The sequence below is a fragment of the Lepisma saccharinum genome, chromosome 1, assembly GCF_977018435.1.
Source record: "Lepisma saccharinum chromosome 1, izLepSacc3.1, whole genome shotgun sequence".
NCBI classification, from domain to species: domain Eukaryota; kingdom Metazoa; phylum Arthropoda; class Insecta; order Zygentoma; family Lepismatidae; genus Lepisma; species Lepisma saccharinum.
The window spans coordinates 144,197,731-144,341,909 of record NC_139229.1 but is presented as its reverse complement, the minus strand read 5'-3'; the positions used below and the strand labels follow the sequence as shown (position 1 = coordinate 144,341,909).

Below are 144,179 nucleotides of genomic sequence, written 5' to 3'. Positions count from 1 at the left end.
CTTTACTCAGGGAAGATTTTCAATACGCGCATTACATACATTGTTATGCTCATGTTTTAAATTTAATTTTGGCACAAGCAACCAGCCAAAATACAGATGTACGAGTGTTTTTTGCTGATCTGAGCGAAATTCCCACTTTTTTCTCACATTCCTCACAAAGAACTGCAGTTTTAAACGAAATTGTTGGGAGAAAAGTACCCCGTGTTTCAAATACAAGATGGAACTTTAAATCTAGAACAGTCCAGGTTGTACAAGAAAACAAGGAATCTTTAATTGAGTGTCTTGAGAAAATTGAAAGAACTACTCGTCAAACTTCCACCATAGCTCAGGCAAGAGGTCTTCGCTTAAAAATAGAAAATGAAACTTTTCAGTTTTGGTTGTCAGTATTCTACCTCATAATGCCCCATGTCGATATATTATATGAGCAATTACAGAACCGAAATATAGATCCTATACAGCTTAAAGATGCAATGCTGGGGTTCGAATTGGCAATTCAGAAAGTAAGAGACGTGCATATTGAGAGAATTGAAGAATCATCCCAGGTATTTTCACAATCAGCAAAGCGAAGGTGTCGGGAATCGAACATATCAAAGAGTGTTGCTGCAAAAGAAGTTTGCGACGTTATAATCAGTCACACAAAGGAACGCTTTCAGTTTACCAACCATCTTCTTGCAGCAAATCTTTTTCTCTCAGATCAATTTGCCAGTTACGAAAAGAAATTTCCACACGTGTTCCTTCAAAAAACTCTAGAGGCTTACCCCTTTATTGAAGAAAACAAAATTCGAACAGAACTGGAAATCCTTTACATGCGTCAAGACTGTCGGGAGCTTTAGCACTACTACAGTTCATGATGAGGAACAATTTATATACAACTTTCAGTCAGTGTATTAAGTTATTAAGAATATTAGTGACCATTCCTATGACAACCGCAGAGGTTGAACGCTGTTTCTCCACCCTTAAACATGTGAAGACTTTTCTCCGGAGCACAATGACAGAAGAGAGGTTAACAGCTTTGGCCATGCTTTCGATAGAAAAGGAGTTCATCGGTAGCATCCAAGACTTCAACGAGGCTGTTATTGATAAATTTGCAAGAAGAAAGGAGAGGAGAATGGACTTTCTCTACAAACATGGACAGTAATGCAAGTAGGTGAACAATATATTTTGTTTTAATATTTCTTGTGCGCTTTGATTCTTGTTTAATTCTGTTCATCGCAAGAAAGAAACATATTGCATAGAATAGAATCGAATAGCTTTGATTTAGCGATATACTTTCGAATAGTTATGTAAGAATTATCTTGTGATCGAGGGGTCTTGGGTTCGATTACTGATAGATGCTCATTTTAGCAGGCAGAGATTTGTATGTTTAACTGTAGGGTCAGGATCCAGTTCCAATAATATAGTCTATTTGACAGTGGTGGGACCAGAAAAGTGTTCGCAAGAGTGGAAGAGGCAAAATTGAGGCGAGAATATTTTCTGAATTCTGAGATTAAATACAATACCATACGAAAATCTTAAATTAAAATGATCGCCCCCTACACACACACTCCTTGGTGCTGTCACTGTTATTTGAACATAGAGCAAATTAACTTTGTCAGTAATCTACCGGCCAAAATTTGATAATTTTCCCAGTACTATCTCTACGAACCAAAGCGTGTAGTGTCTCAAAAGATTTAGATAAGTCCACTTTGCATAATTTTGGTGAACCCCCAGGAAAATTATGCACGAGCCGCGCCTGTACTGAACGGAGAGTTAATGAATAAGACAAAGGCAGTAACATACGGAAGAAAAACTCGGTACTTTGTTTCGGATTATTTCATGATATGATAAGTATGTCTTCGCTCCTTTCCTTTTGTGGGTTCCTTCGTTAAGTTTTCAATTGTGTTTGGCATGTGTCGATTTCCTACAGTAAGACCTGTGGGTGATGGAAAGACCCTGGCTGCATATTTGATAGATTGATTGATTGGTTCTTTTACTTCGCTATTATGCCACTTTTGGCTAATCGCGAAAATGAGAATTTGTGATGATATGATGAAATTCAGATGGGCAGGCCAGGGTTCTAGTCCGGGCCCCTGGCGTCGTAGCATACTGTGCTAACCACTCCGCAACGGCGTTGGTCGGATATTGTTTTAAATATATTTCTTAATTTACATGCCATGGCACAGTGTCACGTGTCATAATACTGGACGAATAAAAAAAAGTATCAAGAACGAAAGTACATTTTTTACGTTGACGCCGAATATAGTATAATAAAATGTTTATATATTTTCCTATTAGCCCAGTGATATTTTTCGACCCACGCTAAAAAGAAAACCATTTTTTTTAATCGATTGAGAAACACGAAGGAGGAAAATAGGGTATACATAGGAGTTTATCTATTCTCACTACAACGGCACTTTTAGCATCTCGTGTTGAAATATGGGCCAACGTAAAGCAGAAACGTTCCGTATTCTTCAGTTTGCATTAACATAATTTTGAAACATTCTTTGTGTGTGAAGGTTCGGTCCTTCCCAGCACCTACATCGTTTGGAAACAAACCCTTCGTGCTCTGCCTGCGTGGATTTTCGAAATGTCCTCCCCCACCCCTTCTCTTCCACCCCACGTGAAGGCAGTTAATTATTGGAGCAAATCTAGGCCTCGGCCATTCATAATGAGTCACGTGATTTACTCGGCTCCCGTTAATAAGCTCGCTCATGCGTGGCATATTTATGCCACGCAGATAGGGAATGCCGGGCGAGCTGTCCCTTACTCTATGACTCCCTCCCCTCGATGAATTCGGGGGTAGCTACGGAAATCCATTCCAACACAGGGATGGACAAGTGGATTGTGCAATTATTAAAATTCAAGCCCGGGTTCTCCTCGATAGTGGTATAGTAATCAAGGAGTCCGGGTTGGTTTGATTCCCTTGAGTGGCATGCCTCCTACGTTGAAATTGTAGATCCAGTGTCGATTAGCCTACCTGTGCTTTAAATAGACTTGATACAAATTTTGCACCTCTTAGGTATTTGAGAGCGTTGATTGATCGACACATCTCGTCAACAGAGGTTCCGGGTTCGAAGCGGACCTATCCTCGGCATAGGTATTCTTTTTGTCAGAGTACCTTCATCTATTTCAGTTCATCATCATTCACCTTTATTAGACGATTGCCTATAAAGAGGCAGAAAAACGAAGTCAAGTAAGAAATAAATGTAAATAAGGGTTGCCAGACGTCTCAGATTCTAACCGTTCCGAAGAATGTTTTGGCGACGCCTATTTGTCCCGGTTTTGTTTTCCTTCCAAGTAAGAGATGTGTCCAATATATTTCTGTCTCTTCTGCATGTATGCTCTGGAAAGTTAAGCGTGCCTTCATGCACCTAATGATAATTTTATTAGTCTCTTGAGGATTGATTTGGTATTTCATCTGAGAGTCAAGTTTTTCAAGACGTCATAAATTTTAACTTACAAACATAGAAAACTTCGATAAATTCGCTTAATGTGCAGTATATATATTACAAACTTATTAATTTTAGAAAATGTTTTCACGTACCATATCATAATGAAAGAGTTCTGCTCTTTTTGATGTTAAATAGAGCAGAGGATTGATCAATGGCGGTCAATGAAGTAACATGATGCAACATAGTGATATTTCATCATACAATACATGATAAGCTATTCACGAGTTAGTGGAAACTCCACCGCTCTCCTGTTAAAGTTTTTACCGCAATGCAATTTGCATCATACCCTTTCAGGATATTACACGCCGCTTCCTTCTTTGTGACGAAATCCTCTTTACGTTCGCTCCCCGTGAATCCACGGGATTTCGACCTCCCGGAGGACGCGAGCTGTAACCAAATCATTTTGAAATTCCCGGCGCCGATGATTCGATTGGGGGCTCTTGTTGGTCTCAGGGCGCTCGGGATTCCGTCGGCTTCGCCCGTCTTCCACTCGGGCTGGCCCTGTTAACGGTCCGGTCGCCCTTATAGAGCGCAGATTTACGGCTGCAGGAGAGGGGTGTAGTTTGGTGTAGTTTTGAAGCAACAGAGCCACCAAGATCACGTCGGTCGACATTCTCAAAGTCCACGAGAAAATAGACCGAAATTAAAGGTTTTATTGGGCAGCGTTTCAAGTACAGTGGCCGATTAGGGGGCGAATGCAGGGCGCTATTTTGCGCCATCAATATACACTTTCACATAATAATTTTAATTTTAAATATGTTAAAACAGTGTATCCACCGTGTATCGAGAAATACATTTTTAGAGTCAATAAAATTATTAAATATCCTTTTAGTCAGTAATTTAATATTATTATTGAAATGTGATAATTTGATGACGTATCTCTGAATATTTTGTTCGATTTATATTGAGATTTCAAATTTAAAGAACGGATGTGGGGCTCGCATTTTAATCTCGCCCAGGGCATGACGCTATATTGATACGCCACAGGGACGTTGTCGGAAAAAAACTAAATGTTAGTAAAAATATCATTTAAGTGCAACAATTACATTTGCGCTAAAAGTAAGTTCTCTGAAAGAAGGTCCTCTTTCTTCGCTTACTTCTCCTGCTCCCTTCTACTCTAACCAACCTCTTACAACTCTGGAAGTGTAACGCCTTTGAGAATATGGTGTCTACCAGGATGGATAAAAATCATAGTTTTTATTTAAAAAATCTTTTTGTTGATTTTTTATTTAAATCAGATTTTTTTATTTAAATCGGTTTTGATTTTTTTTTAAAAAAACACGCTTAAAATTTATTGTTTGATTTTTGGCACCATACACACCTATGTTTTTTTATAAAAAGGCTTTTTCTAGTAAACAGCCCTGTAAAATATTTGAACAGTTTGATTAAAGCAAATTAAAAATTATATGTAAATATACATTTTTCTGCTTCTGATACTGTACCTACTATGGAAATGTTTGTTGAGTGTGTTAATGAAACTAATAATAATTTCAGTAACTTTTCTTCCACTGAAAATAAAACGTAACTTAAAATATTAACTTAAATCTTTTATAGTCTTCCTAGTTGAATTTGGAGATTTTTTTAATGATAATTTGAAAAATATCAGCTGCCATGTTTATTTACAGTTTAGTGATAATGACACTATTGTTTAACATGATTAGTAGTTTGTATATTTTTCTACACAAAATGTTTGCTATTCTTGCTTATACATATTATTGAATTTTAAATCTTACATTTTCTTTCGTATGATCTTCACACGATCAGTACATATATTTTATTTCCTTTATTTTTCTATCATAGAGCCTAAACACCATTAAATGATTATGAGATTAATGTACTTTCACCAAAAGCAATTTTGATATCTACAAAATCCTTATGTACATTATTTTATAAATTATTTATTTAAAGTCAGTGATTTTCTTTTAAAAAAATCATCTGATTCAAATCGCAATTTGAACCTGATTTAAATCAATTCACCTTGGTGTCTACTATACATTTCCCATCAAGGGCATACCGAGAGGGGATTTGCAGGGTTTAAACACATATTATTATGTTGAGGTGGGAAAAACTTCCGTTTAGGAGTGTTCCTTTTTAAAAAAAATCACGGCTTGGGCATGGTGTTCTTTGTTAGTGTCCCTTCATCAATTTCATAACATCATTATTCATCTTCGTCTTCGCGATTATGCAAAAGTGGCACAAAAGCAAAGTAACCAAATCAATCAAACCAACCTTCTAAATACTTGCCCTACCATTTGACAATTCTGAATAAATAGATGTTGGGTTGGAATGGAAATTCTTAAACGCAAAATAGAAGTTTTCGTTTAAAAAGTAATACTTTGTGTTAAAATTGGAAATTTTGTACTTTGGAAATTGAAAATCATCAGAAACTGGAAATGAAAGTGAAATTATTATGCCCTACAAAAGGGAAAAGTTTAGTTACTCGTACAAATGGGAATTTTTAGACCACAGCGGGAAATATTTGGATTTTGCCGAGGGAAATTTCGGCCAGGACCGCGAACATCGCTGAAGAAACTGCCCCTCCTCCCCTTTTGGGAACGCGCGGGCACATTCGGTTGTCAATTGGCACGGGACGGAAAAAGAAACATTTCGATGTTTTAATTGCTGGTTTCCTGATCATTAGAGAGCATCGGTACGTCCCTGCAACCCTTGCACCGCCTAAATGGAGCATTCACGTCAAACAATAGCAGCTGATTGTTGGTCGCGCCACTCGGGATTCTGCGAGGTCAGAACCGGAGCCAATTCTACCCACCGCAGCTCGGAAGGGGAGGGGAGGGGTCGGGGGAATCAATAGAGGCTGTAACACATTGCTTAGTTAAACATCATTAATTCTGCCCGCTCCTGCAACTCAATATTAATTAGTCATGCCTAGTGAACGCATATAACCGAGAGAGGTCTTCATTATGGGGATGGTGTTCGTGACGTCACTGGTGTGTTAAGATTCATGGTGAGTGGGGGGGGATGAACTGTAACGGACAGACAGCAATCGCCATCAGTAACAACACATTCTCCTCCCCCCTCTTTTACAACGTTTTAACAGATGTTCTGAATGCCATTACAGGCTTTGGTAATGTACTTGTTAAGCTTTGTACATAGGTCGTCAGAGCTCTATTTACATATTTCCGGGGCGGCTCAGGACAGGTAAAATTTTGTTATTGCTATTATTATTATTATTATTAAATTTTACGTTTATGAGATATTAATAGTTCACAATAACCAACAGACACGATCGTCGAATAAGTATAATTATTTAGATTTTATTAATTATCACCCAAAAGAACTGAAAAGCGACGTAAAATAGCAAGAGTTTGGAAACTTATCTTTCTAATTTCCTGTGCGTGCTAATACTATTATTATTACTAATCTACGAAGGAGGTTTGGGTCTCGGTCAGGATATGTAATATAAACTCATTCCTTCATGTTTGTTCATATATCAATATCCATCTCATAATTATTTATCCTCATTATTGCGATGCATGAATGTTGTAGCTCCAAAGTTATTACCTTCGAGGAAACGAAAAATTTAAACAAATGTTTAGTATTATATTGGATGGGCAATTTTATGATATTCAAACTTACAAAAAAAATTTTCACTTTTATTTCGTTATACAATACAGACATAAGAAATTGTAACGAAGAGATTGTAAGAGTTTAAGGTTTTATATTTGTAAGAAGTTAAGATTTTTTAAATGTTTGTTACTTCAAATAATGTGCAAGTTGTCACAGACAATTATAGTTAGATTGATACAGTTGTAGTTGGAACTTTCATATATGTTTATAAATACGTCAAAATCTGTTCGTGTTGACGTCACTTTCTCATCTCAGCAGAGGAAGTGAACCAACCTGAATGTTTCTCACCTGACGACAGACTGAGATTGAAAAACAGGTGAAGGTGATGAATAATAAGAACTTGGAAACGGAGAGAATTCAAGTATAGATTTTGGGTTTCCGAGTTTTCTTCTTGCCGATAAGTTGAAAGTAAGCAATTAATTATGTTCTTTGACTTTTGCTATATGTGAAGGAATTGCCCAACGTTAGTATTGAATGTTCTAGTGTTTTACTGGTAAGTGATTATGAAATATACGCGATTATAAAACTGCGTTTTAACTTTGAAAACAGTGTTGTGTTTCTTTTCTACCCAGCAAGCCCTCATGATTTGCAGATTCTCATGTTCCCGACTAAAGGAGTAGCGGACTAACTTTGTGATGACTGGTGTACAACCGGGAGACGTTGCAAAATTCAAACTGAATGAGACATAAATACACTACATCTCCAACACACACATATGTCTATGCTCTCATAATTTTCAGCCATCACGTGGCTAGCGGTTTCCAAGTAAATTTTATCCGTCATTCTAAATTGATGACGATTCAGATTTGGTCCAGAGAATACTAAATTATGCAAATTAACCCACACAATTAAAATAAACTATTGCTATTTCAAAAAATTAACAAGAGCATGTTGATCGAATTTATGAAGCTTGCAGAACCGTTTTCCACTGCATTTATGTATATGTTATAACAGGCAAAGATCAGTTTCACAAAATGTTACTGTGTATTCAGAAAACATTCTATCAGTGTAAACTTGCTTCAAAAACAAGTTATGTGAAAGACTGTCCGCTTTGTTGCTTGAGATGAAATCGTCTACCTCTTGTGATATTCCACTTCAATCAACCTTTTGTAACTATGAAACTTTTACCTCATTGAGATTATTTGTTAAGTGAATATACGCTTTTGCACGGAGAAAGTTTATCAATGTTTACCACCCCAATAAACACTTATAGTTAAAAAATAAGTGACAGTTGTTACTTGGGGGACTACATGCCTTGCATTACTCCCCAATCTTGTTAATATCCGAACTGCTGATACAACTTCCTAGTTCTCGTTGAAAGACCGCAACCGTACTGCAACTTACTCCATTGTTTTCTTGTGGTACACACAAACGTGGTTTCCCCCCCTTTGTCAGAACCTATTTTATTCGATAATACCCTCTCAATACGTCTTGCAGGCAGGCCATTGCTTCTAAAGCTACAATATACCAAGGCCCTTCAATAGTTTGCCCTCCGAGAAGCACCACATTGGTCTCAACATGACAAGATTACTTCAAGATGGCCGTCTTTGTTTTAGAGAGAACCGTCTTACCACATCCGTTTCATGTTCCCGAAAACTTCCCCAAGGAGACCAACCAAATCCCTCTTTCTCCGGAGGATCCCTAATGAAGCCATGCTTAATCCCATTCCACGTCGTCCCCCGTTTTCTAATATACTTTGAGGCACAGCAATTATTATATAACTCCACTTTAAAGACGCCGATAATTTCCTGGACTTTGGAAGCGACTTAATAATACGGTTCCATCAACCCGAGACTGATAGTTTCATTAAGTCGGCTTCGGAGCTCGCTTTTCCGTACTTCTTTGACGTCAATGTTACACGCTCCGCCGAGTGTAACGCCAAGGAGCTGCCTCGGATTGCGGGCCCTGGAGTTTGTCCCCCGGAATCTCATATTAAATAATTTTCCGGCTAATTGAATTTCGGACATCGAAATGGATTTTCTTCTTTCTCTTTCTCAAAGGCCGTGGTTCTGGCTCGGGGACGGGGGGTGAGGCTGCGGGTATAATCCCCGGAATGGAGGCCTCTTCGCCAAGGGATGGGTTGCTCAAGGGGGTGGTTTTGTGGGGCGGCGAAAATGAGTAGGGAATGAGGGAGGACTTTGCATAAAAATCTTCTCTTTGATAACCTCTCTCTCTCTCTCTCTCTCTCTCGCTCGCTTTCTCTCTCTCTCTCTCTCTCTCTCTTCTCTGGCTTGGAATCCTTTCCGAAGTTTGTAAGATGAGAATTGAGGAACGCTAACACGGATCGATCTCATGGTTGCGGTAGCAATTGGAATGGCTCTGCTTTTGCATTGTCTTCGTGCAGTACCTTCTTAAGCATTTTATTTCGGAGATATCTGAATAAATTATATTTCACAATTGGAAGCCCCCTATATTTTAGTGTCTTTCTTTCTGTTTCGATCAATTTACGTCGCCTATCTATCCCATTGTTAAATCGCTACGATGAGCATGAATCATGAAATGGACCATGAGAAAAACACAATGCTACATCCATGCCATACCACACATTATTATGTGAAAATAAATCGAAACTAAAGTATTTTGTTCGTAATATTTCGGTGCCCATTATTATGAACGTTTTTTTCAATTTTATAACTCTCTTTATCTCATATCTCTTCGCACCTCCGCCTGTTCTCTTCCTTACTCTCGGCCTTTCTTGCAATGGCAGAAGGGGATGGAAAAGAAGAAGACCTTTCTTACACGTTTCGATCAGCATCTCTTCCCCACCCCCACCCCCTCTCTCTCTCTTTATCCTCTCTCTCTTGATTGATTCCTTGATTGATTAGCTTTATTTTACTTAGTTTCTTGTGCCACTTTTGGTATGCGAAGATGGGGATGAGTGATGACATGATGAAATTGATGAATGGACACTCACAAACATCCATGCTCAGGCCAGGATTCGAACCCGGGACCCTGGCGTCGTAGCGCGATGTGTTAGCCACTCCGCCACGGGGACCGGCTATTCTTTCTCTTCCCCTTTTCTTTACTTTCTCTACCCGCCCTCGGACTCTCTCTCTCTCTCTCTCTCTGTCTCTCTCTCTCTCTCTGCCCTTTCTCTATCCCCTTCCTGTTGCTATAACACCCAATATTAACCCTTCTGCACAATTTAAACTAATTATATTTTATCTACTCAATGTAAAAGAAAGTGTGGTATAGGATTACGCGAAGCAGTGATGTACGATAACGCCTCTGGTATTTAACGATTAAGGTCTCACAATTATATCCCAGGTTAGAACTGTGCTTTCCGTTCCCTGTGACATACTACTGTAAATGCAGTGTCGTGTGCATGGAGTGGACCTTATAGTTTTGAAGGTTGCCGCTGCATTGAATAGGGTGCATGCTCCGTAACACATACACCCAGGTGTGAAAACGTTACGCATGTGCTACTGTGTGCAACAGAGTTAACAAGTGCACACGTGCATTGCAGAGAACTTCAAACAAGCCGGATTTACACGTGTTCCACGTGTGTTCATTTGATTTCGTCACACACGCTCTCTTTTTCTGATTCAAACACCGTTCCCTTTTGGAGTAGGTTTTGGAAAAAAAGGGGAGGGAGAGAGGAAAGTGTTTACGCATTCTAAGTTCTTCTGAACACAATGCTTGTTACAGTCATTCCATGAAATATGACATATCTGGTGTAGAGTCACGAATACACGACAGGAAACTTAACTCAGGTTCGTGAAATGAATAAGGGTTCGAACCCAGGTTTCAACTGGGAATCTAACCATCCTTTTAGAGTAGTGGATAAATCTGTTGCCATTAGTGAGTATTGGGATAAAAGTTTTTGGCATAAGTTGGTGTTTGGATAAAAGTTGTTCCCATTAGAGTCTTTGGTTCGGTTCAAGCTGTATAATAGCCAAACCCGGATTTATATACGTGTGGGGGCCCGGGGATAAAAACATCGTGAGAAAGATGTTATGATTTCTTACATATTGATCTCTTCGTTATGTAGTCCATAATTTTTTACATGCAAAACCAAGTAGCGTGGTACCTTATGTACTGGAAACTACAGAGAAAAGTTATGAAAATCGATTTATAAACGGCGTCCTATTCAGTTTTACAGGCGAGAGGACACAAAGCTGTTGCCGCCGTCACTGTTCCAAGGAAAGCTTTCTTTGACTTTTGACAGAAGACACCCTATTGCTCACATGAACCAACTAATCAGAGCAAGCGTCAATTTCTCCAAAATTAACAACCTAAACGACTATCCACCTGATAGACATCTCGGTGTTCGAACTCTTTGAGTGCCAAAATCACGATCTCACCACCAAGGGTTCTGGGTTCGAGTCCCGCGGGAACTGCACCAAGGGTTGACAGGGGTGGGCCACTTAAAATTTGACCTGCCTAGACACTTGGCCATCTCAGTAATTCAATAATAAGGCACTTACTCTTCTAAAGAAATATATGTGTATATTGAAAAAGTGTAGCTATAGTTAATTTTGTTCTGGATACTGTGCGTATTTTTTGTTGAGATTATAGTCGAATGTTTCTTAGCGATACTTTAATTTGTTGAGTAAAGGCATGAGTGCTCTTCGAGGAAGAGATATATAGGAGAAAATAAGTGGTGGAAGAGACACATAAAGGAGCCAAAGAGATAGTTTGGAACACAAAAATGATGGAGAAGAAGAGAGAAGTTTGTTTTAAGTCCCCTTCGTGCTGAGGTAGGTTAATAGGCACTGGACCTACAGTTTTTCTTCTTGCTCGTTCCTCATCCTCTTTGCCTCTGCTCCCGATGCGCTGCCCCTGCCCCCTCCTTAGCTACGGCACTGATGAATACGGAAAACTGTGCGCGTACACCCATACACCCACACCCACAAACACACACACACAAATAGCAAGACAGACAGAGAGAGGAAGAGAGAAGAGAGTGTGAGGCCACAGAAACTACACCTGATGGGGAAAGGGGACGGATGACTACCCCCCTCGAGCGACTGTACCTTTCCTCATCGAACAAGTAGAATTAAGCAAATAAATGTTCTCATGCAGCACTTGAAGAGGAAATGATAGCTGGGGATGTTTGGGGTCGAGCCTTGGAGTTAGCTGGGGCGAAGGGGGTTGTTTCCTAGCTTTAACATACTGACAATGAGACAACTGGGGGATATTTTGCGAAATTTTTGTTACCTGGGGGATACCATTCCCCCGCACCCCTCTTCACTTCCAAGTCTTTTCTCTTGTCAAAATACAATATTTTCTGTAAGGTAATCATTGAAAATGATTGCCACCCAGGAAATAACTCCCCACTCGTTTTTCCTGGTGTTGCTGTGCAGCAACTTCATCGCTATCGAGTTCCTTATCGTAAACAGAGCCTTTGCAGCTTCCCTTGGACACGATTGGTTGCACAGTCAGCTTGCAACTGTGTTAACTCGGCTGCTTATTGATATGTCTATCTTCTTGTCCCTGTCTCAAAATAACATTGTGTGCACAGGGTTCACCAAGAAGCTACTCATGTTGCAAACATATCAAGCGGTAATGGGCTTCGGGTGACGGCCGATGGCAGTTGTTGTCACTAAGGTGGTCTTTCTGGCACCTCGGCCAGTCAGCTCAGCTGCAGTGTTGCCATCGATGGTTCTGATTTAGGTCTGCTATGATCCGGTTGAATTATCCTAGGGTTAAACATGAATAGAGGAAAAACTGTTGGTTAACAAAGATGTCGCTGACGGTACAGTATACGCTTCGCGTTATTGTTCCAATAAATTTCTGTTCTCAGTCAAAATAGCATTTTTGTGGTTCTTAAGATTAGGTAGGGATGTACTGAGACGAGACTTAGAAGTATTGAGTTACAAATGGCTGTCTCTTTACCATGAGCGCCCCAGGAAAGTTCGATGAGGGTTGACTTGGTCAGACAAAATTTTCGGAACAATATAATACAGACATATTTAAACAATATAAATTATGTTTACTTTAGGTATTGCTTACAATGTAGACATTTACATGCATATTGTATATTACTTTCACATTGCTTGAAATAACATTTTATATAAATGATAACTTCTGACGTTGCAAAGTTGTTGCAGCAAACTTATTGATAATTTCCTCATTTTGCACCACTTTTAAAATATCGGACTCACAGGGTGGAATTACGGAAGACATTAACCACTCGTCAGCCATACACCAACGTAGTCTGGTTTTAATTATTCTTATATCGGACTCACAGGGTGGAATTACGGAAGACATTAACCACTCGTCAGCCATACACCAACGTAGTCTGGTTTTAATTATTCTTATGACACACACGCTCATTGTGCGTTCTGCAGAGCAACTTGTCACTGGTATGGAGGTCAGAATTGTACATAATACCTGCAAATTTGGAAATTTCGAAAACTGGTCAACAACATGGTATGATTTAAGAAAGCCATTCTTAACCAATTTCTGCTGATCCATAACTTCTTCAGACCTCATCATGTCGTCTCTACGTGAACTTTCACTCTCTTTTAAGCAGTTGTTCAAAGAGATTACTGTTGTTCTTTGTTGTTTCTTTTCCAACTTTCCTGCTCCAATATTACTTAGGTGTCCGACAGACATAAATATCTAGGTATATTATATCGTTCTGAAGGCATGCAGCTCTCTCGCAACTTGAACTTCATCCAAGTTACAAAAAAATGCTAGAGTGCAGAAATGTTTGCACTAGGTATTTATTCCCGTGTAGTTACAAAATTACCTGCAGTAAAGTTTGTAATCTGAGAATATATGGCAGTTGCATGTTCTGAAAACATGTTGAAAAGATGCATTATCACACTATCGATATATTTGTAGAAAATATCAACCTTCAGACGACGACGAGAATCTCTTATGCAGCGATCCCCATTTCATACCATACATTTCTTCCATACTTCCCAATCCCATCTTCCTCGTCGCGATTAACCACAAAGTAGAAAGGCGACTTAAATAACTCAATGTGAATATTTTTTTCCATCGCAAAGCTTCAGAAAGACTTTACAATCAAATCATGTGAACAGGAAGGATGGTACAAAAAAGTCTTAAAATAAATACCTTTCATGTTTCGCTGATTTTGTTCACCTGGTCCCGAACCTGAATCTGAAGCACTTTCATCATTGATGAAATTTTGCCAAGGTCCACTTTCAAACTTAACTTCCACAATTTTGAACGTCATGGGAAGATTATGTTTAGTTTTATGTACATGTTTCAGCTCACAGTGTTTCTTCCACTTCTCCTGGCGATGAATGGTATTACACATGTATTACCTGTATTTGAAATGCTTTTCAAGACCGCCCGAAGGATTTTTCTCAGGGGGCCAGCAGTGCTTAAAATGGGAGAATGTGGGGTGATGCTTTCCCGCATTTAAAATATAAAGCATCCCCAGCACTAGGATAATTTGCATAGGCACTTAATCTGCTGTCTTTCACTTCACCCCTCATCCATATTTTCACGTTACAAATCCAAGCCTCTTCCTCAATTGTAATATTCAAAAGAAAATTAAAATTACACATGTTAAACATTTTGGACCTAGAATGAATTTCCAGAAAACAATGAATAATACCTTTAGCTAACAAAACTTGCCTTCTCTATAGGTAGTTGTGTGTGTGTGTGTGTGTGTGTGTGTGTGTGTGTGTGTGTGTGTGTGTGTGTGTGTGTGTGTGTGTGTGTGTGTGTGTGTGTGTGTTCATATAGAAACTGTACTGCATTTATTTTTAATTTTTAATTTTCTCTTCAGATATATTTTTCATTGTGTTAGTAAAAAATGATCTACTGTGATTAATGGTTAATACAGTTTTTGACCCCTCGTATGCAAACTGTATAACTTATATTTTATTTTATTTTAATTTTACTTTCATTACATATTTTTCTATTGTCACTTTATTTTTCATTTATATTTTTCATTTTTTAATTGAATACAATTAATTGTAAAGAAAAATTTAACACTATAGTTTTTGGTTAAGTGGAAGAGAAGGCATTAATGCCTTAACTTCGCCATGTAAACAAAGTCATAAATAAATAAATAAATAAATAAAATTTGAATTATATTTATTATATATTACATAAATCACAAAGGTAAGCTTTAGAAAACGAAAACTTATAGTATTTTACAATTTTCCAATCAGTCGTAGCACAGGAACACACGTGAGCGAAACAAATCGTGCCTAAAGTGATCCAACACTAAAACAGCCCACTGCCATTGTTAGTGCACAGAACCTTAAACTTAACAGTTTGTCTGCTTGACTGACCTTGTATTAACCCGAACTGCAAGTCTCCCCCTCCCCCGCCTCCTTCCAAACCAATTCTATGAGGTGGTGTTTATTTCAACCCTATTGTTGCGATCACCCAGGGGTAGATAGAGCAACTGGCTTCTTTTAAATGGCGGAGTTAAGGCCGTACCAAGCCTTTTCTTCCACTTAACCATACGCATAAAATTACAGACTACATTATTATATTAAATACAAAGTTCATTAAGTCATTTCACATATGTCCACACACACACACACACACACACAATATAACACACAAAATACAAAATTTATAATACACAAAATACTAAATATGGAATGAAAGAATGCAAAATTCAAAATTGTATTTAGGCTAAGTAACTGCAAGCTATTTTAAGAATTCGTTCACTTGCACATGCCCTTTAGTCTGCTTGACGGGGAAAGATGTAACGAGTACTCTGAAGAGAGTGGCGAACACGTCTGCTAAAGGAAACGACGAAGCTTACTGTTCTAGTGCTTTCTGGCAACTGATTCGACAGTCTTACAGCCGATACGGAGAAAGAGTTGGAGAAGAAGTTTGATCTGTGGACGGGGATAGAGAGAGATGAGGAGCTGCGTGATCTGGTGTCACGATCGTGAAATTCGTGAAGAAATTGGAACATAATAACTAACTGTAATTAAAAATCAATAACAAGTCAATCAAACGTAACGATCCCCCCATTTTTGTGTGAAGATATGTATAATTGGTAGCCAAACTATAAAATTTTGTCCCCCAAAAAATTCCCATGACGCAAGCGTGTCATGAATCCCCCTGTGGGCACCCCTGTGTCATAAAGGAAGGAGGGAAGAATACAAAAAGGAAAGAATTTAAGAATAATGAATACATGAATGGTTTGATTTATTTTACTTCGCGCATCTGCCACTTTTGGCTAATTGCGAAGATGAAGAATAAGTAAGCAACTGTTCCAAATTGTGTGAATTGCCCCTACCTCTTCAGGGCGGCTATGCCTGCCCATCCGTGTAAACTTTTTTGGCGCCGTACGTGCATTTATCACTGGTCATCTAAGATTTTAAAACCCTATTGAACAAACCAGGGGCATACGATTGCACAAATCTTTACGGTTTGAGGCGTTTCATCATTTCAGAAAACTATTTGCATTGTAGAAATAAATCGAAGAAATACAAAAATAAATAAATGAAGGAGACAGAAGGACAAGAATATAATAAATATCTTGGCACAACTTACTTATTCCTTCCTTTTCCCTTCTATTTTCAGTCTGCTTATCTATGCGTGTGTGTTGCTTCTATATTACTCTTTGACTCGTTCACTCTCTTGCTTCTTAGGTTTTTTCTGTTTCTTATCACTTCCATTTAATTTTATTTCTCCTTCCTTTTTCTCATTATCATTTATTTGCCTTCTTTCTTTCCCCTCCTTTAAAATGTATCTTTCTACTGATGACACTTATGGACACAACTTTTCGACTTGACTTCCTTAGAATATTCTACGCGTGTGCCCATGTATAGGAGCGATGAAGAAAGAACGAAGGAAAGAAAGAATTAAAGAAAGAATGAAAGAAATAAAATAATTAATTGTAATGAAATTATCGGTTTGACCAGGTAAAATCAGTTAGATGGATACACTGAAGCTGTTACCAAGACCGCAGAAGACGTGGGAGTGTGGAGCCCTTGTAGTTTTGTTTCACCGACGTCCTGTTGACCCATATTGGCAACTTTGTCACGCCACGTCTTCTCCAGTTGCAGTCAAAGGTCAGGAAATGAATTTAGTCGCACCTGGAACCCGAGAGTTGTTTATCGTTCGTAGTGCACCGACTGTAGACACGTTTGTTGCTATGCCACCAACTTCGAATCGGTGCCTCGATGGCTGCTGGGCAGAAATGACTTTGTGCGTTGTGGAAGAACCGCAAAACCAATTAGACACGAAAGGGACTAGCATTAAAAGTTACTACGGGAAGAGGCGAGAAGGAATAATCACGACTGAGGCGAAAATGGCACAACGCGTGCGAAATGGGTCGGTCTACGTGGCGGAGAGGTTAGCACAGCGCGCTACGACGCCAGAGGTCCCGGGTTTGAGTCCCGTCCTGGCCGTTCTTTGTGAGTGTCCCTTTACTAATTTCATCAAATCATCACTCATCCTCATCTTCGCGATTATCCAAAAGTGACAGAAAAGCGAAGTAAAATAAACCAAATCGATCAAACGTGCGAAAAGACTAATATAAGACAGACATGAGGTTAAGCACTACACGAACGTAATCGTTTAAGTTGGCCGAGAGGAGACCGAGACAGAAATCGAGACCACCGTTTACAAATCCGAGGATCTCGTCTGGATCGAGACTTTGCTAATTTAGAATGGAAAATATACAGGTATGAAAATTTTGCCTATTAGATTCATCATGCAACTTATTTGAAGGAGATTAAGGTGTGTACCCAACACAACATATGTAAGAATCATTTGTAAATGATAATTATAGACTGTTTTATGTGGGTTATTTATTATGCAAACACCTTCTGTCTTAAGTTTATAGACTCGCACAAGATCGAGACTTCCCGTTCGACACAGGCTTCTTGATTTAGGAGACGATGCCTCTCGGTACCAACTCTAGCATCATTATATAGAAGTGCAACGTTTTACAGCTTATATAGGTCGCCACCATCTCTTTAACCTTAGTGAAAAAAATTGCCTTTATTCCTAGATTTCTTCAGTTGGTATCACTGAAAGTCCAAAAATCTCATCAAACACAATTTCGTTCTATTGTTTTAAAAAGGAGCTACACTACCCACTATTCAAATATTACCGTGAACTAACGAGTACCACATTATTGTACTTATTAGTTTACTGTACCTTGACATCACTATACCTTCCGTTGCTAGGCACTATTCACTGGACGACGACTCGTCTCCTCAAATCCTGCCCTCCATCAATTTACTTCTCGCAGTGAGGTGTCTGGGGGAGTAAGGAACCTAATTTTATTTGTGGCATCAGTTTTTATGGTGTCCACACAGCAATTAGCATTTTGCTTTGAACACACCCAGTTATAAGAATAACATTCGCAAACCACGCAGGGTTTAAACAAAAGCACAAAACTCATGAGCAAAAAAATTAAGGAACTAACGATAACGCTTCTCACCAACAATGGATCTTAGACACCGAATTAAACATGAGTTCCTGTAACTACTTGCCAGTGCATTACAGAAGGCAAACGTAAACATTAAAAATCTAGTGGCAAGGAAATTCTGCTTTCATCCATTCTTAAAGATATAAATGCTCAAACTACTGTATTATCCGGAATCACAAGGAGAACTTTGCCCTTGCACACGATTTTTCACAAGATAGGAGAGAACCAACCCTTGTCTTGTGTTGAAACTTATTAGTATTCATTGCATGGCCCTTGCACTAACACCCATTAACCACAATATCGTTTTTTTAGTGCACTAGCAGGTCAGATTGGGATATCAAAGGCAAAGCGTTAATAAACACATGACCTCGTGCAAGTTTTATCTGCCTTCAGTGCAAGGGGGCACGGATGTGCAACATTGAAACAAAATGTTGCAAAACAGTCGCGATAAAGGAGATTATGATTAATAAACTGGAGGACTGTTTTTATTTGAATCGAGTAATTAATCCAGCTGCTGTATTCGTGATGTGGTTAAAGAAAATGCAACCTTTTGTTCTTTTGGAATAGAATGTCAAAACCTCGAGTCGGAAGGTTTTATTTAATATGTTATTGGTGCCTCATAATAGACAGAAGTTTCATGTATAATGTGTAACGCTAATGTGCAGATTTATCATGTCAATAGGTCCTTATTTTTTCAAAGCTGGAAGTTCAAGGATAGTAATGATCTGCGATACGTTTGACCCATTTTGGAACTGATCGCGTGACTTCCTCTCTGAACTTCATTCATCTCCCTCGGTTTCTTGGAGTCTCCAGTAGATGGTGCGCCAGGTCCAAATAGCTAGAGGTCACCGCAGAAGTAAAAAGTCAGGGTTTTGAAATTTCGATCGAAATTCCTGGATGTTATTTGGACATACCCCAAAGAGAAATATGACAACGTTTTCTGAACATAATCTTGCATATTAACAGATGTGTATATAGACATGAACAGATGATGTTTAGAACACACGCTCATTCTACTAATATTATTTTATATACTTTAATAAACAAAGTAACTCACGATACATCTATCTAAAGATAGAATCCTAATTTTGTAATTACATCAAAGTATTTTTTCAAATTTTTTGATCAAGGATTGAATCTACAGTATAAATCGAGATCCGAACCAGTGTGACTCCATCGGACTTAATTGTCTCGTATATATACAGACGGTGTCAATTGAGAGGTGTCAGAATTTGCACCCTGAGAACAAAAATCTATAGCAGATGGCATGTACTTTTGCAGAGGCATTATTATTACCATTGAGGTAATACAGGGTCGGCCAAAAGTTACGATCGGATATTGATATAATATTATCATTGTGAAAGAAAATGTGGTAATCAATGCAGAAACTGTACAAGATACATTAAAGAGTGAAACAGGACACGAATACTAGAAGGAATATTTCAGACCGAAGCGACACGCGGCACATCCCGCTTGAGAACGAGCCATTCTGCATCAACGTTTTACTGGAATCCAGTCTTTCTCTGGCGTCTATGTGGATTCAATTTTGGACAAACATTCTAATTTTGTGAAAAATTAATGTTTAGGTCGATATAATTGTTTCTTAAACCAATATATATATTTGTTACCTTATTTATTGATCAACCCTCGTTTATTGTTGCAAAAATGAGAAGACAGGCGATTTTTCATAACTGCCGTATTATTATATCTTCATGAAACGAGAATTTGAAAGGGATGTGTTCTCTACAATGAACAGACCACGAGTAGCTACGTAAGTTCGACTCTCGCTGTTCACAGTTAATTCTCCTCCCGTTAGCGTTAACGTGTGAAACTTTTACCCAGTCATTGACTTCTATAGCAAATTATTATATTTAGAAACGTATTTATTGTTGTTAGAATTACATGTTCATTGGCGATTGCCCATTGATGATAAAACATTAACCGTAATAAGCATTCTTATCTACATATGATTGATATATAACAATGATTTTTTACTTATATCATGGAAACTAAGTTATGTATGTACTTATATACGTATACAGTACTTGAGTCCAATCAAAGCGAAGATTTTTTTAAAATAATGTCTTTGCGATGAACTGTTACAGATGTTCAAATTACCAGCTTCGAAGTCATCGACTTTATCAACGTAAATTCTCTGATTCTCTTAGCACATTCTCAGCCCTACCATTATGTCGGCCGATCTATTCATGGAAACTATCCTTGTCTGAGAAGCTGCAGGAGGTAATATCTCATTACAGCATAAATTAACTCTGTGGCCGTGAGGCACAAAAATCGATCCGTCGATGTTCCTGAAACTGGCGGATGTGAAAGTCTAAATTTTATTAAAACTTGAGGACCTAGTAAATGGTAGTTTAACTCTATCAATAACCAGTCTGTCTCGTTTATCTGTAGTTGTAAAATAATTAAATGTCAACAATTGATTGATCTTTAATGTTGCGATATCTTCGAAACAATTGAAGATGCAAATAAAAAAAATTGGAGAGTTGAAATAAAGGTTCTATTCCGAATCCGTACATACTTGCGTCACGTTACCGTGAAACGTCATTTCCTGTTTATTTCACTACCATTTTCTTCCGGAAATTAACGTTATTGTAGATAACGATAGATTAATTTTAATTTAAGCGGAGAATTATGTAATATTTGTTGGTACAGTAAAAAAAGAGAAGAATACGAGTTCTCTACAAGAGTTAGGTTAACAGGACAAACGAGCACGTGAAGAACATGTGAGCATTAAGGAAATGCAACGTCAGCCATTATGCTCCCTCCACAGCTTCAGAAAACACGCCCGTTGGCACGAACCATCCTCAACCTCCGGTGACCTTGACTTTGAAAGTTTTGACCTATTTTTTTTTTTCTAGTGGAGGGAATAAAAAGATGACGCTTTCAAATGCATTCTAGATCGCTTCCTGTCTTTGTGTCCCCATCTCTAGGAAATTTTTGCTTTCCGAATGTCCGAAGTGGGAATATGAACGCCTCGAAAGATTGAGGAAAATTGACTCAGGCACTATACTATACAACACAACTAATAAAGTGGGATTTTGATACTAATCATAATTTACCATGGTGGCTATGATACCGTAAGTTTATGTTTTGCGCCCACAGATGAAAAAAAGGGGAGGTTCAAAATTTAATAGTTGTGGCCTGAAGTGCGATATATTACCCTTATGTTTACTAGGGTTGGCCACAAGAACCTAGTAACGGATATCTCGATTTCAAAATATCTAAATCCGTTGGAATACAACAGATAATCCAGATATCGAAATATCCGGATAGAACAGATTTGATGAAGGATATGTATAGAAATCCGTACAGTCAAATACGATAATGGACAATAAAGGAATTTGTGGATAGCACGTAAAAGTCCGGATAATGCACACATTCGAGTGTTTGGACATTTCGGATAATCACCATATCCGGATACCCCAAATATCGAATATCCGGATAATCCGGAGAATTCGAATATCCAGATAAGCTGTATATCCATGTAGCAGAATATCCGATGTCCGGATATTCGAAATCTGGATAGAAAATTATACGATATCCGGATAAACATTTATCCAGATTTGGACAGCCCTTGTTTTTAAGTGTCATCGAAAGAGAGAAACGAAAGACATGGGAAAACATATAACGAATGAGAGAGAGAGAGACAGATAAGCGAAATAAAGAAGAGAAACAGAGAAAAGAGACAAATATAAATAAAAAAGCAAGTGAGGGGAAAATAAGGAAACGAGACAGAAAGAAAGAGAGATAGAGGAAAATAAACAATGAAGTTAAAAGAAGAGAATAAGACAGGAAGAAAGAGAGAAATTAACCGAAAAGGAGAGAGAGAGAGAGACAGAGGAGAAAACTAAAGCAAAATGGGAGATTAAACAGGATAAGAAATTACCAAGAAGAGAGCAAAAACACAGATACTAAGACTAAAAAGGTTACTAGTATTTATACTAGTACTCAAATTATTGATGTGTAAAAAAAATAACTATAGTTATCAGAGGCGCCGTCAGGATTTATCATGTAGGGGTGCTGTGGGGGTGCGGAATGACATTTAGGGGGAGCGATGTTGAAAATAAAGGAAACATGAAACCCTTTAGTCAGCACATCAAATACCAATCAACTTTTATTAAGCATCTATTATAATATAAATAAAACCATTCGTTACATTGAGCTATAGGCAATTAACGAAACCCGGCCTCCCTGATGCTAGTGGTAACGTCGTCGCCTTGTAATGAAGGGGTCGCGGGTTCGATACCCGGTAGAGGCACAAGCGGTTCGGATCCCACTTTAAACTGTAGGCCCAGTCCCGATTAGCCTTACTGTTCACAAAGTGGATTTAAAACGCAAACTCAACTTAACCCACTTTAATCTGTAGGTCCAGTCCCGACTAGTCTTTCTGTGCATAAAGTGGACTTAAAAGTCAACCAACCAACCAATTATTGAAAATATCAAACAGACCACTTACTTGAAGAAACAAATTATTCTTTTGCAACAATGTTGACGAGAGAAAGACAAATGCTGCTGATCTTGATAGAGATTGCTGCCAGTACAAGGAAGTAATGCGGCTTTTCTTTCAGAACAGTATTGATGTTTGCCTGTTGTATACAGAAACATATACTATAATAATGTAATATAATAATATTATGCATAATAATTATGTATAATATAACAAATAATATACAGCGTGTCCACAAAAACATTCTGTGATTATAAACGATCACAACATTTTAATTATGTATATTACGAAATTTTCACCGATACCATTCGAAAGAACAGCTCAAAGAAATTTAGCGGATGTGTAATAGTTGGCGTTAACTACAACAATAGATGGCATAACAATAAAATAATGAAAGAAAGGAAAAAATCTTTCGAATGTTAATGTGTTATTGTAAATGGCATTGTTGTTAGAAGTAAATTGTGTTATTGTTGATGTTTACTGGATGTTTAGGTTTGCATTTCAGTTCAGTGTGAATTCTGTAGCGTTTAGAGATTGATGGCGAACCCACAGGAACGTAGTTGGTGTGTACTGGGATATCATAACACACGGAGTGTAGTGACAGTTCATACATGTTATGGTACGTATTTCAGTACACACCAACTACGTTCCTGTGGGTTCGCCATCAATCTCTAAACGCTACAGAATTCACACTGAACTGAAATGCAAACCTAAACATCCAGTAAACATCAACAGTAACAAAATTTGCTTCTAACAACAATGCCATTTACAATAACACATTAACATTCGAAAGATTTTTTCCTTTCTTTCATTATTTTATTGTTATGCCATCTATTGTTGTAGTTTACGCCAACTATTACACATCCGCTAAATTTCTTTCAGCTGTTCTTTCGAATGGTATCGATATAAATTTCGTAATATACATAATTAAAATGTTGTGGTCGTTTTATAATCACAGAATGTTTTTGTGGACACGCTGTATTAACTATTTTGTGTATCGGTACAGTCTCTCAATTCAATACCTAACACTTAGCGCTAAATATGACACGCCGTAACATAACATTGTAAGAGTTATTGTTTTCGGTCGAACATAGCTTTTGAAAAAAGGGTGCTGAAGGGGGCGCGGAAGTAAATTAAGGTGTGCGGAAGCCCTCTTTCACACCCCCTGCTGCCGCCCACTTTTTTCTTAATATAGCAGGAATAGGTGGTTCGAAAGCAAAAGGAAGTTTGGTCTAGTGGTGTCGGCCTCCATGGTGGAGTTGGTCAGCGCAGCGCACTACGAAGCCAGAGGTCCCGGGTTCGTATTCCGGGTAGGACATGGATGTTTGTGTTTGTCGGGGGATACTACCGCATACGGAAGTACAAAATCAGAATAATAGTGTAGTTCCTCATATGGTTTTTGGTTCTTAAAAAAAAAATGTTAAGGCAGATGCTCCGTAGCTAATTGTGGGGTTAAAGGATCGAATCCTCCTCTCGATGAAAGCTTCTTCAGACTTCTGAAGGTAATATAGCGGGAAAAGGTGGTTCCAAAGCAAATAGAAGTTTGGTCTAGTGGTTAATGCAGCTGCTTGGCAATCGTGAGGACGAAGGATCGAGTACTCCCCTCGGCGAGAACCTTTTCAGAGATGTGATTTTTTGTGAAATGACAAGTAGTAAATGTCTGAAATAACACCCCCCCCAAAAAATACCCTTGTTATCTCGTTCGGTAAGGGTGTTGATCCCAAACCACCCTTCCCCCATCCCATGAAGGATCCAGGTCCGTAGCTAGAGGGGGGCAGGTGGAGCAAATGCCCCCCCCCTGAGAGCCTGCTTTGCCCCCTATGTGAAAAATACAGAACACATTCCTACCTGGAATCCTCACTAATCTTTACAGTTATATCCTGTGTTACTCTAGAAATATAAGAAAGACAGATTTTGTAATTTATTAGGGTGTGGGGGATTACGTATAATGTTGTATCAGGATTTGGGGGGGGGGGGTGGATTCCCTTCCAGATTCAGACTTCGGGAAATGATTTCGTAATTTTCAGTATATAGAACAGTTGTGACAATTTGAATAGTCTTGTATCAAAGGTGCGTAATGTGTTTGGAAGTTTTTCTTCGATGTGTTGCTATGAACTTGGAACTGCTTAATTTTTTGTTTCCCAAGTCTACCTTTTGGTAATAGTGATTCATGTGGTAGAGAGAGGGAGTGGATATTTGGTTTCTGTTACTTAGCGTTGCTTTTCTACCACTTCTAGCTAATCGCGACAATGAGTGATGACATGAAATTGATGAAGATACACTCACAAAAAGTGTCATAACTACAGAGGGGGCAGGGAGCATTGTTCTACCGACCTTGGACGGAAGTCCATTAGGGGAAGCAAACATTGAAGTAAAAAACCAAGACTAGGAGAATCTAAGAATAGCAGGACAAATGGATACTCAAGATGGAATTAGTTTTCACGTGTTCCTTGCATTTTTTCATCCAGACGGCCAAGGGCACTTGCAGGGGTACTTGCTCCCCTCGATTTCAAATGTTATACAAATAAAAATACATTTAGTAAAATTTTCTTGCTCGCTTCGCTCGCAGTTTATGCTATTCTTATAGTTCAAATTCAGAGTCATCGCTATGGGTCGGCGGGAGTCGGCCCTGGGAGCCAAACGATCTATATGGAGAGAATGCCATGGCGCCCCTTAAAATTATTTGCGCCATGTTAAATCAATTTCTCCCTATGAAACTTAATATGAAATATTAATGTTGACACTGTAATCCAAGAAGTCGTTGATCAATCAAGGGATTCCTATTTGTTTGTCAGGTGTTAGACACATGTATTTCAACTATAATATAATACAATTCACGTTAACGTAATCAAGAGGCAAATATTTTCTGTAGTGATGCAGGAGTGTCCCCTTTGAAGGAAATTGAATGCGTGATGGACCCATGTTTTAATGTTTTAGCAAGTACAAAAAAATGTTTACAAATTTTTACAGAATTCATCAAAGTGTAGATAATATGTAACCATTATTATTTAAGTAACTCGATTTTTCTTCCATAGCACAACACAATGGTGTTGTTGGATTCTCCTTAGATTCCTTTGTACGTAAAAATCTTGGTTACTGGAAACTAGAGGGGAACATTATGTGGAACGATTTATAAAGCTCCCTTAATCAGTTCTGCAGAGAGGCCCAAAGCTGTTGGTACATATTAATTGTCTATTAACATTATCCACCTTTGCATATCAAGTAGATACAGACCCGATTAGCCTATTTATGTTAAACTTTATCTATACATTCTTTGGCAATCCGGAAAGGTCATTATCGAAATATTGTTATTTGATGTTGCTTGAAACTTTTCTTGTTAGTTGGAGTTTGAAGATATTAGCCCTTTTCTGTTACTTATCTCTTTTGGGGAAGGGGGCAAGTGCCTCTGTGTACCCTGCTATATCTGCCAATGCAACACAATATATTAGAAATGTGTCCCCTCTAGGATTGACTTCGCCCCTCCCCCTACAAAGATTTACTGGCTACGGGCCTGGTAGGATCACTGCGTTTGATTATGATCGGAGTTGGCTTCTGCGAACCCCGAAGGCTGCCCCGTAGGGCGGTACTGCCGGAGATGAGACTTCCATGGCCAACGGAAAGTCAAGAGGCTAAGAGGAAATAAGGACTTAGGCAAAGTGGATGGTGGAGAAGAACAGAGGAAATTCAAAACCAACTGTCACCCACGGGATTCGAACCCGGGACCTCTGAAATTTGTACCAACACCCTTACCGATTTATTTTTAAAGGAATACCCCTATGCGGTAGTACCTCCCGACAAACACAAACATCCATGTCCTAACCGGGATTCGAACCCGGCACCCCCTGGCGTCGTAGCGCGCTGAGCTAACCACTCCGCCACGGAGGCCGACAAGAGCCACGATGGAACACGAGCAATCACTCATCAGAACTTGTATTTCTATCAAGTTTGACCTGCTCGTTACCTGAAAAAAGACCCAACCTTCTCGGAGGAGATTTGAACTCAAATCATTTGGGATACTAACAAGCGTTCTTACCAACTTTCTCTTTTTTACATTATATTTCAAATGCTACTTTTTTATATTATTGTTTATGTAGTTGTATAGAAGCTCTGAGGTAGGCAGGGGGCTGATGGGGCTACAGCCCCTCAAGAAATTTTGATAAAATCAAAATTTACAAATGAAACTGGTAAATAACTCGGGAAAACCCAAAGTGGTAATTAAAAAATATTGTATAGTGTATCCCCCTTCCCTAGAACGCAGCTATACAATTCCTTTACAATTCCAGCCCCTCCGTAAAAATCCTGAATATGCCATACAAGACTACATAAATTTACAGAACATATAAAGTATTGAGACCTTGGAAGATTCTGCGATTGTTTACACCTAGATCGGTTGAGAAGATAGTACGTATTCTAAGAAGGGAACCGTCTTTCCTCTGTTGTCTTTGGAAATTCACTTTTTAAAGTAACCGAGTTGCAGTTACTGTCATGAAAAAGAAGCTGTTTCCGTTATTTTAAAAAGTAACTTAGTTAACTAGAATAAAGTAATCTAAAGGTAAGTCAAAAGTCATGTAGAACGTACTGCACGCATAAAGTGCAAACGTACTGTTCCGTTTTTATTATTATCATCATCCATCGTAATATATTAATTAAAATATAAAAATATAGACGCGTGAAAACTTAAAGTAAACACTTTTTACTTGAAAAACTGCGTAACGCCAAGGATTAACTTCTAACAAATGTAAACAGCTATTTATACAAGGTGATCCAAAAATGCCGCCCCTTTTCAATTGGCTACTGCAAAGCCAACACTGGCCGGCGCGCGCTGGCGGCAGTGAAGCGTATTCACGAATAGTGGGAGAATCAGTTGCGATGGAGAAGTGGAATGTGCAAGACCGTGTTCGCGCGGTAGAGCTGTTTATAAAAAGCAAGTCCATTGTTGCAACCCAACGAGCTTTCCGCCGACTAGGCCAGCGTAGAGACCCACCGGACAAACACACCATACGGCGCTGGGTAGCGAAATGGCACGAGGAGGGTTCAGTACGACACAGGTCGTCTCCTGGACGACCCTGAGCTGTAAGGACACAGGAACACATCAACCATGTGCGGGATGACATCCAAAGAAGTCCACGAAGATCAGTGCGCCGCAGATCGCAAGCATTGCATATGACGTATGGCACTTTACATCGCATTTTACACTTGGATTTACATACACGAGCGTATAAGGTGCAAGTAGTGCAAGCAATGACCGCAGCCGACAAAGTGGCACGTGTTCAGTTTTGTGACACGTTTCTCGACATGTGGGCACAAGATGCACGCATTGTCGACAACCTTCTGATGTCTGACGAGGCACACTTTTTGCTATCGGGGTCGGTCAACAAACAGAATTGCCGTTTCTGGGGTACAGAAAACCCGCGGCGATTGCATCAGCGTAAGTTGCACAGTCCCAAGTTAACTGTGTGGTGTGGGATCAGTACATCAGGAATCATCGAACCATACTTCTTTCGCGATGCCACTGGTGCCACGTGTACTGTCAATTCAGAGCGTTATGTGACCATGCTCCAAGACTTTCTCGTGCCGGCACTCCAACGCCTTCCTCTGATCACATGGTTCCAACAGGACGGTGCAACGGCACACACAGCCCGTGTGTTCATTGCCAAATTGTGCGACCTTTTTCCCGGCCACCTCATCTCCCGATATGGCGACGTGGCTTGGCCGGCACGTTCGCCGGATCTGACGGCAGCTGATTTTTTCTTGTGGGGATACCTGAAGTCCCGGGTCTACGAAACCCGCCCAGGAACGATCCAGGAACTGGAGGCGAACATCCGCCGTGAAATCGCTGCTATTCCGGTTGCTATGCTGGAGAATACATTGCGGCGTAGCTTCGTGGCTCGGCTTCATGAGTGCTCCAACAACGGTGGTGCTCACCTGAGTTATGTTATATTCAAAACTTAAGTGAGACGTGATGTGATGTGACATTCACAACCTGATTGACATATCTTGTATCAAACTCCCATGTCTGTGCAACACTTCTGTCCTTGTAGCTTGCAATTATTCGCCTAAATAAAGTTATGCTCACCAATTGAAAAGGGGCGGCCTTTTTGGATCACCTTGTAGTTATCGTTGCTTGGGGAAAAAGTAACTGTTATTGTTACTGCGAAACACTGATTACAAATAGGTAGAAAGATCGATTTCTCATTACAAAGCAATACTCAAAATCCCCACAGAAAGCGTCTGCACAGAAAATAATTTGACAAGGGTGGCAACACTTTAAATTTCGACCCCAGTTACATGAGTTTCCTGCAGAGGAAACCAAAATCGAAGATCCGAGAATATGTTTACGGAAGTGCAGCCCCTAAATTTTTTTTTTAAAAAAAAAAACGAAGGGAAGAAATTATCTTTGCTGGCATTATCTTCGTTGATCACGTAACCAAACCAGTCCTCTGTTGCTATAGGAACATCTGGCGCAGATGCACATGGCAAGGGGGTCACGTGTTTCACATAGGATGAAAATGTAGTTCACGACCAATCTTCACTCGTTCCTCAAGAAAGGTCATCCGCCATGGAGGAGTTGTTAGTGTAGATCTGTATGTAATCAAGCAAGGGTCCTAGGGGCGTTTCATTACTGCTTAACCAATTTATCGCTGCGATTAATCTTGAGAGGTAGAAAAGCGATGGAAAACAACGCGGAATTTAATTTTAGGAACTACTGCTACTTCTGTTGGAGAGCATCTCAGATGGCGTAATGATAAAGCTATGACGTCGTCTTATAATCAAAGAGTCCCGAGTTCGATCCCCGGTGGAGGCACAATTGCACAGTGGTTCGGATCACACATTAAACTGCAGGGCCAGTCCTGATTATCCTAACTGCACGAAAATTGATCTGAAAACACACTTTGTCAGCTTTGTTTATTACCTGTTTGGGAGAGAGGGTGATTGCACTATCATCCCCTTTTGGTAGGGTTTGCTACATTTCGTAAGTAAACATCCATGACGCTGCTGACCGGAAATCTATTGGGGGAAGCTGGACCTGACGAAGTAGTGTGCATGTACGCCATAATTATCATGGATTGTACACTGAAACTGCCGTAGGGTTTCAAAGATGGAAAGGCATTTCAGAAACGATTTGCAAGGACGCAAAGGAAAATGAAAACATTACTTTGTATCCTAATTTTATTTTTAGAGGACACATTTTTGCAACAAAGGTCTACATTTCTTGCTTAATGAGGTAAAGTTTATGTGACGAGACTTTGATAACTTAAAAACAGTGTCTCGTTCATAGTATCAATCATGTTATTTGTACACAATGGTTGATGACACAACAATAATATTCACAGACAACTTAATAGAAGAACAAGAACTGTGCTGATTTGAGTCACCCGGTGAGCGGAAGACTCGAACTGCCTGTGAACGATTCTTTAAACCATTCGTTCAGCTGTACGGTGCACTGCTACCACCAAATGCGCAATCCCAGAGCTGGATAGCACATAATGCTGACTGATAAATGCAAATTGGTACTTTTGCCGCAATGTCAATTAGGAACACATATTTGATCGTTAAACCAATTAAATACACTTGAAAATAGCATTTATGACATGGATTGTCATAATTAATATACGTGTTCCAAAATGCAATAACAGTGAATGAAGAATGAAAGTCAATAGAAGTAAAAGCGGAACAGTGAATGTTCGAAAAAAATGAGTAAAAATCTTTAACTAATTGTGAACTTCTTATATTATTTCTAGTTATTGACATTTGTATATATTTCACACCTTGAATTCCCTGTTTACACCAGATTCAACCCCACCAAAAGTAAAAAGATGCATACGCTGTGTGGTGCACGCGAGGCTGTGTGGTGTGTATATATACACAGGTTGGTCCAAAAGTGTAGAGGCACCAGAACAATAGTTTAATGACATACTGTTGCACAAAACTAACATTGTAGGTTTGTAATAGGGGTGGGGATAAACGTTATAGGGAATATGACGATGACGGCCGCCATATTGAATTCAACTTCAAAATTTTAAAAAGGAAGGAGGTGATATGATATATCAAATCAGGCTAGAATTTCACGAGAAATTCAATGGTGAAAGTTTTTTCGAGGTATATTTAACCAGTAAAGACTTATGATTGAATTCTTGTATCAATTTGCTCCTTTTCGAGGTGTCATAAAAAACATTCAAATGTCTTTAACGCGTCCGTAACGCATGGAGATCAAAGTGACGTCTAGGGAGAGACGTCATTGCACACAATTTTAATCTGATATATCCACGAAGAGCTGTGCATTACGAATGGTTGTCTCGAACAATTACAGTGTGACGCTTCCATTGAATGAAAACTTCTTTGCAGTGACGAGGCCAATTTTCAGGTTCATAAGGAAGTTCATAACAGATTATTCGATGCTTTTTATCTGATAACCTATTTTGGACAGATCACAGTCTAATGATTAGTGCTGGTAAGTTAATGGTGGGGCGTGCTGTGTGGAAAAGAATTGGTTAGTCTTACATGCTTAGGGCTACTTGGATTTGTTATGAACATGTTTTTTTCTTTCTTGCGTATGAAAGAAGGTACTTTTTACAGAGTTTTTTGAGTAGGTCGGAACACCAGAACACTATGGGAACGTTGTGAGACAGTTTCTGTCCAAAGTTAGTTATCAGGTGACAAAATGTTGCATATTCTGTTTATTAACTTCACCATGAACATAAACATTAGCCTTGTCACTGTGAAGGACTTTTCATTCAATGGAAGCGTCACACTGTAAATGTTCGAGACAACCATTCGTAATGCGCATCTCTTCGTGGATAGACTATATCCGATCAAAATCGTGTGCAATGGCGTCACTTTGATCTCCATGCGTTACCGATGCGTTAAAGACATTGTAATGCGTTTTTCCGATACCTTGAAAAGGAAAAAATTGGTACAAGAATTCAGTCATAACTTTATACTGGTTAAAGATACGTTGAAAAACCTTCACCATTGCATTTCTCGTAAAATTCTAAACTAATTTGATATGTCACATCCTTCCCATTTAAAATTTTGAAGTTGAATTCAATATGGCAGGTTTCATGATGGCAGCCGTCATCATCATAACATTTCCCCCCACCCCTATTACAAATCTACAATGTTAGTATGTCATTATGGATATATTCTATTTTGTTTAACTTGTTACTTTTATTGAGTGCAAATCGGTACTTTCCATTCATTTGGAGAAAACTTCACAGCTACTTCTCATCGGGAGAAAAGATGTAGGAAATAAATAAAATGTTAGCTCAGTTTTACGGGATATCTCCTCTCAATCTACGCACTAATTCATCTCTTGATTTCTTCCGCATTTTGCCGATGCAGGCAATTCTTGTGAACTTCTGAACCTTCAATATTTCAATATTTTTCGCTGTTTGATAGCCTTGCCTTTTTCCGAAGTTCAATAATAAGAAAATTAAAAACTGGCGATGCAACTTGACCCTATTTCAAAGTTCTGCCAAAGATTACAGCAGATATTATATGCACATCCTGATATCATGGTTTGTTCCATTTCTGTGATAATTATATTGATAACAATACTAAAAAATATTAAACGAAAATTCGTCCTTGAAATCTTAAGATATTAGTATGCCTGTATGTGGTCAACGCATTAGGAGGAATCAATTTGCTTGAGGAAGAAAATAAATATAACAAAGTCGTATATATGTTGACACAGTTATTCGTATAGTGACATTTAAAATAATTTATCATGAGGGACTCCCTTTCAAAATCTGCAATATTTTAAGCCTATTACGTTATGAAAGTGAAATGGAAACTACCACAAGAAGTGGAGTTAGTAACTTCATCATATCATGCAACGTATCCTTTTGTATGTTTTCAAGGTTTTCGAAATTAGCTTTAGATTTTATTCTGTTGCAGCCAGTCATTTAAGAGAATAATATATTTGGAAAATATCCAAAACTGTGTTGTAGGCAAACGTTTGTAGGAAATGCATGCTGAGGTATCCATGTTATTTTTGGTTGTTGAATTCATGTGGATGTTGTGACACCGTCTTCAGTGTAGATGTTAACTGAATTTTGCTAATTTTACGTTCCCTTTTCTTTACCTCTTTACATGAATAGCGACGATGACGATGGTAACATGTAAAGTGATGAAGTGGCAGTCACAAAGATACAACCTTGGTGACAATGAAGTTCGACCAGAAAGGAATACGTGATTAAATGCACAGAGGCATAGGCGGTGGAATGGGTGACCTGCAGAAGTGACGCATGTGTATAAGAGGAGACGTGTGAGCAGGCAAGAATCGTGATCCCAGCATGTTGCACCCAAGGTCACATAAAGAACGAAAACGGGGAACTATACGCGTGACATTGAACTTCGACCAGGCACCAGACCCATACGGAAATTCCAGATAGTGGCGCATTCGACGGAAGCATGACGTCACGGACACGATAAGGGAGTCCGCCTTATATAAGCGCGTGCTGTGCACCGAGGAACCGCAGTGCAACATCACCATGGCCAGGGGCAAACCTATTGACAACACCGTGAGGAGAAGAGTGGTGGAGTTGCAACGGGATGGACTCAGTGAACGGGAAATAAGGCGCCAACTGAACTTACCCAAGTCAACCGTCCACTGCATCATCAATCACCACCAAAATAAGGGTACTACAGAGCCAGGTAAGGCCCCGGTCGAAAACGCCTGCTGAGCGTGCGTTACCTACGGATATTTAGGCGCTATATCCAGACCAACAATCATGTTTCTGTGGCCGAATTACGACTGTGGACTCGAGAACGCTTTCACATTGAAGTGTCAACCAGAACCATTCGCCGTTACCTACAGCGATGTGGTTACCGAGTGTACAAGGCGAAACGTAAACCCTTCCTTTCCATGTTGAACAAAGGCAATCGACTACGGTGGGCACGAATGTACCGGGGATGGACATTTCGGCAGTGGAACAGGGTTTTGTGGACGGACGAATCCATTTTCAATGTTGTGTACGGGAAAGTACGGAAAACAGTCATTTGTCGGAAGGAGGAACAGAATGAAGCAAAATGTTATGCACGTCGGGTACAGAAACCTGCATCAGTGATGGTATGGGGATGCGTGACGGCATCTGGGGTTGGCCCACTACACGTCTGTGAGGGCATTGTGATTGCACTCGCCTATACACGCATACTGGAGCGGCATCTTCCCACAGTGCGAAGTCACCTGTTCCACAGGCGGCGTCTCATCTTTCAACACGACGATGCCAGGCCTCATACAGCGCGGCTGACAAGATAATGGTTGACTCACCATCACGTGCGAACTCTGCCATGGCCACCATCGAGTCCCGACCTCTCGCCCATTGAGAATGTGTGGCGTGTTCTTAAGCGACGTGTGCAACAGAGGAGACCCACGACAGTGGCTGCTCTTATCGCCTGCCTGCAGGAGGAATGGCACCGCATCGATGTGGAATACCTTGAATGACTCGTCCGCAGCATGCCCCGATGCATTGCCACAGTTATTCGCCGACGGGGTGGCGTCACACCATGGTAAACAGGATCCCCTCTAACAGTGGTCGAACTTCAATGTCACTTGTAGATGGACGAAAATGTTTTATTTTGTGTGGACACCATACATTGCTACGTTGCAGCGGAAATTTATGTTTTCCTTTGTTCTATGTAGCCTGCTGAATAAAATATGTTCAGCATATGCATGTGTTCTCCTTCTTTCACAATGCACTCCTATATTTGTGACTGGTCGAACTTCATTGTCACTAAGGTTGTACAGTCATGGAAAATAGTTCTTGGGCCACGAGACCTACGATATCGTAACATCTTAAAGCCTGTTGTCTATGCAACCCAAATAACAAAATTGTCGCTTGGGTTTGCCTGGCGGACCTGGATTCTCGGGAATGATTGAGTATTGACAGCAGCGTGAGTCATACCCCCAGGCCCAGCCATAACAAACAACAGCTGGGTGCCGTGAGACCACCAGAAAAAGTTTCAGGAATTGGTTTCTCAACAACAGCTATTCGTAAGAAAATGTTCTCTTTACTGATATTGGAGTCATTGTCAAGAAAGTTAACTGAAATGGTGGTTTTCGTCGAATCATCATCGCGCAACACACATGCTGTCAACCCAGAAGTCCTTGAAAAAGATTGGAGTTAAAAACAACTACTTGACAAATGATAAGACGAATCGATATTCATTAGTCCCAACTTAGAATTTTGTGTAAGACATGGATCATCATGTCCTATCATCCATTTCATAACTTCATTACCAACAGTAAAAATCATATAAATTGTCTCTCAAATCTGCCCGTTCCTTTTCCTCCCAACAGTTGTTCATGCACTTAAGAGAAAACCTTTTAGAAGCAGTACTTCTCTCCTCGGTAATTTAAAATGCATTACAGAAAACAAATTGCGAGCAAAGCGACCAATAAATTTTCAGATCCAATTTTTTGCAAAATGAAAACAATGTCGATTTAATATGGGGAAAAAATTCATGGAGCGCCATATTATTCTCTTTTACAATTTTTTTTCATTTAGATCGTTTGACGTCCAGGGTTAACTCCCGTCGACCCCTAGCTACGGCTCTGAACTTGACTAGACTGCAAGAAAAGCAGACATTGCGAGCGAAGCGAGCAAGAACATTTTACAAAAGGTATTTATATTTGTATAAAATTTGAAATCAAGGGGGCAATTGCAGCTCTGTCCCCCTCCCCCCCACGCAGGGGCTCTTGGCAGTCTGGAAGAAATAATGCAAGAAAGACGTGAAAACAAAATCCATCTTGAGTATCCTTTTGTCCTGCCACTCTTAGATTCTGCTATTCTTGCTTTCCTTTACTTCCATGTTTGCCCCCCTAAAATTGATTTCCGTTCAAGGTTGTGGGGGGGCTGTGGTTTCGCCACTGCACCCCCTTCCCCCGTAGTTGCCTTGAACTTTCATCGGCTTGAAAATACTTAATTTTCTTTAAGAGTATAATATATTTTAATAGGCGATAGGATTCATCTATCCTAAATTTCTAGGTGAAAATATAATAATATAGGGGCATAGATGTCTGGAAGGGAGGTAAGGATTGCCACATCTTCCCCTTAGAAAACGAATGTCAACCAAAAAGTACGTTTTCACATGTATAATTTGATTTCAGTCATAATAATTTACATTAATTATTATAATGAGGATGCAGGAATGCGATAATGCAACACTATTAACGGGGTAATATGCCCCATGGAAAAATACCTTGCTTGTCTCCTCGTGGAAAAAATCTGCAGACGTCCATGATTAGGGGGCATTTGCCCTCCCCCTGGCCCCCTGGGCGCACGCCTATGATCCCCGTGATGGAATATGTAGCTCAAAGCCAGGGCTTTAAGATCAAATTTGTTTTGTTATTGTTTTTATTAGTAATTACCTCAGTTTTCTTCCTCTGAAGTTAAATTATTCATGACGACGATTTATGATTACATTAAAGACATGAATGAACATACACAATGAACCCATTTTGGTCGGAACTCGAACTCGGAACCTTGTTTGGCAAGAAATACAAATATCCATAAGGCATGAGTGTTTCATTGGAGATGTTCCTCTACTTCCGTCATTTTATCACTAATATATTTCTTTAATATACAATAATAAATCACAACTACCTAAAAATAAATATTATTTTGCATTTTCACATGCATATGTTTTTTTACGGTTAGAGTGTGAACTGGCACCTGTTTATTTAGATTGTTCTTTATGTTTCGTGTGTAGTTAAAGATAGGAAGAATGCTTGAAGAACGATTAGGGCTATAAGAATTCCGTCCGTGACAGAGTGGTTAGCACAGTGCGCTACGATGTCTGATGTCCTGGGTTCGAATCCCGTCGTGCGTATGGGTGTTCTTTGTGAGTGCCCCTTCATCAATTTCATCATATCACTCATCCTCGTCGTCGCGATTAGCAAGAGGTGAAAGAAAAACGACGCTAAATAAGAAAATAAAAAGACTTATAAGAATCATTCTTATTTCCGGACGTGTCCTACATTTTATAGTTATGTCTGGCCTCCGGAAGGAATTTGAAAGAAATCTCAAATGTCTTATACGTATTTTGGGCATCACGTAACTTCAAATTAGATGGAGAAACAGAAAATCTGAGGGGAGTCTGAGATAACGTGGTTCCTTGGAGAAGTATGCTTAAATCAAAGAGTGTGCATGGTTGCTACTGGATGTTCGGAAAAGCAATTACAATCCCAGCTCAGAAATTACTTCACGATTTCCTAGATCCGGAAAAGTCCGGATATGTGTATAAAAGTGCTTACTTTGTGAAGTTTCATCGATATAAGTGTCGGTAATTTGTTCGAAGTAACAAGTAATTATTCTCCTTATTGGAGAAATAAGGCACACAATTCTGTTTTTTTTCCCAGTGTATAGTAGTTTTTTTACATATTAATAAACAAGAACTTCCAGACTTTGTTTACGAAATTGTGAATTTTTTCCTTCCGAATTCATGTATTGTTTTCACTTCCTGGCCCCATATCGACGAAAAACGTTCTGTCTTACATACACAAGTTGAAATCACATACAACCGTGCTATTAATTAGCAGTTGAGGAATTTTGAACTCAACCGTTCACTTCAACATTAATTTTTCAGCTGAAGATGTGTCATATTCTCGTTATATGCTAAGATGTCCTAGTAACCTATTATATTTACTGCAAATGTGTTCGTGTCCAACATTTTGAGACAATTTTTCCTACTTTCCGCTGAAGAGTGATCTGATAGCCCTATGTGTGATGAGAACTGTTTTTACTCAATTTCTGATATAATTTATTCCAGCATTTCCTTCAACTTCTATTACCTTGTTATTACCTCCAATGATTACACAACTTTTCCTTCGTGCTCGACCTTTGGGTTCAGAAATGTTTACAACACCCCTATCTCCCGCGTGTAAATAGCAGGCAACAACACTCTGGAAGACCATAATGTATACAACTTGTTTACTACATATTTTACGAAAATATTAGAATGTTAGCTTGATATAACTGTGGATTGTAAGGAACGAAATTAAATACCTGTTTTATACGCACACTGGAACGAGCGCAGGCCTGCTGTGAGTCACTCTGGCAGTGAAGGTCACTGATCGAAGTAGTTAGTACTTGCTTGCTACAGCAGGCGCCTTATCTTACCTCAAGGAAACACGGAAATCTTCGTTACTTTTTTTCGCCAGACTAATGGTGAACATTTACAGGAACGTAAGGAGTAGCATCATATTCTATTGGAATTAGATTTCGTGGCGTTTAAAAGATATCATAACAATATGTAAATCTCTTTTGTGACCTACACTGAACTTATTTTAAAGTTTCATTGACATGTGAAAGCGGAAATTCAGAGATCCTTCTTCCTTACGATTTCTAAACAACCGAAGAGCGTGGTGAACGTGAAACTACTTATTGTTCGCATCAACGATATGCATTATACAAATGGTCCTTAATCAAAAACGCTATTACATCACAGGAAGTGATATTTAAAACAATTCTACCACGTATCCAACGTAACCAATATTCAGATTGATTCCAAGCTTCTGTTTGGGTTATTTTGTGTCGCATTTTTACCTCTTGCGATAATCGCGACGATGAAGATGATGGGTAATGATACGAATGCAAGGCTACATCTATGCCTCAACAGGTTTCAAAAATGGACCCTCTGGCTTTGTAGAGAGTTACGGTGATTTTTATTTTTATTTTCATTTGGTATTTTAAGTCCACTTTATGCACACAAAGGCTAATCGAGACTGCGTCTACAGTTTAGATTGGGATCCTAACCACTGTGTCTCCACCGGGTATCGAACCGGGGACTCCTTGATTACAATGCGACTCCTCTACTACAGCGCCATCGGGAAGAATGAGATAGATAGAGAGAGAGAGAGAGTTTTACGGTGACTACGATAATGAAGAATTGAAAGTAGCAGAACGACTAAGCTATTCTTTTGTCAATATTGGGATTGTTAATGAATGTTATGGATGTCAGTTCAAATTGAAAAAAATAAACTAAAAAATTTCCAGAGTGCCTTACAAATCGTTAATTTTTCTCTTTCCACACATTACTTTGCTACTATGTAGATATTTGCATGCTAAGACGTAGAAAGTGCTTCATTTTCAGTGTGTGGAATTGCGATTTATTTCTGAGAATGGAGTGGGTAGTGGGAAAAGGATCACCTCACATGTTTGGATTATACCTCCCCGCCAAAAAAAGACACAAACTATATATCGGCTGTTGTTCTTATAAGGAAATATAACATGTATGAATTGTCAAGAAATATTGCAGCCTATTCACATCCTTACGGATCTTGGAAGAAAGCCCACGTAGAGATTGGGAAGTTTTGTTACGATAAAATTGGGATGTATAGTAAATTAAAATGCAAAGTACTACCTTGTGCTTTGCACCAAGTCATGAAGGCGTATAGGGGGTGTGGAGTTAGTGGAGTTAGGGCCCCACGCTTTCTTCATCAGCCCGAAGGTGGGAATGATGTGATCAGCACCACGCCCCTGGCCGCCATACCCCCCCTTCCCCAGAGTTTCCTCCAGGTACCCACTTTATACGACGCTGGGTGGGCACCGAAGCAGCTTGAACAGGTGGACAAAATCCCGATTATCCCCCGATGGGGATCGAACCCAGATCTCTCGCATGGTAATAAAACGCCCTAACGACTGTGCTACTGCGGCACATACAGTAATTAAGTGTTTTAGCCTTTCGTTCAACGTTTTTAGGGGAATCATTTTCGGAGATATAACGTGTAGCACTTGTCGGTTCTGCGACCTGGGTTGAGAAAAGGCGATTTTCTAACGAACAACATTCCACCTGACAAGTCACGTGACTTTTCTACATTTCCTGTGCCTGTTGGCTTTTGCATGAAAGACGAGTTGCTCTTGAGACAGACAGAATCACCCGATCACCTAATTGTGCAATGTGTGTTGCCTACCCTTCCGGCATTATTTACTGCCATTAAAGTCTTATGGGGAAGAACTTTTTTCCACCACTGTACATCCACGCCTGGGCAGGATTCAAGCCCAGGTAGATCACTCGACGCGTTATTGAGATTTGCAAGAAGACTGTATAAACAGAGCAAATATGTTGAATATGTTCATGTTACTGTGTGCTATTTTAAAATAATACGAAATTTTAAAAATATTTCCACACTTTTTGACCTCCACAAGTACCCGTGCCCTCGGATAACATTACAACTCGTCTATTTGTCTTCAAGGTTGCAACTCCTACCCTTCTCATTACTCTCTTTCCCTCCAGTGGTGCCAGATCTTAATTTAAGCGCAAGGGAAGGCGGATTAAAGCAGTCCCGAACGATAATAGGCGAAAATGAGCAGGAGAAGAATGCAGAGGTCGAAAAAATCAGCTCGGAAAGGAAAAAAGTTTGGTTTCCTTTCCACGTCAAATATTTGCTTTTTCTTCCACCAATTGCAGGTAAACATAAAATCCCCCTAATTACTCATTAACACGTCATTCAGCTCTGTTGGTTGCGATTGTATTTATTCTTAATTAAAGTTGTTCATGGCATGCTCCCGTGCCCTGGGCAAACATAACAGCCCCAGCGCTTAGGGAGGGGGAGGGGTTTGTCTACCCTTTACCCCCTTTTCTGATTAGCCTAATGCTATTGTGTCAATGGAGATGCACGCAATTAATCTACAGTAAAAGCTTGGATCCCGCTCCTCTCCTCGCTTGCCTTCTTGATATGGTACCCATCAGTAGATGATATAATAGTTGAGCACGGCCGGTTTTTTAGCGTTTAGAACTAAAAAGCCGACCGTCCTTAACTTTGGAACTAAATTACAATATTTAGAACTAAATTTTCCCCTTTTTATGAATAATTTATGAGTTTTATTAATATATGAATATTTTATGAGTAATGTATAAAATATATAAACAGAAGATAATTAGAGGTAATAAACGCTATCTATGTATAACGTTATGTGTTAATTACCGGAAGGTACATAGTGTTGTTTATAATTACAACGGTCGGCTTTTTAGTGTTTAGAACTAAATAATATTTAGTTCTAAAATTTAATAATTAGTTCTAAACACTCAAAACTCGACAGTCCTTAACTAGTATATTATCATCTACTCCCATCTTTTATCAATTCGTGAAGTAAATCGTGCAAGGAACAAAATATGATTGTAGTAAACTTTGCGGACATTGTAGAATTTTAAAGTTTCTTCATACAATATCATGTTAAGTGGAGTCATCAAGGATATACCCCCTCTCTACGCGTGACTTCTTAGTAACTTTTTATTACTGTTAGTAATCATTATTATTCCTTCTTTACTACTATTCTTATGTGCAACTTGTTAATTTACATCCTACTTTATTTATATCATAAAATAATATTCTCATTAGTAATATATTAAACTTATTGACGTCTCGGTGGCTGAGCGCGCTGAGTGGTTGACTATTGATCTCGGCATCGAAGTTCAGGAGTTCGAGTCCCGGTCTGGTCACGGATAATATTTGTGGTTGTCCTTTCATCAATTTCATCTAATCTTCCTCGTCGTCGTGAGAGTGACTGGCCAAAAGTGACAGAAAGGAGACGATAAATAAAAAAAAAATACAATGTATTCTATTTTTCTATTATGGTCACTTTTTCTTACTCCTGCAATTTTATTATCATCATCATTCCTTATATAATTTTTGCTCTCTCACATCCTTATTGACAAGAGTTGGTTGTAAGATCGGTTCAAGAGGCCGGAACGCGCATGTTTTAATGAATGAAGACAATTATTACTCAAGGGCGTCCGCAGAGGAGGACCAAGGAGGCACTTGCCCCCTCCCCCCTGAGACATGTGGAAAGACGTCATATGAAATGGTGAAAGTGTAGCGTGAAAATATGGATAAGGGGTGCCTTCAAAGATAGCAGATTAACTACGTATGCAAATTATTCTAGTGCGGGAGATGATTTATGAGAATTCTCTTAATTAGGGGTAAGCATCACTCCACGTTTTCCCCGCTTTAAGCACTGCTGCCCCCCCCCCCTTCCTGCCCGAGAAAAATCCTGCGGGCTGTCTTATTTTTACTAATATCATAATATTATGGGGAAACTGGGAAACATATAGGATTGACAAGTTTTCTTTTATATACATGTACTCTATGTGATCAAAAGTATCCGGACACCCACCTGAAAATAAAGTACAAGTTTGGGCAACCCTCCATCAGGAACACTGGCAGTCAATACCGTGTTGGTCCATCCTTAGCCTTGATGACAGCGTTCACTCTCACAGGCATACATACATCAATCAGGTGCCGGAAGGTTTCCTGGGGAATGGCAGCCCATTCCTCGCAGAGCGCCAACATGAGAAGAGGTATTGATGTGGATCGGTGTGGTCTAGCACGTAGTCGGCATTCCAAAACATCCCAGAGATGTTCTATGAGATTCAAATCAGGACTCTGCGCAGGCCACTCCATTAGTGGGACTTTGTTGTCGTCAAACCACTCCCCCACAAGCCCTGCAGTATGGACGGGTGCTCGGTCGTGTTGAAAGACACAATGGTCATCCCCGAACTGGTCTTCGACGGTAGACAGCATGAAAACTGTTAAAATGTCAACGTAAGTTTGTGCCCTGACATTGCCATGTAAAGCAACAAGGGGGTTAAGCCCCCTCCAGGAGAAACATGACCACACTGTAACCCCGCCACCTCCGAATTTCACTGTCGGCACTACACAGGCTGGTAGATGTCGTTCATCAGGCATTCGCCACACCCACACCCTACCATCGGATTGCCACATTGTGTACTATGATTCATCACTCCCCACAAAGGTTTTCACTGTTCTATGGTCCAGTTTCGACGCTCCTTGCACCATACGAGGCGGCGTTTGGCATTTGTTTGTTTGATGTTTGACTTATGGGCAGCTTCTTGGCCATGGAAACCAAGTTGCCGCACCTTGCTCCAAACAGTAATGGTGCTTGGAGTAGATCCTGATGCAGTTCAGAATTCCTGTGTGATGGTGGCGATGGATGATTGACGATAATGCTGTACGACCCTCTTCAACACTCGATGGTCTCTGGAGGTCAACATGGGAGATTGGCCTGCACGCATTTGGGTTGTACACATCTCTTCACTATAACATCGGAAACAGTGGACAGAGGGGTGTTTAGGAGGGTGGAAATCTCACACACAGACTTCCTACACAAGTAGCACCCAACCAACTGTCCACGTTGAAAGTCTGTGAGTTCCTCAGACCATCCCATACTGCTGTCTCACACTGTCTGCAGACTACTGAGTTCGCTGACTATGTGTTCTACGCGGTAGATGGCAGTACTGTGTCGCCCTCTATGATACACACGTTTCGCGGTGTGTCCGGATACATTTGATCACATACAGTATATGTACGTACACACACAAATTTCTGAGTGCCTTTCGATGTTATTGTAAACTAAATGTAGATGTCTAAAAAGTACCTGTGCCGGAGTTTGCACTTAAGACCTTGTGATTACTCGTCTGTCTAACTCTGAACTATCGCAGGATACAAGATAAATAGAAAGATAAAAGTTTAGGGCGCTTACTGCAACAACAAAAAATATCTCGAAATATTCGTCCATCTGTCAATGAGATATAGCAGTTTATACCTATTACATACAGAAATCTAAGACTTCGTACCTTGGTTTAAGAAGTAGGCAATTCTGGTACACAAACAATTCAAGGAATGCTATACCGACTACACTGTACACTATATCTATGTCTTGTATAAATGCGTCTTCCGAGGTACCTCAGTTACATTTCTATAATAGGTAAGAGATGCAAAGTTTACACACTTTCTTGTAAGTCTTCTTTTGTGCTCGGACTTTTCTGTTCAGCACCACATCGTCAGGTTAAAGTGAGATCGGAAATTGAGCGCTGGACAACTTGGAACGTAAAATATCTTACACAGACAAATAAAACAAGTTTCGAATACAACATGCTTGTTTATGCCTATTTGTTGGCATAAATAATATTTTCTCTGCCAAATATTCAAGATAAATGATTGAAAGCTCGTGTCCTGCGGCATCCTTACTTAACACACGGCATGTGTTTCCATGAAGTGAAGCGTGTATACAATATTGCTTCTAAAGTGAATGCCAACTTCAGAAATATATAGAGAAGAAAACATTCGCGTATTTTAACCTGCTGCTTCATTTGCTTGGAAGACAGTAATAAAGGAAATTAAGTTTCAACTCTTGGCTTTTACAACGGCGGGGCTATTTTGCTTACGTAACCGCATTTCCGGCGATAAAAATGGAGGAAAACAGCCCTTGCTTCGGTTTCCAGTCCATCTTTTGCGTCGTAGAACAGTAAAGCCAGCCGTAAACCGCAGCTACGAGGCCTAAAATCCGAAGGGAAATGTAAAATAAGACGAGAATTCGTTCGGAGAGAACGATAGGAAAAAAAGACAGTCAAATCGATACTGGTGCTGCCATCTAATCAATGGTTCGATTCGGCCTATTCGTTTCATTCCATCACTGGACCGAAAGAATCCTTTAAGTTCGGATATTATAGGAATGCGTGCGCATTTTAGAGCCCGAAGAAAACACGCACACAGAGACATCTAGTGTCCAGTTCGAACTCGAAATTCCCAATTCCACAGCCCGGATTGCCGGATGCCGTCCTGGGAAACATTGTCGGAGCGAAGTCTGGCATGAGTAATTCCTATAGATGGCTCTTATATTCGACAAAAGTGAAATGGCTCGAAAAATATACTCCCAAGCAATTTATTGAAAATGATAGATATCGACTGGGATTTAAGAAAATCGGCCTAATGCTGGAGCCTTATAAAACGTTTCGGGGAGCAATCCTATAAATTATGAATTGGTTGGTTCCTCTAAGTATGTTCTTCCCGTTCCGTTGATCCTAAAATTGTTAAAGTTCATGGTTATAGTGCGGAAATGGGCAAGGAGCCTCCAGTTATTAAACCGATTTATAGGTCGGGTCAATCCCGGATCTGGACTCCCGCATTCACTGGACCAAAACTAGGAAGTAGGGGGGAAACGATGGGATTTCAGGAGGTGGGGAGGTCGGGGGAGATGGATGGAGAGGTCAACATAGATTGGAGTAACCAGCAAAACCTTCAGGAAACATTGCTGGAATCGGGGACGGAGGAGGTAGGGGAAAGGGGAAGATAATATACCGTCGCCCAGAATACAGATCTTGTTACACAAACAGAGGGGAGGGGAGACGGGTAGTTTAGAACCAGTGTTAGCGCTATTATGTTTACTAAGAAGTTGCTCAAGAACATTTCCATTGGGTGATTGCAATTGCACAAACGAATTCCTTCGTTGTCTGCGGTCGGCAATTTTGGAGTGTCCGTCCATTTGTATTCCTTGTTTCTGTCTTGCGTTACATACATTTGTGTGAAACTGAATATTTTCTTTCAACTAGTTTAGATGAATTTTATCTGTACATGTTAAAGGAAAAGCTCAAGAGTCCTTCTTGAGTTGTATTTGTATCCTATTAACAAACGTGACAAAATATATGAATAATGTATCTACTTTGCCACGAAGTTTTCTCTCTGAAAATAACAATACAAATCAATAGTTTTCCTTGACGATTTTAAATTTAACAAAAAATTATTTCCATGTTTATCAAAGAAGTGAAAAAGGTCTAAATTTAAATATACATATATTTTAATATGAATATTTTAACTTTATTATTCAACGTTATACCAGCATATTCCAATAGTAGCCGTAAGAAACCAGAATCGCCAACTTGACATCAGTGATTCGTGAAATCTTCTTGTTCGCTTCGCTGGCAATTTCTGCTTTCTTACAGTCTTGTCAAGTACAGAGCCGTAGCTAGGGAGTGGCCGGAGTTGGCCCTGGGCGCCGAACGATCTAAATGAAAATAATTGTAAAAGAGAATGCCATGCCCCATGATTTTTTTGTGCCATATTAAATCAATATTGTTTTCAGTTTGTAAAAATTTGGATCTAAAAATTTTCTTGCTTCGCTCAAAATTTTGTTGTTTTCTGTAATGCATTGTAAATTACCAGAGAGAGAAGTTATAACTACTAAGTACTTCAGACTCTTGCTGCAACACAATTGTTTGGAGGAAAAGGAGTGCGGCACATTTCAGATTGATTGATTTAGTTTATTTTACTTCGTGTTTTGTGCCTCTTGGATAATTTACGAAGATGGGGATGAGTGATGAAATGATGAAATTGATAAATAAACATTCACAAAACAACCAAGCCCGAGCGAGATTCGAACCCGGGATCCTTGGCGTCGCAGCGCAAAGGGAATATTTCAGAGACAATTTATTTATTCGTTATGGTGCCTCTATGTTGCTGCATTCGTATATACCCATCAATCCAATGACACTAAAACTGAGATAAAATGAGGTTTCTCTTTCCCAACTGAACTTCCATCAAGGCTTTTGCCTCCCCTTCCTCCCTAATCAGAGGGTCTGCGCACGCCTTTGGTCTCGGCCAAGTCAAGAGTCAAGAAATAAACAGAAACATGCGAGCAGAAAAAAAAAAACGTCGAAACTTGCCCTCTTGCTTGAGAAACTTCATTACATCTTGTCGAATTTTACTTGCAATTTGAGAAGTTCGACAGGTTGACGCAGAACATGCGTGTAGTAATCAATTTCTTGACATGCCTGCTGTACATTGACCAGGGACGGCGCTGCTGGGGGGCTGGGGGGACTGAAGTCCCCAAAACCGGCCTCAGCCTCCATGTAGCCCCCAAAATTTTTGTAGTACGGTAGACCGAAAACTTAAAAAAAGTTTAAGTTTACATTTTCCATTATTAAAATTCCATTGAGGCAAGTACAATATTTTCTAGTTCGGTTAGATCGCAAAGTTCGAATGTGTTTAAAATCAAGGGGGGGAGGAAGTTGTAGATGCAGATATGCCTGGATAGCAGTGGCTATCATTTGATACTACGTAATGGGCCAATCATGAGTGCCAAACTTGTTACGAAATCTGTTACCTGCCTCGTAGGTGGACGACGTATTCAGTGGCTGTGAGATTGTTCTTAATTGTTGGCATTTGCAGCTATAAACGTGTTCATTATTAGGCTCCATAAATCGTATTGCTATATTTCTGAATAAATCTAACAGGTGTGTAAAATGAAGTTTTTTAAGTAGGACAACGTTCAACATCTAAAGAGTCGTTCATGTTCTTTTCTGATTGTTAGTTTCTCATTCGAGTACCGACAATGGTATGAGTGTTATCGATGTTCTCTCATTGTTTTCATCGTTATATCTATCATTATCGTTGCAAATATTCAAGAGGGAGAAATAGGACGTTAAGAAATCAGAGAGTACACAAAATAACTAACTTAATTCTTACATGTTAAGAATTGAAAATATTAAAATTGGACCTCCCCGCCCTGCTTATCTATCACTGCTGCTGCCTTGAAATTAAGAGGTCCCGGGATTGATCCACCGTGGAGGCACATATAATTAAGTGGCTCGGATTCCACTATAAGCTGTAGGTCTCGTCCCAATTATCTTCTGTGCCCTTAGCCCTTGAGTCTTTCCACAATATAGTGGATCTTAATACAAATCCAATCAAGTAAAAAGTCTTGCATACGATGCAAAAATCAGCACGCTTTGACAATTTCATTCTTCGCAGGCCTAGGCCTACATGCTAATTAATTATTATTTGTGATGTTAAAAAAAAATCTGCAGTACCGTCAAAGTGGCCAAATTTGATTCCGTGCAGAAGAATCAATCTTTGAAGCACATCTCATAAAACTATTGATCCAATTCTGATCAATATTCAGAGCATAATATATTCTGGAAAAAAAAACAACATTATCTTCAGCAGGTCACTTCTCTAACCAAAATGCCCAGTGCAAGAGTTGCAACTACATATATTCCTTGATTTTATGTCAATATGTTTGTCTCGTAGTGGAGGTGGATTTGTAGTGAAAATATTTTACTTTCTTGAGAGTGGCACGTCCTAAGGTGACATTCTGACATCCTCCCCATTTTTAGCCCTAAGTTCTGAATTCCAGTCGTTGAACAAGAAAAGTAAGATATTTCATCATGGAAGAGGAAATGGTAACATTAATACAGTTTCTATTCAAGGGTGTTTTCGCTTATTTGATGCCTACTTTATTAAGTTAGTGCCAATTTTCTGAAGCATGGAAAGCTACAATTTTTATACGCTTCCTACTGTTGTGATTTGGACAGTTTAGTCATGGCACACTATGAGGCAGAATGGAAGCCAAAATAAAGACCTTCAGCAGCTGCTTGCAATGATTGAAACATTCAAAATATAATTTTACAAAATTTATAAGCTTTGTGTTATTGAAATGTTCAAAGGTTGCTTGCAACAAACCGAAATCTAATTGGTGACGAGAGGTTGAGTGCTCTATCTGTTCTGTCCTTTGAAGAGCTTGCAAACTCTTTGGGTTTAAAAAAGGTTGTGGCTGCTCATATAAACAGACGTATCTTATCGTAGTTTCTTGCTGTGGCTCATTTTCTCATTTTAGTAACAAGTTAGTCACACTGTTTACATAGAAATAGTGTTACGTGTAGTATTTATACGTATATCCAGCGAGTTGATAATGTAATGAGTAGTTTGTATGGTGTATTTTGTACTCTTCACGTGAATAGTAAGACTGATATTATTCCACTCAATAATGGCTTAGGAAAGGAAACAATATAATTATTGCATTTTATTTGACATAAAAGATTCGTGCCTAAAAGTACTTTTGTATATGATGGAACAAAATGCAATATCTCATTGATTTGTGTTGAGTTCTGATTGTAAAATATGTAAGAGGTAAAATTATACCCTAAAAGTATGAAGTAAGTACATTTTAGCCGGTATTAGTTAGCCCCCTGAAATTTAACTCAGAAATCTGTACCCCCCCCCAACTTATTTCAGGCTGACATTGACCATATATACGTACTAAACTAACCCAACAGAATTTAAATAATTTTTATTACCCTCCCATTTTATTAATAGTCAAGAACGTAGTTCTCAAGATATGGAGCCACGAAAAGAAAAACAATTAAATTGATTCTTTTGCACGTCACAAACCCGCTTGATTGTCTAGCAAGTTCCATACGCTGCATCAGTTTTGTTCCAGAGGACACACGCGCACATGTCAATAAGTCTCCCCTAAAGCAGTTACTTCCCGGGACCGCATTCGGGGAAAACGAAACCAAACAGTAACGGTCGGTCGGCCCGGAAGAAATTTATTTCGGCAGGGTTAAAGCACTATCCTTGTGTTCCTAGGGATCAGGGAAATGGGTTCCTTCATATGACGATAACTTTCGTCTCATTGGCTGGGAGATTAATGGCTGCTGCGACTGTCCATTCGTCTCTCGCGTAGGCTTATCAGGTGAGCGAATCTATCTGGGAGGAAGATGTCGCCGAGATTTCAATGGAAAGGGAAGGAAGAACAGAAATTCCAATCGAAGGGAATTGATTCCCAGCAATTAAAGGTCAGGATTCTTTCGGACGGCAATTTAAAATTTCCGCGACATTAAGTTCCGAACCGAGTTCTGTTAAGAGACAATGGTTCTGCCATTTTCGAGTTTCTATCTCCGATTTTTATTCTGTAGGTAGGTTTATTTGGAAGTTCTAACAAAGCTCAGTGGCGATGATTTCTTTTATGTCTTGTTGCGGATACGCCCATTTGTTAATTACCTGTTCATTAAGCTGTGCACAGAAGTACTGCTACAAAGCGTGCTAATTAAACTTTTACTTTTGGGGTGAGGGGGTCCATTGCAGGATTGATTTTTTTTTCTCAACTTGTATTAGCCATTTTTTTCTAAAAAAAATATCTTTGGAGTTGTCTCATTTTATAAATATAGGCTACTATGTCTTTTGTCAGCCAATAGAAACAAATACTTAAAATATTGTTGAATAATTCTTGATAATACATACAGTCAGTTTTGCAATAGTCAGTTGAAACGCGTGAAACTACACTGGCTAATGGAAACAGAACATTTGTTATAAATGGCAAAGATGAAAATTTACCGTTTTGGCAATGGATGCTTGGGTGTTTTGGGGGAAAAACCCCTCACCAATTTGATTCGCAAGCTGCTGCTACGAAACAAATAGGCTACAGTATGTTGTGATGCCACCTAGAAGACACAAGACAAGATTTAGCAGCCTCTGGTCTTGTCTGCAGTATTAAAGAAGTGGCGTGCCCAATGAGGGATTGGTGGGGTCACAACCCCCTTTTTGAAAATCCTAGGCACATAACTGTATTGAATACTTTTTTAAAAAACTATTACAAGAACTAAAACACAAATTCTTGCACATTAAACATAATCTGATATGTACGATTACGAATAACGACTTTCCGGCTGCAAATAAAGCAGAGATCCAGGGGTGGGTCAAAAATTAATTTGTTCTAGTTCCATTGTGGGGAAATGGCTGAACTACAATTATATACCTCCCTTGGGAAAAGATTGGATGCCTCCATCATAAAAGCGTGATTATAATGTACCTGATTGTAGCGTCCTCATCAGGAAATAGTTGAACTACAGATTATTTAACTTCCTTGGTGAAAGATTGGATACCTCCAACTTAAAAGCATGATTTTAATAAAGTTGATTCCAGCGCCAAAATCGTGAAATGGCTGAACTACACATTACTTACCTTTCTTGGATACTTCATCTTAAAAGTAAGATTTTAATTCCTGCGCAATCATCGGGTAATGGCTGAACTACAGATTATTTACCTCTCTTGGGGAAAGATTGGATACTTTCATCTTAAAACCACGATTTTAAAATATTTTATTTCATAGCCATTATCGGGAAATAGATTAACTACAGATTATTTACCTCCGATCTGAAACTAAAACTAACTAACTAACTCTCTAGCCTTCTTAAACCCGAAGGTTCATGGCTGCAGCAACACAGGCCTTCCATCTGTTCCTATCTTGAGCAAGATGTATATACTCTTTTCCATCCCTACCGATTTCCTTAGGTCTATCTCAACGTTGTCCCTCCATCTTCGTCTTGGCCATCCTACAGGTCTCTTACCATCAGGTTTCCCAACAAGAATCCTGTAAACTTCTCTTTCCTCTCCCAGGAATTTTGGGATAGTGTCATATGGTCAGACGAATCCAAGATTAATGTAGTACGGGTCAGATGGGATAAATAGGGTCTGGAGAAAATCAAATAAAGATAATGATCACATTAACACAGTTCCAACAGTTAAACACTGTTACCCTGCCCCCGAGTCAGGGCAACAGTGTTTTCTTTTTCTCTTATTGAAATATTTATTAATATGTTAATTAATTGGGTAATCAAGTGTATAAACATATATATGTGTGATTAGTGTAAATCAATTTATTATGCATTTTTAGGTTCGTATTATTCCATGTATAAATATCATGTAGCTCTCTGTTCTTGCTTCGTGTTTCGAACGTTCAAAAGAAAGGCGGGCAGTTTAGCTCTTAAAGATTAAAAATTTTGAAAGAAGGGCGGTTGGCAGCAGACGCCGACCAAACGTATATAAACTCCCAGATGAGAGTAGGGGAGGTCGGCTGTTGGAACTGAGACTTGGAAGGGAGAGGCTGTTTTTGCTTCGGTTAGCTAGGACCGGAGGACAGATCTCCCGAAACGGATGCTGTAAGAGATTGGATTGCCAGGCAAGCTAGTGCCTTGGTGTCCGATTTACAGGTAAAAAGGTAGTTTGTACTGGATGTTATTTTGAAGTAATTACGGTGCGCCGGGCAGCCTAGTGCCTTGTCACCGTGGAGGTTGAGAAATGTACACGTCGGGCGGCCTAGCGCCTGTTAAGACGTTTCTTGGAGTAACGCGAGTCTACCTTGTGACAAGCGTACTTCAGATGTAATTCATGAAATGTAAAGCATCCAGGTACAATCAATAGAGATTCCAACATCAAAAATTAGAGTTTTGGCCCGATAAATAATTAGAGAAAATAACGTTCGGAAACGACATGTATATACTTTAAATTTTACGTTAATTAAACTATAGAAATTATCCAAAATTTCAGTTTTTAATTTCATACATGCTGGACAAGGTAATTTATCCCCCTGATCATAAAGGTTTCGCAAAGGTTATCCGTTGTCTCTTGTAGTTAATTATATAATTATGTTGACTTGTAGCAACCCACGTGCATTGTCGTACAAAGAAAGATACCCCTAGACAAATCAGAGCCGAGTACGAAGTGCACAGAACCTCGAGTGCGGAGGTAAAGTGTGGGTGGCCAGGCTAGTAACATATTTATTTGTGGGCTCTGTCCGGGATTGAACTTATTTATTTGGGGGCTCTGTCCGCGATGGAACTTAGTTATTTGAGGTCTTGTCGCAGGATATTGAACGAGATTTTTGATTTGAAAGTTAAGGAGAGAAACGGACGAGGATCGAACCGATGATCTTGCGAAACAAAAAGGGGAAGTTACAAGAATGTCGCTTGGTAACTCGAGTAGGTCCAGCCCGACCGCGTTAGAACTTTCTGTTGTTGAGGAACAAAGGTGCGTTCCAAGAGTGACAATGGAGGAAATTCGTTTGCCGCTTCCGACATTTGAGGGAAATGTAGGGAAGGAAGATGCTTTTTCGTATCTGGATAGGATTCAAGATTACGCGAGAACGCTGAAAATTTCTGAAGATGATCTTCTGAAGCAGTTTATTCCTCTTTCGTTGCGAAATGAAGCGAGGGAATGGTTTTTGTTCACGGAACCGTTCGGTGATTTTTCACATTTCAGGCATAAATTCTTGCAGACTTTTCATGGATTGGATTATCAGAGAGAAGCAGAGTTATTTTTGTCGCAAAGGTTTCAACTTGCTAACGTGGGATTTGCGGAATACGTTCGCAAAGTTGACAGGCATTTTAGTAGGATAAGGAATTCGGCTTCTGCGCAGGAGAGAATTGACTTTGTGAAATCGCACTGCAATCCGGTATTTAGGGATTATTTGTACAACAAGACATTCACTTCTATGAGAGAATTGAGCGAGTACGCCCTCGAACTACAAGCAGAGTTTTTGGAAAGGCAGAGATTCAAATCTTTCGTTTCGGAAGACGAAATTCGCAGCTTGTCGCTAAGAAAGTCATTTAACCAGGAATGCGAAGAGAAGAGGGGGAGAAAGAAATCTGATATTTTCTTGGACCCTGTGAGCATTGGTTTTGACCGCCCGAAAGTCGAGCGCTTGAGGGCTGAACATGTGGTTTCACGCCCTCCACCCTCGCGGCTTGCGGTGAGGGATGAAAACAAACAGAACCGCTTTTCGAAAGAAGATTGCCAGAGAAATAAATTATGCTACACTTGTGGACAGAAAGGTTGCAGAGCTTCAAATCACCGTAGGGAAAACAAGATTAATGAACGTGGGAAGGACGTAATAACAAAAAACTCGTAGAGTCGCCACGAATTTGTCAAGTTCGTGGCGTGGAAACTGCAAATTTTACGCGGAAGGAAAATTTTTCACCTCACAATGTAAATGTAAAAGACGTAAGGGAACCTATCGTTTCATGCAACGTGGCTAATGTAGAAGTACACGCATGTATTGATACGGCGTCGTCCAATAACTTTGTGTCTTTGGAGGTTTTCGAGAAAATGAAGACAAATGGAGTGAAATTGAAGGGTTGCAAAACGAAAGTAATACTTGCGGAAGGAAATGTGGAATCTTTGGGGAGCGCTTACGTGAATATTAAGTTTCACGGACACAAGGCTCGGGATCAGATATTTGTGTTATCTAATGCTAATCATGAAATGCTAATGGGAAGGACATTAATGGCTAAGCTGGGACTTGTACCCATGATTCATCGTAACGGGTGGGCAATTGAGCCTGATCTTTCGAAAATCGTGCCTTTTGATTCGCCGCCGACACGTGACAGCGTTGATGCTGTTGGTTCAAGGGGACTGGGTTCGACCGCGGATGGAGTCGAAGCAGTCCGAGAGAACGTTTCTGCTTGCGGAGCGGAGACACGTAGCAGCGACATCAAAGGGGAGGGGATTGACGAAGAGAGAAGGATTGCCATGCTGATGGAGGGTACCGATATCTCAGAGGAAAACAAGCCGAAATTGATTGCCATACTGAGAAGGCACATTGATGTTTTTCAAGATAATCCGGGATTAGCAAAGGATTACGAGGTTCGTTTGGATGTGAATAACGAGAAGCCGTTCCGAGCGAAACCTAGGCCACTTTCTGAGCAAAAGAAGAAATTCGACCGGAAGCAGAAAAGGAAAACAGAAGCGATGTTTACAGATGCAGCTGGCAACACTGTAAATGGAAGACAGACGGACGGACAGAAAGAAACTTCGCCGCCCGTAGATCTTAACGATAAAGAAATGTGGAAAAGAGGACAACAGAGTGATCCTTACTTGTCGAAATTAATTGGATGTTTAAATGGAGAAGAAGTTGAAATAAAGGATTCTCGAGAGAAGAGAAAATTTGACTTTTATCTCCAACATTCCTGTCTCGACGATGATGGACTGCTTTACCGTTTCGTTGACGAAAACACTGGACTTTATCCACCGTTTAGCTCCAGATTGAAGCTGTGGGTACCAGAGAAGTTGAAGAGTGAAGTACTTAAATCTTCGCATGATGATTTATTATCTGCGCACTTAGGACATGGAAAGACATTGTTTAAGGTCCTAGAGAATTATACTTGGGACGGAGTAGTCAAAGATATCAGTAACTATTGCAAAAGTTGTATCACTTGTCTTCAGTATAATCCTTACAACAGCAGAAAGATGGGATTTATGAACTCGAGGAAATCTACTGCTCCTGGATACAAAGTGTTTCTGGACATTTTTGGACCACTGCCTACAAGTACGAAGGGGAGATACAAGTACTGTTTAGTCATTCAAGATGAGTTCTCAAGGCACATTAGTTTGACACCGCTTAGAACTACAACGGCGAGGACGATCTCGCAAGCATTCTTGAAGTACTGTTTTCAATCAGGTTTCCCGAAATACGTTGTCAGTGACAACCAGAGTGTATTTCGAAGCAAACTGTAGTCACAGACGTTGCGTTCTGTGAATTGCAAGCCTGTCTATAGTACGCCATATAGACCGAAGGGAAACAAATCAGAAGCAGCTATTAAGATAATCAAGCAAGCACTTGGGAAGTTCTGCAGAGAGCACTCGTCGTGGGCTGAAAATTTGGACGCGATAAGTTTCGCTATCAATAATGCAACGAATTCGATGACTGGATTGAAGCCGTCATTCTTGTTCTTTGGACGTGATTTGTACACACCGCATGACACTCGGAAAATGGAGCTTCAGAGGGAAGATGGAACCGGGGAGGACGTCACGGCGGAGAGACAGATGGATTACGTCATGCAGTTAAAGGAAAGAATGGGCGCGGCTTTCGAATTTGCAAGAGAAAAAGAAGAAAAGACGAGACAAAAGGCGTCAAAGGCCTACAATAAGGGCAGAAGAAGGGTTAATCTTCGTGTAGGAGATCGAGTACTGCTTCAAGAGCATAAGATTTCGTCTGCTTTTAACAAGCAAACAGCGTGCTTTTTCCCGAAATTCAAAGGGATCTACAGAATTCTGAATTTCACTACTCCAAATAATGTTGTTTTGGAAAAGGAAGGTGAGGGGAAGAGAGTTCTGGCTAATGTTGACCAGCTGAAGGTCATTCCGAGAAGAAATTTGAGAAGTGTGAGGGAAAGCACTCGTCCCTAAATTCTACCCTGAGAATCCATCTCAAGGGGAGGGGGTAGAAGGGCTGTGAAAAATGATGGAAAGGAAGCCGAGTGACCGACTTCTAATTTGTACAGTAGTTAATTAAGATCCTGATTTATTGTCGCTACACATTTGAGTTCTGGTAAATTTACAAGTATTTCATGTGAATGTAAGATTTATAAATTACGGACTGTTGTATTTTATGTTATGTCAACCTTTTGCCGATAAAGGGTGGTGACAATTGTGAACATGAAGACATGAGATTTTCATCGCTAAGAGAATGCTGAGGATGGCAGTTCGATGCCCGGAAAAGGAAGGGAAATTTTCCTTATAGATGAAAAAATTGGAAAGCCATTTTAAAGTCGGGTCGTGTGATCGAACGATAGAACTTTTGAAAGCATTTGAAGCTGAAATTCGGCAGGAGTCGAACCGAGTACCGCAAAAGTCCCAGACTCAAGGACTAGGGGACTGAGGAGCCGGGAGTTCTTCGGATGGACCGAGGAGGAGGCTGAGTCGACCCTAGAGCGGGAGGTGGACATGTTCGTTGGAAGGTGGAGGAGCTGAATCCGTCTGCACCTGGGAGCAGTCCTGATGACCAGATGACCGAGATGTCCAGGAGGTTTCCAGGATTCCCTGGGGAAGAATCCGTGTGGAAATAGGATATTTAGTGCAGTGAAATCGAGACTCTTCTTTTCAGAGAGACGGTTGTGATGTGTAGTGAAAATAACTTTTTCAGTGAACTTTTTCTTTTTTTTTCAGATACAGTGCTTAACTTTTCTCAGTGACTTTAAGACAATTCACACAGACTGAAAATTAAATTTCAGATTGAATTGTAACACTGGGGAGGGGGGATCTGTTACCCTGCCCCCGAGTCAGGGCAACAGTGTTTTCTTTTTCTCTTATTGAAATATTTATTAATATGTTAATTAATTGGGTAATCAAGTGTATAAACATATATATGTGTGATTAGTGTAAATCAATTTATTATGCATTTTTAGGTTCGTATTATTCCATGTATAAATATCATGTAGCTCTCTGTTCTTGCTTCGTGTTTCGAACGTTCAAAAGAAAGGCGGGCAGTTTAGCTCTTAAAGATTAAAAATTTTGAAAGAAGGGCGGTTGGCAGCAGACGCCGACCAAACGTATATAAACTCCCAGATGAGAGTAGGGGAGGTCGGCTGTTGGAACTGAGACTTGGAAGGGAGAGGCTGTTTTTGCTTCGGTTAGCTAGGACCGGAGGACAGATCTCCCGAAACGGATGCTGTAAGAGATTGGATTGCCGGGCAAGCTAGTGCCTTGGTGTCCGATTTACAGGTAAAAAGGTAGTTTGTACTGGATGTTATTTTGAAGTAATTACGGTGCGCCGGGCAGCCTAGTGCCTTGTCACCGTGGAGGTTGAGAAATGTACACGTCGGGCGGCCTAGCGCCTGTTAAGACGTTTCTTGGAGTAACGCGAGTCTACCTTGTGACAAGCGTACTTCAGATGTAATTCATGAAATGTAAAGCATCCAGGTACAATCAATAGAGATTCCAACATCAAAAATTAGAGTTTTGGCCCGATAAATAATTAGAGAAAATAACGTTCGGAAACGACATGTATATACTTTAAATTTTACGTTAATTAAACTATAGAAATTATCCAAAATTTCAGTTTTTAATTTCATACATGCTGGACAAGGTAATTTATCCCCCTGATCATAAAGGTTTCGCAAAGGTTATCCGTTGTCTCTTGTAGTTAATTATATAATTATGTTGACTTGTAGCAACCCACGTGCATTGTCGTACAAAGAAAGATACCCCTAGACAAATCAGAGCCGAGTACGAAGTGCACAGAACCTCGAGTGCGGAGGTAAAGTGTGGGTGGCCAGGCTAGTAACATATTTATTTGTGGGCTCTGTCCGGGATTGAACTTATTTATTTGGGGGCTCTGTCCGCGATGGAACTTAGTTATTTGAGGTCTTGTCGCAGGATATTGAACGAGATTTTTGATTTGAAAGTTAAGGAGAGAAACGGACGAGGATCGAACCGATGATCTTGCGAAACAGAAAAGGGGAAGTTACAAGAATGTCGCTTGGTAACTCGAGTAGGTCCAGCCCGACCGCGTTAGAACTTTCTGTTGTTGAGGAACAAAGGTGCGTTCCAAGAGTGACAATGGAGGAAATTCGTTTGCCGCTTCCGACATTTGAGGGAAATGTAGGGAAGGAAGATGCTTTTTCGTATCTGGATAGGATTCAAGATTACGCGAGAACGCTGAAAATTTCTGAAGATGATCTTCTGAAGCAGTTTATTCCTCTTTCGTTGCGAAATGAAGCGAGGGAATGGTTTTTGTTCACGGAACCGTTCGGTGATTTTTCACATTTCAGGCATAAATTCTTGCAGACTTTTCATGGATTGGATTATCAGAGAGAAGCAGAGTTATTTTTGTCGCAAAGGTTTCAACTTGCTAACGAGGGATTTGCGGAATACGTTCGCAAAGTTGACAGGCATTTTAGTAGGATAAGGAATTCGGCTTCTGCGCAGGAGAGAATTGACTTTGTGAAATCGCACTGCAATCCGGTATTTAGGGATTATTTGTACAACAAGACATTCACTTCTATGAGAGAATTGAGCGAGTACGCCCTCGAACTACAAGCGGAGTTTTTGGAAAGGCAGAGATTCAAATCTTTCGTTTCGGAAGACGAAATTCGCAGCTTGTCGCTAAGAAAGTCATTTAACCAGGAATGCGAAGAGAAGAGGGGGAGAAAGAAATCTGATATTTTCTTGGACCCTGTGAGCATTGGTTTTGACCGCCCGAAAGTCGAGCGCTTGAGGGCTGAACATGTGGTTTCACGCCCTCCACCCTCGCGGCTTGCGGTGAGGGATGAAAACAAACAGAACCGCTTTTCGAAAGAAGATTGCCAGAGAAGTAAATTATGCTACACTTGTGGACAGAAAGGTTGCAGAGCTTCAAATCACCGTAGGGAAAACAAGATTAATGAACGTGGGAAGGACGTAATAACAAAAAACTCGTAGAGTCGCCACGAATTTGTCAAGTTCGTGGCGTGGAAACTGCAAATTTTACGCGGAAGGAAAATTTTTCACCTCACAATGTAAATGTAAAAGACGTAAGGGAACCTATCGTTTCATGCAACGTGGCTAATGTAGAAGTACACGCATGTATTGATACGGCGTCGTCCAATAACTTTGTGTCTTTGGAGGTTTTCGAGAAAATGAAGACAAATGGAGTGAAATTGAAGGGTTGCAAAACGAAAGTAATACTTGCGGAAGGAAATGTGGAATCTTTGGGGAGCGCTTACGTGAATATTAAGTTTCACGGACACAAGGCTCGGGATCAGATATTTGTGTTATCTAATGCTAATCATGAAATGCTAATGGGAAGGACATTAATGGCTAAGCTGGGACTTGTACCCATGATTCATCGTAACGGGTGGGCAATTGAGCCTGATCTTTCGAAAATCGTGCCTTTTGATTCGCCGCCGACACGTGACAGCGTTGATGCTGTTGGTTCAAGGGGACTGGGTTCGACCGCGGATGGAGTCGAAGCAGTCCGAGAGAACGTTTCTGCTTGCGGAGCGGAGACACGTAGCAGCGACATCAAAGGGGAGGGGGTTGACGAAGAGAGAAGGATTGCCATGCTGATGGAGGGTACCGATATCTCAGAGGAAAACAAGCCGAAATTGATTGCCATACTGAGAAGGCATATTGATGTTTTTCAAGATAATCCGGGATTAGCAAAGGATTACGAGGTTCGTTTGGATGTGAATAACGAGAAGCCGTTCCGAGCGAAACCTAGGCCACTTTCTGAGCAAAAGAAGAAATTCGACCGGAAGCAGAAAAGGAAAACAGAAGCGATGTTTACAGATGCAGCTGGCAACACTGTAAATGGAAGACAGACGGACGGACAGAAAGAAACTTCGCCGCCCGTAGATCTTAACGATAAAGAAATGTGGAAAAGAGGACAACAGAGTGATCCTTACTTGTCGAAATTAATTGGATGTTTAAATGGAGAAGAAGTTGAAATAAAGGATTCTCGAGAGAAGAGAAAATTTGACTTTTATCTCCAACATTCCTGTCTCGACGATGATGGACTGCTTTACCGTTTCGTTGACGAAAACACTGGACTTTATCCACCGTTTAGCTCCAGATTGAAGCTGTGGGTACCAGAGAAGTTGAAGAGTGAAGTACTTAAATCTTCGCATGATGATTTATTATCTGCGCACTTAGGACATGGAAAGACATTGTTTAAGGTCCTAGAGAATTATACTTGGGACGGAGTAGTCAAAGATATCAGTAACTATTGCAAAAGTTGTATCACTTGTCTTCAGTATAATCCTTACAACAGCAGAAAGATGGGATTTATGAACTCGAGGAAATCTACTGCTCCTGGATACAAAGTGTTTCTGGACATTTTTGGACCACTGCCTACAAGTACGAAGGGGAGATACAAGTACTGTTTAGTCATTCAAGATGAGTTCTCAAGGCACATTAGTTTGACACCGCTTAGAACTACAACGGCGAGGACGATCTCGCAAGCATTCTTGAAGTACTGTTTTCAATCAGGTTTCCCGAAATACGTTGTCAGTGACAACCAGAGTGTATTTCGAAGCAAACTGTAGTCACAGACGTTGCGTTCTGTGAATTGCAAGCCTGTCTATAGTACGCCATATAGACCGAAGGGAAACAAATCAGAAGCAGCTATTAAGATAATCAAGCAAGCACTTGGGAAGTTCTGCAGAGAGCACTCGTCGTGGGCTGAAAATTTGGACGCGATAAGTTTCGCTATCAATAATGCAACGAATTCGATGACTGGATTGAAGCCGTCATTCTTGTTCTTTGGACGTGATTTGTACACACCGCATGACACTCGGAAAATGGAGCTTCAGAGGGAAGATGGAACCGGGGAGGACGTCACGGCGGAGAGACAGATGGATTACGTCATGCAGTTAAAGGAAAGAATGGGCGCGGCTTTCGAATTTGCAAGAGAAAAAGAAGAAAAGACGAGACAAAAGGCGTCAAAGGCCTACAATAAGGGCAGAAGAAGGGTTAATCTTCGTGTAGGAGATCGAGTACTGCTTCAAGAGCATAAGATTTCGTCTGCTTTTAACAAGCAAACAGCGTGCTTTTTCCCGAAATTCAAAGGGATCTACAGAATTCTGAATTTCACTACTCCAAATAATGTTGTTTTGGAAAAGGAAGGTGAGGGGAAGAGAGTTCTGGCTAATGTTGACCAGCTGAAGGTCATTCCGAGAAGAAATTTGAGAAGTGTGAGGGAAAGCACTCGTCCCTAAATTCTACCCTGAGAATCCATCTCAAGGGGAGGGGGTAGAAGGGCTGTGAAAAATGATGGAAAGGAAGCCGAGTGACCGACTTCTAATTTGTACAGTAGTTAATTAAGATCCTGATTTATTGTCGCTACACATTTGAGTTCTGGTAAATTTACAAGTATTTCATGTGAATGTAAGATTTATAAATTACGGACTGTTGTATTTTATGTTATGTCAACCTTTTGCCGATAAAGGGTGGTGACAATTGTGAACATGAAGACATGAGATTTTCATCGCTAAGAGAATGCTGAGGATGGCAGTTCGATGCCCGGAAAAGGAAGGGAAATTTTCCTTATAGATGAAAAAATTGGAAAGCCATTTTAAAGTCGGGTCGTGTGATCGAACGATAGAACTTTTGAAAGCATTTGAAGCTGAAATTCGGCAGGAGTCGAACCGAGTACCGCAAAAGTCCCAGACTCAAGGACTAGGGGACTGAGGAGCCGGGAGTTCTTCGGATGGACCGAGGAGGAGGCTGAGTCGACCCTAGAGCGGGAGGTGGACATGTTCGTTGGAAGGTGGAGGAGCTGAATCCGTCTGCACCTGGGAGCAGTCCTGATGACCAGATGACCGAGATGTCCAGGAGGTTTCCAGGATTCCCTGGGGAAGAATCCGTGTGGAAATAGGATATTTAGTGCAGTGAAATCGAGACTCTTCTTTTCAGAGAGACGGTTGTGATGTGTAGTGAAAATAACTTTTTCAGTGAACTTTTTCTTTTTTTTTCAGATACAGTGCTTAACTTTTCTCAGTGACTTTAAGACAATTCACACAGACTGAAAATTAAATTTCAGATTGAATTGTAACACTGGGGAGGGGGGATCTGTTACCCTGCCCCCGAGTCAGGGCAACAGTGTTTTCTTTTTCTCTTATTGAAATATTTATTAATATGTTAATTAATTGGGTAATCAAGTGTATAAACATATATATGTGTGATTAGTGTAAATCAATTTATTATGCATTTTTAGGTTCGTATTATTCCATGTATAAATATCATGTAGCTCTCTGTTCTTGCTTCGTGTTTCGAACGTTCAAAAGAAAGGCGGGCAGTTTAGCTCTTAAAGATTAAAAATTTTGAAAGAAGGGCGGTTGGCAGCAGACGCCGACCAAACGTATATAAACTCCCAGATGAGAGTAGGGGAGGTCGGCTGTTGGAACTGAGACTTGGAAGGGAGAGGCTGTTTTTGCTTCGGTTAGCTAGGACCGGAGGACAGATCTCCCGAAACGGATGCTGTAAGAGATTGGATTGCCGGGCAAGCTAGTGCCTTGGTGTCCGATTTACAGGTAAAAAGGTAGTTTGTACTGGATGTTATTTTGAAGTAATTACGGTGCGCCGGGCAGCCTAGTGCCTTGTCACCGTGGAGGTTGAGAAATGTACACGTCGGGCGGCCTAGCGCCTGTTAAGACGTTTCTTGGAGTAACGCGAGTCTACCTTGTGACAAGCGTACTTCAGATGTAATTCATGAAATGTAAAGCATCCAGGTACAATCAATAGAGATTCCAACATCAAAAATTAGAGTTTTGGCCCGATAAATAATTAGAGAAAATAACGTTCGGAAACGACATGTATATACTTTAAATTTTACGTTAATTAAACTATAGAAATTATCCAAAATTTCAGTTTTTAATTTCATACATGCTGGACAAGGTAATTTATCCCCCTGATCATAAAGGTTTCGCAAAGGTTATCCGTTGTCTCTTGTAGTTAATTATATAATTATGTTGACTTGTAGCAACCCACGTGCATTGTCGTACAAAGAAAGATACCCCTAGACAAATCAGAGCCGAGTACGAAGTGCACAGAACCTCGAGTGCGGAGGTAAAGTGTGGGTGGCCAGGCTAGTAACAACACGGCGGTGGGTCATTAATGATTTGTGGCTGTATGTCGTCCAAAGGTGTTGGTACCCTCCAGTTTATTGATGGTATCATGGATGCATGTGTCTATTTGGACATACTGAAGAACAATGTAAAGCAGAGTGCCCAAAACATGGACATGCCGCCTATCTACAGATTCCAACAAGACAATGACAGTAAGCATAAGGTGCGAGTTAACATGAATTGGCTAATATGAAATGTGCCCAAACTACTACAAACACCAGCTCAAAGTCCAGACTTAAAAATCCCATTGACCATTTATGGGCAATTTTGAAGAGGCGAATCCATAAAGCAGGCTTCAAGTCCAAACAAGAGTTGAAAACTGTTGTGCAAGCCGAGTGCAATAAAATATGAAACATATCGGAAACTGATTAATTCTATGAAGAACAGGTGTCAAGCAGTAATTAAAGCCAAAGGATACGCATCAAAGTATTAGAACTGTCAGTCAATTTGATCTGAATATACTTTTTTCTTTTATATTATTAAGTGTACGAATAGAAAAGTTGTACAAAAAATGGCATGTTTCTCTTTCAGTTTAATTTAATTTATTATTGTCATTGGTTATACAGAATTTGGGTAAGATTTTATGTTCCTAATGATATTAGTTATTGAATTGTAAAGAAACAATTTCAAAAGAGTGTATTTCCTTTCAGATATTAAAGCATTTTCTTTGAAAATCCATGTGTACGAATAAGAATGTTACATACTGTATTACGTGGCGTTCCAAATGTAGGACATTTATGATATTTTTCATATTCCTCCCGGATGCCGGACATAAGGCTAAAATGTAGTACATGCCAGGGAAAACCCAGACGTCTGATAACCCTATGATATCACTAAAGAGGAAAAAATATCCCAATGTGACATCTTGCATGTAGAAAAAACATATACATGTAGTATTGTGAATTTGAGATGCTTTTTAATGTTTATTTTCATTATTGCTTGTTTGAAATTTCTTCAATAATTGTGTCTCTGTTTCAGATTGCTTGAGCAGGTACCACATATCTCATCATTTTACTGCAATTCCAAACAGATAAGAGGTACACGGAAATGTCTACAACACCATCCTAATGATGGACCAACTCAGGATATCATCTCAGCTGTGACCACCAAAGAGATCATCTTCTTGGATGTCACAGAGGGTTGGTGGGTGCTACAGAAATGAATGTCCAATGCAATGCCAGAAAATATAAATCAAATATAAAGCTTGGTACCTTTCTTGCATGAAATTATCTTACATCCACGTAGTTTCACATTCTCCGGTTATCCTTTATTTCTAATTAAGCAACAGTATCTAAAAAACACACTCCACTGCAGGAGCATTCTAGGCTGATGAATTATCCATCTTATGGGATGTAAGATCGATGTTAGAGAGTGTAAAGGCATATGTAGCGCAAAATTAGTAACGCAGAGTTTTTTTGGAAAATTTTAGGGGGTTAAGAAAAATTTGAGGAAGTGTGTGGATAAATCACTGGAAAGGGGTAAGTGTACACCAGCCAAGAAATAAGGAAGGCATTGGTTTATCTACACACCCCAACAATTCCCCTATCATCTTGACAAGGGCCCAATCAATATATGAACATTTTGGCTATAAAATCACCCTGGGCATATCCAGCAGGCGGGCAAGGATGCTCTTGCTCGTCCTGGAAAATGATAGATACTGTCTGGCTACCTTAGCCGAGACCATGAACGGAAGAGCGCATGCGCCAACCTCGTCTGCTGTTTAAACAACAATGAAGTTTCAACGTAGTAACATCGCCGCCAAAATACATATAGAGAGAGGTTTACGAATTATGTAAGGGTTCAGAAAGAAATTAAAGCCCTCCATATACTATATCAGCAAACACAACATATCAGGGAAGTATTTATCATGTCACATTAGTAGATAAACTTGTTTGTAAACCAATCGATTTATTTCATTCAATTAAATTGATCTCCTTAGTAAATATTATAATTAGCACAAATGTACACAGCATTAATCAGGATAGTATTCACTAATAATAGCATTATTGTACATAGTATTATAAATATGAATGTAGTAACTGAATGGTTTGTGGCATTCTCTAGTATAACGAGGGTGTTTTGTACCATGTGCAACAGGGGTCAAAACGTCCAAATTTCCGTTATTCTACTTCGAAACGTTTTTTTGCGAATTGTAAGAGCCATCACAAATCACAAACACAACACAACCAGCGGTAATAAACACAACAAGCAAACACATACAAGCGAAATACCACAGGGTAGTTTGGCGAGTGCTTCTCCCTGCTTCCTGTCTCGCATTTGGAATCGTCCTTTCCAGGTAGTTTCGTCTTCCTTGGCGGGACTGTACATTTGGTTTGACTTCACTTCACTTCAAGATGAGGATGAGTGATTATGATGGGACACTCACAAAGAACACCCATGCTCAGGCCAGGATTCGAACCTGGGGCCCATCCTGGAAAACGAGTGGTGAAAATTTTCATTCTCTTCATTGAGCTTTTTAAGTAAAATAAATGTTATTCAAATTTCAAATAATTCAAAATAAAGCACTGCCCTTCCCAGGAAAGTGATGTTTGTCTCCATGGAAAAAAAGTCTGGGTACACCCATGCCTTACACATCCCTAAATATGAACTCATATACCCCATATAGAACCATGGGTATGTGGTTTGCAGGTGGTGAACAGACATGTCTGTGCTTAAATGAAACAGCAATGATTCAACTCAATTGTTTGTTGGCAAATTGTGACTTTTTTTTTTTTTTTTAGCATACTGGAAGTAAAATGACAAGTGATCTTTGGAACAAAATGACACTAGTAAGTTGAAGTTTTCACATTCACAATTTTGCTATCTCTACGTAGAATAGTGGGCCTCCCCCATGGCGCAGTGGTAGCGTCATTGCCTTGTAAACAAGGGGTCCCGGGTTCGATACCTGGTGGAGGCACAAGTGGTTCGGACCCCACTTTAAACTGTAGGTCCAGTCCCGATTAGCCTTACTGTGCATAAAGTGGACTTAAAGCAGCAACTCAAACCAAACCAAACTCTACGTAGAATATATATATATCTCTGCTTCAACTGTGAACAGTTAAGGTGCCTCTGCAGTAGTATCTTAGGAATACTGACATTTAAATAAGTTGAATGCGTTAATAAATTTTCACTATGATGATTACTTTTTCAGCACAAGAACAAACTTTCTCCCTATGGGTGCACATAAGCAGAATAATAATAACAAAAAAAAATGTAGTTCTCACTATGTGGAATTGACACTATTAGTGTAAATAGCATGTATGTACAACTACTCTAATTTGAAACTTTTGTTTATTAATTTTATAAAGATTTTTAATGTAAAAAGCTTCATGATGTGTACGGTTGGAGCAACAGTTACATACATGGTAGTCTTACATTTGAAATGTTTATACTTTAATACTCACATCTGTTTCTAAGTACTGCAGTTTGTGCATAATCCTATTTATGTTGGTAAGAAGAATTTCACATAGTGAGATACTATATATTTTTTTCAGTCATCAGTAATTGGCAACATAAGTAGAAGTTCCGAAATTTTTATATCTGTGCTCTCAAGTAGCTCAGTGCGGCCCCTGTGGCGGAGTGGTTAGCACATCGCGCTACGACGCCAGGGGTCCCGGGTTCGATTCCCGGCTCGGCCATGGATGTTTGTGATTGTCTGTCCTGAAAAGTTTTGAAATTGAAATATGAATGAAATGATATGAGTGAATGAAGTGTGATGGGGGAAGCTTCCGCATAGGGGCTTTCCTAAAAAAAAAAAAAAAAAAAAAAAAAAAAAAAAAAAAAAAAAAAAGTCAGTTAAGGCGTCGTCCTGGAATGCCAGAGGTTCCAGGTTCAAATCCCGGAGCAGTTGAAGTTTTTGGTTGCTTCCAATTCATCACCTCTTCAAGCCAGGGACGTCGTTAGGGAGGGGCACGCGGGGGCACTGGCCCCGGCAAACTTCCACGTGGCCCCGGGAAGCTATTCTGTATTTGCTGGAAATTTTACTTTGATAACAAATATTGCAAAATAATTCTTCAGTAGCTTTTGCTTGCAGTTTGAAACACTTCTTTAATTTCCGTAGCACCCCAAGCAAGGCATTTCTTTCTTATTCCCCTCTTTCTTGCTTGTTGAACACAAACAGATGTATTGGCAGAGGATGCAGTTAATGGTTTTGTGGTCCGCCCCGGTCAGGGAAGTCTGAGACCTATTGAAAATACACTTTTCCTCCCTGCTGCACACCAGACCCAGGATCCCCCCAAAAAACTGCACTTTCTCTTCATCTGGCCCTGCACTGGCACCATGGGCGCCGAAAGGACGACACAAACAGGAGGATTTAGCTACGGGTGGCTAGAACTTTCTGGGTTAATTATTTTATCGTTCAGAAAAGATATCCCCATGCGTTTCAAATTCCAAGAACATAATTCTATTGCTTGTCCCTTTTTCAGCGCGGGAATGAATGAAATAGCGGTTCTTCTCACATGCACTCAACCCTCCTGCTAATGACCTGCCCTGCAAAGGAGGGGAAAGGCTAATTTCTGAAAATTCGGAAAAACATCGAAGCGGTCGGTTCATCTGTTGATTTCGTGGACAGTTGATATCTGTCAGATAGTTTGAAGTAGGATTTGTGGTCCGAGCGTTGGTAAACTTCTGTAAACGCGAGAAGATAGCATCACGAAGTGTTTGTGATATCGTTTTCCTACATCGCGAGTGAAATGTCGAATGAGAAGCTGCCAGATTGTCTTCCTCTGGAAACAATGGATCAGGATCGACTGATTGACCAAATATCCAACATATTGGCATTCTAAAAGAGAGTCTGACTACCACACAAGATCCTGGGTTCGACTTCCAGGGAGGTTGATCTCATGTATAATGAAGGATAAACCACGTTTCAATTAAGGAAGGAAACTAGGTATGTAGCAATTGTTTTTACAGCCGTCTGCATGCTCTATAAGTATTATGTTACAAAATTTGTATATCTTTCTGACTTTCTGTGATTTTTCTTCACTTAGCCTCCACCTGCAAATGCGGAAGCTGCTGCAGCTTAGGTGGCTAGGTTGGCTAGACATACAAATATAATTAATCCCTAGTAATACACGAAAAGGGACCTCCCCGATGGCGCAGTGGTAGCGTCGTCGACTAGTAATCAGGGGGTCCTGGGTTCGATACCCGGTGGATGTACAAGTGGTTCGGATCCCACTTTAAACTGTAGGTCCAGTCCCGATTAGGCTTACTGTGCATAAAGTGGACTTAAAACAACAAATCAATCAATCAATACAGCGAATAATAGTTATATAATATAATCATGAGTTATGGAGAAGCAAATTACTTATCAAGCATTTTCTGTTTCTATTTGTTGTGCTGTGGTTAACAATGTGCACTACGATGACAGGGGTTTTGGGTTCGAATCCCGGACTGGGCGTGTGTTCTTTATGATGGTCCTCTCATCAATTTCACATCACTCATTTTCATCTTCATCTTCACGGTTAGCCTAAAAGTGTCAGAAAAGCGAAGTAAAATAAACCAAATCAATCATTTATATATTTCTATATTACGTCGCTTTTCTACCTCTTGGGTTAAATGCGACGGTGGGGATGAATGTGTGCCGAAGGAATGGCGATGGGACAGACATGATACAACCATACCTGTCCAATGTCCGAACCTTGGACCTCTGGTTTCGTAGCGTGTTATACTCAGTGGAATTCTTAGGAAGAAAAACTGTAAAAGTAGGGTGAAAAGAAGCAAAGTTGTACGATGAATGAAAAGTAATCTTTGGTTCTTCTAAAACCTTCCAATTATCGAGTTCGTGTTTCAAGTTCACTGTATGCACAGTAAGGCTAATCGGGGATCCGAACCACCACTATGTGCCTCCACCGGGTATCGAACCCGGGACCCCTTGATTGCAAGGCGGCGACGCTACCACTGCGTCATCGAGGAGGCCGAGAAAAACTTACAATTAGTCAGCATATTAATATTGAGGGACAAGGCCTGTGAAGAGTTCTTTCATTCGGTTGCGTGTGGTCATCACATCGAGTCTCATAGTTTCGAGAGCAGAATTTGCTTCCATATGGCTTTCAAGTACTTCCCAAATTGTCCTCAGGATGTTGGAACAGCACAGAAATTTTGGAAGTAATACAAGCAGGCACATACCCAGGGAAGGGGCTCGGGGGCTGCAGTCCTTTCCCAAAATCTTACAAATATCTGATTTTAATAATGTGTAGCAGTTGTGAAACGCCTTCCCTTGCCCGGGAAAACAAATGCTACCACTACCTAGATAGGGGCGGCAAAATCTCCCTCGGACAAGTGAAATAGCGTTACGGTCCAAGTTAAGTTCGTGTGTAGGAACCGGTGACCAACAGTGCATAGTGATTAGCCGTATCGAATAGAAAACAAAAACATATATACTTTCAAATTACCACCTCTTTACCTGTGGCCGGGAAGCGGCTAGCTGGATACCTGAAAATCACGGGTAGCGACATGCGTGCGAAATGATATAGCCCAAAATTAACATGAAAATAAAAAGTATATTCTATTCATAACCAACAAAAATCAATTTACTACATCTCCCCCTCTCTCGCTCTCACTTTCATTCACACATTCAGTCAGTACGGGGTCATCAACACAAAATGATACATGAAATGTACAGGTTTTATGACAATAAGCCCTGATTATTGCGTTCGCATTGAATTTTACCTTGAAATTTTGTCTAATCAGGCCATTTGTGATTTCGCTCCAGTGCTACATCAACTCATTAGCCAGCCCTTACTTAAGTTCACCTTTTTTAAAAAAAACTAGGTCGGTGCGGTGACAATACGTTATTTGTCCAGCATAAACAAAGGCGTCTCAACAGCAATTACACTCACGTGGGCGGACGTTTTCCTTTTACATGACCTCACGTGGTTCTAAACTTATCAATAACCTCCGTTGAGTGACGCAAACATATACTCTCTAGCAGGCGGGACTTAAACACTTCGCCGCGACGAGCAATTCATATTACCAGGCAAATACTTTAACAAATAATCACATACACGACCTGACGTAGCTAGCAGCGACACAGCGCTGACACATAAAAGTGAACAAACCTCAAATAGATTAAACAATTAAGCGGGCGGCGCTTTACTCTATTAGTACGCACTTTAAACAAATACAAAAGGAGCACAAACAACAACGAATTTAAGATCATTAAAAATAAATCACAAGAAATAAGTAAAATTGACCTGAGACAAATAAATTACAAATGATAAGCGCAACGGGAGTTCGGTATGAAGTTCGAGTTGAGTGGGCGTTTTCACAATGTTGACGAATTTCTAGGGCGTTCTCTAAATATCAATCGAGCCGGTACGTGTTGACATAGATGAATACATTACCAACTCTCAGGTTTCACGGTGCATCCTGGCATCTTCATGGGCGATTGAAATCACTTAATAGTCACACGAAAGGTTTTCCTATTCTTCCTCGGTCGCGACGATGAAAATGCGATGAGCGTTCGAACAGCTGGTTCCTCGGCGTCTCTTCCTCTCGGGATCGGTGAACATCTCCGCGGTCAGGCGCGATTCAGACGTCGCATCTGGGCGGTCGTTCTTGGCTCGTCGGCGTCTTCTCCTTCACCGTCGGACGATCTCACGCGTTGGGACGTCAACAGGGCAGCGTTCGACATCTCTCTCTCTCTCCGTGGCGGCTGGTAGGCATCGTCGGCGCGTCGGGACGTCAACAGGGCAGCGTTCGACATCTCTCTCTCTCTCTCTCTCTGTGGCGGCTGGTAGGCATCAGGCGGCGTAGCTCGTCGTTTCTGGGCATTTTGTAGGTATGGGTCGTGGTCTCGTCTGGCATCGGGCGAATCGAGGACGACGCCCTCATCTCTTTTCTTCTCTTAGCCCGCCATAATTTTCGATGTTCCTCGTTTCACAAAAACTATAAACGGCGTAAGGTTATCACGGAAACACAGTCTCGCTTCAACTTCCTCCAGCGGTTGAGGTAAGCGCACTCGTGTAGACTTACTGCCTATCCACAGTGATCTTCGCGAAGCACAACAAAGTCCACGGTATACAGAGAGGTAACACGGAGGTGCTCTCGCTACAAGAATCGCGGCAAAACTGTATACGGAGAGGTAACACGGAGGTGCTCTCGCTACAAGGATCGCGGTAAGACTGTGTGTCGAAAAACCATGTCCTTCGTTTTATTTGGATTTCGAAAAAGGACGCTCGGCGCTCGTTGAAGGGACGCTTCCGGAGAGGTCATTCCACTTCGCTCTATTGTTTCCCAACCTGGACGGGTCGTGCTCGAAGTTTGGTTTCTACGGATTAAGCTTCCGCCTTGCTGTCGCCCATAGCTCAACTGCAATCAGTGCCCATAAACTGATCGATTACAACCAATTTGATCTGGCATCCGTAATTGTTGATTGATCGCGACGAAACTCCACACATCCGTCCTTGCACACATGCTGCTGCGCTGGTAAAAGTTTCACTTAAATCTGGAAACTGAGATATTTAAATGGTTGTCATTACGGTCGAATTTCCTAAGCTTTACACGCATAACGTGACCTTTCAGGCGCTCGCCCTTAAGACACGCGAACGTCTCCTTCCTCCCGTTGGCTTGGTGCATCAAATATATATATGCATACAATTAAAGACACTCAACACCTTGATTAAGCACATTATTTCACCGCTATGGACATGAATAATAATAATAATAATGACGACGGTAAACCTGTCACACAGTAATTAAATTTACTTCATTAACAGGATTAAACATCTTGTATATGGTAAGTTGCAATATACCAAGAAATTCATCTTCAGCGCATTTACTCCTCCCCCAACCTTTTCGTCTTTAGATGGCGGCTGCCGATAAGGGATAAGCCACTTCCGAAATCAAATTCTGGCTACCGGCCTAACCACCAGCGATCGAACCTTGAACCTTTCGATTGATTCATTAATTGAACTGTTGTTTTAAGTCCACTTTATGCACAGTAAGGCTAATCGGGACTGGACCTACAGTTTAAAGTGAGATCCGAACAACTATGTGCCTCCATCGGGAATCGAACCCGGGCAGGTTTTTGAACCTGCCGAACCAAAGACGAGAGCGTAATCATTTGAGCGTGTGGGAACTTTGTTTTATCCAGTGCCATCATATATTCAGTTTTCCACACACAAATAAGATTAATTTTAAGAAATTAGACGTGTGCATATAATTTCTTATCGTCATCATTTCCCAAGTGAACAATCAGATGCCGTAGAAGACTCGGGCCCGCCCTTGAACTAAGATATACCGGATTCAATTCCGGTATGAACGGTATGAACATGAGATGCCTAGCTTGAACTCATTACGCACACATTTCATATTTTCACTGTTGCCAATACTTGTAAACCTGGTTCCAACACTTTATATCTAAAACCACGGAAAAGGGTTTTATCTACTTCTCAATTTTCTTCCAGCAAACTTACAAATCTAAAGACTAAGAACATTGTTCTTGGTGTATCAGCCAATAAGTTAATGAAGTTCATTCTGCATTTAGTTTCCCGAATAATGGCTGTGGATTTCGCGAGAGTATATCCGTAGACTGTTGGGGCTACAGAAGAAAATGACGTTCTTTTCCAATTTATTGATTGATTGAGTTGGTGTTTTAAGTCTACTTTATACACAGTAAGGCTAATCGGGATTCTACAGTGTAAAGTGGGATCCGAACCACTATGAGCATCCACTGGGTATCGAACCCGAAACCCCTTGATTACAAAGTGACGAGGCCCTTGATCCTTTTCTATATAGGTCTATATGGTGTATAAATAGTTTGTTAATTTATAATAGTTTGATAGAAAAAACCTTACGTTAGGGCCCCCCAAACTGATAAACCTAGCTACGTCCCTGCTTCAAGCCCATCTTTACCCATTCCTTCTAAGTCCTTTTCAGGTTCTCCGATCAGCACGGAAGCCAACCACCATTGCCTGTCCTAGGGGGCCGGCGGGAGGTGGATGCAAGATCAGCAAGTCCAAAGACCTACATACCTGCACCAAGCAAAGGGCTTGGGCCATGGCCCCAAAAGGCAGGATGATCTCCCTTAACTGACTGAGCTACGAGAGAGCCATTTTGCTTTTTGCTCTCCTGGAGTTAGTTCAGAGCCCCACCAATAGAAGTCAGGCCATCTAGTGGGGAGGCTCTGAATTACAAGCTTCAAACTTCTGTCCATAGATGGCAGCACATGTTAGTTCAGTCCCCCACTAATAGATGTCAGGCCATCTAGTGGTGGGGCTCCGAATAACAGCTTCAGACTTTTGCTCATAGATGGCAGTACTATGCTTCCTTGCACTGACAGGTTGCTGAACTACATCCATTACCACTTTGTATTTTTCATACAGATGATCGTACTATGGTCCCATGGAACACACCTATGTACACTTGTATCTTATTTTTATCGATTTCTTTCACAGCTCACACAAGTCACTACTCGCCATGTGGTATAGTGACTTGCTTTGTTTAATACTTATTTTTATTATTAATAGTAATATCCCATTTGCATATAATTAAATTTCTTCCCCTTTTTATACTTTTTACATTTTTCCTAAATATTAGCTTATTTGTTCATTAAAATTCTAAATGAAAAATGGGAAAAGTTTTAAAATCAAATACACACAATACATCATTTATACATTTATTTTTTTAAAAAAACTACAGGAGCAATACAAATAAAAATACAACAAATAACCTATTATTCTCTTTGAAACAAAACATTTTTTTTGGACAAACAAAAAAAAACACATGTACAAAAAAATGTTTACATTTCAATGTGTAGCATACAATGCCCTACATTATGATAGCTCTAAATGATAACATACCTTTTTTTAAGCATATAAAACATTTATATTCACACTTCAGGGTGTCTATCATTTCATAAAAAGAATTTTCCCTGATGTTTCCAGGTTTTCCAGACCAAGTCGTTACGACAATTCTTGTATTTAAATGTGTGTACGAGATGGTCACTATACTTTAGCAAAACATCACACTTACTCAACCAAGTTTTTAGAATATTCACATGTTAAAATTAATGAGAAGATAAACTGAACAGAAATTGACTGATAGAAATATCAGAGGTGAGCTTGTACAAAATACATGCCACATATTGACTAATGTTTAACAAAGACTCTTTTTATAAAAAAAATCAAAACAATTATAGCATAAATAATACATATTAGACAAAAATATAGTAAAATTTAGTAATAATGCATATTAATCCTAATATCTACCAAACAGAACCAAAAAATTGCAATAACAAAATGGAAAATTTCAATGGCTGCTTAGTGTAGTAATTTCTTTTAGTTCAGAACATGATCCCTTTTCTCGAGTATTTGCTACAAAATTTTTACTGTAACCACTGGTAATACTCAGTACATCAAACTGAAATATAGTTTGCCCACAACCAATTTATAATTTCTTGCCTTGTCCTATTTTTCTTTGTTCAAAAATCTATCTTTAGTGTGCTACTACAAAAATGTTGATTTTTCCAGAAAAATAGTAAACTTCCCTGATATTTCCATGACTTTTCCAGAAAAAATAAATTCCATGCCTTTTCCAGACTGGTAGACACCCTGCATTCCCCAGCTTGCCATGGGGAAAGATTAGTGGAGGAGCAGCACCTGGACATGGAAACTGTTCCTTGTGCCCGGCCTTAACTCACAACATATGAATAGCTTACAGATGCCTTCACAAAATAACAAACATATAACAATACAGTGGTATTTTAGATTTTTTATACTATTTTTCCGGTTATTTATTGAATGCACCTACCATGTATAATTCAACATTTCCTACTAGTATTGAATATAATTGTACAATGGTGTAATTTTAATCGGTATGTCAAGTATGTTTTTTTTTCTTGGCAAAACAAAAAAATAAGGTTCTTGTACTCTTCACTAGGTTGATATAAAGGATGACTACGAATCTCATTAACCAATGGTGCATACGTTTATATATTCACAAAGAAGTCATTATTTAGGAATCAACAAAGACATTCATTCAGCCAGTACTCATTCTGTGAGCTACATAATCCTACTTTCATGTTCAATTTCATTGTAGAAAAGTAAGTTAAGAAAAATAAACTAATCTGACCCAGAAGTCATATCATTGGGGCAGTTGCAGCAAGAGAGATACTCTTCTTGCTTTGGATTGTTTATTTTCTCCCCTCTGCATCTTGAATGTAGACTTTGCTGTTACGTTACGCTAGGTGGAAGGAGTAATACAACCATCATCCGCTTATCAGTCGAGTTCTGCTTGTACAACCACTATCCACTCCTTTGGGCTTCCAAATAAATATTAGTTTTTTCCGAAGTGAAGGAATTGAGGAAGCTTTCCTCTTTGCCTTAGTTATTGGATATTGAGTTTGTTTTTAAGCATGTAATTTGTAATATCTCTCATTGAATAATATAATTATATATTTTATATTAATTTAAACATTTTAATTGAATTACACAATTGATAAAAACGAGAACAAAATAACATGTTGAAATACCAAACTGAAACATATGAGCGCATGTTGGGTGAAATTTACCCAGACAATATTTCTACGACCCTGCAAGTGGAACTAACCGACTCGGAACAATTCATTGAAAAGGTCAGACGATAATTGGAAATGATCAAAAAATATATCTAAAAATCGACTGGGTAATTTTTATCCATATACGCATCCTCATTGGTTAAACACTAGATGCAAGTTGTCAGAGCAGTTACAGTGTTGTTATTCTGATCATTCTGTGAAAGAAAATGCCATCACATTGACATGCAAAAGTTGACTGTTTAGGCACCGGCAGTGTGCACAAAGCAGTCTGAAACTCACGTTGCTCACTTATTAGTAGAGTTCTGAGTTCTGTTTGTTTTAGCGTGGCAGTGTAATTTCTCTCGTTTAATATAAGTGTGTGCATTTGTCTAGTTTCATAGATCACATCACTGTTAGTGTAATTTCAGTGTATGTTTAATAAGACTGTGAGACCACTGAAGTGCCAGAAGAAGAGTTTGTTAGAACAAAGAACTTTTATGTATGACACTTAGGTACAAACCGAATCATGTTGAGATGTTTGTGGGCAATTTTCACAAAAATTCCCTGACGTTGCAACTTCACGTAGAGAAACAGTTACGCAACTTGCTTTGAGAGTAAGAGAAACAGAACTTACAAGAATTATGAAGAGGAACTTTTGCATATCAATCAAAATTTAATCAAAAGATGCTGGAAATGTGTGAATGCAGTTGGCCACCACTTTGAACAACTCTTTATAACACAAGTTAGTACTTGTTACGCAATATAAACACAAGTATCTGCATGCTAAAGATATGTGCGTAAAAATAAGCAGGACGTCACGGGTCAAAAATGCTGGCATCCGCACCATGCCGTGCTGTCTGCAGTCACGAAATATCTCGGCCCAGAGCAACAATGAACGCACTGTATATAGTGTATATTGATGCATTCACTGGTTTCAATAGCATAAGTTACGGGGATCGAGCTGGTGAACGATTAGGGATCAGATGGTAGAGCAAGGTTATGTTTTATGTTCCCCATACAATCTCAGGCCCTCGTCAGAGGGTGGAAGGAATCAAGGGGTGTCATTGAGTACATCTTACCTCTCGGCCAAGCAGATGTGTGTAGACGTCAGGCAACAGAGCAAGGAGTCCTGAGTTCGACGGCTCTCAGTCTTTTTTCCTGTGGCAGGCGACGAGGCTTATGCTGGTCCTGGACGGATGCCCTTTGCGAAGCCATCCGAACGATGGTCTGGCTGACGGCTGTAACTTGCAAGCCACGGTACTGAAGTCAGTCAAATCGCATATGTACTTAGCAGTTGCCTTTGGTGAAAGCTATGTCTCAGAATTCCGAGCCGGCCTTGAGACCTGATAGTGTGCAGGAGGTCTTCACCTGGTAGCTGGTATCCTTCTAGAGGTTCTTCTGATTTCTGAAATACCGAATTATAGTGGCTACCTCTTTTAAGCTGCTGGCAAATATTTCTTAGCTGCATGCTCAGCTCTTCCGTATTTGCCAGTAGTAAAGAAGAATGCAGTGTCTCCTGACGTCATATGCTTCCACTATTTCTGGAATGTTACCCTGTGTAGTGCATTGTCGCTTGGCCAAGTACCGATGTCTGGAGAGAGAATTTAGCTTTTCACAGTCTCCCTTGAGTCATTCCACATTCCCCTGCCCTTCCGAATATCCACGGTTTACATGGTTACCCGGAGCCTGGAGAAAGATTATAGGTGGTTTGTTTATTTGACTCAAAAAAAAAAAAAAATTGTTACATACAAGTATGATATAAGGTACCAATTGACCGATAGATTACATACTTGCTTGTACCTTCACCTGTTGAAAAAAAAAGAAAAAGATAGCTCATATACACAAAATAAATTATTGTTTTTTGTTTTTTTGGTGGCAGTGTCCTTTCACTAGCAGTGTTCCTGTAATTGTGGCACTGATTATACATATATATATATATATATATATATATATATATATATTAATAAGTTAAATATATATATATATATATATATATATATATATATATATATATATTTAACTTATTATTAATACCATAATTAGTAGTAATTATACAGCAGTTTTCCTGTATTACTTTCATAAGATTCTGCCAAATGCTCAAACTGCATGACGAGAATTGCAAGTCGTGAAGCTTTAAAAATTATTGTTTAAAGCTTAATTGCACGAATTAATAACAACTTATAATTTTTGTCTACACTCTGTGGTTCAAAGCGCTCATACATTGTTGTTCCAAGCATTTATACATTGTTGTTCCAATAATTTATACATTGTTGTTCAAAGCACTGGTGTGATTGCGCAAGAAAAATAATGCATGGCATGGATAGCATTGTGTGTGTTGCTATAGGTGGCGACCCGCAGCTCCATCTTGAAGCACCAATTGATACACAAGAGGGGGAGGAGGGGAAGGGGGGGTTGGATGAGAATCCTGGCGTCGACGATGCTGATACTCCTCTGGCCTGCTTGCAGATGCAGATGGAATGTCATCTGTCCCTTAGCCGAGAGTTGTGTCGATTATGAAGAAGGTTGCCGGAAATGTATTCTTGGGAGTAAATAGATTGTGGGGGAGTTGTGTTTAACTTTGAGGGTGTGAGTTTGAGAGATTATTGAGGGGACTGGTGGTGCTTGATGTTTGGTTGTCGCTATAGAGACTGTTTGTGGTGGAGGGGGGGGGGGTGGCAGCGGTACTAATGGGCGAGATAACATGCACTTATTGTTGGAATTTTGTAGTTGTTAATCTTTCGAATGGGTTTTCTACAGGTTTTGATTTTGTAACATAAGTAAACAAGGATTATACTAAGCGTTAAAATGACAAATAAGGCAATGGATAAGATGATGCAATATGACTTGGGGATTGAAGGAGAACGTGGGGTGACATAGCATTAGCTTTCTTGGGACATAAAAAAATGAAATGAAATTAAATCTTTTATGCTGATACAATGTGAAGGTAGTTAGACAGGTGAGACATATGAACAATATTATAGTTGGGAAGTCTTTGTGCTGAAAGATCGTGAGATTGGGCAGAATGGTAACGGTATAGAATTTTGTTATGTTGAGGTGGGGAATTTCAAGTCACCAATCGTGATGGTATAGCATAGTAGCATTGAACACCGGGGAAGTTTTATAGGTAACATTGAGTTGAAAATCAAGGTTCTTTGATCATGCAGCGGGTAGGATATGGTTGTGTGGTGAAGTATGGAATTGTCAAATCCACAGGGAAAAATGTGGTGAATTCTTATGTCTTCTGATATTATGACGTCCACGTTGCACATGAAACAGTATTGCTCCTGGGTGTTCGTGTGATTCGAGATCTACTATTTCATATGAGCCATTTGAGTGCAAATAAGTAATATTGTGAGGGGGATTGATAATGGCAAATAAATTTAGATCTCACTGAATTATATCCGTTTGAGGACTCATGACATGTGTACGAACAAGCTTGTCTGGTCTGTTCTACTGTTTTCGTTTTTATTAGAGTAGAAAAGCAGAAGTTTTGCCCTTCTTGTCCTCTAGTGTGAGAAGGTAGGAGGCACAACTTTTGCGTGTGAATCTCGCAGTTTTCAAGCTCAGTTCCACTTATTGTTCTGATGTTTTGATCTTGGTCGATTGCAACATAAGCAGGACTGTGTGAAAGTAGACATGTCAGGTTCCTAAATGAGAATGGCAGAGAACAACTTATAGTTCTTTTTTGTTGTGATTTGATTGGTATTTTTACTTCCATGTTGACGGCTCCATCCGATATTCTGCATTGAGTCACGGGTATCTGATAGTTAGGGACATTGAATTTTTGCGATGCGCGAAATCGCGAAATGTGAAAAAAAGATGCAATTTTGAACATTCTGCACGTAACTACACCCCCAATGATGAAATATGCATGAGTTTTATTAGCAAAGTAATGCGAGATGTGTGCTTTTCCACGAAATGAATTCTTTTTCGCAAAATAACCGTGAAATATCATCAAATTAAGTAGAAAACACGCACAAACCGGCAATCGAGGTTGTGTGCGCAAACTGTAGATTTGTGATGAAACATTTGCCTAAAGTTTCCTACCACTTGCAGCTGAAGAACGTTTTATCTTCGATCACATCTGGAAGATGATGCAAATTGGGATTTCCCATGGACATAAACTCAGTTTGAAAATGTCGCTTCCTGTCAAGCTGCATTCCTTTCTTCCCCCGAATATGCAATTTAGAAATGAAGTGATTTTGTGTTGATGTTTTCTTTTTGGTTGGACAGCTAAGTACTTGTGAATGTGTACAGTATATAAAAATGAAGTAGTTTCTATAAATTTATATCTCTCTTGTGTTGTTTCCTCTCATGATGAAAAAGTGTGTGCCAATTTTTCTTTTTTTCCACCGCTGGTATATACCGCTGATCTAACATTTTATTTACCGCTCTCCTCAGTTATTTACCATAAATTTGTCTCCCTACTGATAGTATTGGGTTGGTGCGAATTAAATGTCCGCTTTGACGTCTGGTGGGAAACTCACCTCAACAACACAACACAGGGATTGACTGAGGTCACGGGTCTAACGTAATAAACTCTGTATACGTCCAGCAAACAGGCTGGAGCACCCAGACAGTCAGGAGGCAGTGTGTTGCTGAACAGGGTCGGTCATCTGAAAGTGCACCATGGAGAACACACAACTGCGAGTGATTTTTCTTTACGAATTCAAACTGGGACATTCTGCTAAGCAAGCTGCCAAAAACATTGTTTGGGATAGATTAGTGTATGTATTATTATTTGTGTTATCAATGTGTGAAAATTTGTATATCTTAAGTATTCATTATACTTGTCGCCACTAGGTGACAGGACAGTGCAGACTCTGCTTCGGAGACTGTGCAGGGCGTGGTACATATCGGGAAATACCCGCACTGTACGAGAGAACAGCGAGAGACATTGCTACACGGTGGTCGACTCCATTCCAATGTAGTCCAGTGTCAGTGTACATTAAATAGTGTATATAATCAGTCCAGTGTTTAAATAAGAAACTCAACATTTTATGGTCATCTCCGGGCCGGATTAGTTTACCAAGTGAACAATCTCTGAGAGATATGACGTGTTACGCATCAGAACAAACGTCTCAACTCGCCCGCCATGGAAAGAACGAGTGTTTTCGCACGGTATCGAAGTGACTTTGTATGCAGTGTTCCAGTTACAGATGTGTACTGACATTTGTACTTACGTCGATATATGGTTGCATGTTATGTGCTCAATCGTAGAACTTTCTGTGTCACAGTACTTATTACGTATTACGTGTAATTTTCAATCACAACCGTTACGCGTGTGGTTTTGAACAGACATTCCGAGTTTCGAGCATCCACTACAATATCCTGCTGTCGGCTGAAGTGACGTCATCAGCAACACCCAGGGAAGCTTCAGATCAAGGTCAGTAGTTAGCTAGGCTCGCACCATATTTTGTTTACTCTTTCCTCACGTACTATTTCCTACATATCTTGCCCTTTCCTTCACGATGGATGAAGAAGAGAAAAGAGTGTTGATGCGTAGGAGAGCTGGATTTAGGGGCCAGTTAACACGAACACAAGCATTTGTCAATGCCTTTGAAGATTCGGGGGAAGTTCAAGAAGTAAATCCGTTTGCAGAATTTAACACCTGTGGAAAAAATATGATGAAGTTCAAACACGTTTAGAAGTAGAAGATATAAACGAGAATCACGAACCTCACAGGGGGGATTTTGAAGAAGTTTACTACAAGGTACGGGGTAAAATGGAATCCATTATAGAGAAACATAAACAAGCACAAGCACCTACAGATGGATCGGATGTTGTAAACAATGCTTCATCATTAGGCACCAAGCACATCAAATTACCCACAGTATCTTTACCCACGTTTCACGGTAATTATCAGGATTGGTTAGCATATTCAGATGCATTTCAGGCTATGGTTCAAACAAATGACAATATTCCTAAAATACAGAAATTCCACTACTTGCGTTCATCATTGGAATCTGAAGCAAGAACACTTATTGATACTTTGCCCATGACTTATTCAAATTACGATATTGCATGGCAATTGTTGAAAGATAGGTATGAGAATAAACGACTGATAGCAGCAAGTCATGTCAATAACATCTTGCATGTGAACTCAATTAACAAGGAAAATGCCACAGAATTACGTCAGTTCATCAATGACGTCACCAGTAACTTAAATGCTCTTCGAGCCCTTGAATTACAAACACCGTTAGAAGATGTTATTTTGAAACATCATTTTTTGGCTCAAATTGATTCTCACACAAGAAGGGAATGGGAATTAAGCCATACCGATCAGTCGTTCCCTACACTGAAGGAACTGTTTACCTTTCTAGAACAAAAATGTCAAGCTTTGGAATCAATGAAATCTGTTCACGTAAACAAAAATGTCAATGAACACAAGGTTAGCCCTAAACAGAAACACAACCGTCAGTCAAATTCTTACCTGACAACTACAAATACACAATGCTATTTCTGTAATTTAGCACATTCCTTATATTCATGCAAGTCTTTTGCAGGCGCAAGTCTGAAGCAGAAACAAGAGTGTGTGCGCAACAACAAACTTTGTTATAATTGTCTCAGATCGAATCATAATTTTAGGAACTGTACTTCAGGTAATTGTAGACGCTGTGGATTGAAACACAATTCTCTGTTGCATCCAGAGGAAGGCGGTAAACGAGGAGGTCCTCTAAGGCAAGACCAACCAAGGAATGACTCACCAGACACGAGGAATGAAGCGGCAAGGACAACTTCAGTACAATCTTCATACTGCACATTTAAGAGTAAACCAAGACCACACGTTCTGCTATCAACAGCTTTAGTAGAAGTCGTCGATTCTAGGGGACAGCCACATACATGTAGAGCTCTCCTGGACAGTGGGTCTCAGTCAAATTTCATCAAGGAAGATCTTGTTCAGAGACTACAGTTGCGAAAGCAGAAAAATCATATTGCAATCAGAGGAATCAATAATGTTTCATCGGAAGCCAAGCACAGTGTAGACATTCAGCTGCGCTCAAGAGTGTCAGACTTCCAGACTTCACTTACTTGTCTGATACTCCCACGCATCACAGGGAATGTACCTTCTCAAGTTATTCATCATGAACATTGGAACTTACCAACAGACATTGAGTTAGCAGATCCAGATTTCTACAAACCAGAAGGGATAGATCTACTAATTGGATCGGAACTTTACTTGCACTTACTTCTTCCTGAAAGACAAACGAGAGATGAAAACTATCCAGTTCTTCAAAATACCGAATTAGGTTGGATTTTAGCTGGTCGGATTGAACAGCCTGTACAACCTAGTACACCCACAGTAGCATGTTTTGTACGCATGGAAGACAATTTGGATTCTCAATTACGGCGTTTTTTCGAGTTAGAGGAAATGTACTCAAAACCAAAAACGGCTGAAGAACTAGCTTGTGAAACCCACTTCAATCAACACATCACCAGAGATGAAACAGGGCATTTCATTGTTCGTCTCCCATTTCGATCAGATCATATAGAGCTAGGACATTCATACAACCAGGCATTATTCAGATTACATCAATTAGAGAAGAGGTTTCAACAACAACCAGAGTTGAAAGAGGAGTATGGCAGAATACTCGAGGAGTATGAAATGTTGGGACACATGAAGCCAGTACAACTAAATGAAGCTGATGACTTGTCATACTATTTACCACATCATCCAGTATTCAAACCTAGCAGCAGCAGCACGAAGACCAGAATTGTTTTTGATGCATCAGCAAAAACAACAAATGGAGTCTCATTAAACGATATACTGATGGTCGGTCCAACCACACATGACAATCTCCAGTCTATAGCTCTTCGCTTCAGAACGCACAAGGTTGTATTTACGGCAGACGCCGAGAAGATGTTCAGACAAATTCTGATTTATCCAGATGACACTAAGTTTCAACGCATACTTTGGAGAAAATCTACAGATATGCCAGTACAAACGTTCGAGCTCACAAGAGTCACATTTGGTTTGGCATCATTACCATTTTTGGCGACCAAAACATTGCAGCAGTTAGCTGAAGAGGAAGCAACCAAGTTTCCGAATGCATCCAAAGTTTTACAACGAGATGTTTATGTTGATGACCTCCTCACTGGAGCCAACAGTATTTCCATGGAGTGGAAACATTTGTTTCAACAGTTACCAAATATTAATCAGATACAAGTTAACAGATTTGTGCTAGTTCAAGGAAAAGTGGTTGACAATCAACTCCACGGATTTTCAGATGCATCGCAAGTTGCATATGGCTGTTGTTTGTATCTTAGATCAACAAATGAAAATGGTGAAACCACTGTACATTTACTTTGTTCACGTTCGCGTGTGGCACCTATAAGAAGAATCAGTCTTCCTCATCTTGAATTGTGTGCTGCCTTGTTGCTGGCGAAACTAACTCACAAGGTGTTACAACTACTACAATTGGAAGTCAGTAGAATCAATTTGGCTAATTTGCGAAGATGGGGATGAGTGATGAAATTGATGAATGGACATTCACAAACAACCTAGCCCGAGCGGGATTTAAACCCTGGACCCTTGGCGTTGCAGAGCAATGTGCTAACCACTCGGCCACAGGGTCCGGCAATGATGGGTTTGAACCCTAGTAAAGAAGAATGCAGTGTCTCCCTACGTCATATGCTTCTGCTATTTCTGGAATGTTACCCTGTGTAGTGTATTTTGCTTGGCCAAGTACCGATGTCTGGAGAGAGAACTTAGCTTTTTACAATCTCTCCCTTGAGTCATTCCACAATATATAAGTGAAATGATGGTGCAATATTGTGCTGACTTAACCCCTTAAGTGGGTGTTTCGATTTTATAAATTGTTACAAGCAGGTTACCCGAGCTGTGTTCGGGGTTGCAATATGTAACGTTAAGCAGGTTGCCCGAGCTAGATTCGGGCAGGAAAAGTTTATTCCAACTTCAGATCGGGTAACACAAATTGTTCTTGGGTATTGTTGGGTACACTATGAGGAATCTGGTGTGCAGTTGTTTTTGTAGGTATTATTAACTGAGCGGGAATAACTTGCGTTTCTTTCATGTGAGAGAATGGCTAAGCAAATGCAAAGCGCGGACCAAATTAGACTTCTTCTTGAGGATTCCAGTTGTGATGAAAGTTCGGAATTTGAAATTAGTGATTCCGAAGGAGCATGAACATGAAACATTTCAGACATTTCATGGACATTGTTGTTTTGAATTCTTACGTGCTGTACAGCAAATTAGGTGGTACTATGAACAGGTTGCAGTTTCAACTATGACATGTGGAAAGATTGATTCAGAAGTATTCACCAAAGACTGAACATCCATATGTCAGAAGTGGAAGACCAGCCTTGACGTCAAAACAATCTCGTCTAACTGGAAGACATTTTCCAAAATACCTTCCTCCAACAACAAAAAAAAAAGCTGCCAACAAGACAGTGCAAAATATGTTGTATGGCAAGATATGAAAGAGGCAAGAAAGTCAGAAGGGAGACCAGGATTTACTGCAAGGAGTGTGATGTTGGCTTCTGTGTTGTGCCTTGTTTTGAGAAGTTTCAAACTGAAATTGTTTTAGATACTAATACTTAAAAGATAACAAGTGTGTTGTTCTTTTCTAGAAACTGACTACTAAATGCTGATATATATTCCTTGAAAATTTTGAAATTATTATGTTCACAATAACAATTTTTAATTAAAATAATAAGTTAAAGGAATAAATATGTACATAAATTCAAAAATTCTTTCTGTTGTGGCAATTTGTAAAATAATAACTCAAAGGAATAAATATATACATACCGTGCGTCCATTTCGATCTGCAGCCGAGAGATCGGGAGAAGCGTGGCGGGCGGCGCTGACGGAGATGCCGACATTTGCGGCCTGAAATGCCCGCTTATTTTTATGGACATATGCAGACATTTATATAAATATTGCAAAACGAGCACTAACCTGTGTTATAAGAGTATGGTTTTAATTTTAGTAGCTTAGTGGCTGTATGTGCTGATGATTTTGACACTCCCATCTCCTGTGAAACACGGCGTAGAGGTTTGTTTGGATAACTTTCTAACGCTGCCCCAATTTCATCGAGTTTTGCTTCGGTTAGAATCCGTCGTTTTTGGTTAGGTGTTTTAAAACTTAACGATCCAGTTTCTCGTAATTTAAGACAAGATGTCTAACTGTATCTCTATGTGGAAGTGAAACCCATGGGAATTTCTGTACAAATTGCCTACACACGTCTCGACACGAGTCTGTTTTCACGTAAGTGTCATACATAAAAATTCTTTGTTCTAAAGTGAATCTTGCGGCTGGCATTCCAATCGTCTCACTGACACAACACACATACACACTGCAATAACACAAACAAGTAACGGCAAGTAACCAAGAATAACACTCTTGCGCACAGTATGAAATTAACACGCTCTTGGTTTACATTGCTCGCCACTATATTCACAGCTCTGTCTTCATCTAGTCGTGAAGGAACAAGAAACTCGAGCTTGGAGATTTTGGATTGCAAGGAAGCTCACGAAAACCATTGACTTTTAATGGTTTCGTCGGCAGCGTAATCTTGATACAGTGTTGCACATTCGAAACCTCCAAACGATCCCCATCGACACAAAACTCTTTCAAGGATATAAACTTAAGCAGGACGTTGCTGGTTAAAACTATGATTAAAATGTTTTATTATCTGTGACTCTTATCGTCACTTCTAAAGCGTATTTTTTTGTGTATATAATTGCTGAACTTGGATGAATTACAGATGATGAATTATAACCCAGGTTAGTGCTCGTTTTGCAATATTTATATAAATGTCTGGATATGTCCGTAAAAATAAGCGAGCATTACAGGCCGCAAATGTCGGCATCTCCGCCAGCGCCGCCCGCCACGCTTCTCCCGATCTCTCGGCTGCAGATAGAAATGGACGCACGGTATATTCCAATATGTAATATGAAAACTTTGAACAATATTCAGTGGAAGTTCTGTTATGTCAATTTTTCAAATAATATGTTAAAAGAATAAATATATGCATATATTCTTAAATGAAAATGTATTTTCCATGGTATTATTCAAAACGTTGAACAATATTTGAAGTTTTTTCTGTTTTGTTTGTCCACTAACTTCTCTGTCTCACTACATTATCAAGGGGAGGGAGGGAGGGGGGAGAGAGGGGGGAGAGGGAGGCAGAGAGAGAGGGAGGGAGGGAGAGAGAGAGAGAGAGAGAGAGAGAGAGATAGAGAGAGAGTGAGAGAGTGTGTGTGTGTATAACTTAAACCTAAATGGGAATTGAAACTACTGCACACATAATTTAAAGACTGTTTCATTACATTGTCAAGGAGGGAGGGAGGGAGAGAGAGAGGGGGAGAGAGGGAGGGGGAGAGAGAGGGGGAGGGGGAGAGAGAGGGGGAGGGGGAGAGAGAGGGGGAGGGGGAGGGAGGGAGAGAGAGAGAGAGAGAAAATAACTTAACCCTAAATGGGAATTGAAACTACTGCACACATAATTTAAAATAAATGGTATGTTGAATCTTAGACCCCAGTTCAGCGAGCCCCCAGTCCGCCCCTGTCCCAGAGGGCACATGGCTCTGGACAACATTATAACATTACATGTCTTGTAAATGAGAGAAAGGTGAATGAACACACAAACATTCAAGCAGTGTACAAAACTGTACAAAGCAAAATGTATCTATGTATGTACTACTGTATATCCATTTAAAGAAAATAATTCCCCGCTACGGGAACATTGACTGGATCTGAAATGCACAAAAAGCTGCCAAATTCAAATGCCAGAGGACAACTCAGGCTCCCCACTTAAGGGGTTAAGCAAGTGTGTATATGGCCATCTGTTCTTAGCTGCAACACAATTCATTTGTTTTTGCCAAGGATTCCTGTTGCAATTTACATGCATGGTTGGTTGTTTTAAGTGCACATATGATGGTATGGGCTTCAAATTTTTTACAGATTAAATGTAACTTGAAAGCTTCTAGAATAAAGCTGAATTGTATAATTTTAAAAGTAATTTGTAATTAGTAACAATTATAATGATATTAACAGTCAATTCACATCATAAAGAGGGAATAGGCAAATCAATCTCATTTTCAAAAACTTTGTGTGTATAAACATATATAAATATATTCAAATCTTGCTCTATAATACAAACAAAATTCATATTTAACACATTGAAACAGCTCACAATGCCTCAATTACTTGTTTATGGTCACATTATTTGTCACTAGCTCAACAGCTGAGTAGGAAAGTGCTGTTGATTTTCAACATGTTTTCACTTTTAAGGTAGGCTTCATATAATAGCACAGTATATTGCAAAGCACTTATGCACAACTTCCAAGTTTACCCAGGAGGCGATCCATGTATAAAGAGAAAAAGGCACAGTGTTTTGTTTGGATGAGATGCCTTCAGCATTTCACAATGCAGAATGTTCCTTAGGAAATGTTACTACACGAATCTTTCCCCATCACAGCTTCCACCATCCGAACACTTAAATACCAAATCATTGCTGCCAGTTCTTGATCCCTACCTGCCTTGCTGGTTGGGCACACACAGCAGTTGTTGAAATATAGGCCTTCGGTTCCTTCCACTTCTCTGGCAGCAGCACAAAACACTGAAGTACTGGCTGCCTGTTGCTGGAATAAAGCGACTTATGTAGAAGTAAGCAATGATAGGAAAAAATAATAAGTTAATGAATAATTGATATAAAGTGAATGTTGACTCAGAATTTATGATTTACTGTAAATAACCATACTGCTTTATTTTGTTGTTGCACATTCAATGTAATATTTGGAGAATGATGATACTGTTCACATAAATGGTAAACATTCTATGAGGACCTTGAATGGGTGATGAGTAGTGGAGTCAATGCCAACACTCTTTATACTCGCTGATGCTTGAAAATATTAAGTAAAAGTCAGTTGGGATATTAATATGTAAGTATTCCACTGCAATTATACACCCCACTTTGCTTGTTTTGCTTTACACCAGAATGTTATAATTGTTTCACATAATTATAGTTCAAACAAATTAAAGCTTTTAATTTTGCATTTCTGGTATAATTAGACCGCACAAAAGTGTCATACTGCATTTTTGCAGGCCCTGTGAAATACCTAAACTCCTAAAAGTACTAACTCGTATCACTGAATAAATTATTTACTTACTGATAGCACTGATCAGCTGATAGAGATACACTCGCATCACTATCGACTCAGTCCAGTCATGGACTTTGACTTACTTTTACTCCTAACTGGAGTGCAGGGCCTTCAGAAAACTAATCACCTCCTTTACCTATCATCCTACAAATGCTCACAACTGGCAGTTCCTTTGGACTGCGATACAAATGTCCACTACTAGGCACTTTCTACAGCATTTCACATAATACTTAATAAAAATAAAACTACTGTGTACACTCATGTCCATAAGTTAAGGGATTTGCGAGATCCACTAGAAAACATTGGACCACAGCAATAATTGATGCAATAAAACGTGCCCTGGCAACACAATCATGTGACATACGTGTCAGACAGGTTGACACCACACCTATTCTGAATGAGAGTGATTAGTTTGACTGGAACAGTCAGTGTGGGAAGAGGTTTAGTAAAGTGTGTCTGACTGTGATGCGTGTGTTTGGCTTATGTAATCGAGTCGAAGGATGGCACAGCGAATACATTTGGATGAAATTATGCGTGGCTGGATCATTGGCAGATTCGAGGCCGGCCGAAGTCAACGAGAGGTGGGTCAGGAGTTGAATGTAGCGTTATTTATCATCTGTGAAGACAATTCCAGTCAAATGGAAACATTCAACAGCAGTGTGGGCAAGATCCACCACATGCTACAAGCCACCACCAGGATCGTTATCTTGCTTTAAATGCCCGAATATGACCAATCAGCACAAAATCTGCACTGGCTAGAGACCTCGTAGAAGCCTTTGGGACACACATCTTCTGTCAGACTGTGTAGTCGGCTTCAAGAGGTTGCTCTGTATGCAAGGAAACCCATCAGATGCATTCTCCTCACACTAAGACACCACATGACGATTGTGGTCTATATGGATGACATCCAGCAACAGCTCATGGTGCATATATATAGACCTGGGTTCTGTCTGATGGATGATAATCCCAGACCACACAGAGCGTGCCTAGTGGAGGAGTATCTGCAGCACGAGGACATCATGCATCTGGAGTAGCCTGTTCACTCACTGGACCTCAATCCGATTGAACATGCATGGGATGCTCTAGGCAGCAGAATTGCAGCCCTAACTCCGCCACCATGGACCATTGTAGACCTCCAAAGGGTGCTTGTCCAGCAATGGGATGTGTTACCGCAGGACATGCTGGACGGCCAGTTTCACAGTATGGGGAGCCGTTGTGCAACCTGTATTGCAGTTTGGGGTCACTACACCACATATAGAATGGTTCTGGCACAGTCCACTGTGAAATGTATGCCATTGGCAGAGAGAGGCTGCACCAAGTATGTGCTGCCCACTATCATTTTCAAATTTTCCTGTATACCTTATATCAGTATTGCTGTGTCGCATGTTTCAGTGTTGCCATGGCATGTTTTATTGCATAAATTATCACAGTGACCCAATGTTTTCTAGTGGATCTCGTAAATCCCTTAACTTATGGACATGAGTGTATATTGACATGAAAGCATTCAGGGAGATGCACAGTGGGTCAGAATGCTGAAAATGGGTTTAAAAATTTGTTGGGTAAATAAAGATACTTTACACTGATTATAACAGAATATAATACATAAAAAACATAAAATGAGTGAAATTCTGTGATTACTTACATGAGAGTTACTTACTTACAAACAATTATTTGTGCTCATGTACTGAGAGAACTGAACTTTCAAATGTTACATAAAATCAGTTAAATCTTGTGCTTACTAACATGACTACTCTACTAAATACGTACATTTTAAAGTGCTCTGTACTTGCATACTGAACAAGTTAAACCTTAAGCTTCAGTTAGACAGAAATTTCAGCAACAAATGCAGGCTCAACTTGAACCCTGGGATTTGGCATACGGTGCCATTGCTTTACCAATTGAGCTATTGAGCCAGTCCTGTTTCACCTGATTTTTTGCTTCTGCTGTTTTTACCTGCGTTGAAATTATGCAAAGCATAAGACTTAACATTCACTAGTAGAAGTATATTCAGTACTTTCCGATTGTTGGGTTTCATCTGACAATCCATTATGTCAAGCAGGCGAACAATGTCTTGTAATAGTGTACATGATTTCTAATCAGGCAAAGGCTGAAAGTTTGATATTAGTGGATTAGACAAATAGATGAAGGATAATGTCCTTTTTGGTAGAAATTTAGGAGCTCTTATGGGAATGTCACTCTCTGATAGCTTTGATGTCTTTGTTTCTTGCTTCTTGAGCAGACAGCTGACTGGAGGAACAGCTGCTATGACAGCTGAACTTTGCACCAAGTAGTACACTAGCAGGTTTATAATACCAAGATAAGCTTTCGTGTAATTGGAGATTTTCCCCTCTGTTGGAGGGAAATAAATAAAAAAAAATCTGTTACAAGAAGTTTCAGTTTCCAATGCATATTAACCAAAACTGTACATGTTGAAAGGGTGACCTGACAATATTTTTTTACAAAATTACCCTGCATCATTGAATGAAGGACTTTACAGAATCCTTGCTGCCATCCTTCGAAGCACCATTCCCACCATGATGAAGCTTGTCAACAACGATGCACATGGAATGCTTGAATTTCTCCTGGATGTCCATTTTGACACCTTTCATTTTTGCTTTGTATTCTCCATGAGCCTGTCACCTCTTGCATTCGAGTCAATCATGTGAAAGAAGTACTCAAAGAATCAAATCCATGCATGTGGGATTGACAGTCCAAACAACGATGATTAAATACTTGCCATTCTGAGTGACCTCATGATTTTTGCTTATCTAAGTCAGCGGAGCCCCACAAATGTAGGACACCTGAGCAGAGGAGGTACTACTCACTGCATTGTGACACGCACCCTCTCGATCTTCTAGGGTCTAGGTTGATTACTATGTTACCCAGGATCAAACTTCTCAGATAACTCTTACGGTAACTATGTTACAGACACTAACCTGGTCACTGGTGTAGGATTTTAAAACCTTTCCTTAGTTTTTAGCAATGAAAAGGTTTTCGGTATCGCAAGCAACTAGAGCTGAAGCAGCAGGTTTGAGAAACTAACCCAAGCAAATTGCAGCCTCCGAAGAGCGAGCAGTTCTCCCCTACAAGGTAAACTTGTGACACTGGCAATCGGGTAAGATAGCCGAAATATACAGAAAATCGGCTTCCTTTTATACTACACGGTTATTTACAAAAAACCAAGGAAACTTTGTGGATATTTACAGGTTTCTATAGAATTACATAATTACGACATGTAAAATAGATGTTTACAATATTTACATAAAATAGTTACAGTTGCAAATAACATACCTTTCTAATATACTTTTTCAAAGCCAAAATCGTTTATACAAGGATTAATTTTGTTGTCTTAAAGAAATTTAAATTAGTTCTCGAACATTCTCAATCTTGTGCGAGCCATATATAACGTATGGACATGCAGATGTTGCACTTTCTATTTTCAAATAGTAACTAACATGAACAAATTCGACTGGGCAACACAATTGCAAACTAATTTGTAAAAAAACTGTCAGATCTTCCCCAATGTATTCTGATTCTGCCTTGTTTACATTAAATTATACATTCTAACGCAAATCTATCTCATGCAGGCTTTATTTGTCAATGTGCAACTGACATTCATTTTACAACTGCAACTGCAAATAGGCAAGAGTTGGCAGGCAGACTCCTTTTGGATGTTTCGGTAAGACTCACTGAATTCCGTATTGTAACACGTGATACCACTTTGCTGTTTCCCTCCCTCAGAAGCTGGGATATTCATAGGAAAATGTGCAAAAAATTTTGGCTGCAACCTTAGGAGTGTTTTGCCTTCCTCTTGTGTCTCAAGGGTAAACAAACACCTCTAGAAAGCTTCAACTCACATCCAGTAAAAAAACAAACAAAAGAATAGCACAAAGTGGTATGTAGTGTTTGTATGAACCAGGAAATGTATAGTGAACATCATCCGTGGGCATGTAATAAGAACAGAGGAAAAATAGTGATTTCTGCATGCATCTTGGATGGATCAAATGATACATATAGCAGCTGAAAGTTGTTCGGAAAGGTTCCAAATGATGGCACGTAAGTATTTAACTCTGACAATACCATATCTATCATAGGAATTGGTATCTGTACAGAGGGGTGTTGGCTCAGCCTTAACATATTACTGTTGATGGTACTCACCAGTGACTTTGTAAATGGTCGGACAACAGCAAACAGAAGTCGATACACCCACCAGTTCCGACTCAAGCTGGAACTGACCAGATTCCCTGGGTGGAGTGAAGTGGCAGTGAGTCTCATCTTGCTCCACCTCTTTGTCAATTCTTTAGCGAACAGAACATTGCACAGCTTTGAGTTGTTGTACGCCATCATATTAGAGTAACGACTAGGGGTTACAGGAGATAAAAGACTCTCAACTAAATTCTCCTTTGTTATGTTGGAAAACCTAAAGAAAAAAGTATAAAAAAATAAATATGATATTTGCACATATTAGAGATAAAGTTTTATTAATTCTTACAAAGTAGCCCGGGTTCGATACCCGGTGGAGGCACTTGGCACAGTGGTTCGGATCCCACTTTAAACTGTAGGTCCAGTCCCGATTAGCCTTGCTGTGCATAAAGTGGACTTAAAACACCAAATCAATTACAAAGTAGCAATTAAAAATAACATGTCTCAAACAATTGAATTGAAATAGATAGTTTATTCAGTAATTAGATATTACATGTTTCTGCAGATCTTTCTACGGTCCTTAAAACATGCTAACAACCAAGGTTTTCAGGCATTAACTGCACTTGCTATTCTAGAAAATAAAGCTTATTCAACGTTATCGGAAATAAAATGAGAATCATAAAAACATAGTTATATAGAATATCTTGCATCAAGAAGCTGGTTAAAGAAAAAGTGGAATTTATTTTCATTCTCAAATCCTGACATACACACTGACTTTTCCCGACTTTCCAGTCAGTTTAAACCCTGTATTAGAATTAAAGTCTTGTGGAGATGCAGACTTGAAATTTCCCATCATAAAATTAGTGGAAATATTTGGCAACATCACAGCATTTTAAAACCATCTCATATTACTCTGGTGCCACACTCACCTTCAGTTCGAACTGTTTAATTCCCAATGGTATCAAAGCAGCTTACAAATAACATTAATAGGAACTGTTACTCTAGAGTTTAAGTGGCTGTAGTTGTATAACGTTTCAATGTACTACACACATATCTTTCTCAACAGCTAGGAAAACAATGAAATCGAATGTTAGTTAAAAATGTAATTGGCAATCATCTTATAGCAATTACATACAAGACAGCATACTTTTGACAGCAGACAATAAAACAACTGCTGTACTTAATATAGCATAGATATTACTGAATTGTCCTGCATCCTGGCCATGCTGTCGAAGATGCAAGCTTTGGGCTCTGGCTACAGGATGTGTGCAGGTTCCAGCCTTCTGAGGAAAGTGGAACAATTTTTCTCCTGAGACTTCAGCCTGTGTTTGGGACCGGTGGCCACCCACCATTGCAAGACAATTGTGGAGCTACAAATGAGTAGCATAACCCAGTTATGAAAAACCTACAAGACTGGGGGTTTGTCGCGATGACCACACGTCACATGTAACTGGTTCGTTGTCTCCCACCTTCGGTGGGTGAAGCTGGCAGTCGGTATGTAGGTACTGGCTCTCACGGGCTGTTGCACCATGGTGTTATATTATTATATATTACTGAATCGTGCACTTTTTTTATGGGCCCGAAGTTAGGTAAGTAATTACGTACATTGGTTTCAATGGGGGTTAACGACTGATCTTCAATATCAATGTTGTTAATATTTGTAAAGAGTTACCAGAAGATAAGTGATACATGTAGCTTCTGCAAATTTTCTATCATCTCTTTCAATTTTGAAATTTATTTTTTCTTAATCAGAACTCATTCATGTGCTCCATAAATCTCTTAAAAATTGTTCATCTGGTTTCTCATACACATCATTGCTCACATCCCTCAAAACTTGATCATATAAATTCACTAACATTTTGGCATTTAGTTTTTAGAGCTTCGATCTCAGTACACCAATTTTAATGTTTTATACGGAAGGGTCCATATCTGTCAAATCAGTCGGTTGCACCTTGGTTGTGGACTCTGAAAGTTACAGCTATGCTTTACATCCTGTGTGTTTGGTATACACAACAGGACATTATGCAGTCCTAAAGGCCCTGGACTTTGCTGATGCTCATGGTTTGAGAGAGTCCTTATATGCACAGATTTGATCGGTGTGCTAAAGTCTGGAATCGTTGCCTTCCAGGCATCCTACGACTTGTGTCCTAATTTGTCAGAGCTGAAGTTCGCCTCTGTGGGGTCCCTAGTTACATGGGCATAAAGGGTTATTATTAGGACCATATGGATTTAGCCACTGGACGTACACTTCTGGCCATACAAAGGGCATTTGTATGAGCCACGCACTGTTTTCTGAACTTCACATTGATTGTATCACTCTTTGAATCCAATTACCATGTTTTCTGCTTCGAAATAACAAATTACTTTCAAATTTTATAACAAAATGTGTTATTATTTGGGTGTGTTCAGTAGTTGGACATTCATTTCCTCTAAAAATCTCATCACTCTATGTTTGGAGTGAAACACTAGTGCTTTAGCGTCAGTTGGAGACATATTTTAGGATCTTTTACTTTGAGACCCCTTATCTCCTTAACCTCCAAACCATTGCCCCTAATACTTCACCTGTACCTTAGTTAAGATGAGTACTTTCCAAATTTACATGCATTACGGCCAACTTGTTTCACTGTAAGTGACCGTTTACTGTTAGGTGCAAACGACCACATCTCCTGCAATCAGGACCCATCATCTCCACGATAACGCAAGATGTCATACAGCACAATTGGTGCAGAACGTACTGCAATAATGGGGTTAGGAGGTGTTGAAGCACCCACCTTATTCTCCTGACATGAGTCACTGCGACTTTGATTTGTTTCCCAAGATGAAGGAACCGCCGAGGGGGAAATGCTTTCCAGACATCTCAAGCATCATTTCGGCCACAGGGTGGTCTCTGCACACACTGGCACGAAAGGGAGCTATCAATTGCATCCAACGACTGCCAGATGTTTGGAAACTTGTTTACGCAGCAGCAGGAGATTACATTGAAGGATTGTAAATGATTCCAGGTATGCATCTTCTTTCATGTTTCTTTCTCGTACATGTTGCCACTACAAGAAAAATTGCCCTCGTATATAAATTAAAAAAAACAAACTCATCACCTGCAGTTTACAGAAATGATGTGTTAAGCCAGTCTCACACGGTGGTTAAGTAGGGCCCCACCTCCCTACCCACATCCGACTCAAAACTACCATAAGATTCTTTGCCTCTTCCGTTTGCAAAGGCAGCAAAAGGGGTCTCACATGATTCTTAAAATCACATCTTTAAAAATGGCAACTACACAAACATGGTATACCACTTCACAAGTTTAGATGCTAATAACCGCTGAAGTTTTGGGAAAATAATGTTTTCTCTTAAAAGAATAACATTGGCACTGTTGAAAAATGTAGCACATGTAACACCAATACAAACTAGTCAATTAAATTACACAAATTTCACAACATTTAAAGTGCGAAAATTGTGGTGTTTACATTAACATTAAGTTACCATATTATATTTATATTTCATTGATACTTCTTTGCTCCAAAAATACTTATTGTGAAATTTACTTTGAAGTCCATGAACTAATTACAATTCATAACTTATATATGAATACACCAGCAGATTAATTTACTGCGATGCTACAAACAGCACAGTGTATTTGTTACAGCCAGCCAAGAAACCAGAGAGTGGCTCTTCAGTGTTTAGTTTACTTCACAATAAAATAGTATTCACGTCTGTTGTGAAAGTAAAATAACAGTATCTCAGTAGGAAATTTAGACATATGAACTATTTATTTAAAACAATAATAATAATTATTATTATTACTTCCGCCCTCACCCTCACACGCCCTCACCATGAACCCTCCGGAGGGGAGTGGCAACTGAAGGGGGGTTGGGGAGGGGGAAGAGGGGTTGATTTGGGGGGAGGGAGGTGGTCTGAGGAGAAGAAGGGGAGAGAAGAAGGAGGGATCCTCCCTCCCTCTCCTCCCCCCATGACTTACCCTCCACTCCCTCCTCCCCAGGGTGGGAGGCAGGGGGTTCAAGAGAGAGAGGGGGGAGAGGGAGGGTTAGGGGCAAGGGGGCAAGGGGGATAGAAAGAGAGATAGAGAGAGTACCTTATCGGGGTGGGTTGGGAAGGGTGTAACAAATATAATAAAATATTTGCTACCAATCATTAAGGTCGGCTTTAGATGCAAGCATTTCATGTAACTTTTTGGCTAGCTTTTGCTATACAGCATTAAAGGCACATCGAGTTACACCATCTATGTAGAGTGCACGGTGTTTACATTTGAAACAACTAAAGTATTCTTTCATACGTGTACAGTAAACGTTGTAAAGTATGTATTTAAGCAGCGCCATTCTTTTGTACCTAATAACGTTTTACACAAAACGTTAATATTCCTCTCGGTTGAATAGTTATCGGCTTTTAAAAATGTGAAGTGATACATTGCTTACATCTCACGCGGATGCCATTACAACTGCACTCGTGACCTAGAGGTTGCTTCTGATTTGTTATGTTTCCTACTTCAGCTGCCAGTGTGCTCCTCAATTCTGATTGGTAGTTCTATGGTATTAAAGATGGATTTAGAGACTGTTTCTAATTCTGTCGGGAACTGAATAAGAGAAAGCTCTCACACGATCATTAAGTAACGAAGCTAGAAGTCGATGGCGAAGTGAGGATGTACCTAACTGAGGTGCGAGACTGGCTTTAGTCGATGCTATGTGGTTCTAGTTTTATTTGAATTTGAGTAGTTTCATACAAAACAAGCTATCTTCTACAGACCATGCAAGACAGTGTTGTACGATAAACTACTTCAAATTGTGATTATTCTTATTGCATTAATAAAATATTTGAGAAAACACCTTACCTATGCGATTCAGAAGATACAACAACAATTCTTGGTGCCGATGACTTTTCAAGTACAGGCTTCAGCAGAAGTGTCAAATAGAACTGACTCAAATGATTGACTTGGAATGTGATTTCGTAGCCATCTAGAGTTTGGCCATATGATAAACCGAACACGCCTGCATTTAGTATCAACATATCTAGTGCACTGCAAATTAAGAGAAACAATAGTGTTATAGATCAAATAATAAAAACAATATCAGTTATCTGATCAAAAAGATTCAAGTTCACAGTGTTCCCCACACCACCACCAGCTAAAGCTGTAATCTGTCATTTACAGTTAGTAAAGAATCTTACAAGTATTAAATTCAGGATGAAAACACAAACAACAGAGCAAAGATACAAATCCTTAAAATAATATGCTTCTGACAGTATTATTTGGCAGCGAATAAGAGCTAAATTGTCAATGCTCAAGTTAAAAAATGTAGTCAATTCTTTTTTCAAGTGACCCTACTTTTAGGTTTAGAAATGCCAGAGACTTGGTTCACTTTAATGTGCTTTGTACATACTCTCTAGGTGGACTGACAATCTGTAAAATCTTACCATTTTATTTATTTCATTTACTTGTTCATAATACAATATAATGCTAACCCCTTAAGTGGGTGTTTCGATTTTATAAATTGAGTTACAAGCAGGTTACCCGAGCTAGGTTCAGGCAGGAAAGTTTATTCCAACTTCAGATCGGGTAACGCAAATTGTTCTTGGCTATTGTTGTGTATACTATGAGGAATCTGATGCACAGTTGTTTTTGTAGATGGCAGCATGGTATTATTAACTGAACGGGAATTGCTCGAGTGCGTGAGCAAATGCAAAGCACAGACGAAATTAGACTTCTTGAGAATTCCAGTTGTGATGAAAGTTCGGAATTTGAAATTAGTGATTCCGAAGGAGCATGAAGATGAAACAGTTCAGACATTTCATGGACATTGTTGTTTTGAATTCTTACGTGCTGTACAGCAAATTAGGTGGTACTATGAACAGGTTGCAGTTTCAACTATGACATGTGGAAAGATTGATTCAGAAGTATTCACCAAAGACTGAACATCCATATGTCAGAAGTGGAAGACCAGTCTTGACGTCAAAACAATCTCGTCTAACTGGAAGACATTTTCCAAAATACCTTCCTCCAACAACAAAAAAAAAGCTGCCAACAAGACAGTGCAAAATATGTTGTATGGCAAGATATGAAAGAGGCAAGAAAGTCAGAACGGAGACCAGGATTTACTGCAAGGAGTGTGATGTTGGCTTCTGTGTTGTGCCTTGTTTTGAGAAGTTTCAAACTGAAACTGTTTTAGATACTATTACTTAAAAGATAACAAGTGTGTCGTTCTTTTCTAGAAACTGACTACTAAATGCTGATATATATTCCTTGAAAATTTGGAAATTAGTATGTTCACAATAACAATTTTTAATTAAAATAATAAGTTAAAGGAATAAACATGTACATAAATAAAAAAATTCTTTCTGTTGTGGCAATTTGTAAAATAATAACTCAAAGGAATAAATATATACATATATTCCAATATGTAATATGAAAACTTTGAACAATATTCAATAAAAGTTCTGTTATGTCAAATAATAAGTTAAAAGAATAAATATATACATATATTCCTTAATGAAAATGTATTTTCCATGGTATTATTTAAAACGTTGAACAATATTTGAAGTTTTTTCTGTTTGTGTGTCCTGTAATTTCTCTGTCTCACTACATTGTCAAGGGGGAAGGGAGGGAGGGAGAGGGAGGGAGGAGAGAGAGAGAGAGAGAGAGAGAGAGAGGGAGGGAGGGAGGGAGGGAGGGAGGGAGAGGGAGGGAGGGAGAGAGAGAGAGAGAGAGAGAGAGAGAGAGAGAGAGAGAGTGTGAGTGTGAGTGTGTGTGTGTGTGTGTGTGTGTAACTTAAACCTAAATGGAAATTGAAACTACTATACACATAATTTAAAGTAAATCGTATGTTGAATCTTAGACCCCAGTTCAGCGAGCTGCCAGAGGGAACATGGCTCTGGATAACATTATAACATTACATATCTTGTAAATGAGAGAAAGGTGAATGAACACACAAACATTCAAGCAAACTGTACAAAACAAAATGTATCTATGTATGTACGGTAAAAGTTCAGGATATCGGAGACACATTTCTTCAATTTTACAGAAGAAACTTCTTACGGAAATGAGTTTCTCAAAGGTTTCAAATGTTCGTCGAGGTATTTTCTTCCATCATAGAATCTATTTGACCGGGAAATCATGTATTTTGCAAGAGAAATATCTTACCAATGCACAATTGCCATTGCTTTCCCGACGTGAAGCAGATGTGATGACGTAACCCCCTGTGTTTCCAACCCCTTTTTTTTTTTTAACTATGCTTGCTTGACCTAACCAAACTTAATCTAACCTTATCGGAAATGGTTCGTGGGGCTATCCGTGAATGGTTCATGGGGCTATCCGTCAGCTACCCATGCATAATGTACAATTTGCGCATGACGAACACGATAGTAGGTATTTTTCGGTGAAGAAGGTTGGAAACACTGCATACCCACTACGGTAGTCAACCTCAGCCCGCCATATTGTGTTACGAAAGCAAAGAAATGAATCAAAAGAAGTACCCTGTATGTGAAAATTTGTGTTTCTTTTTATGTAAAAAGAATAATGGCACCTTGAGCTATGTTCCGCAATACACAATTGGTAAGTACGAACCATGCAAAACAGAAAATATCCGATTTTAATGTGTCTCCGATATACCGAGCATTTACCGTATGTACTACTGCATATACATTTAAAGAAAATAATTCCCTGCTACGGGAACATTGACTGGATCTGAAATGCACAAAAAGCAGCCAAATTCAAATGCCAGATCACAACTCGGGTTCCCCTCTTAAGGGGTTAAAATTTAAAATAATGGTGTAACAACACATTGTAAATACATAAAACTTATTTACAGTCAAATCCAATAAAATAGAAAGTTTCACCGAATTTTGCACCTAATAACACTACATGAATTGAAAAATATATCCAAATCATGTACTAAGCAGTGGCGGCTGGTGGTCTGGCTCTATGGGTGTGCACTTCAGCCTTGGCTATATATTTGTTTGAGTATATTTTTTAGATCTACCATATGCATAGAAAAGCAGACACGACCTACAGTTTAAAGTGTGATCCGAACCACTATGTGCCTCCACCGGGTGTGTGGCTAATTGTTTTTAGAAAGAGTTGAATTTATTGTTATCAAGAATTAATTGAAGTTACTGCTGAATAACTTAATAAGCATATTGCAAAATCATGAAGGAATTTAAGCTAAGAGATAACTGTTACTTTGATGTCATTATACAGGTATTAAATAACCACATACAATAAACATGTTCTTTAACAATAACACTCAAAGCATTTTTAAAATAAGACTATTATCTTTTGTCATCAAAACTGTAAATATATAACATGACCATGATTTACATTGGAGCAAGGTGAAAAGTAGGAGCACCAGGGTGGAAAAGAGAGGGCAACACCTCTCCCGGGTGAAAAGTTTATCTGAAGCCACTACTGCAAACAAGGTATCCGATCCAAAGACAACATGCAGAAAATCAGTTGTAATCTATCTAGCAGTTGTTTCTTTCTAATGACTGACTGACCAAAATAACAAAATCAAGAAAATAATAAATATGAAAGAAAATAACAGTACTCAACTCACTCAGTCCACACTGCCCTGCTTCGTATTTCAGATGTTTTCCCCATTCCGCAGTATCCGTATCATTACTGCAGTTGCTGCATGCTTTGTAGTTAACTTTCCTCAAATAATCAACAATGTAAAATATTACATATATGCTTTCGCTGTGTAGAGTTTTCCCTTTCATCATGAAATCAAACACTTTGCACTGAAACAGGAACGAGCTTTTGACAGTATAACAATTTTTGCAACACATCAACAGGACTCAATCAAAACAGCTGACTGCAACGATCCCCCCGCCCGCGTTGATCGACTACAGTACCATGAGGACAGTTTATTTTGACCAAGCTGCTGCACTAAGCAAAAGGAATGCAACACATTTTTAAAACAAGCGTTTTGCTCTCAAGTTTCCTCTTCCTTCCTCCCCTTCTTTCTTGCTCGGAACAGTGTGGGCGAAGATACCATAGAAATGTTCCCTATATATAAAAAAAATAAAAAAAATTACGATGATGTGTGGGCTGTCTCCACTCCGCCACACGATCGCGAATGGAATGGGATTGCAACACTGCGTGAACACAGCACTGGTGGTGCTCGTCAAGCCCATAATACTGCAAGAAACAGGTGCTTGCGTGCTGCAAACAGCGGCATCTGAGCGCACTGCCACTTCTGCAAAACGAACAAACTGCAGGTGCTCGTAACACGAAGATTGGTTGCCGATTGGGCATGGGAACGTTTGATGTTTTGTTTGAAGGAGATAGTATTTAGTGAATAAGTATAATAAAAATTAATTGCATTACAGATTTATTTGGGGATGCATGTGCGAATGTGTGAATAGGCAGAAGCCACTACTGGTACTAAGAATAACTCATTAAACAATTCCTGAAACTCTTACTATTGGAGAGATTTTGTGTACGCTTAACCTTGAGAATGGTGTGAAGGAAGATTATCTATTCACTGCTGTAAAATACATTAAATGGATGTTTATTTTCTCTAACATCTCAGAGCATAGCCTATCTTGTCTTACTAATTTACGTAAAAATATCACATCATTAAAAACTCTTATCTTTCAAAGTATTGAGACCAAACTGGCTACATAAAGTTACATAATTTGTATTATGATATTCAATATTTCTTTCATCATATTAAATCCACTTACTTGTGTTGCAGTTTGAAGTTAGTTGCAAAGTTCTTGGTGCACTGAAGAGACTCCAGGTCCAGTTCCATGCTCTCGCAGGATGAGTTTGGCCGTTCCTTCTTGATGTTCTCAATCGCAGCATCTGCCTTCTCCAAGTTACGGCAGGCAAATATAACAGTGCATCCATGAAAGGCTAAAGCTCTGGCAGTTTCAAAGCCTACAAAAATGGCAACAATATGATAAAGGTACAAAGAATTTCCTAACAACATAATGTTATTAAATATATACCTAATAAAACTGATCTCCAAACATCAAAACTAAAATACTTAACCTTGAAACTACAATTGTTTCGAGCCAAAATATTTTATATCAATAATATTACTCTGTACTGTCAAAACTAATCTTGGCAGTGGAATATTTCTAAAATTGTGTTTCCAAGCATGTGTACAATAATTGTTTCATTAAAAAAAAAATCACATTTTAGAGACACACAGAAGTCTTTTTAAACCTATAACAGATGCTGAGGGTGAAGGTAGTTTAAACAAAACTACTGGCAAGAATCAGGGATATTGTTCAGTTTCACAGTCCTGCTTTTCCTCAGAAACTGGTGAAAGTTATTAAAAACCCCCTCTACATTGAAGATGTATAAAACGCTTAAGTATGATATGCCTTAATTTTTAATTTCGCATTGCAAGTTTCAATGCAGAATTAGGCATCTGAATGAACTTTCTCTACCTCCTAGGGAAAGTCGAGGTACAAGTCAGTGAGTTTTATGTACACAATTTAAAGATTAGATTGTTGTTGTTTTGACTGAGATGCAATCACGATTGGAACCTTCACGGATCATCACGACACAAGATGCCAAGCCGCATATCGAAAAATACTTTCCTGTACTAAATTACAAAAGTTCATAAAAACACTGAATGTGATTCATCTCATTCCTTCATGAACCATATTTACTTAAGTTGACTTCTATCATTTGTAACAGCTGAGTATTTAATATATCTGATTGTTCTGAAGTACCCATATACAGTTTTGGATCACATTGGTAAATTCTCAGTATTGTATTGGTGTGGGTAATAATTTTAATCTCTCTAATGCCTAAAATGGTTTATCATGGCATGCAGAAAAACTTCTCTGTGCCATGACCTAACCCAGGTTTGAGATCTGTAGGAAGGTACATCAGAAAGCTAACAGTAGTGCATGAAACATTACTCACCTATACCACAATTCGCTCCAGTGACAATTGCAACCTTCCCACTTAGGTCCCTGCCATGCAAAACTTGGAGGGCTGTGCTTGATGCATCAAAGCGCTGGCGAATGTCATTTGGATGTTCCTTTTCTTCGATGGCAAAGGCCAGACGAGGATCTGTGTATGTTGTTTTCTGACTGATGTGGTCCACAAAGAACACCTTTCCATCCTCGCTGATCTTCTTCTCCCAACCATAAGGCAGTTCTGGAATTACAAGCAGAGAAAAATCTAGTCAGATACTTAAAACTGCATAGTGCTATTTCCTACTTTATAATAATACTCTCATAACATTCTACAATGTGTCTGAAAATATATCTATCACGAATAATGCCATATGACTTAGTAACTTAGAGGGTAGAAATAGCTAGTGCTTTTCAATCTTTCTTGCCAGAACTTACACATCGATCTGTCTGCCTTCACCACAGTGGCACACTGAAGATTTGCACACACACCAACAGCAGACAGATTTGGCAAACAAAGTCCACTTTATGCTCAGATAGGCTAATCGGTACTAGTCACTGTGCTACATGCCTCCACACGGAATAGAACCTATTCTCTGTCCAAAGTCAACATAAGAAAACACACATGCAGTTGTGCAGGAATCTTGTACATGTGAATATAGTGTATAGGATAAAACAATATCACTAAAGACAGCTGCTATAGTGAAGTTGTGGGAACTTATATGGGGGTGGGCAATGGGAAATAATACAAAAACCCTGCGGAAAGAAAAGTACGGTGGCACCACCTGTTATGTCCAAGTGAAACACAAGGGTCACTATGTTTGCTACGAGTCACTGGCCTGTGCAGGTCCATTAAGGCTGTTGAGGCCTGCATGAGCTGTGGAAAGGATCACCATTGCCCAATTCCAGACAGGATTTCCAGGTGGGTGAAATGGTAGCATCAAGCAGGTTTGGTCACAGATAGATAACATAAGGGGGCCCAGATGACAGTATGTATGCCCAAAAATGTTCAACAAGTCTATGTGGCTCTCCAGCCAATTCTGCAGCATTTCTTCCATCGTCATGCAGGAACACTGCACATTACTTGCAGTTCGCTGTGTTACAGTTACACTCATGCAAATTGCAAGGTGTGCAACAGTTGCAGCCGGAAGAGAGAAAGTTACGCCAATGGAGGTCATCTTGAGTAGACACACGCCATGGCACGTTAAGTGAGACGTCACTTGGTGTATCAATAATCACAATGTATCTGAACTGCACAGCCATCAATACATATTGTGAACCTACCCTACATTTTTTATTATCAATGTTAGCTCTTGTACAATTTTCCACGGCGCATGTAGCTGTACAGCTAACACATAGGAAAGGAACTATTTTCTAGGAAGTCATGTAGTTTTGTTTACATTAACTTCATTCTTGCAGTGGATGGAGAATAGGATGCCTTGATTAAAAGGCAACAACATTACCACTAAGATATGGGTTCTCAGATTCCTCAATGCCAACTGTGTTTGTTGGAATTGTACCATATCTGTAAACCACACGAGAACAGGGCTGATGTGTCTCTCAATTCCACTGATCATTGACTTGGCAAATGCACATCCACTGAAGTGTTAAACTTACACTATATTCTATAAAAAAAATAAAAATTTCAATAAAATACAAATAAACCTTCAATAAAATCAACAGCCCTTTGGAAGCTAAACCTTTTCAGACCAAAATCTGACACTCCTTTTCAAGTAGTCTGCAATTATGCTCATGACTCTGGGTTGACAGCAAAAAGTCTGAATTAAAAGATGCAGCTATGTGGGAAACCATGCAAAAATTAAAAAGTATACTATGGGTGAACCATCGGCATGTTCTTCTCATTTACAACCAATTCAGAAATCCTACACCAACATAGGTTTTGAAAATGTTCCATTTATGCAAATCTTACATTTCAATCGAGCATAATCAATTTGATGTCTATGGGAAAGGATAGTATGGGAAATTTAGCCCAAACAAGTTGCAGTAAACATCTGCCAAAACAAATACTGCATGATTGAGAATACACAGCTTATTGAAATGAAGATTTAAAAAATGAGACTTTCATTTGTTAAAGTAGTTTCATTATGTATGTGGCAGTAGATGTGCTCACGGGAAAATGGCAAGTGGTGCTTGCAAAGATTTTTTCCATTTTATGTTTTTGTTGCTTACTGGATGTTCTATGAAAGGATTAGATGTTTTCAAAGTCTGAAGCCACGATTGTTCAAGTTTACCCCTTGCATATGCTTGCAGCTTAAGTCTCGTGGACTTACTTCACATAGTTTAAGCAGGGCTCTGGCCATGCTTTTACCTTCCCACCTCTGGGTCTGTGCAAGCAGACCCGTAGCTAGAAGAGGGGCACGGGAGGCAACTGCCCCCCCTGAGAGCCTGCTTTGCCCCCCCCTGTGAAAAATACGGAACACATTCCTACCTGGAATTTTCACTAATCTTTACAATTATATCATGTGTTCTAGCAACATAACAAAGACACTTATTGATTTTGTGATTTATTAGGGTGTATGGGATTCCATATAATGTCGTATCAGGAATGGGGGGGGGGTTCCCTTCCAGATTCAGACTTCGGGAAATTATTTAGCATTTTTCAGTATCTAGAAGAGTTGTGACATTTTGAGTACGGTAGTCTTGTATTAAAGGTGCCTAATGTGTTCGGATGTTTATCTTGGATGTGTTACTTGGAACTGCTTAAATTTTTGTTTCCCAAGTCTACCTTTTGGTAATGATGATTCATGTGGTACAGAGAGGGAATGGATATTTGATTTTTGTTACTTAGCGTTTCTGCCACATCTAGCTAATCGCAACAATGAGTGATGACGTGGAATTGATGAAGAGACACTCATAAACAGTGCTGCAACCACAGGGGGGCTGGGGGCATTGTCTTGCCCCCGAACTTGGACGGAAGTCCATTCTAGGGGAAGCAAACATTGAAGTAAAAAAAACAAGACTAGGAGAATCTAAGAATAGCAGGACAATTGGATACTCATGATGGAATTAGTTTTCACGTGTTCCTTGCATTTTTCTTCCAGACGGCCAAGAGCACTTGCAAGGGGCACAGAGGGGCAATTGCCTTCCCCCCTTCGATTACAAATTTTATACTAGTAAAAGTACATTTCATAAAATTTTATTTTTCGCTCCGCTCGCAATGTCTGCTATTCTTCTAGTCCAAGTTCAGAGCCATAGATAGCTATGGGGCAGCGGGAGTTGGCCATGGGAGCCAAACGATCTATATGAAAGAAAAATGTTAAAGAGAATGCCATGGCGCCCCGTAAAATTATTTGCACCCTATTAAAACAATTTTTTTCTATGAGACTTAATATGAAATATTAATGATGACACTGTAATCCAAGAAGTCTCTGATCAATCAAGGGATTCATATTTGTTTGTCAGGTGTCAAACACATGTATTTCACTTATAATTCACACAATATTTTGCAAAATGGTTAACATAACCAGTAGGCAAACATTGTCTGGAGTGATTCAAGAGTATTCCCTTTGAAGGAAATAGAGTTCGTGGTGAACTAAGGGACCCATGTTTTAATGTTTTAGCAAGTACAAAAAAATGTATTACAAATTTTTATACAATTCATCAAAGTGTAGATAATATGTAACCATAATTATTTAATTCATTCGATTTTTCTTGCATAACACAACATAATGGTATTGTTGGATTCTCGTTAATTCCTTTTTGCGTAAAAATCTTGCATATTGGAAACTAGAAGGAATCATTATGAAGCATGATTTATAAAGGGCTCCCTTAATCTGTTCTGCAGAGGGGCCCAAAGCTGTTGGTACATATTAATCGTCCATTAACATTATCGAGCTGTAAATATCAAGTAGATACAGTCCCTATTAATGTGGAAAAGTCATTATCGAAATATTGCTATTTGATGTTGCTCGAAGTTTTTTTTTGTTCGTTGGAGTTTCAAGATATCATCCCTTTTCTGTTACTTATCTCTTTTGGGGGAGGGGGGCAACTACCTCTGTGTACCCTACTATATCTGCCAATGCGACACCGTATATTAAAAATTTGCCCCCTCTAGGATTGACTTTGCCCCCGCTACAAAGAATTCCTGGCTACGGGCCTGTGTGCGAGCATCGCAAATTCTACTCTATAATTAATTGATCTTACTTATGCACAGAATAGGCAACAACTATAAAAAAAAAAAAATTCAATCTGATAAATTGTATATTGTCTCATAGAAGTGTCAGTACATTTGCTATTCCTTTTCGGGTAAGACTTAAAGCCATGTACATATTCATGAAAATGGGTTGCTTAATTCCAGTGACATGAACTTAGTATGAAACACTGCAGTAGGGTAGGAAAGATCATGGATAAAACTGTAGCTTTGAACTTACATTTTTCTTTCTCTTGTGTTAAAGTTTTATGCTTCAATCTTGCAACGCCCGACATGAATACAGTTGGCAAAACACATGAAGCACCACTATTTGAGGCAAGGTGGATTGATTTAAATCAGGTGATTTTTAAAAAAATAACCAATTTAAATCACTTTAAAGAAATAATTTATAGAATAATGTACACGAGGATTTTGTAGACATCAGAATCACTTTTGGTGAAAGTACATTGATCTCGTAATCATTTAATGGTGTATTATTAGGCTCTAAGGAAGGAAAAGAAATAATACAAAACATATGAACTAATGGGGTGAAGCTCATGTGAAAGAAAATGTTATATGTAAACTGTAAACACACTTAAATATTTCTCGATTTAAAATTCAATAATTTTTATAGGCAAAAATAGCAAACATTTTGTGTAGAAAAATACTAATCATGTTAAACTGTAGTCATTATCATTAAACTGTAAATAAACATGGTAGCTGATATTTTTCAATAACAAATTGGCTACAAAGATTATATAAATATTTTAAGTTACAATTATAGAGTAGATCCAGAATATTTTATTTTTCACTAAAATTATTATAGTTTCATTAACACTCTCAACAAACATGTCCATGTACAGCATCAGAAACAGAAAGTGTATACAGTATTTACAAATATTTTTTTATTTGCTTTAATCAAACTAATATTTTTTTATTTGCTTTAATCAAACTATATAATCAAATATTTTACAGGGCCTTTTACTAGAAAAAGCCTTTCTGAAAATAACATATACTATACATATGGTGGCAAAAACATACAAGCAATTTAAAGTGTTTTTTTAATTAAAAAAATAGATTTAAATAAAAAATCTGATTTAAATATAAAAAAAATCATCAACAATGATATTTTTAATAAAAATCATGATTCTTATCTTCCCTGATTTGAGATGAAAAAGAAGATAACTTCCTACAAAAAAAAGGCACTTGTATTCATCTCGACTGAAGCTCAAGCAGATGATGGAAATTTTCCATGTAAACAAATTTTAAACCTAAAATTTCTCACAAATGAACTTTATATCTTCAAAAAGAATGTTTCAGAAATGATAGAAAAATCTGCAAATACATTTACATATTTTGACAGTTGAATTTTGATACATTTTGTGCTCAAGGTGGAAGTTCCTAAGTGGGGGATGTTTGTTCACCATCACCTCTCACCATCTACACACATACATTACCAATTTAAAGGGTCTGTGTGATACCAATGTATCCAAAAATTCTAATTCAATTCAATTAAACAGTATATACTATTTAAAATATTTCATTTAAGGTGGGAAGTTTCCATTTGCAATTTCACATATTCAGACTCTAAATACATTTACAAACACAAGTCTCAAATATTACGGGATATACTAAGCTACGAAAGATTGTTAATTGTATAAAAATTTCAAACTATAATTTACCAAACCAACTTCAAGATGTCTTACCTTGCAATAATCTTACATCTGTCAGATAGATTGTTCTGCAAAGGACACTAACAAAATAAATGCATTGATAGAATTCTGTTTTATTTTCCATGTAGCTTTCCTTTTATTCCTGGATAAAAATAAAAGCTAAACTGTGAAAAAACTTGCCTCAAGGCATTCATTAATATTAATATGTACAAATTCAATGGGATTTGGATTAATAAAACTTACAATTTTTCACATCTACGGAGAAAAATTCAAGCACAATTCATGCATAATTCCAGGAGCCAATAATTCACACATAATTACCGGTGGGTAGCCACCCTCCATATTCAGTCACTTGCCTAACCCCAATGCTATTGTGTACTCAGTGATTTATCCACACACCACTTACACATCTTCAACACCCCCTAAAATTTTTTACAAAGGCCCAACTTATGGTAATTTTGACTCTAAATATACCCTTACCCACTCCCCCCTAAACACAAACCTACACCTCCTGCAAATTAAACATTCTGGATAAACCCCTGGTGTGTACTTCTTTCACAGTGTTACAATTTTTACAATCCAGGTTGAAACACAATCACATTTGAAAGGCAAGTACTGTTCTTGGGACCTGTTAACCCACTGTACCCACTTGAGAATTATGTTGATTTTTTTTTTAAATCAATAGATTTCGATGTTTTACATAACATAAAATTGGTTCCATCGTGCGGAACACAAATAACTGCGATTTGATCTCAAAGTATGTCCCACGTAAGTAAAAACCTGACATCTGAGTACTTTCGCCACTTTTTATTAGTATTTGTATGTTGGTAGTTACATATTTTTGAAAATTGGAAGATTTTCAGAAATTTGGTGGACGAACGAAGGCACCATATGACACAAAACATGTCACATCCCTCAAACTATGTTGAGCATTGTGTTGATGTGTGTATTGTTGGAGTGGGGAAGACAGTCCTAACAGAAAATAACTGTGTTACCACTCTAACCTAACCACGAAAGCATATATTGAACAAAACCTTAAGTAATCGCTAAAACTCCGCAGTATGTGTTAACAGACGTACATCGAAATCGAACCATGTAAAAATTGCATTCGTAAGATGATGAAATCGCAATTAAACAAAAGGAACTTGGGCCCAGGTGAGAGTGATAACACAATTATTTTCTGTTAGGACTGTCCTTCTCCTCTCCAACAATACTCCACATAGTTTGAGAGATACGACATATTTTGCATCATATGGTGCCATTGTTCATCAAATTTCTGAAAATTTTTAACATATTTGTTGGACAAGTCTAATATTGCACGTACCAATTTCGTATAGGCACAACACCTCTTACTCGTATATTTCGTCATTTTTAACATTCATACTTACGTATTCTGCATTGCGAAACATTCTTCAAGGTGGTATGTTGCTTTTTTCACAAAAATAATTTCAATTTTTCAGATTACGAGTAATTATTGTTCTTCCTTTTTTTGCTTCCATAACACACAATATGGCGGACACAGCTTGGCTAGCATTGTGTAATTCAGTGTTTCCAACCTTCTTAACTGGAAAATGCCCCACAAACCATTCCCGCATAGCCCCAGAAACCATTCACAGTAACGTTAGGTTAGGCAAACATAGTTAAAATTTGGAGTCGTAGTAATATCAGGAATGTAGGTTTCGTTTCTTCATCTTCTTGCAAAACAACTGTGTGGTTGGAAACACTGACAGGGGGTTACATCATCAAACGTAAGCGACATCCGGTTCACGTAGAGGAAGCAAATGGAAGCAACGGCAATTGTGCGTCGGAGAGATATTTTTCTTGAAAACACATGAATTCCCGGTCAAATAGATTACACGACGAAAGAAAACACCTCCACAAACTTTCCAAATGCTACAGAAACTCATTTCCGTAAGTAGTTTCTTCTGTAAAAGTAATACGGGTACTAGTTCCGTATAGTGGAAACACCTAGAAATCATTTCTTTCGCACTTTTTTTACATTGCTAAAGAAATCATTTCTTTCGAACCTATTTACATTGCTAACGTACAATTCTGCATTGCGGAACATTTCTTTAGGTGTAATAATGAATATCTAACGGAAATAATGTATATTTCTTAAATTTAGGAGTACTTACTGTTGTTCCATTTCTCGGTTCTGTAACACACAATATGGTGATAGCGTACTGGTTCATTGCACATTGTGGCAGTGTTTTGTCGATTTGAAATGTCTATGCAGTGTATCCAACCTTCTTCACCAAAAAATAACTAAATTCGTGGCTGGATTTGAAATTTTGCTAATACCTAGTTAGCCTCACAAACCATTGGCGTTAGCCCCACAGACCATTGACGTCAGCCCCACAAACCATTGACATTAGCCCCACAAACCATTCACGTTAACCCAAAAAACATTGGCGTTAGCCCCACAAACCATTTCCAGTAGGGTTAGGTTAGGTTTGCAAGCATAGTTTCAATTTTCGAAAAATAAAAAAATCTTGCAACAAAAAGGCATGTTTGGAAAAATTGACAGGGGGGTTACGTCATGAAATGCACGGACCATCCGTGACGTATAGAAGCAAATGGAAGCAACAGGACTTGCATGTCAGAGAGATACTTTTATAGAAAAAAAAAAGATTTCACGGTAAAAAATATTACAATGCAAAAGAAAACACATTGAGGAACTTCATCAATGATACAGAAAGTGATTTCTGTAAGTAGTTTCTTCTGTAAAAATAGGCACAAGTGGTTCGGATCCCACTTTAAACTGTAGGTCCAGTCCCGATTAGCCTTACTGTGCATAAAGTGGACTTAAAACACAAAATCAATCCATCTTCTGTAAAAATGAAGAAATCAGTTTCCACTATACAAAACTGTTACCATAATACGTTGTGCCCATATGAAATTGTTACCATATTGCATATTGGTCATATTGGACCATGTGAAAAAAAATTGAAGCAAATCCCGTGACTATTAAGCAACTTTTTGTTTTTGAATTTGGTGATTTCACATGTATTGACTGTATTGGAAATTTTTAGGGATGATATTTTAAGTCAGAGCCCTAAACCTGACCCACCTAACCTAAAAACTAAAGTATTTAGCAATGTAATACCTTTTCTAAGCCCACGCACATGAAGCAATCCGTAAACGAATGGCTTTTCACAAACAAAAAATCATAGAGGAGTGTATGTAAGGGAAAAATCCTTTTCCTGACAAGATACGGTAAGAAATCACTAAAACTTTGAAACATATGTCAACAGATAAATTCAACCAAGTAAAAAAAAATCGGAGCGAATTTACAATATAGAGAAAGTCTCCAATTTTGTTAATTTTCGGTATACTAACTAATTTTGACCTCCAAATCACGAATCTGTTGAAAGAAACCGGGGGTCACGTCTGAAAATTTGAAAAAAAGCCGATTGAATTTTTTATATACAGGGTGTTTCTAAAGGTCGTTTACAACGCTTGGGAGGTGATTCCTCACACAAAAACAAGCAAAAAGTCTAAGTTCCATTTTTACGACTGAGGCTTCGTTTCCGAGATAGGAGCCTCGCAAAAGGTGACAAAGTGAACGTCACACCTGACTGGGACGAACACTATAACAGATAGAGAGGCGGTTCCAAGGGAATCATAAAGGAATCGTATGTGCTCAGTCCGGAAGTCACTATGAAAAGTTCACTGCACGCATGCGCAATGGAGTCCTCAAAGGAATTGGGGATTTCCAGCAAGAACAATACATGGAAAGGGTATAAAACGCAGGAAGAAGGACCGTGACTATGAGAAATGCGTTAAAGGCAACACATCCCGACCTCAAACATCAAAACATGAGCACCGAACACAAAATCCGAAAAGTTGAGCACGGTTGCATACCCCAGTTACACGCGAGGAATGAACGAATCATGTCATGTGGCATACGAGAGACACATTACTCCACCAGGAGGAGGGAAAGAAAAACACAATATCAGATGATTGCGACAACGTGTATTTTTACACGTGACAACTACGTAATATCCCCCCCCCCCACACACACACACACTCAACAAACAACAAATGCTACAATATCTTACGCACAGACAGTCCGTGTCACTGTACACCAACTGAAGATGTCACTTTCACCACACAAAGGGGGGGGGGGGAGCAATACCAAGAGTGTTCTCACTGGTATTTGCCGAGGGCAATAATCACAGACGGTTTTCAAAATGTCTGCCGTTTACTTCTACGCAGAGATGACAGCGACGAATCAAGGATTGTCGAGTACGAGCAAACAAGCCAGGTGTATCTGCTACCGTCGCGGCGGCGACGTTGATGCGAGCAACGAGGTCCTCAGCCGATGTGACAGGTCTGTCGTATACGACGGTTTTCATTTCTCCCCAGAAGAAAAAATCGAGAGGGTTGAGATCTGGCGACCTTGGTGGCCAAGGCACAGGCTCATCCCTACCAATGAACCTATTGCGAAACACGTCATGCAGGAAATGTCGTACATTACAATCGAAATGAGCTGGTGCACCATCGTGTTGGTACCACATTTCTTGCCGCAGTGCCAAAGGTACGGTCTCCAACAGTTCAGGCAGAACCTCACTAAGAAATGCATGATACGTGCGACCATTCAGGCGAACAGGGAGAATGTATGGTCCAATTAAATGATCATGTACTATCCTGCACCACACATTCACTGAAAACCTGTGCTGGTGATGGGCCACAAAAAGTGCATGTGGGTTGTCAAAGTCCCATACATGACTGTTTCTACTATTGAAGACATCCATCCTGGTGAAAATGGCTTCATCTGTCCACAATACGTTTGCCCCGAAGTGAGGGTTTGTGTCCAGCTGATGCAACAACCATTGGCAAAACTCCATACGAGGGCGAAAGTCACGAGGTAACAGTTCTTGTACTTTCTGCAGTTTAAAAGGGTGCATTCCTTCCTCTGACAACACTCGCCAAACATTCACATGAGACGTGTTTCGTGCCCGAGCGAGCACTCGCGTACTGGTGCCAGGATGTTCTGCGACCGCTGTTAACACATCTTCTGCAAACTGATGTGTGCGTACACTTCGGGGTCTTCCAACTTCTTGCCGCGGTGGTAACACTGACCCTGTTTCACGCAGTCGACTGTCCACTACCTGAAAGAAGGTGTGAGACGGTAAACGTCTATGTGGAAAGCGTTCTCCATAAAGACGCCTTGCCTCATGGCTATTACCACGTGCCTCCCCATACATGAGATGCATGTCTGCTAGCTACTGGGTCGTATACGCAACCATCTGTGTAATAGGGAGCTGGAACTGCAAAGTATAGTTTTTGTTTAACACTGGCACACTGCACAAATTGGCCGTATCACCGTACGAACACCACAGACCAATTGTTGTGATACTTGACTTGCCCACTCCACCACGTCAACTTCTTTCAATACAACATACTAGTACTCTTCAATGCGTATGACAACCTAGAGCGAACTGCTGATCACATCCCAGCACCTGCAACACGACTGGAACGACTGTCGGAGAGAACCAACCCTTCGAGCTCCTCTCGCGGGAACAGCAGTCATGAAGGTCAAACGTAGACTACGAGAGCCAGACTAGCCTGAGCAGCGCTTCCAAAACTGGTCTCTTTTAGGTCACAATGATCGCCTGTGAACACTTTTGGTATTGCTCCCCACCCCCTTTGTGTGGTGAAAGTGACATCTTCAGTTGGTGTACAGTGACACGCACTGTCTGTGCATAAGACATTGTAGCATTTGTTGTTTGTTGAGTGTGTGTGTGGGGGGGGATATTACGTAGTTGTCACTTGTAAAAATACACGTTGTCGCAATCATCTGATATTGTGTTTTTCTTTCCCTCCTCCTGGTGGAGTAATGTGTCTCTCGTATGCCACATGACATGATTCGTTCATTCCTCGCGTGTAACTGGGGTATGCAACCGTGCTCAACTTTTCGGATTTTGTGTTCGGTGCTCATGTTTTGATGTTTGAGGTCGGGATGTGTTGTATTTAACGCATTTCTCATTGTCACGGTCCTTCTTGCTGCGTTACATACCTTTTCCATGCATTGTTCTTGCTGGAAATCCCCAATTCCTTTGAGGACTCCATTGCGCATGCGTGCAGTGAACTTTTCATAGTGACTTCCGGACTGAGCACATACGATTCCTTTATGATTCCCTTGGAACCGCCTCTCTATCTGTTATAGTATTCGTCCCAGTCAGGTGTGACGTTCACTTTGTCACCTTTTGCGAAGCTCCTATCTCGGAAACGAAGCCTCAGTCGTAAAAATGGAACTTAGACTTTTTGCTTGTTTTTGTGTGAGGAATCACCTCCCAAGCGTTGTAAACGACCTTTAGAAACACCCTGTATATAGGTGTATATGCGTAGTTTTACGAACAAAAATGTAATATCCTGTCTGTGTCCAACCACGCAGTTGTTTTACAAGAAAATGATGTATGATGTTCAATTCTAGTACAATCCCTATTTATTCGATGAATGTACGGGTGAAATGAGTGCTAATGGAACCTAACCTAACAGGCCTAACCTAACCTCGTGTGAATGGTTCGTGGGGCTACCCGTGGATGGTTTGTGGGCTACCCGTGGATGGTTTTTGGGGCTAACGTCAATGGTTTGTGGGGCTACCCGTGGATGGTTTTTGGTGCTAACGAACAATTTTTCATCAAAATGTACAATTTCCAGACGTGACCCCTGGTTTTTTACAACAGATTAGTGATTAGGAGGCCAAAATGAGTTAGTATACCGAAAATTAACGAAATTGGAGACTTTCTCTATATTGTACATTCTAGCCAAAAATTCTGTGTACCATGATTAATTCTGAATTAATCAATCGGAACTTTGGTCCAGGTCATACTATACATGTAACCATATAGTCTTCGGTAACACTTTACTATACCGGAGACTGATTTCTTCAAATTTACAGGAGAAAGTACTTATGCAAATCATTTTCTGTAGCATTGTTGATGTTCGGGAATGTAGTTTTGATCCATTTTAATGTGAATGCATGTGGTTTTCTACGAAAATCTATTTCCGACACGCTATTGCTGCTGCTGCCATTTGCTTTCTGCACAAGAACACAATACGCTACTGTATTATCCGTATATGCTAAATTGAACGAAAGGAGTGCTAATGGAACCTAAGCTAACAGGCCTAACTTAACCTAGTAGGCATACCTCGTCCCCGTGATGGTTCGTGGGGCTATCGTGAATTTTTGGGCTAACGTCAATGGTTTTTGGGGCTACCCGTGGATGGTTTGTGGGAAATAAGGAACAACAGTAAGTACTCGTTAATGTAAGAAATAGACATTATTTTCGTCAGAAATTCATTATTTCACCTAAAGAAATGTTCCGCAATGCATACTACGTTAGCAATGTAAAAAATTGTGAAAGAAATCATTGATAGGTGTCTCCGGTATAGTATAGTAGTACCCAGTCTTCATCATATCTCCCATATTACATCAAGTGCCATTTTCTATTATTGCATACAAATAAATTGCATGTGTTGTTTCGAGAACACCTCGTGTGATTTTCATATGAAACTGAATAGCCTACCAGAGCAGTAATGAATTTATTTTGGATGATATCTAACCATGTATTGTAAAGTTGTTCAAACCGAAGAGCCTACCAGAGCAGCACTGAATTTCTTTTGGATGATATCTAACGAAGCATTGTGAAGTTGTTGTTCTTTGAAATACGAACATTCACCTTAACTGTAATGCAATAGGCCTTAATATATCACTCTGGGGAATGTACCTTTCATCACAGCTGGAAATACAACACTTAACAAATGTGATCTTGCAAAATTTTACCAGGAACGGGAATTGTTAGTGGGTGTGATTCGTGCATTGTGTTCTAGGAATTCTTCTCGAGGAGAAAACTGATTGATTTTCAATGGCTAACAAGTCTCTATTATGTTACCAATAAGACGTGAAAGAATCACTGTATCATAGATGTTCAAAATTCAGTAAAACTGTCACTATGTTTGAGCTCACCTCCTGATACAACTTTCTTCTTCCCCGTTCTTGGATGTGTCCACTGTGTTCCTTTTGTTCCATGGCTGTGAAGAAAAAGAAAACATAAATAAAGGAAGGCGCCTTTTTTGGTTGCAGCTATACATATAAGAAAACAGAACTTTAACAAGAATATCTCCTTGAAATATTTATTTTACATTAAGGAACTGTTCTACTGTGTATGAAAGCAGAACTTGTCAGCTGGGTGTGTTTTCTAATACTCTATTTTATATTCATTAATATAAACTACAAGCCAATACGAGTACTGATTCTCACTTTGCGTAATAAACTCTGCCGTCTGTGGTAGCCCTTTCCTCCCATCCCGGTGGTAACTCATCTTCACTGTCTGTATCTGGAAGAACTGCCGCCATGTTAATCAGCAGACGAATAAATCTCTGGTCTCCCTATCACACAACACTTGAGCAACCTGTCGTTCTGACGTCAGACGAGGAAAGCCTACGTTGTTGTTGTTTACTTACTTTTCCATAAAGCAATTTCAGTTTGTGTTTCATTTCTGTTGCGCAAATTATGATCAAATATTTTTGTGCAGATAAGAGGAAATACACTGAGAAAATTACATCAGTTACACAGGACATATCAATACTTAGTTTATGTATAATTATTACAACGAAACAATGTGTGTATTCATGGGCGTATTTAAGGGGGGTTCAACGGGTCCAATCCCCCTTTTGGTTCAGTAAAATTACCAGATTACCTGTTGTATCCGCTTGTTCATAAAAATTTCTTCGGACTTACGTAATCCCACACACCAGACGGAACTGCAGACTAAATGTCTGCAATTTCCTGATAGTTTCGGAATTTCTGCGATAAGAAACTGCATTGAGACTGTCAAATCAGTTAATTTTCCCTCCTCGAGTCATCTTAAAGAAATTTAGTTTTTAAAACGCAGTGAACAAGATGAACAGAAAAGTATCAATAATAAGTGGCGTGACTTCGTGACTACATACACACAACTTTGTCGGGTGAACTATACTTAGGTATAAACGCCCATGTGTATAACATTATATCCCATACTGAAATGCTATGAGGGCCTCCCTGATGGCGCAGTGGTAACGTCTTCGCCTTGTAATGAAGGGGTCACGGGTTCGATACCCGGTGGAGTCACATAGTGGTTCGGATCTAACTTTAAACTGTAGGTCCAGTCCCGATTAGCCTTACTGTGCATAAAGTCAACTTAAAACATCAATTCAGCAACAACTTTGGAAATGGTACGATATATTTTGAATTTTGTATTGCGAGAAAGCCGCTTCATTTCTTTACCCCGAACGCATTAATTGGTTGGTTCACAACCTCACCACTGGAGACATGGCAGCCTTGGTCTCGTTCTCGTTGAGAGTTGTAAATGTCTCATTGACAGTTTCGTCTCGATTTATAAACATCCGTCTCGATTTCGGAGGGCAATTCTCGTTCTTGCCACAAGTCTCGAAAAATATAGAATTAACAACGTATGCAAAGGCTTATCGTACAAATTTCACAGTGCATAGAGATTATAAATACAAAGAAACAAAACTTAATATTCTTTTTTAGTTTGTTTGACTCCTCGTTTCGACGCTACTAGTGTTGCCCACGAGACGAGACTTTGGCCTGTCTCGTCTCGTGGAAATGCTGTGAAATGCTGCCTCGTCTCGAAAATATTCGTTTGTCTCGGGACACATGATCAATCTCGTCTCGTCTCGAATTTTTAAAAGCCTGTCCCGTCTCGTCCCTTGGGCAACACTAGACGCTACGAGCCCTCGAAATCTGGATATTATCCTGCTTATATATGAAAACCTAATCACAGATTCAGAATTTCCACGAATGAACTGGCGTTGTAATTATTATACACAAAATGATTTATCTGAGGAAGTCGCATGTTCCGGGTTTGACTCTCGACCTGGGCATGACTGTTTCCTTGTGAGTGACATTTCATTGAACTGGAAATTGTTACATGGGAGGATGTTTGCTCGAAACTTTGGGGACAGCTACGGGGATGCTTCTATTGTTAATGTTAGTGTTGCTCACGAGACAAGACATTTTCCGTCTCATCTCATAAAAGGAGACGGGACAAGCGAATGTTTTCGAAATTAGATGGGACACACCAAAAAGTTTGTATCGTATCGTGGCAGGTCGGGTGATACTTAGATTGTGCTTGTTGGTGGTGGTGGTAGTGGGTGTGTGTGCATAGTCTATGGTGTGTGTGGGGAGGGAAGGGGTTCTCCTGTACACCGACTTCGAATGCTGCTTGTAGTCATTCATCTTCGTTGTCGTGATTAGCCAAAAGTGGGAAGAAATGTGATGTTAGATAAGATATATTAAATTAACCATGCGTTCTCATCGTTGCGGTTAAACAAAGTGTCGGAAAAGCGACGCAAAAGTAGGATAAATACAAAAATTTGCAATATATATAATAACTGAAGAAAACTGTCGTTTACTGCAGAAATTTTAAAAAGTCTCCGTACCTTTTTATACCGTATCACCTCTTATATTGCAGAAATTGGCGTGTAAACCAGAGTGTTCTAATCGTATTGTTATTTTAAAATTTATGAAGATAATATTTTGACAGAAATAATTATAATTCCAGAAAATACATTCCTATAACAATAAATTCTTGCTACTCAGAACCAACCTATGTATTCGCAATGAACAAAGCTCCATTGACTGTTACAGGTTTTGCTTTGTCGGCCTAATGGGAAAACCCTCCACCGAGTGGCTGAATTATAGTATATACTGCTATACTTTTAGGACATAATTCATCTCCAAGAAATGGAGCACACACATTTCTGCACTGGAAGTTACAAGATACTTGTTTTACACAGTAACAAGTGATTTGCTATCGTTTTCACGGTTCAAGCTAAGTTGACGGGACGAGCAGAAGCCCAGACTGCACGCATATCTAAGTGATGAAGTCAGAGGACCTCTGCTACTCAGAACCAACCTATGTATTCGCAATGAACAAAGCTCCATTGACTGTTACAGGTTTTGCTTTGTCGGCCTAATGGGAAAACCCTCCACCGAGTGGCTGAATTATAGTATATACTGCTATACTTTTAGGACATAATTCATCTCCAAGAAATGGAGCACACACATTTCTGCACTGGAAGTTACAAGATACTTGTTTTACACAGTAACAAGTGATTTGCTATCGTTTTCACGGTTCAAGCTAAGTTGACGGGACGAGCAGAAGCCCAGACTGCACGCATATCTAAGTGATGAAGTCAGAGGACCTCTAGTCTGTGCAGAGGACGTTTTCAAATCAGTGACGTAGGAGATGAATTTCAGCGGTGTTTGAAGGCGTGTTTCTCGAGAACTAAAACAAATATCGCAGAGATATTTTGCACATCTCATGTTTGTGTCATTATCCGTAAAATGAATGGATTTAAAACGTTTTTCGTGTCAAAATGGAAATGTCCATTTAAGTGCTTTATTCTTGTGAATCTTGTAAAGAATAATACATATCTATTAATTCCACGTGACTGTACTTTTATTTTTATAGTCTCTATTAAGAACTGACTCCTATTTTTTACGTGATATCATACTTTTTATCGTGGCTAGTAGTAAATATGGTTCTCTATTTTTACATACACATTTATCGAGAAGAATAGTTATTACAAGAAACTTGTTTCATGTCTTGCAACCTCTAGGGCTTTCTTAATTACCCAAAACAAATGGGACGAAAATACGAGGGGGAAATGTCTGCTTAATATAAAGAAAACATATGTTAATATTAAATTATCGGATAGGGCATAATGTATAATATAATAATAAATATCATGCGCTTACTCACTTAATACATTTTTTCCTTTGTAATTTGGCGAGTTTCACCGATTCCTACTCCCGCCGTTGAATTACACCTGTGATTACACAGCTAGGGACGACCAAAATTACGTCAAGTGTAGTGTTCTTTGTGCATAAACATACTATTTTTAGCCCGTCTGAGCTACCCTGCCGTTACGCTTTAATATATTAAATCTTAGGTTCAAGAGAATGTAATTTTCGGATACTTATGACTTGCTACATAATCATATCGGTTTGCTAAACACATTTTCGTTATCGATTTACAGGAGAAATTCTTACCTTCGTTGAAAATAACGTTTGGATAGGGGTGGCGCCTCTAGCGGAAAAGTTTGGCAATGAACACTAGGGATGTGCGGGATCCCGAAAAGTCGGGACCGGGATCGGGAAAAAAATACTTGGGGAAATGACTTCCCGACTTTTCGGATCCCGAGCAGCTGGGAAATACCGAATGGTCATTTTAGAAAGTCGTTAATTCTCGACGTTTTTTGCATTGTAAATGTCTGGAACTTAACGGAAATTGTTAGTTTTGCTACGTCCCGTAGCGATGCACTTCACAAGTACACGTACAGTGGGATCCATAAGAATTATCGTGCGAATTGTCCATCACCATGTTTGTGCACTTTATTTGACCCAATAAGAGCTTCAAGAATTAAAAGCAAACTCAAAACAAGCTGTTGACAACTTCTGCACCAGCATACATAAAAATCCATCGCTTAAAAACACACACGATGCGAGGGAAAAATTAATGAAAATAGTCATGGACAATTTGCACGGTGATACTCATGGATCCCACTGTACCTCGTAAGCTCAGCAGAACATGATATGGGCATCTCCGGATTCGGGCTGAGATACTATGTTCCTTCCCCTTTGATCCACTTGTGAAGTTCCGTGACGGCCTCGTGGATGTTCTTCTATTACTGCTCTGAACTAAGTATAACGGCTTTTAAATAAAGAAAATCGCAGTTTATTCTAATCTAGCTTTATTAGAATATTAAACACACTCGTATGGTACGTAATACATACAACCTAAACACAGACAATTCCGACCGTTATCCGTGCGAGATACGTACGCGAAAACGCCCGCAATGCGAAGCAGCTCTTGCTTCGCGAGATCTCACCGAAAAACTGTTAGGCGTTCTCTGGAAGACGGTTACACCTCCCCATTCAGTATATATTCATCTGGCACAGTGAATTTTTATATGACGTGGCAAGAATGCATGCAGGAACGCTTAATCTTCTACTCGACAAAAGAATTTAAAGAAATCAACAATGCAATTTGAAATAATGCGGAATAGAATAGCGTCTGCCAAAAATATGAACTAATTACAAATGAATATAAGGAATTTAACTTAGAAATTAATAACTTCGGCTTCAATTCACTGATCAAAATGAAACTTATAACACTCCTTAGAACAATTAGAAACGCATCAAACTATTGCTATTGAGTATAATAATAATAATATAAAACCACGAAGTAATGGCCAACTAGGGGTCATTACGGTTTTTGTACCAGAAATGCAAGAACAATCACGTAAGGTGAAGAAGACGTATAGAATTCGAGATTTCCAGAGCTCCGGGAAATTTGGAATATTTCCGGTCCAGAAAATTTTCCGACCTTGTCGGGAAATTGCTAATATTTTCCGTCCCGAATATCGGGATTTTAAAAATTTCCCGCCCCGATCCCGTCCCGACCCAAAAAGTTTGTCCCGCCCACCCCTGATTTGAGCAGACCCATTTTTTTTTCATTAAAATAACGAGGTGACTTCCAAGAGCTTCTTTAAAAGAGCTTCTTAGTAAAAATTATTATTGCGTATTCGGCAGTTGATATTGGATTCAATGGTATAAATTCCCGACATTCGGGGCGGGCAGCGCTCAAAGTGAGGAGGGGGGCGGTGGATGCTCTCCCCCAGATGAGAAAATTTTGATAAAACTTATCTCCACGGGGCAACCATGACTTCTCCCGAGGACTCTGAAGGGGAGCTCGTTGCAAAGACCTTATTTTAATTTTTGGTAGTTTCTGCTGCCACCATGGACGTCCGCAGGATTTTTTCCAGGGAGGGGCAAGGAAGGTATTTTTTTCCAGGGGGGGCAACGAAGACAAATTTTACCCAAAAATAGTGTTCTTCCCTAAAAAAACATTGCTTAAATTTGAATTTATGGTGTTCATGCAATAATTAACACATATTATTGTGGCTAAAATGAGATTATATGTGTGAAATGCATGTTTTTTAAATGACTTTCATTTTCCAGGGGGGGGCCACGCCCCCCCCTTCCGGACGCCCATGGCTGCCACGTTCTTTTTCTGCTGTAACCTCAAAAGAGACATGCGCGTGGCAGCAGACTCGGTCTTCGCTTTATCGTGATTTCATCATGCTATGTATGCAATTACGTCTGTAACACATACTGTGAAGTTTTAGCGATTACTTACACAAAAATGTTTTAAGATTAGGTCGCTTAGCATTCTTTTAATAATAAATCTAAATGCTCTCGTAGTTAGGTTAGGTTCTGTTAGCATTAAAATAATATCGCTAAATGCTTTCTAAAAGAAAAGGTTCTAAATTACCTGTACATTCATTCCCACTAGTCATAAACTTGCATTTTCTCGTCCATCTGTTCTTATTATTTGTAACATCCTCTAAGCAGACGAATTACATGGCAGGAGCAAATTTGACGCTTATTCTTGCTGCTGACACGCGCGTGGCAGCAGACTCGGCCTTTATTTCTTCAGATATTGCTAAATAATTTGCACAGAAGGAATGAAATGAAGCGAGAGTGTGCCATTTCGACGTACATGAAAGTACAGCGCCTTGAATCAAGACCATCTTGAGGTTCAGGCCACAGCGCTCAGTCAAGACGTCATCATCTGGAGGCGGTCGTCGTAACGCTGTAAACCCCTTGTAGTATTTTTATCAGAGAATTAAGGTATATTTATTTCTTTTATGAAGTTAAATTTTGACATTTACCCTCCCGACGAATATAATTAGAAGAAAAAAGTAGAATATTGAATATTTACACCAAAATTTTCATTCAGGAAGTCACTACGGCCACCACAAGAAATCCTACCATAGCTCAAAAAACGGGTTGAAAACCGTTAGAAACTTCCTGGCGGAAAAATTTAAACATTGCATATCTTTGAAAAATATTATTTGGAATATTTGTCAGCTACAGTTAAATTCGTAACCGCTTTTGTATGTAAAAATCAATTGATTAAATCAAAGCCCCGCATGTTAGGTTGACAGCAAACTTTCCAAGTTACCTAATCAATTAAATTGCTTTAGCTTTACCCAAAATTAATCAACCAGATAATGCAGATATTTTGTGTAGCTATACAATCTCAATACAATAACTTAATTTATATATCCTTGCAGCAAAAGAAATTGGTACAAGGGCAATGTTACATTTCTGTGTATAAGGTCTAAACCTAAATCATTTTCACATTGTAAGTTCGACCCTACTGACTTTATTGAACAAAAGATAATACACAAATTTAATCTTTTCATTGTCGTTAGTAAGATCTGTGACAATAACTAGAGTTTCTAACATTTTCATTGAAAGGAAAAAGCAGATTAATATTTTGATTTTAGCGATCACTTGAGAAATAAACATTTGAAATATTTCCTTACACTGTTTTTACACTCTGTTAATAAAATCGTGAAGAGTATTAATAAATTATGAAACAATAAACATTATCACTGATTTAATAATCCGTTACGAACATCGAAGCTTCACAAAGACAAAAAATAAAAAGCAGTTCATATGAAACAGTTTTATAACATTTAATACATTTTTCGTTCATATTAACATAGCTAGGTAACAAAATGCTTTCTGTGTGAAAACATTTGTGTATATTCTTGGATAATTTTACACACGAATATTTCATCGAAGTTCTTGCTACACATCGTACCCTTGTCTTCGCTTTATCGTGATTTCATCATGCTATGTATGCAATTACGTCTGTAACACATACTGTGAAGTTTTAGCGATTACTTACACAAAAATGTTTTAAGATTAGGTCGCTTAGCATTCTTTTAATAATAAATCTAAATGCTCTCGTAGTTAGGTTAGGTTCTGTTAGCATTAAAATAATATCGCTAAATGCTTTCTAAAAGAAAAGGTTCTAAATTACCTGTACATTCATTCCCACTAGTCATAAACTTGCATTTTCTCGTCCATCTGTTCTTATTATTTGTAACATCCTCTAAGCAGACGAATTACATGGCAGGAGCAAATTTGACGCTTATTCTTGCTGCTGACACGCGCGTGGCAGCAGACTCGGCCTTTATTTCTTCAGATATTGCTAAATAATTTGCACAGAAGGAATGAAATGAAGCGAGAGTGTGCCATTTCGACGTACATGAAAGTACAGCGCCTTGAATCAAGACCATCTTGAGGTTCAGGCCACAGCGCTCAGTCAAGACGTCATCATCTGGAGGCGGTCGTCGTAACGCTGTAAACCCCTTGTAGTATTTTTATCAGAGAATTAAGGTATATTTATTTCTTTTATGAAGTTAAATTTTGACATTTACCCTCCCGACGAATATAATTAGAAGAAAAAAGTAGAATATTGAATATTTACACCAAAATTTTCATTCAGGAAGTCACTACGGCCACCACAAGAAATCCTACCATAGCTCAAAAAACGGGTTGAAAACCGTTAGAAACTTCCTGGCGGAAAAATTTAAACATTGCATATCTTTGAAAAATATTATTTGGAATATTTGTCAGCTACAGTTAAATTCGTAACCGCTTTTGTATGTAAAAATCAATTGATTAAATCAAAGCCCCGCATGTTAGGTTGACAGCAAACTTTCCAAGTTACCTAATCAATTAAATTGCTTTAGCTTTACCCAAAATTAATCAACCAGATAATGCAGATATTTTGTGTAGCTATACAATCTCAATACAATAACTTAATTTATATATCCTTGCAGCAAAAGAAATTGGTACAAGGGCAATGTTACATTTCTGTGTATAAGGTCTAAACCTAAATCATTTTCACATTGTAAGTTCGACCCTACTGACTTTATTGAACAAAAGATAATACACAAATTTAATCTTTTCATTGTCGTTAGTAAGATCTGTGACAATAACTAGAGTTTCTAACATTTTCATTGAAAGGAAAAAGCAGATTAATATTTTGATTTTAGCGATCACTTGAGAAATAAACATTTGAAATATTTCCTTACACTGTTTTTACACTCTGTTAATAAAATCGTGAAGAGTATTAATAAATTATGAAACAATAAACATTATCACTGATTTAATAATCCGTTACGAACATCGAAGCTTCACAAAGACAAAAAATAAAAAGCAGTTCATATGAAACAGTTTTATAACATTTAATACATTTTTCGTTCATATTAACATAGCTAGGTAACAAAATGCTTTCTGTGTGAAAACATTTGTGTATATTCTTGGATAATTTTACACACGAATATTTCATCGAAGTTCTTGCTACACATCGTACCCTTGTATTTGAATGCACAACACGGCTTCCATTAGCCTCCAATTAGCCTAAAGAAGCATAAAGCGGGGTAAAATAAAAATGTAAATGTACACATGTTATCAACTTTGTCCAGTTGTATAGCTTTCTTTCATTAAGTATATTTTGAAACTAAAAATTTGTGGAAGTCATATGAATATGTTATCGAATACTTGCATAAAATTTACACTGACGAACTGCTGGTAGACACTAACGTAATATTTTAAACGTTGACTAAATCTTGAAACAAATTAATTTGCAATCATAAACAACAACGCATCTTAACGTTAACCAACGTTTGTAATTCAGGGTAAATTATTTGTTATTTGTAAAGAAAATTGTTGACGAGATAAAACATGACCACATTTAAGAGTATATTAGATTCCGGACACATCCGATGTTTACATCATAAACTATTACTCTTATTTATTTATGAGTATAAAATCTTTGTTACTTAACTTGTATATTTTCGCATGGACCGAAACGCATTTTCAACACTATCTTGAAGAAATGTGAACGTTACTCTTACCTTTTTCATCATAATTGCCTCTGCAATTGAGCGCACAACACTTATACACCAGATCTCTTGCACATTTAAGCATATTTACACGTCATGTAAACTCGATTACAGTTCTTAAATTTGCATTACAATTCCATATTCACTAAAAAGATCCAACATTGATTCCGAAGAAGCAAATCAAACATTGCGGCTATCTCGCCTCCAGTTGATGACGCTTAGTCACGTGACCGGAGCAAGCCATTAGGCTTTCATATAGAGAAGGTAATGCTTGAATACGTTTTGTGGAAAACGGGACGGTTCTGCGCTCTCAGGCGGTTCCTCTGAATTATGATCCGCTAGAGGCGCTGGTGTCGCTCCGCTGCAACGTCTGATTCTTTTACATGAAGCATTTCTATGAATGTCATAATTGTTATGATATTTGGTACAGTGGATGTGGAGATAATAACGGACATTCTAGACAGTCGACCACGTCCTGTTATCGTGACTTTCATTAATAATACGGGAGAAAATATACGCCTGGAATACTCTAAATTATTTGTGTATGAATTACGTTCATTGTTATCATTAATATTATTATCATCATCATCATCATTTCTTTTAAAGAAATACACACTGAAGCATTTGTATTTTTGATATTTACTGTCTCTTTTCTTCCGCTTGAAACTAATCGCGGCGATGATGAAACGACAATTGAAAACCCACAATACTCCCTTAGTGCCATCGACATGAGTGTAAGGAAACTTTCAGACCAATGGGACAAGCGACACGGGATGTTCACATTGATGTGACTAGTGACACAGACACTTCCAGACTGTAAAGTAGCATTCATTGAGCATAAGGGCTCAAACAGTAAACCGTTCAGCACACGTTCCGAGTCAGTGCTGCTAACTTAGCTCTCTTGGAGCCAGATCTGGCTCTTTCGTGCACTCGTTTGCCTGTGTACTGGGGCGCCCGCCCCCCGTGCCGCACTATGATACCATCACTGTTTCCGGCCCCCATAGACCAACTTTTGCCATGATTATACATTTTGCACGTGACGTGATATTGTTATATTGGCTGCGTCGCCTATCCCCTCTTATATCCCCAGCTACTTTTTTTTATAGCGCCGTGTTGCCGTGAAATTGGCATAATATTGTTATCAGGGAATCCTTTATTTTCGATTTCGTACGACCATGAGATGGTGATGCTGCCGGATCTAGATGGTGAAAACTAAGAATAATGTCTTCAATTTAGAGTTAACGGTAATAGCAGCGCCCCACCCCTTTGACAACTAACATTACTCTAGAAAGCACTTCGTAAATCTAGCTCCTTGAAAGTCAGTTTTAACTCCATTTAAGGTGAAATTTAGCTCTTTTATGCACACCAGGTTTGGCAACACTGCCAGGAGGCAAGGAGAAATGCATTGGGCATATGGAAATATTTTTTGATTTGTTATCTTGGGAATATCAAACTTCTGTTGGAATAGAAAATGATATCAACGGGAAGATGGCAGTTTGAAGAAGTGATTGCCCAGCAGAAAAGTCGAAACTCCCATTTGATTAGTCGTAACTTGATGTTGAAGTTCATTCCCCACAAGGAATATATGGGATTCCGAAAATTCTTATTCGTCATATTTTTAACAGGTCGTATCTAGCTTAATAATCAACTTTGAAAAACGCTTAGACGTGCCACATGTTGAGAACTTCAAACTCTCTTGTACCCGCACGTTTTTCTTCAGTAGCATGGCCCATTCCGAAGATATTCAAATAGATGCACGCATGGTGCGTAACTGTATCTCCCCGCCAAGCCTCGGCTGGATGTTTCTCTTAACAGCTGAAAACTGCTTCTCCTTCTATTGACAAAATCTCCTAACATATGCTTCCAATTTCGGTGATACTCTGCAAGGCTTTTCTAGAAGGATACACGGAGTGATGTAATGAATAAAAAATCAATTTGGGATTCTAATTTGGGGTATAAAAAATTGGAAAATCAGCATTAATTGGATCTGAAAGCAGCTTTAAATGGGGCGTTTGAAGAGTTTTAAACCATCTTACCATTTAAGTTCAATATTGTGCATCTTATTGTCGTGAATTTATATAGATAATTCCAAGCGTTTGCACAATATCTTCAACAGAAATTACATAATTTTATTAAAAAAAAGGCAAGTTCGAGGATTTTCCGCTTATGGCGCTGCTGTCGCTTCTGGGCAAGCAACCCTCTGAATGTGTATTCTCCCATCTGCGGCACCGGTCATGTGCCGCTCGGAACGGAGGAGGGGGAGGGGTGGGGAGGGTTTCACACCGCAATTTGTAAACTTATCTTGCTTTGACATCTGGTTTATGTTTTGTCCGCGCAAAGACCTTGGAAACTCAGGGAAGTGCATTAATTCCTTCAGTGGGTGGCTACTTTCAAAATACAAGACAGACAGTCTTGCAAGTCAAGGAAGTGAATCGGCATCACTTAGTTTACACAAATTACGTCGGTTCGTACAAGTCTGATCCGAAACAAGATAGCCAGTTACTTCGTTGACTTACTCTGTGATGCTCTCCGATTTTTTTTTACATATCTAGGTTATATGCATCATAATGGGAATTGAAGAAAATGTAGGATGGAAGAGGGTGGTTCAGAGATTCCCATTTTCGCATTTTGACTTTTGTTTTTACCTAATACAATAATTTTACTTATACTAAATCTTTTGCGCCGCTGTGAGACCCAAGAACTGACTTATTTTAATTTATTGAGGCTCAAAGTAAATAATAAAATAAAAATTTAAATTAACGTTCATATTATTATTATTATTATTATTATTATTATTATTATTATTATTATGAAACGTAAAGCGTAAAATTTAATAGGACGACAATGCTCTATGTGAGTTTGGTGTGGAGTAACAAAATTTTAATAAATTTATTTCCAAACCATGAATTTTTGTAAGATTATGTAAAAATTGACAATTTTGACTGACGTGTCGGGGTTAAATGAACCTAAAAATTAAAAGACAAATTATACAAAAATAACAGAAAATTTACGAAGGGGAAAATTTATGTTACTGGTTGGAAGATGTAGAGGCTGGGGAAAATGAGACAGGAGACACTTACCTGTGTCTTAACATTAGTAACATTAACTAAGGAAGCATTCATTCATTAACTGACATTCGAGCCTATAGGACTTATGACCTTGCGGTGCATCATAGTCAGAAATCTAGTGAAATCTTAATATTTAGTTTCAAGTGTGATCCAAACCACTCCTTCGGGGGCGGCGTGCCTTCATCGGCTATTGAACCCGGGGCCCTCTGATTACAATGTGTTACCATTAAGCCACCTGGTAGGCCCTCCTTAGTAATGCATAATAATTTGAATACAATTCAATTGTATTCCTTTTCCAGCAGTTTAGCGAGTAAAATTTTAAAATTTCGCTTACACTCGAAACTAGGGCGACTTTTTTTTCGCCTCATGCTGGAATGAGACTTGGGAGAGTGTAGAACTTGTAATACAGAAAACTAACTTTTATTTATAACTCTTATCCCTCTCTGTGTGTAAACCCATAGTATGTTTTTCACGATTAGGTCTTGTTCCATTTTCCCTCCTGCGTTCTTTGCTCTCTCTCCCTGGCTCTTCAAATATAGAGCTTCCTTCATTTCTTGTCCTTCTCTTTCTCTCTCTCCCTCCACTTGCTCGTTCTCTATTTCGCTTTCTACCTTTTGCTTCTGTTTCTCATTCTCTCTTTCTATAGATTTCTCTGTATGCTTCTCTTCTTGTTTCTCTTCCTTCCTTTATCTCTTTATCGTTCTGTACTGTTTCCTTTCTTTGTTCCTTTTCTCACTCTTCCGTGAGAAATGTTTATCTTCATTTCTCTCAATCGACCCCTCCCTCTGTTATTATAGTCTGTTTTGGTTGGTTTTCCTCTTCCTTTTCCTCTCTTTCAGTCTGTTTTGCCTCTTTATTCCCACTGGAGGCACATGGCACAGTGGTTCGGATCCCACTTTAAACTGTAGGTCCACTCCCGATTAGCCTTTCTGTGCATAAAGTGGACTTAAAACAAAAAATCAATCAATCAATCTTTATTTTCACTTTCATTCTCTATCCTTTGGTTTTTAAGCATCAGGCTCCAGCCTCCTTTAGCCTCTCCCCGCCCCTAGGGGTGTCGTCCTCTACTGGTACCTATTTATTTGAGAATGGGTGAACCCCAGAGCCGCTTTATGAAGAGAGAAGGCCGCAAAAATTCGACCTCACAAAACACGCCCAGGAATCTAATCTTAGTTTCCAGCAGGCCAGTGAGACGCCCAGCCGACTGTACAAAGGGAAAACTTCCCTGTTATTGTCCTTCAATACTTTTTTTTTGCAAATCAACTTTAATCTCTATTTTCTCATTCCAAAAAGAATAGTTTTGGAGAATTAGAGATTATAAAAAGGAATTCACCTTGGCTTTTCCGTCACTTTTGAGCCGAGGACTATTTAGGGGAGGGAGATGCAGAGGGCACTGGCATACGCAGAGGTGGTGCTAAAGGAGCTACAGCCCCCCCGAAATTTTTAGAAAATAAAAAATTCAAGTGAAGGTAGTAATAAAGTCGAAAAAACTCAAAATGACCCTTAATAACCATTTTTGTGTTTGAATTACTTTTAAAACGAAGGTTTAAAATGGTAATTTGAGCTCATACCAAATGAAAATAAAACACCAACACTGAAATTGACTTACGGCAATGTATTCTATGATTCAACCAAATATTTAATCTCACTCTGTTCAGTAAAGGTTAGATTCATGACACGGAACCCGCATTCACATTCAGTTGTAAATATTGGTACAATTTCAATTGAATTCACATAATCCTTGAGTGAGGTGAAAATGTGTCTTGGCTGATATGATTCCATAAAACACACGTTCTTAATCGTCTAAATGCCATGTGTGTGCATTTAATAGGACCATATGCAAAAATAAACCTGTCTTCAAAGCGGCCATTCATACTGTGCAATTAAGATTGAAAACAATGCTTTCAAACGTATGGTTTTCCTCGATCGGGGACCACCTCGACTTATTTTTATAAAGCACAACAAAATACTACAGATCTCAACAAGCTCTCGAAGAAAATTAAATGACCAAGCGACTCAACATACGTCAGAAATGCCGCCCAGTTTTAGTGTTCGATACAAGAGTACTTGTGAATCACCAGAAGTCTGAAAAATACCGAATACATGGCATTTAAAAGAGACAGCCAGTGTCACTGTACACAGTCACCATAAATTGCATAACGAGAATTTTTTGTATGTAGCTGTGGTGTGGTAAACTTAATTGAATTCAAATGGAACACAATAAGTACGATATAGTTTACAAGTGGGTTGGAAATAATGATCCCCGGTTGAGATGTGTCACTCATAACTAGAAATTTGATGTTTCAAAACAAGACGGGGGGAAAATCCCTCCTATTGTCCCTTCAAATGACACCCTGCATTAAAATTAATAGATATTCGCTACTTTCAAATGACAAAATTCTGATTTTCAGTTTCATCCTCTTCCAAATGAGCACAAAACGAGCTTTATATGTTTCGAAATTATCTATTTTTAAAATAACCATAAATTCTATTTAAAAAACAGGAAATCTGTGTGTGCTCTTCTAAAATGGAATTTTCAATGCCCCAACTTTATGTGCGTGTGTGTATAACACATATAACATATATATACAGACACACACACACATACATACATACATACATACATATATATATATATATATATATATATATATATATATATAATATGGAGCACGAATTTTGTACCTTACAGATGAAAAATGTTCCTGCGCTACTGTTTATGCACCATCCAAGTTCACAAGTTCAGCCCCCCAAAAGAAAATATATAGGAAAATATAATTATAATCTCTAATTCTTCGTACGCCAATGCAAGAGGGTATCAAGTACGGAAATTAACTAATAAAAATATACGTTTTTAGTATTTGTTGTATAATCGAAGGTTATTTATTTCTGCCGAACTTATTTGAAGGCAACGATTATATTGGGAACATACGGTTGTGAAGGCCAGTGTCAAAGTCGATTTATGCACACGAACTAACCAACAAATTTACTTTTCGGATCCAACCTTCTTTTTTGTTATTCAATGAATATTCGATCCTTGATCTATTTGACATTCATTTCCCATTTAATTTTTTTTGCGATATTAACTACACCTAAGCTAGATAAAGAATATGTGTTGTTATATCCCTGTTCTTACCTGTTCTTACACCGTCTTTTTTGCCTATTCAAGTAATAATAATAATACATTATTAATTAATTTACATATTTAATTAGTCATTAATCTAATGTGAATACTTTAATTTCATCAATTATATTATTATTATTTCTGAGACTTGGTTCGGACTCTCCCCCCCGAAATATATTTCTTGATACGTGCCTTTTGACTAATCTTAATTGATTGATTGATTGATTTGTTGTTTTAAGTCCACTTTATACACAGGAAGTCTAATCGGGACTGGACCTACAGTTGAAAGTGGGATCCGAACCACTGTGCCATTTGCCTCCACCGGGTATCGGACAGACTAATCTTGAGTAATAGAGGTCCCGAGTTCGGTGGTTATGTACAGAATGGTATTTGAAAGGGAAGGGGAAGTCCTCCACCTGCTTGCTAATATTTGGTTATTGTGGGGAGACTATATATGTACAATTTATAATATATCGATGCTTCAAGAGTAGTTGCAGAAAATTTTGCAAATACCTCACTCTTTATGTACATCTATCCATTTTGGACACTTATCAATATCTCCAACTATTAGAGCACAGCCAATTATGATTGTGAACTGATAGCATGGAGTTTGTTTGTTAAACTTGTTTTAACACCAATTTATGCACAGAAAGGCAAATCGGGACTGGACGTATAGTTTAAAGTGGGATCCGAGCCACTCAGTGGGGTAGAGCAGATCTTTGGCCCCCCTGCAAGTAAAATATTTAGGGGCCCCCTTAGTGTTAAAAATATATATGATGCGAGAGTGGGGCGGAGGTACAATAGTTAGCTAGTTATCTGCCCTCCCCCCTTCGTTGTACAAGAAATTAACTTTTACCTCAAATATTATGCCTTCCCATTTTTTTGTTATCGACTTATATCACTGTAGTACCTTCTTGAAACTAAATCAGGATGGTCTGAATCTCTGAAAAATAACTGGAAATATTTTCTCTACTTCAACGCAGCGACACAGCCAGGAATCACTTTTCGAGGAGGGGGAAGCTTCCCGCTGCCAAATATTTTGTTCCTGATGCTTTGTATTTTTGCTTGAAATATTTTTTTAATGAAGTTACATATGTTACACAGATATTAAAAAATACTGTTTTGGTGGAATTGTAAAAATATAGTAAACACTCCTCTTTTGGATCATGAGGTGGATGTGCCTTCAGCTCCTAAGTCATCCCCTGGTTCCTCTAGGCTAAGATTCAACGTAAGAGTCGCTCATATTAGCCTTCTAATACTGAGTGAGTAATATACTCAAGCAACAAACTTATCCTTCAGTAATGGGGGTTGAACCGGACATCTAGATTGTCGGTAGTAACCTATCGCAAGGTAAATTTCAATCTGCTACGAAGAAAATAACTGCGGACTCTAGTCTTGAGTGATAGATAATAAAGCTGCGAAGGACCTCTATTCACTGAAAATTTGTCACTCCATGAAATGCAGCTTGGAGGGACTGAAACCCCCCCACACAAAATAAAATAAGGTTGCCACAGGTTAGTATAGTGGAACCACGAGCAAAACAACCTGCGCAGACCCGCGACTCCTGTGCACCGTACCCCCGCGAGTAGCGGAGGGGGAGAGTGGACCATGCTTCCTTATGGTTCGAGGTGGAGGGAAGAAGGGAAAGCTGCGCGGGGACTCCCAAGGTTTTTTTTCCTTGTGGTCCATCTATTTTTTTTTATAGACCTCAACATCATTATTCATAATTTTAATGCTGCCATTCTTTTTTCGATATACCAATGATCATACTTTCTTAAATACTTTTTCATGAAACAAGAACCTTTTTATTAATAGACCATCAGTGCTCGAATTTGCATAATCATTCTTCTTCACCTACTGTATTATCTTCAAGTTGTTCCACACAAGGATCATTCCTTCTAATTTGCAGCGAGGAATTTTTCCTTCGAACACTGCAGATCAAAAAATCGTAACACATTGGAAAATAAGAACTAGTTCGACAGAAATGTCCACAAAATGCCAAATTGTAAGAAAAATGAACTTACAAAATTACACAAAATAATGGTCACATTTAACTCATACGTTGTATATCCAGCAAAGGGATAATTTACTATGGGTCCCACCTTTAACTGAGGTTTTCGGTTTCTTTGAAGTAAAACGTAACAAGTGTGGACAATATGGGAAATTCATTTCAGCTCTTATTTCAATATGAAAAGAATTGGGACCTCCCCTTGAAAATATTAGGTGGGCAGTTACATTTTAAATATCACGTGTAAAACTAAAAGGTTACGAATTAACAATTTTGATGTTTATTGTAAAATAAGGATCGACTGATTGAGCAACTGAATATTTCTACTGGATTCATAACTGTAGACAATTGACACGCTACACTACGTTTACGACAAACTGCGTAGATACAAAGGTATGAGATGAGGGATATTTTCCTATCGATGGACATCTGCGAGCAAGTAAGTTAATTCTGCATTTCGGAGGGGGACCCGTATGATAAGTTACTGGGGCCCCTCTGGCTGAGATAATACGTCACTGCTTGTTATCGCACACGTCGTATATGATTTTACTGGGAACCAGATTTCTGTTTCGTAAATCGATTGTTTTATAAGCGACACTATATGTGGAATTTCTGCGATTATGTAAAAAATTCAAGAGCGCATTGTGGGGCTCCTACATCTCCCCCCCCCCCCCCGCATTGCGGGGATTGCGGGGGCGGCTGCTATGCCACTGGAGCCACTACGCCTCCACCGAGATTTTTTTTTTACAAGGCGACGACGTCACCACTACGCCATCGGAGAGGCCCTGATAACACAAAGTGTGTAGCTTCTTGTACGAGAACAGTAACAACAGAATCCTGATTCCAAAGCGGAGAATTTATATTTTAGGTATTCTACTACATAATCCAGTGACGTGCGGTGACGTCGACACTTGGGGTAGCAGTCAGTGACGTGCTCAAGGGGGGGGGAGGTTGGTGTGAGTCACACCCCTCCTCCCTTTAGGGCCAGTATTCCTTCAAAAAAGAAGAATGTCAATAACAGGAAAATATTGCAAAATTATGAATGAGTACTAGAAAAAAGTACACGTAACCCCCAACCACATTCGAAAATAAAAAACTATTTGATTTGACTCTAAGCCAGAGATCCTGGGTTCGAATCTCGGATTGGCCATTTGTGTTCTTTGTGTGTGTTCGTTCCTTCATCTATTTTGTTGTACCAAAGGTGGCGGAAAAGCGAAGTAAAATAAACCAATTTGAGCAATCAATCAATGATTTGATTTCATTTTTGTTACTTAGCGTCGCTTTTTTGTCACATTTGGTTAATTGTGAAGATGATACGATGAAACTGATTAAGGGACGAGCACAGGGAACACCCATGCCAGGGTCGGGGTTCGAACCCGGAACGCCTGGTGTCTTAGCGCGCTGTGATAACCACTCCCCCGCGCTTGGTTGATTTGGTGACAGGAAACAAAACACAACACACTTTTTCGTAGTTTCTTCAATGATATTCATTTGACTTTTTGAGTTCTGAGATACATTTTTCATTCCAAATTATTTCATTATTCACTGCAACACATAGTTCAAGAATGCGCACTCATCACGGGTTCGAATCCTGGCCTAGATTGTTCATATGAGGTCCCTTCACCAATTTCATCATATCATCACTCAATCCTCATTTTCGCGATAACCAAATGTGGCAGAAAAGCGAAGTAAAATAAACCAAACCAACAACAATATGAACACGCGTTCTCTTGCCCAAATAAATACAGCCGTATTTATGACTGTTACAGGCCAATATATTAGTATATTTAAATAAAACACTACTAAAACGAGAGTCAGAGAGAGCCTGAGCACATATTTGTAAGTTAATCATTATATATTCCATATTTGAAAAAGAAAAAAAGAAAGAAAGCATAACATTATTGTCTGCACATAACACGTTCCTATTTTATAAATAATAAAACTACATCCCATATTATACATACACACATATTGTACAACGTGTAAAAGGTTGTGTAAATACAGAGAACATAAGTACTGCAGAAAATTTTACCCTGTGTTCTTTAGAGGATTTACAAAAAAATTATGAGAAACCAATCCCCTATCTGTCCTATAGGAGATAGACTGGGGGACCTGAAAGCCTGGGCTTTCAACCATTGCAGCGGGGGGCGTGGAGGCAAGGGAACTAGAGGTAGAAATCTTCCTTTTCCTTGGGCCGGCCGTTTCTACCTGGAAACTGGCCTGGCTGAAGAAGAGCGAGCTAGGGTATCCAGCCTGCTTTGCCCGCGGAGAACACCGATGGACGAGAAGTGCGTGGAAAAGAAGGTGTTGCATATGAGCTGTGGTGGCTTTAACAAGACAATAAATATTGTGATTTGAATATAATTCGAGATGTGAGATTGATTGATCTATCTCTGCTAGACTAGCTACTCCTCAGTGCACGTCACTGACATAATCTATGTTAGTTGACCATTTTACTGTAACAAAATGAATGTACCGACGGAAACAAAAACAAACATGCAGCTTCACAGCTGGTGATCTCAAAGGACGATGTGTAAGCTTTTTTTCAACTAAGGAAAGGAAAACAGTTATTCTTCAGGGTTTCGGCACATCTGTCAATGGCCAGTGGGAAGGACCATTCCATGGAAAAAACTTTTAAAATAATAACTTAAAAGTTGAAAAAATGTCTTTGTGAGTCCAAAATTTAATAAAAAATGTTGCCTGAATAGTATAAATAGTGTTATTTTGGTAAAAAATTAACATGAAGTTGTAAAATAATAAGTTAAAAATGAAAAATATTTTTGTGAGTTAAAAATTTAATAAAAAATATTGCCTGAATAGTTAAATAGTGCTATACAGTATTCGTAAAAATAAGACTAGACTTCAGCTAAAGTTGAAGAACCACACTTTGTGTGTCTAATTTGCAATACAAACTCTTGCTTGAATCATTCAAATAACGTTTTCTGAATAAAAATACGCGAAAAAAGTGAAATATTGGCCCAAAAGTCAAAATCTGGTCAATCTTACGTAAAAACTACGCATTAACAACCATCCTGTAACTTATAAAGCATTAATCAAAGGGTCCGTGGTTCGAAACCTAGAAATAAGGGCAAATAGTGGATCGCATCCACCACTTTAACCTGTAGGTACTGGCCCGGATTCCCCTTTAACCTGTAGGTACTGGGCCGGATTGTTCCTAGTTCAGCCAAATTCCTCACGCTTTAGGTCAAATAGTCTTTACAATGTTACGAAAGGAGGAAGAAAACCCCCTAAGTTACTTCCGCAAAACAAAATTGGATCCTCAAAACAAATCAATACAAGCGTGTTAAAATATTGGCGGCACGCGACTATTATCCCATTTAGCTCCGGTAGGAGACCGAGGGGAGCCTAACGGGCTGGGGTTGAACCCTCGCGGTTCGGGGGTGAAGGGGGAAATATTTTTCTCTTATGTTGTCATTTTCGTCCATTAGGGGACTCTGCGCGCCACGCCTTCTTGCCTTATTAAAAGTAATTATTATTAATAACATGCATTCTGCCCGTATACCTCGTTTTCATATAGATTACACCGACCCTGAATACTAATAATTTCTTCGCCTTTAAAGCGAACATAGGGTAACGCTATATATTGAGTTATAATAGCCTCTACCCAGATCACTTCGCGACCGGTTGAATCCGGATAAATCCAGATCCTTATGTATACCAAATATGAGTCGCCACCAATGCCAAAATGGCCGCTCATGACGTCATCGACGCCTGCAACCCTCGCCTGACGCCATCAATTGGTTTAGAATAGCAAAAATCAGCCGTGACTCATCCTCACGTATAAGAAAAGCATAAACTGCCTTAGAATAGGCCGGAACTGGGTTCCATAATAGTGTCTATTATGCACTAAATGCCATCCATTAAAACCAAGCTCAAATGCCAGCATGAATCATCCATGACTCATATCCTGCTAAAACGCATATATAAAGTACAACAATTGGGTTAGAAAAGGCCGAAAACGGGATACATAATAGTATCTTTTGTACACTAATGGAAAAAACATTAATTCCAAACTCGCTCGTCGGCATAAATCATCCATGACTCATATCCGGCCGTAACGCATATATAGAGTACAACAATAGGGTTAGGTTAGGGTAAAAACGGGATACATAATTGTAACTATTGTATACTAATGGAAAACCATTAATTCCAAGCTCCCTCGCCGGCGTAAATCATCTATGACTCATATCCGGCTGTAATGTATATATAAAGTACCACAATTAGTTTAGATTAGGGTGAAACCGGGTTATTAATAGTATCTGTTGTACACTAATTGAAAATCAATATATCCAAGCTCACACGTGCGCATGAGTCATCCATGACTCATCTTCCTCCCCCCCTACACTCTACTCTTGATTAATTAACATAAAAAGCCCGTTAATCATAATTACAAATGACAGAATAACAATAGCCGAGGGTCATTATGAATAAATTAATGTCCGGTAATTGTTCCCCCTTCTACTTCTGTGAATGTGTAACAATAATGAATTGTATCGAGGCGTCAGAAATAAAGGATCGCCATTAATATCATACACTGCTGTTTGTGAAAATTGTAACACCAAGAAGAAAACGTGTGATTGAAATGAACTTTATACCACAGATTTGGTACATGCCAATACACAAATGATTAGAGTTACAGACCTGTATATGATCTCTGACCTTGAGAATTCAGTATGGTGTGAAGCCCCCATATGCTGCAAACAGAGCCTCTACACGTCGTGGCATGGAATCAAGGAGGGCGTGGATATGTTCCTGGGGAATCTCCCTCCACGCGGTTTGTATGCGAGTCCACAAAGCATCAACAGTGGTTGCTGGAGGACCATGACGAACAAGTTGCCGATCAACCATATCCCGAACATGATCGATGGGTGACATGTCAGGCGAACGTGCAGGCCAGTGAAGTAGTGGCAACTGTCGTGCTTCGAAGACGGCTTGCACATTCCTCACCACATGTGGCCGGGCATTGAGCTGCTGAAATATGGAATGTGGAGTTGCCTGAAGGAGGGCCAGTGCCTCGGGCTCCAAAACCTCCCTAACGTAGTGGTTGCTGTTCAGATTGCCTTCAATGCGTAGGAGGGGAGATGGCATGTTGTGTCCAATGGCACCCCAAATCATCACACTTGGCGTTTGTCCGCTATGCCGCTCAACAATGCAGGTTGCCAGATTGCGTTCACCACGGTAGCACCTAACACCTATGCGGCCATCACTGTAGGACAAGTTTAAGCGGGACTCGTCCGAAAACACTACATTTTGCTACTTAGCATGCCAGCGACGGCATTCACGTGCCCATTGCAGTCTGAGGCGTTTGTGGTTTCTGAACAATGGAAGCCAACGCAATGGCATGCGTGTCACCAGCCCAACCCGCAGCAGACATCGTTGTACCGTCCACGCAGACAGGTCCACAACCGTTGCACTGCTCCAGCGTCGAGCCAATACTGTGGACGAAGCTGTACCGTGAGTTACAGCCATGCGGGCAAGATGGCGGTCATCCCGTGCTGTGGTCACATTGCGTGGTCCAGTACCTGCTCGTCGCTGTGTACGACCCTCTTCTATCCACTGGCTCCACACACGCATCATTGTCGTAGCAGCATGCCCTGTAAGAGTCGAAATGTCACGGTATGACAAACCCGCTTCCCAGAGACCGCTCATTCTGCCCCATTCGAACACACTCACATGCTGATATTGCACCTTTTGACGTCGACGAGGTATACCAGCACCTGTTTTCACGTTTCCACTTCGTTTGACGGCTCTTCACTGACTGAGCTTGGCGTAACACTGGCCCTTCCGGTTACACAAGATTGGGCGCTGCTGGGCCTACATGCACGCCATCTCTCTGCAATCCTAATCACTTATTGCTGGTACACTGTTCTACACATCCTCCGAGTTTGGATTAATTTGGGCCATTATTTCTGGGTGTTGCAATTTTCACAAACAGCAGTGTATTTGGTTTGGCAGGATAAGTAAAGAAACCAAATTACAAGTATGATTCTGGGTCCTTATTGTTTAACGGAAACGAGCTTTTCCGTTAAACCTTTTGATTGTTCTGTGGTGGAGCCAAATCCTCGGCAGTCCCCGAGCACTTTCATGTAGCGCATTTATTGCAGCTCCGAGTCGAGGTGACCGCGGGATAGGCGGCGCCCTTCGATTACCCCTTTTTGGTTGAGTTAGGCGGTGACGTAGTGCTTCCAGCAGCGACCCGAAGGAGGGGCTTTAGATTTTTGGGTATATGCCTAAAAATAAATAAATATAGAAAGTTGCTACAGAAGAAGGAGAAACTTGTAGTCAAAGAAGAAGAAGCCTGTAGTTCAAGAAGAAGCTTGTAGCCAAATAAGAAATCCATATATGAATATAGAAAGTTGCTACAGAAGAAGAAGCTTGTAGTAAAAAAAGAAGAAGCCTGTAGTCAAAGAAGAAGCTTGTCGCCAAAGAAGAAATATATATATATGAATATAGAAGGTTGCTACAGAAGAAGAAGCCTGTAGTCAAAGAAGAAGCTTGTAGCCAAAGAAGAAATATATATATATATATATATATATATATATATATATATATATATATATATATATATATAGAAGGTTGCTACAGAAGAAGAAGCTTGTAGCCAAAGAATAAATTCATATGTGAATACAGAAGGTTGCTACAGAAGAAGAGGCCTGTAGTTAAAAAAAGAAGAAGACTGTAGTCAAAGAAGAAGAAGCCTGTAGTCAAAGAAGAAAAAGCTTGTAGCCAAAGAAGAAACCCATAGATGAATACAGAAGGTGACAACAGAAGAAGAAGCCTGTAGTCAAAGAACAAGAAGCCTGTAATTAAAGAAGAAGAAGCCTGTAGTCAAATAAATTTATAGAAGAAAATTTGGAACACGAAACGATATATAGAAATTGTAAAGAATTGATTAAGTGTGTGAATTGTATATAGAATGTGTTTTTCAGAATATATGACGGATTACTCCTTCTGTAGTGGGAAATTATTGTGTTTCCTTTCTCAACCTTTAAATTGTTGTTGAGGTTTAATTGCCCCATGTTATCTCATGCTAAGCTGGCAGGTGTCTATGTTCCCGAAAGGGGCGTAGCATATCATTTTGTCATGCTACTCTTAAATTCTGCTAGCCTTGCTTTTTTTACTTCAATTTTTGAACCCTTGCCCCCTCCCGGATAGAATTGATTGCGGACCAACTTTGATCTTTGTTAAAATTCCTTCTGCCTCACTATCCCCATCAACGAACTGTAATATTTCTTCGCGAACTTCGTGCTCCTCAGCAAAGTCTGAAATGGTACTTTACTAAACATGTTACGTGGAACATACAGAACGTACCAACAGGTAAACTACCCGTCACGATACAACTCGCATTAAATAGTTTCCCTCGCACGGCCTGATGAAATTATGATATCTAGAAAGCATCTGACATTTTTGTTCCAGTGTGATTTGGAGACAAGAGGAACAGCAACTAGGCGGACAATAAAGAACTCACGGAGCTGTAGTCAAATATCGAAAAACACAAAATAAAAGAAGAAACAATTCCTAACAACAATACTGACGAAAGAAAAGACAACGGCTTCTGATATTTATAGATTGCTGACAGTACAGGAAAATATATGCGGCGGCTTATCTTTCAATGCTTGGCTGTTGTATACAATAACTTTTGATTGATTGATTGATTTGGTTTTTTAAGTCCGTTTTATGCACAGTAAGGCTAATCGGGACTGGACCTACAGTTTTCAAGTGGGATCCGAACCACTATGTGCCCGATACAATAACTGTGGTCTCACTACAATACCTAACATTCGGGAGCTGCAAGAATTAATGTTTTCAACATAGATTTTGAATAGGGGGTGCGAAAGCCCCCCTCGCACCCCCCCTGGGGCCGCCCTGGTCTCATGCCACGGGTGCTGAGAAATATAAGAGAAAAGGGAGGGAGGTCAAAGAAGGAATTTTAGACGAGCACAGAACATTGTTTTTTTCTTGGTTTGGGAGGAGGACACCGTAAAAACGTCTGCCCCCCCCCTTTCCAAGAGAAGATTATTAATCCGCCACTGTCACCAATTCCGTCTTAAAAAAGGGCAATGGAGAAATGATATATTGATTAATCGTTACAATACACGTTTATCGGTACCTATTTATCTGGCTTCCACCTCTGCGTCAACAAATTACCTGTTATGTTTCATTAATGAAACACTCTGTGTTCGGTGTGTTGTATCGATACAGGCTATTTGCTTCCATCGTCCATTGTTTCCTTTTCTTCACCGATCTCCGTGTCCAGTTGCGTGACGAGCAATTTCGTGAGGGGCCAATACTGAAAGGAGGTCATGATTTTCTTTCTTTTAAGTGTTCATTGCCAGTGGCATAAGAACTTTTCTGATTTAGGGATTACAAAACGTAAGATAAAAAAAGCTAAAGTTCCCCGTGCTATGCAGGCACATTTAGATTTACGGGATGTAGGGATAGGGCCCCATACATTCTCGATCGCACCCATTTTAGACGTGATGTGATGTGATCAGTGCCACGCTCCGGCCGCCTTTACCCCCAAGGTTGCCCCCAGGTACCCATTGATTTGAAGCTGGGTGAGCCCCAGACCCGCTTTATGCGGGGACAAGGCCAGAAAATTCCGACCTTAGATCACCCAGGCCGGGAAGCGAACACGGGTTTCCCGCGTAGAAATAAGACGCAATACCGACTAGATCACCGTGTAATTTTCATTAGAGCACGACTTTTTTATTAGTTTTTGAATGCATTTGAGGAGTGTTTTTCTTATTTTTAATAGGAAATGTGCTGGGCCATTAAAGAATGTCTCTTCCATCATAAGCATAAGAAATAAATTTTCTTTGAAATACTTAATTCTAATGAATTAAGAAAAGTGTTAAAATTTGAGAAGGGTAGGATGCACCTCGTCTAACCCCTGTTCAATTTTCACTTTCAGGTGTCTGACGTTCTCCCTCGCCGTATTTGTGGAAGCTAGGCCAAGAATCTAATGCGAAATGCGACGCAACACATTGAAACCGAAATAAATTCGTTTGGAGTAAAATTGCGGTAACTGAAAACGGGGTTCGTCAGTATTAAAGTAGACGCAGTGGGTTCCAAAACTGGGAAGGGGAAGGTGCCAAAACTGGTGGGGGGGCAAGGACAGTTTACTTTCCCTTGGTCCAGTGCCG

At 39.3% G+C, this 144,179-nt stretch overlaps 2 protein-coding genes across 2 annotated transcripts; one reads left to right on the top strand and one right to left on the bottom strand.

Moving 5' to 3' along the window:
- Window positions 1-44,787: 44,787 nt before the first annotated feature.
- On the top strand, window positions 44,788-84,661 carry LOC145986389 (uncharacterized). The gene is made up of 4 exons (XM_083120346.1): window positions 44,788-44,898; window positions 80,355-80,442; window positions 81,707-83,164; window positions 84,648-84,661. Exons 1-4 carry the CDS (start codon window positions 44,788-44,790, stop codon window positions 84,659-84,661), a joined length of 1,671 nt encoding a protein of 556 aa, XP_082976472.1.
- Window positions 84,662-87,014: 2,353 nt separating this feature from the next.
- Wwox (WW domain-containing oxidoreductase) lies at window positions 87,015-117,418 on the bottom strand. Its single transcript, XM_083124671.1, has 7 exons — window positions 117,295-117,418; window positions 117,001-117,065; window positions 103,210-103,446; window positions 102,012-102,207; window positions 97,165-97,350; window positions 92,337-92,598; window positions 87,015-87,659 (listed from the first exon to the last, which is right to left on the bottom strand). The coding sequence occupies exons 1-7, from the start codon at window positions 117,387-117,389 to the stop codon at window positions 87,459-87,461; spliced, it is 1,242 nt and encodes a 413-aa protein (XP_082980797.1). The 5' UTR covers window positions 117,390-117,418; the 3' UTR covers window positions 87,015-87,458.
- Window positions 117,419-144,179: the final 26,761 nt, after the last annotated feature.

Coding starts and splice junctions, on each gene's coding strand:
- LOC145986389 (XM_083120346.1), top strand. CDS start 44,788: ATGGGATTTCAGGAGGTGGGGAGGTCGGGGGAGATGGATGGAGAGGTC. Junction 44,899..80,354: donor TGGAATCGGGGACGGAGGAG/GTAGGGGAAAGG, acceptor GGTTTTGAACAG/ACATTCCGAGTTTCGAGCAT. Junction 80,443..81,706: donor CAGGGAAGCTTCAGATCAAG/GTCAGTAGTTAG, acceptor TGTTGCATCCAG/AGGAAGGCGGTAAACGAGGA.
- Wwox (XM_083124671.1), bottom strand. CDS start 117,389: ATGGCGGCAGTTCTTCCAGATACAGACAGTGAAGATGAGTTACCACCG. Junction 102,208..103,209: donor TGGAGCGAATTGTGGTATAG/GTGAGTAATGTT, acceptor CCATTTTTGTAG/GCTTTGAAACTGCCAGAGCT. Junction 92,599..97,164: donor GTATCTTCTGAATCGCATAG/GTAAGGTGTTTT, acceptor TTTTTTCTTTAG/GTTTTCCAACATAACAAAGG.